This window comes from Patagioenas fasciata, chromosome 1, assembly GCF_037038585.1.
Source record: "Patagioenas fasciata isolate bPatFas1 chromosome 1, bPatFas1.hap1, whole genome shotgun sequence".
Classification (NCBI taxonomy): Eukaryota; Metazoa; Chordata; class Aves; order Columbiformes; family Columbidae; genus Patagioenas; species Patagioenas fasciata.
In genome coordinates this window covers 148,971,355-149,076,598 of record NC_092520.1, presented here as the reverse complement: position 1 = coordinate 149,076,598, position 105,244 = coordinate 148,971,355, and the positions used below count along the sequence as shown (strand labels likewise).

General features: G+C 39.2%; 2 protein-coding genes across 6 annotated transcripts; both read right to left on the bottom strand.

Moving 5' to 3' along the window:
• Positions 1-1,235: 1,235 nt before the first annotated feature.
• IPO8 (importin 8) lies at positions 1,236-54,069 on the bottom strand. Of its 2 annotated transcripts, none has more exons than XM_065841884.2 (25): positions 53,909-54,069; positions 44,873-44,954; positions 42,632-42,788; positions 40,281-40,439; positions 39,164-39,320; positions 38,031-38,120; positions 37,250-37,344; positions 36,629-36,713; positions 32,342-32,476; positions 31,368-31,467; positions 29,638-29,714; positions 28,436-28,552; positions 26,083-26,172; positions 25,229-25,394; positions 24,526-24,686; positions 23,979-24,104; positions 21,337-21,403; positions 20,535-20,660; positions 19,982-20,079; positions 18,856-18,951; positions 17,189-17,409; positions 9,862-10,067; positions 8,172-8,390; positions 7,399-7,515; positions 1,236-6,700 (listed from the first exon to the last, which is right to left on the bottom strand). In XM_065841884.2, the coding sequence occupies exons 1-25, from the start codon at positions 54,065-54,067 to the stop codon at positions 6,603-6,605; spliced, it is 3,204 nt and encodes a 1,067-aa protein (XP_065697956.2). In that variant the 5' UTR covers positions 54,068-54,069; the 3' UTR covers positions 1,236-6,602. The 2 variants fall into 2 exon arrangements, with proteins under 2 accessions (XP_065697956.2, XP_065697965.1); XM_065841893.2 differs by lacking the exon at positions 53,909-54,069 and adding an exon at positions 53,675-53,862.
• A 7,531-nt stretch (positions 54,070-61,600) lies between these two features.
• CAPRIN2 (caprin family member 2) lies at positions 61,601-97,193 on the bottom strand. 4 transcript variants are annotated; one of them, XM_065841869.2, is made up of 21 exons: positions 95,624-96,610; positions 93,648-93,710; positions 89,906-89,992; positions 87,498-87,736; positions 86,031-86,113; positions 83,905-84,066; positions 83,349-83,392; positions 81,088-81,933; positions 80,160-80,201; positions 79,735-79,854; positions 76,071-76,202; positions 75,790-75,877; positions 75,015-75,070; positions 74,277-74,378; positions 72,479-72,589; positions 71,714-71,866; positions 68,556-68,739; positions 66,162-66,347; positions 64,805-64,905; positions 63,989-64,055; positions 61,601-62,515 (listed from the first exon to the last, which is right to left on the bottom strand). In XM_065841869.2, the coding sequence occupies exons 1-21, from the start codon at positions 95,900-95,902 to the stop codon at positions 61,947-61,949; spliced, it is 3,714 nt and encodes a 1,237-aa protein (XP_065697941.1). In that variant the 5' UTR covers positions 95,903-96,610; the 3' UTR covers positions 61,601-61,946. The 4 variants fall into 4 exon arrangements, with proteins under 4 accessions (XP_065697941.1, XP_071673376.1, XP_071673370.1 ...); XM_071817275.1 differs by lacking the exons at positions 79,735-79,854; positions 80,160-80,201 and adding an exon at positions 97,124-97,193 and having other exon boundaries at positions 95,624-95,886; XM_071817269.1 differs by lacking the exons at positions 79,735-79,854; positions 80,160-80,201 and adding an exon at positions 97,006-97,088 and having other exon boundaries at positions 95,624-95,886.
• Between the last annotated feature and the right edge of the window lie 8,051 nt (positions 97,194-105,244).

Here is a 105,244-nt window from a genome sequence, read left to right as displayed (position 1 = left end):
AGCCTCACAAGGAATTAGCAATCAGGATCACCTTGCCAAGAACCATTTTTCCATAGGAGAGCTTGTCATACAAAGTAACCCACACAAGATACAAGGAAACAATGTCACTGCTAGACGCGTTAAAATTGCAGCTCAATAGAGGAACTCACTGTTAGTAAGCAACTCCATAAATTATTTTCTGGCAGAGCTTCTCTGGAAGGTATCAGCAGTGATCCAAACACCAGGACCCAGGAAATTTCTTGGGTGAAATCTTGGCTCTGCTAGAGCTAATGGCAAAACTCCCAGGCACTTCTATAGAGCCCGAATTTTAATTCCTCGTGCCAGCTGCGACACACTGCTACGGCTTTGGGCAAACTACAGTAACTCAACCTCCCTGGTTATAAAAATGGGCCACTAACCACTACTCCTGTTGACACTGTGGAGGATTCACAGAAGTGCCCTGTGCAGAAAAGGCCAAGCATTATCCAATGGTGCAATTTAGCAAATGGGCTACTTCAGCAACTCACCGTCAGGGAAATATCCACTGATACAAGTACCAAGTCTGCAGTTTCAGAAGGATTAACCTCTTGTCCTGTGGAGGTTTGTAAAACTATCTTCTTCACGAATTCCATGCACAGAAGACTGGCCCAAGCCCTGGTGCGATCCCCTCTCAGGACTGCAAGGTGACTATCCTCACTATTTTAATATTTTGAGAAATGTATTTGGATGATCTGTAATGATCTTATCTACGTCAAACATCAGTTATGTTCTTTCACAGGCAAAGTGTGCTTGTGAACAGTTGTTGGCACAAGCCTGAGCTTAACAAACACACACTGCTACACAAATGCACATATTAACTCTGGGTACTGCACACATTTGTTTAAAATTAATTCTGGAGTGTTCTTGCAAATAAGTTTTATGGCTGTAGGAAGAGAGGCTATAAAATGAGCTTGTGCTCCTTGGTAGGTGGCATGTTACATTTTTTGAAGAAGTATTATTCCTCCCCTATAAATGCACAACAGATGTAACATTCGACCTAAGCAGTAAGATTTATTACTATTTTTAAAGCAAACTCAGCACAGCTTAAGAGAACACTGCACAGAATTCTTTAAGCTAGGAAGAGGTTCTTCTTGTCATCGATGCATGTTTTGCATTTGTCAATTCTTGCCCTCAAAGCCAACCCACAGTTTAGTATTCCAGGCTTCTTACAAAGGTGATGATCCTGCAATTCAATCTGCTAATGTAGCACACAGTGGTCTCTCTCTAGTCACTGCTTTTAATACCAAAAGAAATCTGCATGGCCTCTTTGGTCTCTTTCTGAGCCCAAAAACATTTCAGGTGACTTACATCAAGCATACTACTAACAACACATGCAATCAAAAGCAATTTTCACACATTGTTTGGCAATGAAAAGAACCATTACAGGTGTGATCAAAGAACAGTCTCATATTCATTTCTTTGCCTCATGCATTTTGTATAAATATTTATTGTCTCATATTGCCATAGTTCTTCTGTTTTCTAAAAATAACCTGCTTATACATAATCTTCTTCTGATCCCAAGTTCAAAGCACTGCACCAAATCTGGGGTTGCTCAAGAAGTCAGGCTCATTCTTTTCCTGGAGGAAGGAACGGGACGAAGTTCTTGGACAATCCTCTAGAAGATCCAGGCAAAATCAGGAAAGCTGCAGATCTGAGATCATATCAAACATATCACCTCAATTTAAATAGATGCTTTCCCAATTCGTCACAATTACATATGCCTGCAGATTGTTTTTGAGCTGCTGTTCCCCAAAACTCTTTAGTTGAGCAGAGGTTCATCAGTGAGCTCCCTGGACATGGAGCACTTCAGGTAGCACTTTGGTAGAAGGTATGATGACAATCTTTAGGACAGGCTGTAATCCCACCTCATACCACATGTTGGTGACTACACATCAGACAGGGCAAGAGGTTGCCAGACTTTTGCATCTGTTCTCTGCTAGAGAAAAATCACACCAAGTCTTTACCTCTCATTAACCACCATCGGATTCAGGGTACTGATATCCATTCAGATGTTGTACATCCTACTTTAAAGGTATCCAAGTGCATTTGCAGCAGGTATTGGGATCAGATACACAGGCCAAGGAAGTTTCTACCTGTCTAGTGCACAAGCACTGCTCTAGTTCTCTTTTGGTTCACCCCGGTTTTGTTTGGCTGTAATAGTAGTGGAAGAGGTGTCAGAAGCAAGCAGCTTGGCCTGTTCGTATATCCTCTTTACTATATGGCTTTATGCTACAACTTTCTGATATCTAGAATAACGTCTGGCTTCCTTTAACACATTAGGAAGATCCATCTCTACTGTACCCCATCTGTTTGGGGTAATATTTGACATCCAAGAGGAAAGAGTGCTATTTTCACTCATAACGACAAGAAGTCATTAGCTATATCTGCTGTATGAGGTATACCTGTATGCGTGAGCCGTACCTGCTGCAATGAGGGAAATGTGATTCTGTGTCCACCTGCAAAGATACAGATTCTCTTGGACTTGAAGAACGTCCTCACTCAGAGGCAGAGATCCTTGAGGGTCTGATCACCAGACTGTCAAGCATTATCAGAAGACTAATCAGGGTGTATTTCAGAACTGGAACTAGGTATTCCATTACATAGGGCATTTTTGCCTATCCTTTGAGCAGATTTCAGTACAAGGTGCAGGGATTTCAAAGTACCCACGTTAAGGAGTAAATCACCATCTCCTCTCAAACCACAGGCATACAGGAGGCGTTTTTGCAGGTCTGTATCATCTGCATAAGTCAAACTAAAGATGATGTTCTGTTGATAAAAATGCAATGGATAGACTGCACTGTTTCAAGAATAACAGGGTTTTAAAGAATTTTGTTTAAGCTTTACCTTTTCAGATATTTTGAGTATCCCTCGACACACCTTTTAGCATAGTAGTTGGCAAAGGGATGGAAAGGAGGGAATCAAAAAAGGCTGAAAAGTATTCTGGAAACAAAAGACAGTTAATAGTTCATGTCTTCAGTTCCCTTGGCTCGAGAAAGTCTCAAGACAGACTTTTGCTTTATAGTTAAAAAAAAAAATATCCTCTACTGCCCAACCTTCTCTCCACTACAATGTCTGATGGAATCCAGAGCCACAAACTGCCTGGGCTTCACAAGCAAAGGGCATGTCCTACAGCAGCCCCTTTTATGTCTCCCTGACACCCCGCAGGCAGCCTTTCTACCAAAAGCACAGAATCTTGCAATATCATTATGTGTAACATTTTTTCCATGTTTTTACTTACATTCCTGAAGCACACTTATTTCAATCAGTGTGCACACGTGGGTTTGGGGTAGGGGGGGGTTGTTGGGTTTTTTTTAGCTTTTTCTTTAGCTTGATATTCTGCACTTTCTGAAGCTCAACATTTTGATTAAAGATTTTGCTTTGTGATGAAAGCAAACCAAGTACTTTAACTTTGAAAGACAGAGAGCAAAAAGAAGCAGCAAAAACATGTGGTGATTCTTGTTTTCCTTTTAAGAGTGACAAAACAGCATATGCAATTCAATACCAAAGACCAGTTAATTTTAGCTGAAAAAAGCAGCTTATCATAGAACATTTGCTATGATTATAATATGTAATCCTAATTTCCTATGTAAAGCCCCCATGGTGCCCATACAAGTCACCTTCACACTTTGGGAACACGGGCATGGGGCAACACAGGTCACCAGTTATCAGTCTCTGTTTCATTTTACAACACATTCACGATTCTCTGTACTTCCAACAGCAAATACATCATGCTTGGCTGGCCAGTGCTGGTATCTGATATTCCATTATTACCTTGGCTTCAAAGTGAGACAGTAATGCACATTTGTGTTACTCTCCCTTTAATGTAGTACAAAGCTGGACACAACTCATAAAGAAATCCCTAAAATCCATTACCTATTTATGATCATGTACAAACGGATATTTATCATGTTAAAAGAGAACCATATGTTAAAGTGGAGGCTAGAGCCCAATAAATCTTTTTGGATGAGATCCCTTTTCAAAAAAAGGAATAAAATAATTAACATTTGCTTTTGCCAGTAGAAACATTTGCTCATGAATCTCCTGGGAAGAGAAGGGCATTTAACCTTTTTCCATGCCATCCCCTCAGACATCTCTGACCCCTGCTGCAAAACAGACAACAAAGATTCACGACTCCATGCTGCTTATTAAACCCCTTGTAAGAAACATCTGGATGAAATTTTCTTGGCAGTCGATCTGAGAAGTATACAAGAAGCAGAACTAGGGAGCAGCCATAGTTCAGCTGAGTGACACAAAGATGATCCTATGCAAAAACAGAGCTCTCCTTGAATGCATCGACTCCTGAATATTAGCTTGTGATTGTGTGAACAACCTCATTAGCAGAAAAAAAAATAACAAAACCTCTTCCACTTTGCATGAGTGTAGAGAAGGAAAATGGGCTCTGAAGGAAACCCATCCACAATATATATATATATATTTAATAAAAGAATAGCAGGCTTAAACAGTTTACCTGCCTAATACTTCAATTATCAGGTAAGAGAGAAGTTGGCCGTGTCCTTAAATTCCAGAAAAACATTTATTAGATCTGTGAACAACTTCAAAACTTCTATGGTTTCTGAGAAACTCACCAACAAACTGGATGTACCACTTTCCTGCCTTTTCAGTCAATACAAGCCCAGGCCTAAATTAGCAAAAGTGACCTACGATTTTCATGGCCTGGCATTCAATATAATGGATGTCCTGGCCCTCTGCTGCTTGAGCTTAAAGAGCCTGTCCAAGGCAGCTCAATGTATTGTTCACTTTTGGAAATGCAGACCCTGGAATGCTCAGAGTTTTCTACACAAACAACAGACCTAAAAGTGAGAAATTTTCATGGTTGCTATTAAGTGAGTACCAGCAGTGAAAACCTACACAATCCAGGCCAACTTCACTCTGCAGCAGAAGGGAAGAAAAACAAAAAAAAGGAGCAGCAGAAAGAGTCTGACACAAAGGTGCAGGTAAAAGAAAAGCAGTGGAGAACCTTCTGCCCCACAGCTGCCAGGCTGAGAAAATTTCAGGGGATGGAACAAGGAACAGGCAGAGACGCTTTGGCCTTTTCCAGAAGCCAAGGTGCAGAGAGCTTCAGATTTAACAGGCTGAATTCTAATCACTCTGACATATTAAAAAGGAAGAAAAAGAAAAAGTATCAGCACAGTGCAGGGCCAGCAATCTGTACTTCGTGTCAGTCATTGAAAATTTAATGAGGTATGGGAAAGACTGACTTTTCAGTTGGGGCACTGCTCTAAAGACATACATTGCCAGTATGCCCTTAAAATTGCTTGGTAAATATTTTTAAGTCATAAAGAAATTAACACCTAGAGACAAAATCTGGTCTCAACATCTTATCTCTAATCCAAACTTCACATTCTAAAGCACCCCTACTTCTTTTGACTAAACCACTGCGATCCAAATAGATCTAAAGGAGGGGTACCTATCCAAATTAGTGCTGCTACCAGGTTCTCACTAAATGAACATATTCACAAACACCTTGTTATATGTGTTCCAATTTATAAGAAACCAGTCTTTGAAATTTAGGAAAAATTTGGTAGATAATGAAATTTCAGCATGAGACAAGAACAGCCAAATGGAATGCAGACCAGAAACTCAACCACAGAAGTGTAAGAGTGAGAAGAAATAAGTTAGAAGCTGTTTTACTTCTATCTAGGTAAATAAAATATTGTAAATATTCTGTACCACATTATTCAGTACTACCACTGGAATGGTAATGAATGAATAAAAACAGGAAAGAGGTTTCTAGAATCCCAAGTAAAATTCAATATTCATCAAAAACAGTGGAAATTAAAAGTTGTCATGTAGAACATCTACATGCAAGGGCCACACCACTTATCCAGGCAGGAGGTAACATCAATACAGATTTAGGGGAACCACCTGCCATGTGTGCCATCGTAACTCATGTGAGTTGATTTCATTGCTAAGAGAAATAATTTAAGACTACTGCATCAAGGGAAAATCTGCAGTATTGTTGAGACCCTTTGCCATTACCAGTGTATGCTTTGCAACTCCAACAGACACCTCCCTCTACACATTTGGTCTACACCAAGCAGGGAAGATGAGATAATATTCTGAATCCAGCAATGTGTACTCAACCAACGAACAATCAAACCGAGCAGTAAAAAGCAAGTGACTGGAAAACATGGAACCGAGGCTTACAGTGTATCAAGAAATGTCCTTACACTTAAAAAAAATTATAATGCACTCCAAAATCCATTTGTTCAGGCAAAATCCATGTACAACAGAAGGCACTGTTATCCATATGAATCTATCAATTCTGCACAGCAAAAACCTGAGAAGTGCAACTCAATTAGATGCAGCCTGGCCCCTCCCAGTCGTTCAGGTTCCTTGAGGACAAATGTTTCCTTTCAGTCCACCAAATTATAGACACACCACAAGAATTTGTACATTACAGTAGCTGGTTAGAAAGAGCATTCTGGTGGGGGAAGCACACTGCTATTTTTCCAGAAAACCTTCAGCAGCATTAGTTACCCTCCCCTATCACTCAGAACTCACGATGATTTCAATAAAATGTAGTGATGAGACCCTTCTCATTGACCTTTGTAGCTGATCCTTCAGTTGCCACCAGGAGTACTTCCAGCAAAGTTAAATGCTGTGATCAGTCCTTTGTTGTCAAACGTGTAGCCACTTTGTTGTTCTATTGTCTTAGTCTCTAGAATGCAAAGAAGGGAAAGGATATGAAAACCAGTCTACAGAGAACGCTTTTGCCAGAGACAATACCATTAAGAATTCAAAGTTATGGAAAAACCTCTTGGCTGAGTCAAAATTTTGTTCCCTAAATGTAGTGACAGTAATAAACTACACTCAAGATTTTCTCTAAATGCATAATTGCAAACACCTCTACAACAAAACTGAGAAATGAATCCTCTACAGAATCAGGGTATGTTACAGTATTCTGCAAGCTTTTTTATTAAATCTGAATTTATTTTCCACGATGCAAGCTTTCTAAACACCTGAAATATTACACTGACTGTGAAGGCAATGTTAGCAGTTAAAAAGTTACAGAACTGTTAAACACATAATAATCCATGGCAATCTTCATCAAATGCCTGGCTTACAGCTAGGTGTTGCCTTAATTTGCTCTTCATTTCAAATGTCAGATTGTGCAAAACTAGTTCGTACCCTGTTCAAACAGCAGCACATGTCAGTGAGAAGGCAATTAATTGAAAGCAACAGTAATCTACCTGAATAACACACACTTCCAGGAAAGGGATAATATATGCGCAATATTCTACTCAGGCCTCTCAGAAAAAGCTAATTAGCACAGAGATTTATTCTCGTATTGTTGCGGATTAGATGCAATTCCAACATCCCTGCAACAGATAAAATGGCCCCAGAGAAGCGACTCACCTGCAGCATTTCGCCGGTGTTCTGCTAATGTATAAATTTCTTGCAGCTGTTTCTTCTGATCCTCACTCAACGGTGCTGTCAGCGAGTGGTACCAGGCTGCATCTCGGCTCTGCACCGCTGTCAGAACAGGAAGGGATGAAAAGTGATTATTGGGTTATATTGCAAGCTCATTTCACAAGAACAAAACGAAACAAGTGGAACCTCTGGTTGGTTTTAACAGAGAATTTGCACTGCAAAACAGGTTTAGTATTTCTGACAGAATCCTCACTGTAGTAGAGGCAATCCATTTTGGGGAATTCAATTACATCCTCTGCTTTCTGAAACAGAAAGTTAACCATGTGGCTATTATTCACAGACAATTATGAAGCAAATCTTTTAATTTAAAACTTACATCAAAACTAAAACCAACAGGATTAGTCAAACAGGAAAGGGAGAAATTATTTCTCCATTATGATTGCAACATCTAGAAAGAAACAAATATTTCTATATGTAGGAGTCCCTCTAGTGACCAAGTCCCACTTATTCAGGCTGTGATTAAAAAGTTCTGAAAGAGAATTAATCTCTGGCTCTATTTGGTACCATTTGTGTTTTGCAGTATTTGTAAGCCAAAAAAAAATCTTACATCTAACACTAGAAAGCAAAATCACCTTTTCCAGTTTCAATAATCTAAATTATTACTCGTAATGCAAAAAACGGTTTTCTAAGTGATGACCATGAACATCTCCAAACTATTTCATCACGTTATATCATTCTGCCAGCTTGCAAACACATACCTAAAAGTGCTTGAGTAAAAAACTGGTATTCATCAACACCATTTTCAAGGTCAAGAGGTGTGCTGAACCCTTCGAGAGCAGTCTCCTCCAATGCATCTTCATCCCAGTCATCATCGTCATCATCTTCATCCTCCTCCTCTCCACCTCCTCCTCCACCATGGTTCTCTTGCATTGCCTGGCTCACTTCGTTTGTCTCCTCCTCATCACTCGGTATCTCCTCTGCAAAAGCATTGATGTGTTTTGTAAAACAAAGTTTAGAAAGTAGGGGGAAACAATGGCTTATGAATGAAGAACAATTAATAAATCTAGGTTTCAGCTGGAAAGGGGACCCTCTGTTAGCACCCTTTCCCCAAAACCTTAGAAGAATTGGAAAAATGAAACTGTTGCGATGCTTCCTACATTCAAGATCCATTAAACTTTTGTTTTTAAGCACACCTGGGGAATGTGAAACTGCCATCTTTTTTCTTCTTCCACTTATGCACTCATTGTGCATTTATAGGATCAAAAAATGTTGAGGAAATGTGTCTTTCACAAAGTGTTCCATCACTGTGCTTTTAAAATTATGAACAGAGACTTGCATAGACTTCACAAATTGACACAAAACAAAGAGAAAACCAGATGTGGGGCAAATGTCTGCCTGCTATTCTTCAGAGTGCTCCTTTATTTGAACAAAGTTTAAATCACACCTTCTGCTTAGCTTTACCTTCCATTCTCCTTATGAAAGAAGTATTTCATTCTGAATTAAATGCAACCCCAACATGCAATTCTAAAGACTGCTCTTTCTCACTGAAGGAAAAAATATTTGAGACTTATAATCAAGATTTAAAAAAAAACCAAACACTTCTAATTCCAAACCTTCAGATCTTCCTGTGTTAACAGTTTAGAAAGAATAAAGATGGCTGTATCTGCAACAAACAGAAGCACTGAATCACAGGACAGAAATTTGAAAATTACTGTGCTGTTTCCATACTGTATTCCTATGCATTGAGAAGAATTCTGTAATTCCATTACAGAACAATCATGTGTGAAATTTGAGTGGATTACATAATCTTCTTACATGCAATCTAATTTTCAGGCCTCAAACCATCTATCTACTATTCTAAGTCAAATACAGCCACGCATATCTGCCTGCAATACTGTGTAAAATTCTCTCCCCGCAATTCCTTCCACAAGGTACTCTGTGATGTTTTTTCTCTTCTGGCAGACACAGCAATAAGAGGCCTGTCTGCTCCAGGAACCTCAGTTGTCTCAAAGCCCACTTTACAAATCACCTTCCATTTGAACAAAGAAGACTTGCTAAGATTTCCTTCAAAGTTGACCACAACAGGTCTTTCAAATAGTTGGGAACAGCTTCCTTCCAGGAATCAAGAATATAACCAGTGCTATCCTGGCAAAGTCCTGCTGCCTGTGTGAGAAGACAAAGCACACTCACAACCCACAAGAGCGGATTTGCGAGTTTTGTTGTTACTCTTAACCAATACTATCCTTCCACAAGGTATTAGCTGTTACACATTGAAACATTTTGGTTTCATTTTGGGAGGAAAAATCAATTCCTAAGATGATCTTTCAAGCACCCACTAAGCCTAGCTATTTTCAGCAGACTAATGAGTCTTAAAAATGAACTGCAATTTCTTACCCCCTTTAAATTAAATCCAGACAAAATCCACAATGTGAAAAGGGGAGATTTTACCATTATCTTCTGCAACGTGTTTTTCATCTTTAGCATGATCCTCGTGTTCTGTGAGTTCTCGTGAGGCGCAAACTTGTTTTAAGCCCAGGAAGAGCAGGAGGATTGAAGGGACAATCTGGGCAGCCACAGCATCCACTGCAGGCGGTCGGTTCTGTAATTCCATTAGGATGCTCAGTCCTATTATACACATCTTTCTGTCATGGAGTCTGAAACAACACACACTTGTTAGACAAAAAACAGATTTTCACTGCAAGGATATGTAGAGAGAGCATTAAAGTCCTGGTGCCTGCCGTGGCAGAAGACACAGACAAGGTCATACAGACTGTGTTCAAAGTCTGTGATCAAAGCTCCTAAACACATTATTTCCTTCGTTCTGAATGCAAGCTCCCCACTGGAAAGTCCTTTCCCAATAACAATTAAATACCTTTCAAGCACTGGCAAATTCCTGGAACAACTGTTTTTCATTACCAAATACAGAGTTTGTAATGCTAAATAAATACTGTTAAATAATTATGTAGAATATCTTGTCTTTAATAAAGCATTTGATACAGACTATCATCATTAAATAGGATGGAAAATTAATTTCCTTTGGCTTCGATAACAGTACTGTTGCAGGGATTGAAATTAGCAAAAAGACTATTAATGGAGAGTAATGATAAGTGGGAATGCATTGAATTGCAGGGCACTTTTACAGAGTGCCACAGGGCTAGCTGTATTTAAACATGTTTATTAAAGAGTCCATTTCCAACACTAACTTGAGACACATTGCTAACTCCAGTGAAAGCATGGAGGTAATTCTACCATATCAAGAATAGTTGGCAGTACACTCAAATAGGGAACTTGCAAATGAGTAGACTTCCAGTAAAACAAACAAATGATAATTGAACGGAAAGAAAGTCTTGAAATTAGTAGCAGAAAGATTTTTATGTGACCATAGCCAGACTACTAGGTAAAAGACTATGCTCTTAAAAATAAGAACTGATTTTCACTTCCAGAAATAGAAGTCATCTGCAAACAAGACAAGGAAAAATTCTCTAACTTCTTCTGCAGATACTCTTTGGTTCTCCTTTACTGGAAATACCAGCAGTATTCAAGTTTTCTCTACCATGTCGTTATTTTAATATTAAGGGCTTGAGACAAACTTGTTTTGTTTCAACTATTAAATTTGACGCTGACAGCTTCTGTGCCAGCCTTCTGCAGGACAAGTAGCTCCAACAAAAAGCTACAGCAAGACCTACACAAGCCAAGCAAGCTTCCGAAGCTGGCAGAAGATGGCAATCCTCCAGACTCTCAGTAGGTATTTCCCTACTGAATCAGTTTTACTTTGGAAGGAAGAGGACAGAACTTGAGAGAGAAGAAATTATCAAGTTGTGTGCCACAGTGTAATAAAGCTTACAGGGAAAGTGCCAGCTCAATCCACCACTTCAAAAATTGCTACAGAAATACAATTTTTAAAGTGCTTACAGTTTAGTTACCAAAGATCCCACACAACATGCTACTGAATTACAATATTCTTTAAGTAATAAAAGTGACTATGTATTACAGCTTTCTGAACTTTGCATGTGCTTAAACAAGGCTGGGGATTAAGAGGGATTTCATTACACCCCCCATGTTGTTAGTCCTGTTAGGGCTTAGTGAAGTGATTCCATTCTCAGAGTAGCTGACAACTACAATAAATTATATATGACCATGCGTAACATTATGCTCACAGAAGACCTTCCAAGAAAAACAAAGTCAACCAGCATATCAAATGACACGCTTTGTCATATTGGGTTTGGCTGCTCCATTACACATGTTGAAAAATGTAACAAAATGCAAGTAGGCAAAGAGTGTCCTTCCACCACTGCTAACTGCAATACTTTATTTTCAGAAGGAACAGGGCACAAAAGAGGGCATACAGACCAAGCAGGGAAACTCAGGCAGGAGAACAGGGTCTGCTTTTACCATAAAAAATAATAATTAAAAACCAACAACAACAACAAACACAAAACACTTCACTCTAGTGAGCTTATCTACCTTGAAACCAAGTTCAGCACCATTTGCTCTCCTGCCAACACTGCGAAGACCAAAATCCAAGCTAAAGATGATGCTGCCTATGAATGAAGCATGGCTTTTTGAGCACGGTTGTCCTTACTGCAAGTACAAAACAAAAGAACTTCCTCTACCCCTTCTTTCTGCCTGCACCTTCACGCAAGTTCGACCAAAGCTCTGTAATCTATGCACAAGACTTCTATTCTGCATCTTGAAACTGGGAAGCAATGAAATTCCTTCAGTCCTCAAATACATAAAGAAGCAAGTTCAGTATATATGCTCTAGAGTAGCTAATGACATTTGGCACTACCTGTTACAATACATTTGAAAAAGCTACCATTACACAATGCCAATTGTAAAATGCAACACTGCAAAAACAAAACAAAACAAAAACAAACAAAAACCCCACAAACAAAAAGCTTAATAATTAGTGGCTTAGCTTCATACTAAACTAACTTTCTGGACAACAAATGAAAGTGCAAGATTCAAGCATTGCTGCTTAAAAGGGAGTCATCATTAGGAAGGAGCCCAAATGGCCAGAAAAATACAGCCTATTTGTCATGCTCCATTTTCAAGCTGCTAAACAGAGAAGCTGTAAGAATGAACATGTGTCTTCAGAACATGCAGGTTATTAGAAGGCCCACCAGGACAGCAAAAATCCAGGCATGAATCCATCCTTAGTGAACCTGAACCAGAAGGAGACTTGTTTCTTTCACCTGCCAGCAGAGACAAACAGCAGGATAAGCATCCACCTTGCCTGAAGTTCAGAGTTCTGCTGCGCCCCAGCTATACAAAGTACCCACAGGACTGAACAAGCAAAACAGAGTTTAATGTCATTTACATATTTTCATAATGGCATAGAACGGTCTCAGGACCATTCTTTTGCTATCCAAAGGCTCATTATCTCAGCAGCCTTCCATCTGCATGAGGGAGCCTGGATACAATTCTCCTTAGTGCTTTGTGCTTCAAGATTCGTATTTATTGCTCACCAGAACACAACAGTCCTCCCTAACAATCACGGACTTTACTTGCTCCCCCAATAGTATATGAAGCCTGGAGTGCTAAACATGCAACACATGGCAGTGCAATGGACAACTCCTGGGCTAGTCTGTTCTTAAAAAGCTGCGTGTGGTCTTCATAATCTGCAAGACTTTTTCTTGCTAATACACTTCCTCCAAACACAGGACAAAGATCCAAGAATCTTTTGTATTTAAAAAGTGTTTCAAAGGAAAAAAAAAAATCACTAAGCTTTTCCTTTATTGGTTTGCTTTGCTCCTTTTTGTGAGGATCAAGTTGCTTTCTATTACATCAATCCAGTTCCTTGACAAACTGCAAATAATTAGCCATTTCCTTCTAGCTGCAGAGCTGGAACCAACCCTCTTTTCCTATATAAAACTGGGATTTTATACACAACTCTGAGAAAACTAGGATTTCTAACTATTTAAACTCCTATCAAATAAATCCCCGTATTCAACTTCTAAAACAATAAAACCACTTTTTTTTTTTTTTTTTTTTAGGCAAATTAGATTTTCCTTTCACTCTACTTTCCACAGAAGAATTTTTAATATGAGAATTAGTCTTGGTCTTGCAGAAGTCTCACGCAAATTTCAGATGACAGGGAAAACGTGGAAAGCAGTAAGGAATGAATGTTTCTACAAATGGCTTTTCAGTTTGAGGTTATTATAGGAAATATTTAGAAATAAAAAACCACAATATACTGTGGTACATGGGCATTACAGGCATACATCCACAGATAAATAAGATCCACAATGACATACTGGATTTATGCAGAGCCTTACAATGAGTTCTCAGCTCTCCTTGCCTGGATCATTTTTAATACTCCAAATTTCTAATCGGCTTTAAATAGTTTCCATACTTTTAATGGAAGAACAGCTACTTATCCTACCACAACTGCTTTCCCCCCACAAGAGGTATTATTCCCATGGATTTCGTCTCATGCATTCACAAGTGCTGCTCAAGAAATCCTGCGTTCTCTTGGCAAACGCTGCTGGCTTCAGCCTGAGAGCATGTGGACACGCACAATCCTGCCACTGGTAGAGCAGAATCTATGGGTAGTAGGACCTCACATGAGCAGAAGACAGACAGAGGGGTGTGAGATTTATGTAGACAAAGCATCCCGGAGAGCCACTGCTACCAGTAAGTCACAGATTTTCTGCACAGATGAGAAAGAAATGGCAGGAAGATTCAGCTGGTCCTTCACAGCTGGAAGGGAATCTACTTTGTTCTTCTCCAGTTTCTCTAGGATCTCTTGAGTCTTTCAACTGGTTTGAATTTGAGCTTAAAACTGCCTCTGGCTGGAAAGCAATCTATAATAACTGCAAACCAAAGCAGCAGTGAATGATGGGTGGTGGGAAAAAGGACTGTAAGGTTCAAGGTGCCCACTGCAGTCCTCACTGATGAAGACACAAAATCTGCAGGGGTGGACCCAAGAAGGGTTTCAAGAAAGTCACATTTTGTTTGCATTTCTGTCTTTTCCTGCTCAGTTAGGCCTCTGAGTATCTGGCCGCTGTTCAGATTATGACCCTTACTACCATTACTGAAACAAACGGTCTTCTAGAAGCCGTGCTGTCCAGAGGGAAAGGGAGGAAGACCCTTACATCACATCACATCACTGTGCCTGACAGGTGGGACTATAGCAAAAGCCCTATACCTGGAAGCCACAGACTGAGGAGACAGCACTGAAGGAAGAGCAACTTTTAGATTTAGGCAATATTACAGATATTTATTTCACTGCTGGTAGCAGCAGATCAAAGAGATACATTTTGATCTGCTGCTGCCGTTCAAGTGCAGAGTCTGAGCAGAATCTTGCAAGATGATCTCCATTTTCAGTGTCATACGCTTTGTCAACTTTTGCCTCAGCTCTGAAGAATTTAGTTGAACACTAGTTGCAGTAGCTGATGCTTTTTGAAAAGCGACAAAAGAGAACTGAAAGTTAAGCTGTAGCCTACAGGAGTACTTGAGGTTGGCATCTAGTCAGATCTCAGCGTTTTTCCTTTCAGAATCTGACTAATTTCTCATCAAATGCTCCAGGATGAACTGTTTAAGGCTACAAATCTCTTTCATTTTTTGTTTCTTTGAAAAAAAGGAATGACACATTTACCTCCTATAGGGAATATCTTCTTTCATACTGTCTCTGTATGCATTCAGCATTTGATATGCAGTAGAAAAAATGACAACAGAGAGCTGAATCTCAAGAATTTTGCTTCAGCCATCTGAAAAAAAAAATCAGTACATGGAAATCCTAAAAATTCTTGGTCTTTTCTAAAGTCGGTAGATGTAAAAATAATTCCGTAATTAACAATAACATCTCCACAAGGTGTAGAAGTTGTAGACTTAAATGTGCCCTTTTCCAGTCACATGCACTCCAAAAGAAATGAGGGACATTAGGTCCTTTATGTTTTCTTTGTCACCCACTCAAGTAACCCCTCTAATTTATAAGATGTGTATTTCTGTTAAGATACAGGACATACTGTAGCCATTTGGTATACAGAGTGGGCAGAAGAAGTCAGAATGTTTGTGATAATATGAGCTGTCTGGTCTTCTTATAATGACTACAAGATTTTTTTTCCCTCACTTCTTATCTGTTTAATTTTGTACTTTTTTTTCTTCAAGAAAAGAGTGCTATGGTAATACCTTTGAATACAGACATCAATGGGGAGACTGCACAAAGCCTGTATACACCCAAGTAGGCAATTTCTCTGGTATCTTCAAATGGTTTTCATTCTAGTAAAACAGACAGAATTACTGTGCAGACCTGAAATAAAGTAGTCTATGCTGCAGTTCTCCAAACTACTGCGCTTTCACCCTCATCCCACCAACATATGTACTTAGGGCAGAGGAAGGAGGAAAACTATTTTTAGTGTGTACATTTGGCAAGTGTTTTAAAAATATTACAAATGGCATGCTGAGAGCAAAACGTGCTTAGACCAGTTGGTCATTGATTGATTAGGAATCATTATTTTATTACAGTTATGGTAAAGGTAATGCAGTGCTATAAAGCACCACACAGTTCTAAACTCAAGATGGACAACTGAGAAAACAATGCAGCTATACCAAGATGGTGTATAGTACTGTTCAAGAAAGATTAACTCAAGTAAGAATTGGTACAGAGAAAAGCTTGCTTGGATGACTGGGGAGTGGCAAAACCTAATTATAAGAAACCCCCAAGAGACTTGCTTAGAATTGGAAAGACAAGACTGTATCAATAAAAAGCAGGTAGGAAAAGAAAGATGACCTACAATAAGGTGTGCATCTGTGGGTCAGGAGCTGCTGCCTTGGCCCATGCTCATTCTTGGGATGACTCCTGACACGCTAACACTTCACTTAGTCTGTTGGCATAGACTAAGCACAGAGAAGACGCATTCTAAGCTTACCCGTACGCCTGCAGTCAGATGTCAGCCCCCAATGACAAAATGTACCTCACAGCAGGAAGGTGAGAGGAAGCTGTTAACTACATCTGACTGTCGTATTGCCCTTGAGTGGATTTAAATCTCACAGTCGGACGCCGCACCTTAAGCCAAGAGGCAAGCACCAGCTGTCGAGCATGGTACTTCACGTCTGCCCAGCATCAAGTGTGTGCTTAGCTATGCAATGACATGCTTTGTCCACCTTCATTTACTTTAAAAATGTTCAGCTCCTGACCAAGTGCATGCTAGTGCAGCGAACACACACGTTCAAGGGAGGTCAGATTGAATTTTAAGTTCAGGGGTTATGCTAAATATCCAGTACACCAATGGCATAATGATAAAGATGCAAAGTTGATCATGAACAACTCATAGGGATTAAAATCAGAGTGTGGGATTCATTGGAAAGAATAATGTTTTTTTAACATTAAATGAAGCCATTAAAAATACTTCACAAAATACAGAAGAGAAAAGATGGATACACTGTGTTTCAGAAAAAAAGTTAACATCTCACTGAAAACCTGCTGGTCAGCTGTGAATAGCACCCCCACTGCATGCTGGACCATCTATTGAAGGAGCAGATAGTTTGTGATTAAGAAACATAAAAGAATTCTGAAATATGATATGTATCGTAGCCTTGCATCCTCACAGCACAGAAAATTCAGCACGTAGCTCAACAGACCAAGAAAAGTTATATGGCCATAGGTCACGTTTACTGGCATCACAGCAATTAGAGCTGGTGTGGACTATTGTTGTTTAGACAAGCGAAGGAATGAGAACTCTTTCATCAACATGACTAGGGATGCAAACAGAAGTGAAAAAAAACATCAAACCCATGGACTTTTTTTTAAAAAGCCACCCACAATACTTGCCCAAGAAAACAGTCTGTGTCATTCATCCACTGGTTTATGAACTGTGCAGTGATGGGCTCAGGATTGTGGGGAAATCTGATGTTCTCCAAGGTGTGCAGAAGTAGGTCAGGGTTGTAGTAGAGCGCAGCTATGGCAACCTGAAGACACATGGTACGAAGCTCGCTTGTTTTAACTCCTCTAGTTAATCGCTCCAGAACAGCCTCCACAAAGAGTGGAATACACTGGGCAGAGAAGTATGAAGGGAAAGGAGAAAAACAAACAAAGAAAAACAGGCATTATAGATGTTGCCAGATTATATAACAGTTTAAAATACTTTTATCAGAACTGTTCTCTAGAGCTAAATGAAGTCCAGGTATAACCTAGGAACACATTCTATTCACTTCCTAGTATAAGAGCTTTTTAAGCCTCTCCTGGCATGCTTATAAATCTTCCCTAAAACAACCATAATCTGAGCTAAGAATTGCCAATGTTGTTATCCTCAGCATGGAGAGGAGTATTTGGGGTCATTTGGTGGAATTTGTTCTAGTATGTATAGAAGGATTAGAAAAGAACTCGGAGACATTCTCTTCTTTAAATAAAGTTATCCAACAATTTCAAAACTAAGAGGCATTAGAAATGGAATTACCTAAATCTGAAAGAAAAAGTTTTTCCTAACAAATGTAAGTGAAGTTAAATTTATGATAAAAGTTCGAAATGAGTGAGCTTATTCAGATAAAAGCAAGTATGCACAAATTTCTGCCCAATGACATAAATATCTACATATACTTCAATGTGCAGGTTTATGCTTGACAATAATTTTGGAAGCATTATGAATGTTTTAGTTCATGAGTTTCAGTTCAGTGTGCAACCATTTTAATTCACAGAGCTGTGGAGCTCAGTTAAGCCTTCCACCACCTACTTATTTCAATGCAAATGCATGCAATTCACTTTAATCCCTTCCAGATTTCTTTTAAAAATAAAATCTTCCAGGCAACATTTTTATCTTCAATTACTTAATATTTACATTAGTAAATTTATACTGGTTTCAGTGACATTAACTGAAAATTTATCACTGCAGTCCACAGATTGCACTGTGGCAACATCAAACACAATATGTTAAAGTAATTTAGGCTGGAGCATTATGTAAAACATAAGACCAGAATTTAGCCTTTAATAAGAAAAAGACTACTATCTAAAAGCGTATTTTAAGAAACAGGAAAACTGTGATGGTATTTTTCCCAGCAACCACAATCCAGCCACACTAAAAATTCTTCATTTCCAAATGCATCGAGCAATTAAAAATATTAAAAAGAAACAGCTTCAGTAGTTGGATATGTATAGTTAACATTTCAGCCACAGTAGGTTTAACAGCGTGTGTTTTGCATTAAAAGGGAAGTCCTATCAGGAAAAAGCAAAAACAAAACAAAAGAAAAGACAATCCTGGACATCATACTATATCTTTACCTTACAGCCTATGTTCATTTTCCAGTCATGCCCATGAATCTCTGATCTCAAAAAAGAAAACCCAAATTAATCAAACCTTACAAACTCTCTTGAGCTCATTTACTCCTTTCTGTACTTCTCCCCATCCTCACACTTTACCTTTCCCTCAAATTCTCCTATTCCAACTGCTTTTCCCAGGAATCACACACGTCATTGGAAGCCAGTAAAAGAGAAAAGCTGTTCACCTGGTCAATACCCCGTCCTTTGCATTGAAGAACAATTACTTCTAGGAGTTTGGCTGCATGGCACTCTGCGTCTTCTCCTGCATCTCCTGTTAATACCTAACAACCAAATTGACAATTCAGTTTATCAATATTAATCACTGACAACTTTGAAAGCAAGTGCTCCTGTACCTGCACTCAAACACCCTCTATATGACATATACTTATCTATTCATGCTATATTTTCTGAGGAATTAAGACACATAAAAAATCATCTATACAGGACATAAAAATGGATAAGTGGCTAAAGAGGAATTTAAAAATTTAGAAGAAATTGCCATAGTTCTTTATGAATGTTAGTATTCTTTATATGTCATTGTTTTCCCTTTTTTAAAGGAAATGTTACTTAGAATATTTATTGATGTTTTCCACGTTCTGTTTCCATTTTTTTACTTCAATGCTAATATAGGCACTGCCAGATTAACAGCCTGGCAAAGTCCTATCTCTAGGCTACTTTCTGATTAAAAATGAGACAGGTGGAATCCCTCTGTGTATTCACATATACGTGAAACTGACTGCTGCTTCTCAGTACACTTCAACCCTATGGTCAGTGTCAATCAAAACTGACAAAGAAACAGAATTCTCGAACACATTCTATCTATATAAGTTTCTTAAAAATAAGCAGGTAGCTAAATGTCTAACACTCTATAATGCCCAAAATCAGAGAAAGGCTGCAGCATGATCTCTTAATTATACATGAGAGAATCAGCATAAAAGAGAAACATTATAAATGTCAGAAGAATTTCAAATGAGTTCACAGCTTAGCTGACAACTAGAGAATCCAATCGCAAGATACACAACCCAGTGAAATCAGGCTTCATTAATTCCTCTACTTACCAAAATAGCTGTTCATAGAAGAGAGTCGAGATGAACAGTAACTTTCTCCCACACAGATTTTGTGCGTGCAATTTTTTTTAAAAGCATGTCACTTGAAAAGTGTAAAGGTGCTATGTGTACTCAGAACTGAGTCGAGATCAAATTTTATTTCATTCTGAAATGACCGGCCACCACCTGGCATGTTCAGGTCACCCTGCTAATCTGATTGTTAAGTACCAGTAATAAGTGCAAGAGTAAGAATGAAAAGCCTTACCTTTTTACACATAGCATAAATGATTTCTAAATGCTTTGGGTTAGACAGTAAAGTGTCAGTGTCAATGGTTACATAATTATGCAACAGGGGCATCATATCTGCAGAACAGGGAGAGCAAAGGAGAAAAAAATTACAAACTAATCCAGGAAGTGCTAACCAGTGAGGCTGTAATCCTATAATGGGATTCATTAGCTCAGATTCTTGGACATGGTTGGAAACTCAAGCCCTGCAAAGCCTATTCTAGCAGAATTCTTCTACAAAATGCACCAAGCACGGTACATTCTCAGAAGAAATAACACAGGACTACATTTTAATTAATTTGCTTTGAGTTCAGGACCTCCTACAATAACTGATCACACTGACAGATTTGAACATGGTTCTCCTACTTAAATACACTCCTGTTATACTCCCACACTAAACAGACTGTCACGGCACAACTCAAATACATGATCATTCTAAACTCTCACATTAAATGGATGTGACCCTTACAAGGTGGGTTTTTGAGATAAATTCCCAAATAGCAGAAACATAAATAGAATAGAAGTGACCATACCTGCAAAGTACTCAAAGCAATCCTGCTGGAAAACCTCATACAGAACACCTAAAAGCTGCCACATTTGCGGTGAAATCATCTGGCATGTCAAGCTGTAGGCCAAGGAGAGAATTTCTTCATAAAACTCTGGAAAAGATAAACAATTTGAAGCAAGGTGCTTGAAAAAAATCTAAATTGCAAACACCTTGAAATCTGAAACCAAGCCATGAGTCATAGAACAACTAGAAGACAGCAATTAGTAACTAAATCAGTAGGTAGAAATATAATACAAATTGGAAAAGACTCTTTTAGATGGGCCTTATATTGGCTATAGTTACAACAACATACATAGCTTCTCATTATAAATACACACTAGAGAAACATTGTTTCTAAACAATTTCTTGCAAAATATTCTTATTTCCCCAACTTTTTTTTGTATTTAAAGGCCTTACCACAAAACTGCGTAGCTCTTTAGTACAGGGTATTGATAAAGCAGTGATTTAATCGCAGACCGTGTCCATAAAAACACTAATGTAATTGTAGATGTTGTCCTTTAACACAGCTAGCTAGAACTGTAATCAGAACCGCATCTACTGCTTTTGAGTCTGACATCCAGAACACAATAACCAGCCTGACTAATGTACAAGAGATCAGGAGAAACAAATCACAACTGAAAATTCATGTCTTTTTTTTCCTTCAATGAAGCACACCCAAAAAACATGAAGTTCTGTCCAGGAAGACGGTATAGTTTGTAATAATTAACGCAATAATTTCTTATGTAAAAACATCTAATATTTTTCTAAAAATTATCTCTAAAACATACCTATAACATGTTTCTGCAAAACGAGGCCAATGATCTGTAAACAAATGCTCTCAAGCTGTTGAGTTATCTGAAATAAAAACATCAAGCATTTTTTTAAAAAACTTAGAAATACAGTAGTTTAATCAATGGATTTCACTAATTCAGTTTCAGAAGTTCATCGAACCAAAAGGCTTTAATCACTCTTTAAGTACTGTATTAGCAATCACAATATTATGAAATAAGGTCTCACTGATCTAATTACTCAGATTTTCGATAAACAGTATTGCTTTAAAATTTGTGACTTACAACATTTTGCTTTAAAGAAAAAAATATTTTTTAGCTATTCTACACATGCCATCAAAAACTGTGTGTGTTGTGCTCTCTGGATATAAAGTAACACTGTCCTCAAAATGCTTGTGAAAAAGCCTCTGTCCAAAATCTTGGAAGTAGAATGGGTTTAAAGGCAGAAAGGAAGAGATGCTTTTGCCACAGGTCTGTGGAGAACTTCCCAGAGCGGGCTCAGCAAGAGGAACATGTGCAGAAACTGGGAGCGTAAAACTGTGCTGAAATCAGGATTCAGCTTTGCCGTGTTGGACAGAGAGACTTCATTTATGAACTAAACCAAATTGCAAGGAGAATTATATGGCCACATTGTAAGTCTAATTAAAACCAGCAAATACAGACATTTCATGGTATTACTGCAGGTTATTTATTACAGACAGAACCTTGCAGGATGTGAGGCTTTCCGGATTTGTTCTAGCAAAGGGATTAAGTATGTGACGGTAGATTCATCCACTTTCCTTCAGACACTTGACTCAGAAATGATGGTTCCCTAAAATCTCTTCATACTTAATGGTGAAAGGGAAAGAAATTTCTGAGGAGCTTTCAGCCTCATATATCATTTCTATACCATTTATATCACTTCTGAAATAAGATCCTGAGATGAAAGGCACTCAGCACAGTATTTTAGTTTGTGCTTCATACAACAGAAAAACAAGCTGCTAAGTTTATACCAAATATGCCTCAACCCCAAAGATTTTCCTAGGCTAAAACCAGAAGATATATTTCAGACTATCAATCCTGATGCTCAGCTTACTTAACAGATTTCATTTTCGCTTTCAAAAATGCAAGGGGTATTTGTAAAGAAACTATAGATGTTTTGAAAACCAAAGGAACACAATGGTCTTCTGTCCTGGTTTTGTTAAAAACAAGACCAGTTTCTCTTTTAGTGAATTTTCCTTTCAGCTAAGTTTTTCTAAGTAACTGCACTTTTCTGAATTTGGCTGCATGTTTTTGCAGACAGGAGCTGATAATGGTAGCAATGGTATGCAGAAGAGACCCAGGTTTAGACTTATTGCTATGGCAGCTAAGGTTACTGTTAAATTTTGCATGTCCCGTAAGTGAGAGCAGGTATTTGCAGGGAGGGGCGAGCAGAACAGGTGACTAAAAATTGACCAGCTAAGTATTCCATCCCATACACATCATACACCCTACAAAAGTGGGAGACCATGTGGGTCTTGCTCTTTGACCATGGCTGGCATCTGAAGAGGACCCTGCCTGTCATGCCTGAGATCTGAGGCCTGGTTTCAGACCCCGCATCCCTGAATCCAGCTCCGGTTTGCTGTGAAGTCCAGCCCAGGACTTGCGGGTGCCTGCCCTGCAGCCGCCAGTGCCAGCTCCATCACTGCACAGCACTGGGAAATTCTAGATTGGTTTTGTATATTTTGTATTATTTTCTCCATTTTATTAGTAGCATTAGTAAAGTTTTTTTAACATTTTACAACTTGCAAGTCTCTCTCCCTTTTCGTCCTATTCCCTTTCCTTAGTTGGGAGGGCAGGGGGCTAACAAAGCATCTGCCACAGTTATTGTCACCCTGCAATAAACAGTGACATCTTCCAAGAAAATAATTAGTATTTTAAATTATGCATTTTTAAAATTATTAGCTTCATAAAAAGATTTCACACTTGAAATGAAACTTTCTCATTGTAAATCAAGGAAGCAAAACAGTCTAGGACAAAGCATTTTATGCCAACTCAGTTTAAAGTTACTGACCGACTTTGTCTCTCCGGTCAGTCACTGAACTCTTTCCTACCTCAGTCAGCCCAGGTGGTATGAGCAGAAAGAACCTCTTTCTTCTCTGAATATGTGAAATGTAGACTTACATTGCACCACAACTGGGAGACCAGTTCCCAGGAATTCTACACAAGAATTTCTGGGTAAATAACAAATTATGAGTCACCATTGTAAAAAATTAGCCTTATGCAAAATAATACTCCCTAAAATTGGGTTGGACTAGATGACCTCCAGAGGTTCCTTCCAACCCTAACCATTCTGTGATTCTGTAAAATCTATTTTAAGAATCTGTAATACAATTATCCAGCCAAGTATTTACCAGAAAAAGGGCTAAGGACTTTACCCTCAGAATACAAATTCCCCTTGAAGTTGAGAGGTAAACAATTAAAAAAAACCATAAATCACAGAAGTAAACCGGGGTTTAAATTCAAATTTGTCAGAGATCACTTGGTACTAATTCACCATCCTGCTATAGTAAATGCACGTTCATGTCAACTCAAGTGATGCAACATACATTAAAGTGCTCGTTGTCACAAATGAAAGGCACAATGGAACAGCAGAAGAAAAGACTTATAAAATAAAATCTCACCTCCTTGTGATCTTCCACAACTGTCAGGATAGTGTCAATTGTGTGCAAGATGCCCATGGCCATAACTGTTTTGTCCTCTACTTCCTCATATTCCTCACTCTGAAGCACTTTACCAAATATTTCAGCCTATGGAAAAAAACAACTAACTTGACATCCAAGAGCAAACTCTCATTTCTAATTTGTCATGCAAAGCCAAGACAGCTAATTCAACAGCAGCAACGCCTTATCTGTAAGAGACGTCAGTACTGAAAAATATGCTCCTTACTTTTGAAAGGCGAATATAGCAAATTAAAAACTCCTCTAAGTCATTTGAAATGTTAGATAGTTAGAGCTTGGCTCATTAAAACCAGTGACAAAATTCTGGATCTTTGAAAAACGTATACATTTTAAAGATGCTTCACACAAAAAAAATAGTACTGTGAATGCTATAGTTTGAGCTTTACAAAGATTCCTTTAAACAGTGTGCACTTTTAACAAAGTTCATTAAATGTTTACCAAACTAGGCACATGCTTCTGACTGGACTGTTACTTTGCTGTCGTCTCTTACCAGGTGTTGAGTCATGTCGACGGCGATGGTAGCGACTTCCTGACTATACTCACAGATCATCTTCTGGATGACATTAGTAAGATCATCGTTTTCTGTCTCTCTAACAATGTGCAAGAGCTCTTGCATAACCGGCCTTACATAAGGCTTCACATATTCCTTGGCTAAAAGAAGCAATTGAAGTGAAATCAACTATCCATAAACACAAATATACAGCACTTAAAACTACTACATACCTGACTAGTCTTGCACAAAATCATTTTTAAAACCTACTCAAGGCACTTTTACAGTCTATAACTAGCAGACCAGCAAAGTAAATAAATTGTACATTTAACACACTCAATACTGAAACGCCATCTACAACAAAAATCCACTATTTTGGAGGAATACATGTCCTTACACATAGGCAGCATTTGTTCTTAGACATACACACTGCTTCACTTTGCTAAAGAGAAACAAAGTCAGGTGCCATTTCATTTATTAAAAGAAATCTGTTGATTCTAACTTCTTTTGTGCAAAGACCTGCTGTAAAAACTTGAAGTCAGAATTTTGGCATGTATACAGTAACTAACGAGTAAGCAAAGCTGTATAAACATGACGAAATGAATGGTAGAAATATTTAGATAAATCTCCACCAACCTTCCCATTTCTAAATAATAAAAAAATAAAAATCAGCACATACAACGGATGAATCACTGTGGCATACCTTGCTCTTGGTTGCTTATTAACGTCTGAAGAGCGATGGCTGCTTCTACTTTGACAGGCATTTCCTTATCATCAATCAGGCTCTTCTTTGCCAACTCTACAGCATTCCTCAAGTTTAGCTCATTGTGAAATTTCAAAGCACTGAATGAATGAAGTACCCAACAGGACTGCACGGCAAAAAGAAAAGCAAGATAGGGATAACCGCGATTTTTAGCATTTCTTTAACTGATTAAAAAATAATGCTAACTATCTCTCTGTTTACATGCATTGCTTTTTTTTTTCCTTAATTATGGTGTGCTCATAAAGTAACATATAACATAGTTCTTACAACCGAGCAGTTCCTTATTTTCCTTTCCCAAATTCCAATAAATTCAGTATACACATAAACGGCATTCATAGTTTTGGTCCTTCTTGGGGAAAAAAGTCAGAACAGAAATTAAATAAAATTTACTTCTTGTTTATGACTGACATGGGCACTTGGCGATCTTCTTCAAGTCACACTCAAACTGACATAATCTATTCTGTGAAAATCCTACCTATTCTTCACAGCCATTCAACTGCTCTAGTTATTGAGATCTGTCAACAAGAAATAGTCACAAAAGGGCCATAACTGCTGCTCAAATTGTCCAGCCTGATCGAAGAGGTAAACAACAACATGACACAGACTTTCGATCAAGTCATTTAACTGACAAATATTTTTTCAATTTAAAATGCTGAAAAATTACTATACGGTGTACTTATTCAAAATTTTACTTTATATCTGCTTTATTTCTTTCATTGACATTCAGAATGAAGTCAAACTGCAAGGGAAAGAATCATGGCAAATACTGAAATTGATATAACCAGTGAACTTACTCTAGCTCTGAGGTACCCCAAGTTAGACATGAACAACGGAAATACATGATTCTGTAACATCAGCTCCATTTGATCCTTGAAGACACTCTTCTGTTGGTGTAAATAAAAATAAATTTTTGAGACCATTCTTTTTACATACTTCATTATAGCAAATAATCCATTTCAGCTCTCAACCACAGGAAATACCGTGCTTTGTCCACATAATAAAGGTATTCTCTCATGAAGAGATCTGGATCTTGTACCTTGAACAGAACAAACCTCATGAGCATAGCAAGTTCAAAGACAGATAGGTGAAAGAACTGTATATATAACAATCAACTTCACTGATTGAAATACTGCAAACTGGAATTTTTCACTTTCCTTAAAGCAAACAATTCTAGTTGATTTTACTTAAAAATTATTTAGGATAGATAATCTACTACCTCCATTCTTTGTACACCAGAGTACATACTTAGCTGAAGATAAAATATAACTTTAGTATGAAACAGATATGAGTATCAAATGACCTGCTGTTACTATAAGCATTAAACCAAATTATTTTTACATGCTACAACAATAACTCACACCTTTCTTACATGTTTATTAATGGACTAAAATAATTCCTTTGTGACAGAAATCTCCTTGGCTAGAGAAGGATATTAGATGAAAATTATTCCTCATTAGTACAACTTTGGCAAATCCCAAGATATTGTCAGGAAACCAGGACCACCAGCACGGAGATTTTGGACTTTTCTAGCACCTATGAGCCCAGCATACTAGAAACGATATATGCTGGGGACACTGGTACCATCCAAAGGAATGATTCAGTAGCTTAGAGAGGAAGAAAGTAAAAGGGCATATTCAACACAAAATGTATCTTAAGTGATCACACCTCACCAATACATACACCATTTTTTCCCCACGCTGAGAGGCAGATGAGGAACTGAGCAGAGAAAAAACACAAAGAAGGGAAAAGAATTTTCTCTTGTGCACAGAGATCAGAGGTTTGCACACAATAAACTGGAGCCATTGTGGAGAGCCAGGTGGCTAAGGGAGAGTCACTGTGTCTATGAGCTCTTTACAACCAATCAATCAATCTCTCAACTGACCAGTCAGAAAACACTTACAAATCAAGTATTCTGTGCAGAAACAGTTCATGGTATTTTTCTATCTGCCAAATCCCAAAACAAATAATTTAGAGAGGAGTCTGAAGTGTTTGGTGCTTATTACTCTTTGATAAAGTATCATAGAACCTCATGTTTCAAGACTGAAAATGTCAAATATGAGCAGTATAGTGGAATAAATCTTTTTCTTCTGCTTAGGACAGGTCAACGGATTTAGAAACATCCAGTCAATATGAAAGACTTCTCACAACATGAACAACATCATCTTCTTTCACTGTTACACTCCAGCACAAGGGAGGGCATTTACAATCCAACATAATCTACAAAAAGCCTGCAAAAGTTACTGATGCTTTGGAATTTCAGATCAGATCATGGATGGGTACACTGGTTAAAAAAAAAGGATGGTAATGTTGGTAAGATGTGTCTTGTAACATGAAGACACATCCTGCATTCACAAAAAATAAATCTGTGCATACTTAACAAAGGAAGCCTCGAGCACAAGACCACCATTCTCATGCTAAAAGGGATAATGTTTTGGCAGTAACTTTTGATGAGGAGCGAGGGCACACTTTGGACTCCAGCATCTACAAAAGTTTAAGGAAAACTGTAACCAATCTTACGTTAGAGACCAACAGTGTGGCATAAATATATATTCAAAAATACACAAAATTGTGAAGACACTGTCTATAAAGATGGAGAAAGGACAGAAATCCTGTGCTCTTTCTAGCTATTTTCAAAACTCCCAACCGGCTGATGAAATAAGACTTAAAGCCACACACTGTAGGCTAAGAAAGCTTGAAAGCTACACAAAACATTCCCGCAACATGCTAAGTAAACATTTTTCTGGAACCAGAAGCAGTCCACAACAGTGCAGGCTGTTGGGGGGTTTGCTGAGGAATCACAGGCAGTGTTATTGATGGAATGCATGTCTGCTTTTTTAACACCCATTTTATTAGTAAAAGCAGGAGAGGACCAAGGAACTGTTCTGTAGCAAACAAACAGAACTTTGGAGATCCAAACACGAGAAGAAGAAACTGCGCACAAAATGGGAATATAAAAAACAGGAAAGAACGTTAATATTTTTAAAGAAACAAACTCTCACGTTCTTATTGCACAGTGCAAACTCTACAGACTTCATAAGCATGGCTAAGGGCTAGTCGTACTTTCTAAGTTACGATTTTTTTACTGGAAATAGCAGTTGATAATAAGAATTACAAACATATATCTTTTTCTCTTCCTTACCCACTTACCTTCAGTAAAATATCTGCTAAGGATCCTATGACATGCAAAGCCCCATCTTTTTTTCTTGGATCAATGGTTGGTTCTGTCAGAATCTGGTAGCAATATGCCATCATTTTTGGTAACACCTACATAAGATAGAAAATACACAATCTCCTTTTGTGAAATTACTTTAATAGCATTGTTTCCATTAAAACATAAGTAGGATTTTTCTAAGTAAAAATTTTATCTTGGCCAAAGTAACTGCAAGGTACTATATGTACCATCTTTCCACAGTGAAAATGTAGAAGGTTCCCTTTTCAGCCTTTCACCCAAACTTGTCATAATTAATCTCCTCACAATTTCACATTAGTAATAATAAATAAGGAATCTTGTTGCTTTGAGGCAAATCAAAAAAGGTGACAAAAAGGCAAAAGGGTCAAGCAGTACCTCACTGATTTTTTTCCTTTCTCTTCTGGTTTGTCCCATACATATATAAATACATACATGTGTGTACATATATGTATGAAACACATCCATATTCAAGAACAGCTTGAACTACAACCTAATAAACTTATTCTCATCTGTTGGTGTGAGTAATAGCTTGTAAAGCTGACAAGATTTAGAAAGGTTTCCTGGCAAAAACCAGTTCTCTTCTGGGCGTGTTAAAATGATAACCAGAAAAAGTGAGCAGTTTTAGCAAATGGATGTATGCTTTCCAGGGCCAGGCCCACTACTTTTGCACAGATCACTTTAAATATAGAAAGACCTACAGGAAAGTCATGTCCTCATTTCAAGAGCAGCTGCATAAAATTGGTTTTATTCTGGCTAATTTCACTGCTGTCAACAGGATTTTAAATAGCATCATTGAAAATTAATAAGGATCAGGTTCACTTTTCACCCTGCTACTTTAGGAAGCTCAGAACAGCTGTGACAGAAGCTGTTTGTAAACTTGGGAAAATACCAGCACATTTATTCCAACTCAGTTCGTATCTAGCAGATTAATTTTACAGCTGCAAGAGGAACCCGTTCACTTATTTATTAATTTATGTATTTTTACATACGCATGTATTTTAGTTCTCCCACAACTGATAGCACTCCTTGCGGAGTCTGACTATGTACTAATATCAGCAAGTAGGTTTTTCAAGACCAGCTTCCTGTAGCGTCTTCAAATTTAAGTGAAAATGACACCATTAAGGAAACTTGAAATCATTAAAAACCACCAGTTCCGCACCTCTTTCCTCTTCTTCGCAGCAGTATAAAGGAGATTCTGCGCTGCTGTTGTAGTGGATGCATAGTCCTCAAATACATCTAACAAATTAAATAAATGAATAAATAAATAAATTCCTTTCCTGAATGACATAATAATAATTTTTTTATAAACCATCTTGTTTGTGGGATATCACAAAATCAGGGTGAATATGTAACTTCGAAATTATTGACATGGTTATCTTCACTTCAAGGCTAAGGAGTCCGATACAAACTTATGCCACATATCTTATGAAACCATTTACTTCTTACCTTCCAAATCTACTGCCTACTCATCATTCCCTTTAGTAGGAATGCATTATTTATTCATTAATTCTTTTGAGACTACGTATTTAATGGATGAAAAATGCTGTTTTTTTTTTTTTTAATTAAAAACACTACAGGAAGAACAACAATACATTCCAGTACCATCTGTATACCATATGTACAGAATTTTGGCTTGATTTTATTAAAACCTCATGGGAAACCTTTTGTATGTAAAAACTACTTGGATCTGGGGTAGTTTTATATCTGTTAAAAGTTGAAGTTTTTTAGCTTCACTCATTAAAGCAAGCCTTCTTTAATCATATTGAAAATATAATTTCTATCTTGTAAAAAAATCTGTGCTGTTGAACATGTTCTAATCCAAACATCCCTAGACAAATTGAATTAAATAAAAAGATCTAAAAAGGTAATCTTAAAATGTGGTTAAAATTACATGCTAACTTTTCCTGAGAACTTGAAGATAAAACATGATTGAGAAATACTATCAGACTACTGGAGTTCTTGTTCCAAGCCCAAATGTGCCCTCACTAAACTTCAGTTAAATGTACTTTCACGCCTTTTTATTTTTACCTTCCACAATACAATTTACATCTGTATTTAACTGTCTCAGCTAAATATAAAAAATTTATTCACTACTTACACAGAAAGAGCTGAATTCATATACCAAAACTCAGCAATATATTTGCACCCCAGTGATCAACACTATATCGTGCTTAATTTTTTCCATAACAACTCTCCAAGTTTTTTTCAACTATTCTATGAACATTTAAATTCTGTTTTCACTTATGCTAATCCCAAATCAAATTCCCAAATGCTAAGTATCTCTGTGGTGCCCGGTTTACTGGAGTCTTCCAGCTAAATTTGCTATATTTTTTAAGTATCCTTCTCTTGTTCAATGACATGACTTTCAATAAAAGTAATTATTCATAATATGGTCCTATGTAATATTCCCAAGATTTTGCACTACATCTTTTGAAAGAATAAATACATTTATTTATCTTACAATTTAGCTATAATTGGCAAAATACGCTGAAGACATAATTTTCAATAGGGAAAGAGCAAGTCAGGCCTCTTCTGGTCAAAGTGAGAGCTGCAAGAACTTGCAAACAGTTGGCTCATCTGTAATTCACAATTCTGAAACTGGCGTTAAGAAGTGAGCACGACAGTTTATTTGGGCTGCACTGAGTACATGTGAAGTAGAGAAAAGCTTCAAGAGAATAATTAATTTTAAAGCTAACAGCCAAATGGCCAAAACTCACTTGATCTGCCTTCTTCTTTTGAACACAAATTGGTGAGATTTTAGAAACAAATTTTCTTCTTCCTATTGTTCAGGACACTGGTAAAGACATTACAGTGGCCATGCTGTTAACTTGGACTGTGGTGTACAGTTATGATGAAAGCAGAAAATAAATCCTAAACACAAGCATTTACCAAATTTCATGCGGATATATTCATATGGATCCTCCTGCCAGAGCTCTTCATCCTCATCTTTGTAGCACATTAGAGAGAATATCACTTCTTCTGTTATACTCTAATATTAGAGAAGTCAAATACACATAAGTACACATAAAACCAAACTCCAGTACAGCTTCCCTCCATTATGCACTGATTTACTAGATCTAATTTTCAGAAAAGCAAAGTTATTTTTACCAGTGCTCTTTTATTCTGGCTAACCGAAATAAATTTGCAATATACATACTTTTCTTTTGCAACAGTCCCAGACATCAGTAATTATATAATCTAACTTTATAACAATACATTACCACACACAAAATATACTTCAGTATATAGGCTATAAACAAGAGAACATCACATTCTGCGGAAAAATCTCACCAATTCAACGCTTACCATGAGAATGGATTTCAGAGTCCTTCCTCTTAACACTCATGAGATTAACTAACTACAAGGGAGCTTATGATATGAAAAAATGAAAGCATCCAAATAACTTCTCAGTTGTTCGTAGTTCACTTTTAAAACATGTCCTTACAACAGAGCTCAGTTCCTCATAGTTCATGCTCTTTGCCTACTATCGTTATACCTTTTATCTTTTATTCATCAATTATGAATTTCCAAATCTACAGACAATTCTGAAGACTGGCAATCAATGAAACCCAGAACATTATGACTTTCTGGCAGACTTCAAAAATAAAAATTAAGAATTTATGGAACCAAATCTTTAATTGAGGTAACAATATCTGCAATAAAAGGTAGTTATAATACCGAAAAAAACCAACCACATTCATGTAGAAATGCTGGGTTTTGCCCAGATCCATTGCTGCATGCAAGATTCATGAAACCACCTTTAAAACTGCAAAACTGGTAGGGTTTGTGTTTGGTTTTGTTTTGGTTTTTTTTTAATCACTCTGATGACATGTACTGTTTACAACTGGGCTTTATGCACTGACCTGTATGTGTGGCTTCATTTGCTTCCATGTTACAGAGTGAATAACCCCTTGGTTCAGATAATTTAAAGCTTGCTGAAGAACACGTGGTGCAATATACTCCTTTTGCCTGTATTGGTCTAAGATTCTTAAGAGAACCTAAAGAAATAACAAACTGATATTTTAAAATGAAGATTGAATATTCTCTCTCATGTGCAGACATGCAGTGCACCTCTTCAGTGAATGTACATGGACAGATTAATTAGTTTTACAACAGAGGTTCTAGTGTTAGTAATCACTGTAATGCATTGGATCCAAAAATCAAAAAACATTTAAATACTAAGGATCTAATCCTGCAAGCATTTATGTATATGCATATGTTTACCTTTACTACTAGCCCCACCATGTGATCACTCGTGGTTGTAAACCAAAGATATACTTCAATATTCACAGGCTCACAGAACATTTTGGAATAGATAAGTAAAAGGCACACCGAGATTTTCAAACCGGTTGGCTTCTAAATCTATTAGTGATGTCTGTGTTCATTTTTTAAGGACAGGCCACTAAAGACGACAAATTACTTCGGAAGAACAGCGACAAGAATAGAAATACTAAACTAGACATGAAAAATAGGTTAGCACCTAAATTTGTAAATCAGAAGAGATGCAAACCCCTTAACTTCAATTACCTGCTGTAACTACTAGATATTATCACCACTTGCGATCACTAACTCTATCACACAAAGCTTCCTTACTATAAAGGCTCACCCTACTACAAAAAACCCTACAGTACAAAACCACTAATCTGCACTAATGGCTGGTGAACTATTAAAGTGTTAGTAAGTGTAAAGAACTGGCATGTACATAAATAACAATAAAAATCAAGGGCAATGCATAACAAAATATTGAGTCATCTATTTTCAGAAGGACAATTCTGCTTCATAATTCTTCACAACACTATAATAAATGTTATTTTAAACGTAACTCCTTCCTTAGGAGTACTAAGTCTGATCTTATGTCTTTTATACGATATGCTCCTTCAGCAAGAATTGTCTATATCTCATATAGACTCTAGCACGATGTCAGCACTTAACAACCAATGAATAAGTAATGAAGGCTCAGTAATGTAATATTCGCATTAGAATTCTTACTAACTCTGCAAGGAAACGTGACAAATCAGCATTTAAGAGCCAGAAATGGAAGAAATATGCAGATTGTCCAGTTCATTTAATCTTGAAAGTGAAACTGCTCCCTCTACTACATAGCCTAATTTCTTAACAGACAAACTTTAAGTATCTCAAATGACAACCGCTGACGGGAGACTATTTTTCCACTCAGGAGTTAAGCACTGCAAGGAGTTCAGAATAGATATTTTCCCTTCTATTTTCATTTAACGTTTACAGCCTTACCACAACCATTCGTCTCTTCAGTTCTTAACGTTTACTTATTTACACTGAATTAATACACTGAGGGATAAACTATTCTGTTGTCAAACTGGATGGAGAAAAGTAATTTTGTTTTGCAGACAACCCTGGTGTTTTGAAATACAGTTTAAAATTGACTTGGAAGTGACAACAACAGCCTGGCACCCTGCATCAAAGACACTGGAAATTTAAACGGTAAGAAGCCTGCAGATGCCACCTCAGGGATATTTCACCTGGCAATGTGCTGAGGAGCCACATACCCCAGAAATAAACATTATCCAAATGCTTGTCACTTGAAAAACAGCATTCCCAGGTGTCTTCCTAGGTTTACAGGCCAAAGGGAATTGAAAGTCCAGAATCACGAGCAGAGAGCGTACTGCTTCTTAGGAGCCTGTTTGGAATAAGTAACCCAAAAGCCTGGACACTGAAGAGCTTTGGCTGAGCCAGAAGCCTGGGAAATACCACTCCAAGTCATCTAATATATGGCACACTGAATGCAAAATGGGAGAAGTTGTGCCAAAAACATCTAAGCTTGGGAGCCAGCACTCTCAAAGCTTCCAGGCACTCAGTTGTTCAAGCCGTTCCACCAAACCACAGAGATGCTGGAGATGTGGAAGCCCAGGTTTCCTGGGGGCTCACCACTGAGCTGGCAGAAAAACACAGGAAAATCTGACAGAAACTGCCTCTCTTTCTACGCAACTTTATCAAAACTGAATTGTCTCCACAACACCATGTTAATCACAAACCATTAGCAATCTCTAAGAGAAATAATTGCCTTGCAAACTTATTCTATATTTTCATAAAATATGTTATTCAGGTATAAAATAACTTTTACTGCTTTTCTCCAGACACCTTCTAATCTGCTTGTATCTTGAAATCAGAGAATGGTTTGGGTTGGAAGGGACCTTAAAGATCATCTAGTTCCAAGTCTCTTGCTATGGGCAGGAACACCTTCCACTAGACGAGGTTGCTCAAAGCCCCAGCCAACCTGATGTTGAACACTTCTAGGGATGGGGAATCCACAGCTTCTCTGGGCAGCCTGTTCCAGTGCCACACCACTCTCATGGTGAAGACTTTCTTCCTTATTTCTAATCTAAATCTACACTCTTTTGGTTTAAAGCCATTACCCCTTGTCCTGTCACTACATGCCCTTGTAAAAAGTCCCTCTCGTGACCCTCCTCTGGACTCACTCTAACAGGTCCACATCCTTCTTATGTTGGGGACCCCAGAGCTGAACACAGTACTCCAGGTGGGGTCTCACCAGAGCAGAGGAAGAAAATAATCTCCCTTGATCTACTTGTCATGCTCCTTTTGATGCAGTCTGAGATACAGTTGACTTCCTGGGCTGCAAATCCACATTGCTGGCTCATGTTGAGCTTCTCATCAATCAACACGCCCAAGTCCTTCTTCTCAGGGCTGTTCTCGATCCATTATCCACGCAGCCTGTATTTGTGCTTGGGATTGGCTTGACCCATGTGCAGGACCTTGCACTTGGCCTTGTTGAAAATCATGAGGTTCACACAGGCCCACCTCTCAAGCTTGTCAAGGTCATTTGGTGTCATCAACAAACTTGCTGAGGAGGCACACAGTCCCACTCTTTGAGTGCAACCATCCACCCAATTCCTTATCTATCGAGTGGTCCGAGGTCAAACCCATGTCTCTCCAATTTAGAGACACAGATGTGTGGGACAGTGTCAAATGCTTTGCACAAGTCTAGGTAGATTATGTCAGTTGCTCTTCCCTTATCCACCAACACTGTAACCCCGTTGCAGAAGACCACCAAATTTGTCAGGTGTGATTTCCCCTTAGTGAAGCCATGTTGGCTGTCATCAATCATCTCCTTATTTTCCATGTGCCTTAGCATAGTTTCCAGAAGGATCGGCTCCTTGATCTGGCCAGGCACAGAGGTGAGACTCACTGGCCTGTAGTTCCCTAGGTCTTCCTTTTTTCCTTTTTTTAAAAATGAAGGTTATGTTTCTCCTTTTTCAGACAGTGGAAACTACACCTGACTGCCACAACTTGTCAAATATGATGGGTAGTGGCTTAGCAACTTCATCTGCCAGTTCTCTCAGGACCTGTGGATGCAACTCATCAGGTCCCATGGACTTGTGAACTTCCAGGTTCCATAGATGGTCTTGAACCTGATCTTCTACAAGTGGGCAGTTCTTCATTCTCCCAGTCTCTACCTTTGCCTTCGGTGACTTGGGCGGTGTGGCTGGAGCATGTGCCAGTGAAGACTGAGGCAAAAAAGTCATTGAGTACCTCAGCCTTCTCCCAGGTAACCAGGTCTCCCATTTCCTTCTGGAGAGGGCCCACATTTTCTCTAGTTTTCCTTTTACTGTCAACATACCTATAGAAGCTCTTCTTGTTGTCCTTAACATCCCTGCTCCAATTTCATTCTATCAGGGCTTTAGCTTTCCTAACCTGACCCCTGTCTGCTCGGACAATTTCTCTGCCTTCCTCCCAGGCTACCTGTCCTTGCTTCCACCTGCTGAAATAAAACAGTATCACTGGATTGCTGTGCCTCACTTGTTTGCAGCCAAAGCACTTTAATTAAAGACTGGCCTGAAAATACAGCTTTATACAATGTGAGGCCTCTGCATCACCAGTTGTTTCTCTCAGCTATATCTAGAATATTTATACATGATGATAACAGCATTTTATCAGCACTTGCCTTTTCTGAGAATTTTCCTGCAGGGTTCTTTTGAACTGCTGAAAAATTAGTGTTACGATCTTAGTTGCCTATGCCACTGAGTTCTAAAGAACTTCTCAGTCACTACAAGGAACATCTGCCTGACTCTGTTCAGTTTTGTTTCACGAACTTCAATACCAGCACACTGTTGAATAGCCAAAATCATCTAATTCAGAAACAAGTGAACTGTACTTACCTGTTGTATGCCCACAGCATATGTTTTTAAAAAAAACTCTGAGAATTCGAAGTATTCTTTAGTTACATTTCCAGGACTTCCATACCTTTGGAAAGAAGAAACACAGACATTTACATTGTGGTAAGTCTACTATGCCAGGAAAACGCATTACAAAACACAAAGGACTCTGAGTAGCCTTCCATTGGCAAGGATTCCTTTTCCACAGATTCCTTCTAAACCTTGATTTCCTAAATAATGCTCTGTTTCCCTTTTCTTGTCTTAGATTAGTCAAGTAAATGCAGCTGTCTTTTTGTCATGCTCTATAACTTCACTGTTTTTTTAATGCGTTTTCAAATCTTCCCCTGCCTTTATATTCAAGCACTTGTAGCTGAACGTAGTAAAAAAAAAAAAAAAAAAAAAAGAAAAAGCGAGTTTCATGCCAGCTTAAGAGTCAAATCATTTCACTACGAGCTCAGACCAGTAGCTGAGCCAGTGAAAGATTTCAAGGCAGAAGACAGGAGCAGGAATACCTCTTTGATGATCATGAGCTGTTAAATCAACTGTCTCCCTTAACTGTACCACAAGTAATGTTACAGACTTGTAACCCCAACTTAATTTTTAATCAGTCTATTAGTTTGTTACCGTTCAAAAAGGCGAGCTACAATATGCAATGCCCACTTCTTGCATTTCCACCACACCAGTTCCGGTCTATCATCTTCATCAATTTGCAAAGTCTCCTATAAATAAATACATTTATTATCAATTAACTGTGTGTTCTCTTGAGACAAATTATGTTGTAAACATTGTTTGCTGAGCAAACTAATACAAATGCACAGCATTGACTTCAGCTTCAGATCTGTTAACAGTTAAATAACATTCATGAACTTTCAGATATCTTAATTAGTCAACATAACTGTATATATCAATACCTCTACAATGTCTGTACTTTAAATTTCAAAAATATGCACATTTAAAAAATTGAAACTGAGACCAATGTTAAGGTTATTAAATAAATTCCTAATAATTTAGGAAATGGCAGTTAAAGTTGTACACACGCAAACAAGAATTTATTTTTAATTTGTTCTTCAAGAAATACAGAAGACACGAAAGAAAACGAGGAACAGAGACAAATGATGGGTTTGTGATGAGCTTTCACTTCTTGTACAAGATAAACTGGCTAAAACGTTGAGAAATTCAAAAATATCTCGGATTAGAGTTTACAATGTATCACTACGTCAGACAAAGAAATTCTGACACCTTACACGATATTCCTGCATTTCTGTCAGAAACATCACTTATTCCAAGGATAAAAATCTTAAAGAGATGGCATCCTAGAAAAATAAACACTTACGAAATCTTCACACTGCCTGTTCCTCAAACGCCAACACACAAGTCTCAGAGGTCTTTACAAAATAAAACTTACCGGAGGTACATTTCTGTCAATGATAGTACGGAAGATCTCCATCCACTGAGTCATAGTCTGGTTATTCACCAACTGGAGTGGCAATGCATACTGAAATAAGAAAACACACACTGTAATAAAATACGAAGTCTCGGTGAAAAAAGATAAATCTTTCTACAGTAGCTACATTCCCAGGAAAGTGAGGTTTTAAGTAAAATTAAAAGTAATAGGTTAGATATCAATACTACTCTAATTGCAGCCTTCTTGGTACATTTTACAGAGGAATTTCTCAGTAGACACTCTTTGAGGAAGGTTCCTTGGTATAAGAACTTGCTAATTCTTTTTGGTTTATCCTCTTCTTCACAATAGCCCAGTTGACTTTTAGGGGTAATGGTAGCAGCTATATCACAGGGCCTGGGGAAACCAATCACATTTTAGTAAGTGAAATGTACTCCTAATTACTACCTACTCCATATCTAGTAAATCTTATTTCTTTATAAAATCCAAAGCAAAGTGACAATATTTTGGTAAGCTATTGGAACGTAAAATAGGATCATGGGGTCTTTTTAATCCTCCCCCATCTAATAACAAACTAATCCAGCTTTTTAACCTCTATCAAGAATTTTCAAGCTGCCCCTTACATAGGATCTTATTTTGTTTCCCATTCTCTAAAAGTACTTCCTCACCAAACTCATCCCTGTAAAAGCTGAACTCATCCCTTTTAAATGCTTGTGCCTCAACAAATAATTTCTGCCAAATCTTGAGAAGATAATGAGAAATGCCATCTACTTAAGTGCACTATCTTACAATTATACTACAATAAGCACTACTGCCACCTCCAGAGGCTAAGCAGCACAGTCTAGATACTCATGTAGTTTGTATCAGGTTATGGCTGACTACAAAAATAGGAACATTTCTCTGGTAAGCTTATGACAGGATGTACAGAAGTACCTAGGTTCATTAAAAATTTAATCTGGGGGATCACGTGACCAGAAAAATCTGTAAAGATCCTATTTTTATAAAAGCTGTTAACTGTACATGACTTTTCCCATCCACATTGGTATTTTTAGTCAATCACACCCATGAGAGTACTGAAAGGGGTCGCTGTGCCCAGCAAAGTAAAAGTTCTGGTTTTCCTCTACATAGATGCCAACCTGAACAAGAGCATAGAAGATTTTTAAGATTTGTTTCTGAAGCAGTACAGAGTAATGGGAGTTATCAGGCAGAAGCTGGATCATCTGCTGCTGAATCCGAGGCAAAAATATTTGCATTGCTGCTATGAGAGGATCTCGCTCCTCTGCTTTTTTGTATCTGCAAAGGAAACAAAGATGTTGGTCCAGGATCTACACACTGGAGATTCTAATGCCTATTCCCTATCAGGAGTATAATTTCTGCACCATAAAAAAAAAATAAATCCAGCACTCATTCATTCACTTTCCCCTCCTCTAATCCCCATATCAACACTTCGTGCAAATTCTTTAAGGTATAAATAGAGAAATGAAAATCAACAAATGTTATCTTATATAAACGCAGCTATTGGGAGGGAGAACTAATGTTCTTTACTACTGAACTGTCAGCTCACAGGAGTACGGACTTGAGTTTCTCTGACATTCATACCAATGCCAAACCCAAGTTGAGCGCTCACAAAGAGGAGTGAACAGCCATTGAAAGCGAAAGAAAATTCCTTTGTTTTGACAACATTCTCTCTTTCTTAAGTTACATTTCTTTTGCGTGGTTTACACATATATTTCTAACAACAGATAATTCTTTTTTTTTTTTTTTTTACATAAGAGAGAGGTCACTACACTTCTCCTAATTTACACTTTGTGCATTTAGACCATCAGGAGGATGGTGCAGGCAACAATATGCAACAGAAGTATATGACAATGACAGTACCATCTTCATGACATAAAAGTTGAAAATCATTTGCATTCATATATTCAGCATTTGGGAAATCTTCACACAAAAGAAGTTATAAACATTTAAGAAAATTTTCACCAATGGGTTAAATCAGATGAAAAGCATCAAGCCTCAAGAAAAATGTCAGTAAATGTACACAGATTACTGCTGGCTTCTCTGCTTTCACTGATGATATAAACATGATGAAGAGTTCTCATTTATTTGCAGGAAAGGAAGCATACGATAATTATTAATTCCCCTTTTCTATCTGAATTCCTTGGAGAACTGCCAGTGCTGTCATGAACATCATTCTCGGTAATCAGCTGAGCCTACAAGTACTGACTCCTCACCTGCTGATGGACATCAACTTACTCGTAAGTCTTCACCAGCTGATACAGGCACAAGAGGCTCCCAAGCCAACTCCCACTGTTCTGAGACTGCAAGTAGTAGCCAATCTTGTCCACCACAGCCGTCCAATGGCCGGGAAAGTCATGTTTGATGATAGCACGGAGGCACATTGTCAGCTGCGCTCTATGGCAGGAGGGAAAGAGAAATACATTGTAAGTAAAGAAGATCATGGCAGAGTGTTTAATATTAAAGGACAGATCCCAAATCTTGGTTTATTTGCCACAACAGACGTGTTACATCATAAGTATCAAACATATTTTGACAACACTGAAAGAGTTCTGTGAAGTGGAAGAGGAAAAGCAAGAAAAAAAAAATCCCAGAGGATTTAACCTTAAGGAAGAAACTAGTATCAGACCATTTGAGCTACTTTTCTCCCTTCTTCCTCTCTCTTCACACCCATCCAAGCAATATTTGAAAACAATTAATTGCTCACGAAACCAGCCAGCTTTGTACTTTTAAAATGAATGTTAATACTTCTAACACTACGAGGCTAAAAGCAACCACAAAAACACAAATTTGTACATTTCTATTGAACAATATTGGCCTGTGTTATGATCCAAGCCAGAGGTTCCTCATGAAATTACATTTTTCCTGGGATCTTCTCAAACAGCACTCCTCAACCTCTGAGGCACATAGCAGAGCCAATTGGGTAAAAACATCTTAACTTTCCCCTCCCTCCACACACTTTCAGATGACACTCACAACGGTGAGGTAAGACATGATTGTTAATTGACTAAAGTGAGGTGTGATGAAAATACCTGGGCGGCACTGAGCTAGAAGCTGTAAATAAATACTCTTTGCTCCACTAGGGAAGAATAATTTTTTTTTAAAGTCTGCATAAAACATCAGTTCTTCTCTCTTTAGCTTTCCTTGGGTACCCTCTTGCAGTGCATTACAGAAGGAGCCACTATTACAAAGCAGTTCAATAAGGGATCCTCCACCTACTGATCCTTTTAGCTTTGTACAAACTTACCTTCCCCCTCAAGCCTTTGGAGTTTTTGCTTGTTGCTCATTTGGTTCCTCCTCCCCACTTATTATCACAAGCAAACAGTGAAACATATCAGTATTAGAGCATCAGACTAGTTGCAGTGAAGTTTCTTTGACTTCTTTAATCTCCATCAAATCTACAAGTTTAGCCAGTATTTAAAAACCCTGTACTTTATTCCAGGTGATTGTACCAGGGATTTAATGATCCTTTGACATGTAGATTGTCACAGTAACATCAGGACATTTTGAATACCAGACTATGAAACAATGCCTAAACAAATTTGCAAAAAACTCCTTGAACTTTCATTACTTTGTGTTCTTTTGTATAAACGTAGCCTTGGTATTTTTTGACATGATGGAAACTGCATGCCTTTAATACATTATCACAGAAACAACCCAAGCTGCCTCACCTTGTAGCACAACCATGGCAAGGAGAACCTTTCTCTTTCAGTGGAGACACTAATCGTCTGCACGAGGGCATGTTAGAAAAGCTGAACTGGAAATGATGTCTCATAACAGGCCCGTTTATAACATAAGCATTCCTGGCAGGTGTTTGTCTGATCTATTCATAAAGACCTCCAGCGACAGCGATGCTATAAGTCTAACACATCATCATGTTTTATCATTTTTTTTAAAGTGTTTTTCTCTAATCCCAATTTCAATCTGTAGCCAATCACCCCTCTTCTGGATATGACTACTGACAAAAAAGGACATCTTTCAATATCTTGCTGGTAGAGAGCAGGAGGAGAGAAGAGGAAGATTTTCTTCTTGAACATCTATACATCACAGCCTAATCCCATCCTATCAGCCTCGCTTTCATTAGTGGTGAATAATCATACATTGCAGTATGTTTGTGAATCTAAACTATTACTCCAGCAAAAAGTGGACAGCATTTCTTCATTCTTTTAATATCTTAAACCCAAGAATGCTAATACACATTTAAATACTAGGATTACACATAAAATTGCAAAGGTAATTGAAAAAAGGGCTACCAGAAAAACAGAAAATATATCTTAATTTTGTATTGCAGACAGCCCTCTAAGATATTTGCTCTGAATCAGCCAAATAGACAGACTGTAGCTACAGCAACTGTTATAAGACACTTTAAACAACACCGTAAGAGGATAAATTACATCACAGGTCTCTTAGCTGGGCTACATTTCTGAAAAACAGGTGCACATAAATATGTTAAAATTTATTGTTATTACATTTTCAGAACAAGTATTTGCTTCATCTCCCTATAAACTGAGATTCTCAAATTAACTACATCTAGACTGGTAGATCTGAAAACTTGAACTACAGAAGTATCCCTACACAATGTAAGGTACCTCACTAAGTCAGGAGAACGAATTATTCCTTCTACAATGTTATCACGAATCTGCTGACGATCATTTTCATGAATGTTGAACGGAAATACAGCTTCTCCAGGAGGTGGTTCACGGTCCGGCCAGTACTGTGTCACCATGTTCTTCAGGTAAATGGCAGCTAAGTATAAACATTGAGGAAAAAATACTTTAATTCTAGCACATCTCCACACTACTCTGTGCTCAACATGTAGTACAGCTGGAAGCAGAACAAAGAGCAGGTTCTTAACAATTACAGGCACAAAGCACAGCTGAGTCAGAAAAACATTTTTTTAATGATTCCACACAAGAACAGGCTCAAGTCCCTGGTTCTAAAGAGAACAGAATAGTATTTCAGACAGCTTCTATCAGGATACATTTTTTATTACAGGAGTCTTCCACAGGGACATAATATTCCACCGTTCAAAACAAGCAAACAAAAATCTACTTATCTGCATTTTCACTCATCCCTAAAAGAACTACTCAAGCTCAGTAAGCGAAGTTTTGGAAAGCTCGTGTAAACAAATCATTGTGCGGGCAGATGGGACACTCTGCTTGGGGAAATGCCCAGTATGAAATTGGCAATTGGCCCACCTTCTATTCAGACAGAAATGTTTGTTGTGAATTCCCTGAGCTTTATCTCACTATTAGGATTTCCCATAATCCCCTAGAATTGTTCCCTTCTGTCTCACATGAAAAACCATGAAAAAGAAAGTTAATCTTCCACTGAAAATAAAGCAGCGTTTATGCCTCAGTACTAAAATGCCTCTAGGCATTCTTTAGGAAATACAGGAAATATGGTGTAAGACATTAAAGCAATGTTCTTAATAAACTCTTGTCCCTGTACCATTTTGGTTGATTAGTAGCTGGGCTTTTAAAGTATAAATAAGATATCCCTGGGTAAAATCATTTTTCTTGGTGATGACAAATTACAAAGCATGAAAACATGTAGTTTGTAAAACACTTTACAGAAGTAAGAGAAAAAACAGCTCTTTGTCTATGATGTGCCAGAATATTCAAACAAGAAACAGGTCCAGAAAGACCAGCCCAAGAATTTATTTTACTTTGTCCATAGATTTTGTTGTTACACAAATTCTTGGCTTTAAAAAAAAGAAAAATCCCAGGGAAATCTGTTGACTTACAAATGTAATTTAAATGTGCTTTTCTATTTTATAGCCCTACACTGTAAAAAAAAAAAAAAAAAAAAAATTTATGCTCCACATACTTGTTTTTTTCCGAATGATACTGAAACGAGAGATTAATTTATAAAAATAACCTTATGAAGTCTAGATTAAGCATAAACCTTTACTACAGAATGGTTCAACAATGCCATTCAAAGTTGGATTATCTTTGAAAAAATAAATGCCAGCATGACAAACAGCATAAGTCAGCATGCCCCAGCGCACTCAGGGGATTAATAGGATCTGTATAAAAGAAACAACAGTGCTTCTATGGGAAATGCTGTTCCATAGGATAAAAACAGAGCTGTGAATGAAACAGTATTTATCAATTTCTTGAAAAAGCTTAATATTTTTGGTATCTGTCAAAAATATTGTATAGTAGTTAAAATAGATCATGAGAATTTTGAAACTGTTCTTACACAAGTGTATACCCTAGGGTTAACTGCAACACCATGCCTGAACTCACACACAGTTCAACAATGTTTCTAGACATGCTTACAATATAAATTTATTTATTACAAAAGTATAACTTAACAATCATGTGACCCTTTTTTCATAGCTGCTTTTGTGAGCAGACACCACAGATACTGACCAAGCGTATGTGGCTACCCGTGACCTAGGGAACTATGGTTTCTTTCATTTTTCCAGCAAAAGTGATTCAAATAAATAAACAGGTATTCAAATGAGATCCACTGTTTTTAAACTTCTGCTTGTCTTGGCATCACTATTTCTTCACCACCAGGTGGAAAAATACCTAAGGTTCCCTGGGTATCGAGTTTTGAGCAGAAATTATTCTCTGTGCGTATCAGTATCACAGCAATCCAGTAGGGATCACTACAAACACAGGGAAACCAAAACAGGACGCTACCCTATACCCATGGTTTTACCTGATCCTCATGTAGGAAAGACACGGCAAAGATGGATCCTTCTCATTTCCACAGTCAAAGCAAACATGAACTCACATTGCAACAGCTCAACACACTCTTGAAGCAACCAGCAGTCTGATTTTCTACTGAAATAAAACTAAAGAAGGAATTTATCTCACCTGCTTGACGCACTGGAAATTCAACTTGATCTGATACTATGATTTGCAGTAGACTTGGAGCAAAATTGATGATCTTATAGGACTGAAACACATAAAACAAAGTTAGCAAATCACTATGTTTAAAATAGACTGTATTACCAAAAGCTGAATAAGAATTACAAACTATGTATTTTGCAGTGTTCTTTGACTGTCCTCATGAAATATGAAAGGTTTTAGCACTTGGATTTACCCAGATGTGCAGCAATCCAAATAATTACTTGTAAAAGCTGAGCATATGACGGCACATGGGTGGAATCAGTAACGTGACAAGGCCCTCTATTAGAGATTAGTGGTAATGAATATTTAAATAATTCTGAGAATGCATAATGAGAAGCACTACAGATCTGTCTTTGAATTATTTAACTTGGCTTCATAAGTCAGATGGATATTGTCATGCTTCATCAATGTATACCATTTACTTGCAAAATAGATTGTGGTATAACAGGAATACTGAATTTTTAAGAGATTAAGAAAACCATTTAAAATTATTTTCAAGTGTAAACAGTATCTGCATCAGCTATGTATTATACAGCTATCTTTTAACAAACTAGATGTATAGTGCAGAACTAGATGTATAGTGCATCTTAAGAGAAAAACTGAAACTGGGGAAACACAGCAAAATAACTATTTTTAATTAAAATCAAGCATGGAGAGATGACATTTCAAAACCCACAGCCTTCCTGAGAACTTTTCAAATGCTACATCAGCTATGCAGCTGAAGAATTTCAAAGAGAAAACAATGCTCACTGAACTTCTGAGGAAAGCACGCCAGATTTAACAGATGTGAAAATCTGATAGCATTATGCTGCTGTCATTCAACAGGGGTCCTCCAACGTGAAGAATCGTTGACTCAGCATGGTGCAGTGACTGCTAAGCCTTGGCAACATTAGTAGTTACTAGTAGGTCAGATCTTTCATCACTTAGATCTGTGTGTTCGATGTTCAAAGAGAGATGTTTCCTGGGGCTAGATGGCAGTAGCTTTCTTTATTTCACCTTTTATAGTATTTCTTTCCAGCTAGATTATGCCTGGCAGTTTTGTGGTTGTTTCCAGAGCTGTGCTTTAAGTACAAGTCCACTACATCCTCCCATAAATTCTGCCTTGTTCGAAACCTGTGAAATAAGAGGTATGTTCTGCTCTCCATGCACCCAGGTCGTGGATCTAACATTTCCATAATGAAGTAAGCTTAACATTGCATTCATGAAGCCTAAGTGTAAAAGTTGCATCACAATGCTGTCATTCAATCATGTGACCAAATTGTTCAACTTTCTGGCCTTCATTTTACTCATTATAATGATAGTGTAATTCTAACTTGCTCTGTGCTCAGAGATTCATTTGATCTTTATTGAGTAATCTCAGATAAAAGCGGTAATGTCAAATGAAAAGCACAGTCTCCTGCAATTCCCTTCCCTGTAAACTTTAATCATTCATAAGCAATGCTCCAAATAAAGTAAAAGGTGTAACAGTACAGGAACTCCACTTATCTACAGACACAGTGAAATACCAGCTTTCAAAGTCAACTGGCTGAAGTGTACTGGATTCCAAAGGTCACCTTTAATCAAGTATACTGGAGTCCAAAGCTTGTCTTTCAGTTGCTATCGGTCAGAATCCGGTACGACGTTGGTGGTTTCTGACCCACGGGGCTGCAGCAGCCTCTAGCACTCAACACCCAACTCCCAGGGAGATGAGAAAAGCACAAGGAATTCCAGCAGCACAGAAAAGCAAAAATGTGCCTGAACTCTCACCATCTTTTTTCTTCTAAATAGTGCCAGTGTGCTGTCCTCAGACCCAGTCTATGAACAACTTTTAGCACTATAAACACACTGATGGAGAATGCAACCTTTTGGGGGGTTCTTTTGTTGTTGCTTCCTGCAGTAAGCCTACCAGTATCACATTTAGGGTAGACACAGTAGTAACAGTATAAATTCCTTCCCTTTTTCTGTGCAAACAGCTTTTCCCGCATCTACATTAAAGTCACTGCTACTCCAGAAAGCTTTATTGGTACCACTTGTGCTGGCACATGATCACTACCCCTGAAGTTTTGCCAGGATCTGTACAAATACGGTCACTTGGCCTACAGAGCGAATCCACTCAGCAAGTGCCCGGGGTGACGCAAGTTACACAGAAGATACACAGAGCGTCTCGGGGGGGCCCCATCCCCACCAACATGCCACTATGGGGGCTTTTTTACACTTCACACACTGACAACCCTAAAGAGATCACAGAGACGTGGCACTGAGCTCCCACTAAATCCTTCTGCTTCACGCTATTATCATTACCTTTCTATCACGACTTTGAGCAATGCTCTAGTTTCCTCATTCCGTCCCATAATTCACATTTTCACATAGCTCCCTTTCCCACCCATCATCAGAAACACGAATGCTGCAGAGATCAACAGAGATTGTGCGCCCATTTTAGAAACAAGACACCCAATTCTGTTGCATTTGTGAAGCTCGAATATCATCCTGCTCACTTTTGCAGCAACAAACCCAGTCAGGAAAACTACATGCTGCTTGCAATTTTTGGAACAGAGGACTTTTTAAAAAGCTGCATGCAGCAACATTTTTCCTATACCAGCACATTCTTGCTGGTTTAGTTGTTATGCTAATTGTGATCTTGGGATGTATTCTTTCCTGCTTTGCTCGGGAAACCGTACAACAGGCTCCTGGACACCAGCAAGTAAAGCTGTACGTATCATGTAGCAGGTGCAGAGCAACTGTCAGGTGTGCACTGTGTAAATAGAAAGAGACAAGGAAGAGATGTCAGAGCTCAATAAATTCGGCATGACAGTTATTTCTATTGTTAGAGCTGCACCTGAACTTTTAGAACAGGAGAGCAGGAATCTCGTCAGTCCCACGGAACGAATGGAAAGCTGCTGGTTTTGAAGAGCCATGCCCAGGAGCCGCAGGGAGGCACCAGATGGCTGAAAAAGACCTGCAGTGCAACTCCCGTAACACAGCAGGCTGCTTCCTGCACTTTGTGAATAATCACACTCCCCTGAACTCTCACTGTTGTGATTTGATAAAACTTTCTATAAAGGTGCTGCTCGACAGGGGCATATGTTTACTTTAAAGGAGAAAATACAAGTTTTTGAAAGATGAACTTTCCCTGAGTATTTATAAGGAACAATTATTATTTTAAAGCTGTGTAAAACATGTACTAACTACTCTTGCATGAATCACAGATCAGAGCACTTATGCTAAAAAAAATAATAATCTAATTTAATTTCCACTGGGATTAATAGGATGGGGTACAGCAATGTGCAAGGCCAGCAGCTGAACTAGAAGAGGCATACAGCACTAGTAAGATTCAACTGAGTAAATTTACAGCAATGACCAAGGAGATGCCTGTGTCCCCACACATGTTTATTCCATGTGTGTCCCCTGTCTCAGGATCTGTGCAGCTTTCTGGATTCTGTCCTTTCACTTTTGGCCTAACATGCAATCGTCCTCATCTCAGCTCCATTCTTCAAAACATCAGAGAATGCATCATTTTGTTGCCTATGTCCTCTTCCATTTGATTAGGTATTAGAACAGATGACACCAAAAAAATAAGATGAACACTGTTATATGTAAAGGAGTAGAATAGTAGAAGTGAGCAGGAAACACACATAAAAGCTTCCTCAAATTAATCCTACTGAAGAAAACAATTTTCACATCTAACATTCAGATTTGGCTCCCTGGTTATCATCCACTACGTACTACTAAACTTTATTTCAGATCAGTGTAATTATTGTTTCTTGCTTGCTGTCACATCTAAAGCCCACAGCAAGCAACTGCTCCATAATCACATTTGTCAGCAACCTTCCCATCCCAGTGAGAGCAACCACAGTGGCTGAGTGCAGAACAGCACAGGAAGATGCTTCTTCCTCTGCAGAACAACAGGACAACGGATGTGGAAAACCGGACACTTCCGCCAGGTTCTGCAAGCGAAGCCAAGACCATCCTTCTTCACCAGCAATTAACAACATCTCTTTCTCCCTACCTCTGAATTCAAGTATGGTACATAAAAACTGCTGGAAAATCAAGGCACAGCACCTTTGTTTGCAAAGATAAACACACAGAAAGAAAAATGTACCTCGAATATGTATACAATTAATTGTTTACAAAGATTATTTTAAGGCTTTCATGCATTTGATTTGAATATTCAACTACCTGGCTGACTAAGTTTTATTTTCTGTTTGCTGCACACTGAATACGTGTTACTTATTGTCACACTGGGGAATATTTTTACAGTTGTTAATAGTATTTTCTCTCTTGGTTTTTATGCTGGCAGTCACAGATAGATTGTTATAACAAACTAGGACTTCACAAGACACCTGCTTCTTTCCCTGTCTACATGCAAACCACCATTTAAGGAGGGGGAAATGCACAGTATTTTTGCACACAGTGAAAATAAACGCGTATAAGAACCTCCCTGAGCTTCTTTCCACTGTGGGTTCTGCTGCCAAACTTGTTCAGTCTCAAACTCGGCTTTCACAGCACTTCTAACCATGCATATCAACCTCCTCATCACAAATACCTGAGATTTCTTCCTCTAGGTAACATGAACTGTTCATTGTCACACTCAGAGTGGCTTTAACATCCGTGCCTACTATGGGAGCCAACTCAACAAAGATATGGATGATATGGAAGGAAGCCCAACTTTATTCTGGACTCTTCTGCGTTTGGGCAATATCTCCTCACACTTCTTTTTCTTATTCCAGCACCACTTCCCAGTTCCCCTCAAAACCAAATTCTGTAGCTCCTTTTCAATATTTAAACAAACAGCTGTATTTTTACAATTGTGTCCTAATTTTCCCATTTGTTACAGGCCAAAGAAATGTGTTAGAGCAGGTTGAGTCAATGAAGGTTAATGCATAAAAATTGTATGGTACTCCTATCTGAATTGGAATCGGAGATGGCTTTGTATGTTCACATGATCAGAGAGTACACTCCACAAGACTCCAAGAACTGGCACATGAAAGCAGTATTTAGCCATTAGAAAAACCAAACAAACAAACCAACCAACCAACCAAATATACCAACAGCAAAAGTCCCTGAAGTCCATGAGACGGATCTAACAAGAGGAATAGCCTAGAACAGTTACCGAAGAGAAGCACACAGAAACTGAGTTATCTTTCTTGATATGATAATTGACTGTTCCAATAAGTACAGTGTGATTGATAAATATGATCCTGAAGTGCACACTGAGTATGACACGACAGAGCTGAAGAAAAAAATGAAAGAAAAAGAAGGGGATGGAAAGATGTGTGCACTTAGAAAATCAACAGGCTAAAAGGGAAATTACAGCTGCTACATCACAGATACTACTGACCTGGCAGGAAATTACTGCTCTAGTTTATCAAGAATCACATTTCAGACAAATCCCACACTTACATTTGTGTTCAGATCACTGAGAAAAGTGACGTTTTTCGATGACTCAGAAGTAGCATGCATCATCGAACGAGAAAGATCAGAAAATCCTACAAGGAACTGAACTATCTTCAGAACTGCACCAACAAAAATGGAGCAGAGTAATAGGGCAAAGTATAATACAGGGTCATGCACCAAAGAACAATAGGAATTTCTCCTTAAAGGTTCAGGTTTCTTAGTGAGGAACAACTATAGGATAAAAGGAGCTCAGCATATCAAGTGATAAGAAATATGTAGGCGTTAGACACAAAGAGGATAACTGTAGTTTTAGGATGTATCAAATGACATACTAGTGGCATTTAGCATGAGACTTTCTGGAGTGCTGCAAGCACAAATGACAAGATTGCAAAAGGAAGATTAATTCAAAGGCACAGAAGAGTGAAGAATGCTGCGCTCTCCTATTATTAGATTTCATAAATTCAGTTTTACGATAAAGTAAAAGAAACACAGCCTGTTGAGGGCAGGAAAACAGTCCTGTAGGGATCAGCCTTTGGCAAAGATGTGAGAGTGGGTATCAAGAAACCAATTCCAGTTAAGAAGTAAGATTGGCATAAATGGATATAAACAGACCATAAATGTACTTAGGCTAGAAATCAACACTTATTTCTACTTATTTCTAGCTACAGGAGGAAGAAAATTCAAAAACAGCTTTCCAATAGATATAATAATGGGGAAAATAAAAAAAAAAAATGAATCTTGATTCCATTTCTCAATGCAGTTAGATGATAATCCAGAAGGCAGACAGCAACTTCACTGATTTATCTCTGTCTTTACACAGGTGCAGGAACATACAGAAGACAAAGAGTCATTTTCAAAAACATGCCGGGACTGACTTCTTACAGCTAGATAAGCTCATTTTAACTCCATTCCCCACACTACACTGTAAGCAAATTATGGAGTTCAGACTATTATGATCCTGTTTAAAGGACTCTGTATTAGCACAAGCAATAAGGTGCCTACAGAGAGGTGTTATATTGCTGGACTAGTAGGATTTATACTTTCTGGGAAGCACCTGTGATTACCTGGATTCAAACTTGAAAGCAAATGTACACTGCAGACAGGCTAATGCAAGAGAAGATTTACCTCAATACCCATTAGCATGTATCAGGAACAGCATCACTTTAACTAGTGCAGAGAAAAAAGGTGGACCCTCTTCTGTTTGGCCAAGTGTGTTATTACCACTTCAAGTACTTATTACTGGAGGGTTTTCTGTTTGGTTGGTGGATTGGTTCCTTTGCTAAAATGAGATAAAAGCTAGAACAGCACCTGGATTCCAGTACTTGCAGGAAGACAGTTACATGTCAACACTGTCATTACATACACGGGAGCCTGACAAGTCACTTCGAAGTCTTGCTTCAAAAGCACTGAAAGGCTTCAAGGTGTCAAAGGCCCACATTAAGCAACATACCTGAGGAGCACTTTTGTTCCACTCATCTGAAGAGTCACGTCAAACTACCAGCACTGCATCAGTATATTATATCAGTCAGATACACCATGCTTTATTTAGTAACAGGAAGCCTACAGAATAATAGGTATGTCTTCATTTCAAGATTCATTCGTTATAACAGTTAGAAGAGCGAAAATGTGTCAGCTATTTCAAATAAAAATCTGTATCTCAGCCTGTGCTCGATAAATACACGTGCAATGTCGAAACTAAAACCTGGGTCTTTCACACAAATTGCATTATCCATCACTTGAACCTCAAACAGATCTCACAGATCTCAATCTTAAAACATTTTCAAAACTTCTCCTGAGTGTCACAGTACTTATTGGTGATGTTAAAATGCCAGTTTTAGGAGCAAGATCCAGGAATCTGCCTCTTTGTTCTGAGCCTGGAAAACACATGGCAGCTTATTACTGTACTTTTGATTCTTGTGCAACAGGCTGCTGACAAAAATTTTTAATCTCCCTCTCAGCCCTTAACAGTAGGTATAAAAATAGGTACTAATGAATTTTTAAAGTAACTAGGCCAAATAAAGAAAAAAAGTTTCGCATTTTTACCTAACTATCCACAAGAGCATTCTCAATGCCCAGCACTTAATCCACTGATTTACTACAGAAACTTGCCAACTGCTAAAGCCAGGATTAGCTACAGCTAATTCAGAAGTTTTAATTTGCCTAAATAGAAAATTAAGCTGGAGTAGCAATCCTGAAGCAGCAGTAATTCCCATTGATCTTTTTGTTAACACGGAAAAAAACCCCAAGTCTTCCAACAGAATTGATCAAAGCTTTATTCATGTTGTGCAAGGGAACTTTCTCTTTCCTCAAAGGTCCAAACTGAGATTTGGTCACAGTTTTGCCTCAGCACAGACTCCCACTACGTTAAGTCCAGGATGCCGTCATAAATACTACCCGCAAAAATCTTAATGTGGCTTTCTTGAAGTTTCGCTTGGCATTATGCTGAATGGGACACCAGGAATACCCGGGAGTCCCTGTCACCGTGCATCTGGAACTGGAACACAGGAGGTTCCATTTAAATATGAGAAGCTGCTGCTTCTCAGTGAGGGTGACAGAGCACTGGAACAGGCTGCCCAGGGGGGTTGTGGAGTCTCCTTCTCTGAAGACATTCAAAACCTGCCTGGACACATTCCTGTGTAACCTCATCTAAGTGTTCCTGCTCCGGCAGGGGGATTGGACTAGATGATCTTTTGAGGTCCCTTCCAATCCCTAACATACTGTGATCTGCCAGAGCACTCGCGGGCTCGGGGCAGCGCGGCGCTCAGTGTCCCGCCTTCCAGCACCCAACACTGACCGCGACCGCCCGGGACAGCCCAAGGACCGAGCCGCCGCGCTCCTCTTCGCTACGCCCCGCTCCCAGGGTCACGAAATTAAGGGTGAAATCGAGTGAGGGCGGCGATCCCGCCCGGGCACCTGCGCCGCGGACATGGGGCGTCCGGGGCCGCTCCGCACCCGCAGGCTGCCAGCACCGGCAAGTCCCGCAGCGGCAGCGCCCGCCCCGGGGGTCCCGGCAGCCAGACCGGGGCGCCCCTGCCTCCTGCTGCCAGGCCGCCCCCGCCCGGCCCTGCTGACAGCCGGCGCGGAAGGCCCCACTCTGGCTGGGGACACCGCCGACCCCGGCCCCTCTTCCCGCTGCAGCCCGCGCAGGGGGAGCGCAGCGCCGCGGAGACCCCTGTCTCCCCCCCACCCCCAGCCCTTCGCTGCCGCCTCAGCGCGGAGGAGGGGGCGACTCCCCCCCCGCTCCGACCCCCGCTCCCGCCCCTGCCAGCGGGGCCGGGTGCCCCCGTGCCGCGCGGCGGCCGGGGGGAGATGAGGCGCGGCGGGGCGGGGGCGGGGCAGGGCAGGCGGCCGGCGGGTCCCGGCCGGGGCCGCCCGTTGCTCCCCGCGCCTCACCTGATTGAGCTCGTTCTCGGCGGCGATACGCAGTTTGGGGTCGATGGTGCCCTTCAGAGCCTGGATGATCCTGTTGGGATCCATCTTCCCCTTCCCTCGCCGGCGGGCAGCGCTTCCCCGGGGGCAGGAGGAGGAAGATGAGCCGCCGCCGCTAGCGCCGCCGCCCCCCCCGCGCTACAATCACAGGCTCGTGTCTCCCACCCCCCCTCCCGGTCCCTCTCCAGAGCCATTCACCGGTTTGCGACAGCTGGGTATCGGGAAAAAGCGGCGCTGCTTTACGGCCGCAGCGCCTCCTCCTGGCTTCGTGCTGAGGTCGGCAAGAGGTGGCCGCCATCTTGTTGTACGGACACAAGCAAGGACGGCCCGTGGTGGGCGGGGTGAGGGGGCGGCCATGTCGTGTCCCGCTCCCTGAGGGACAGAGCGGCGGGGGGCGCTGCTGTCATCACGGTCTGTGTGGGGCCGGCGACTCCTCCACTCCCGCCTCTGATGCAGCTGCCGCTTGCTCCACCCCTGGAGATACCAACAGGAGATACCAACAGGCCCATAGCGAACCGGTGTCATGGCGACGGAGAGGAAGGTTATTGACGCGGTTATCCAGGTACTTCAGGACTGTGCTCCTGCACAAGACCGGCTTACCACACGCGGGGAGAGAGAAATCTGCCGCAAGGAGCTTCCTAAAATGTGCAGTTGGAAGAGACATCACAATTCCTACCATGCTTCTGGTACTTGCCCTCATTATTATACAGATTAGCAGACTCTGAAAGTGGTTTATCTTAATGATATTTGTGTGTGAAAGTGGGTGGAAGGTGCTTTTCACTCAGGTTTGTCAGGAACATCAAAACACTACTAACTGCAAGCATTTGCCCCACTGTGATTCTCCACTTCTGTCCTATTTCTCCTCTCAAATCCTGAAAACATGCAGGTGAACCCAAGGAAGATATAAACACCCCTGCAGGTGTGAGGTAGCTGTCAAAGGTGCAGCTCACAGACCAACAGCATGCCAGGAAAACCTCACAACTAATATGATCTTGGTGAGCCAAATTCTTTGGTTACTTCTGCAGGTGATGTTTTACATAACATCAACAAACCAGAGACATGTTATTAACTGGTGGAAAGAACTGAAGGACTATTCACTGTGCTTTGGAAGAGTCAAACACAAGGGCAATTACAAGATCATCCCATTATACAGATGCCCTAAGAACACAATTGGACATGTCATTTGTTCGTTTTAATTACAGTATAAAACATCATTTCTCATTATTGCTCCTCAATTAAGAAAACAGCAGTACTTCCCTCAGCTTATGTATTACCTGACCTCTACTGAAGAATACTCATCTTAACAATGGGGAATGCACAGAAGCGCCATTTATGGCAGGGATACCCTTCTGTAGCCCGGAGGACTATATGGTAAGGCTTGCCACAACACCTTGACTGCCACTAAATAACCTAAGTTCCTAGATTGTTTACAAAGAAAATATTAAAGCAGATAATACTATGATGATTTCATATACAAAAATTGTCCCTTGATAAGTTTTCTTATAATTAAAAAATAATCTAGCTGTAAAAATGAATTGGACCTACCTAGCATTTGGAGATTGTGTGTGTTCTTGTGGTTTTCATCACTTTTTGAAGTGGTGTGAAACACCTGATCGTTATCACTCAAGAGCTGTCTTTCTGTTCTCCAGTAATGCAGCTCTACAGCATCTAGCAAGACATTGTAGGTACTTTCATTCACCTTTTCATCTCTTCTTAGAAGCACACAAGAGTATATCCAGTAAACACAATATATATAAAACAAAAAACAATGTGAGCGTAAAAAGTGTATCCTTTTCATGATGGTAATTCTTTGCCATTTTGGCCAAGATAATAAATAAGACTAGTTCAGTGAAAACTGCTCATTTTAAAGATCTTGGATCATATTTCATACTAAAACCAAAGTTTTAGTGTTATATCTCTACTTCCTTCAGCATGTTTTGAACAGTTTAAAAGCAGATCTGGTTTATTCCATTTCTGTGTATTCATCTGTGGTAGGAGAGGTTAAAAGTTATTGAATTTATTTGTTGAAGGACTTCAGTCTTGTGGAGCTAGTGATGTAAAACATGTCAATAATTAACAAAACATGCTCAAAGGCTGTTTTAACATCTTCCTTAAATATTTTTCAGCATTTTATTGCACTTACAACCTGCATTTAAAACTACACTTTTAACACAACATTCACTATAAAAAGTGGAAAAAATTTTACCCTTAGGCTTTTACTTTAGAGACCCACTTTTTGTGCACACAGCCATCAATGAGGCAATGCAAGCAAGTCTCTCAATCAGGTAACATCCAGTTCAACAATGGTTATTCCCTTTGTAGTATGTTAGGAGTTATTTCGTTGTGAGTAGTATCCTTGCAAGCTATGTGCAGGGTTTGATGTTTGCCTGATATTTCTTTCTGTAAAACATGAACCTCCATAGATACCATTGGCTATGTTATTCTAAAAATAAGTTTAAGCATTAGTTGAAATATTTTTCTGTAACTTCAAAAACTTCAGGATGAAAGTAGCTATTTACAAGCAAGAACTCATATGCCTTTTTGTTAGAGCAAAGATTCTGTTAATATTTTGGGCTTAATCTAGTTCAAAATAATGTATCTGGAACTGCAAAATGAAGAATCTGAGGTATTCTGAGGTTTTCTTGTCAGCTGTCTAACCCTGCTGGTGAGAGAAGACCCAATGTGAAAGGGACAAGTGATATACAAAGAAACTAAAAGCAACTAAATTAAACTGAAGTGACACCAGCATGCAAGTACAGGGAAAAAATGGATGAGAATAAAAGGAAGGTGGGGAGACAAGCGAGAGCAACGATTTTCTTAAAGTTCCAAAACTCTTCAGGTGTACTATAACAACAGTTTATGAAACATCTAGAACAGGGAATCATATTTTGCAAGTCACTTGCTGAAGCCAAGGATTTTTAAAGCCACATTAAGTTTGACCTCTAGAAAAATCAGACCAAGTTCCTGGCAGAGTTGCTATCAAGATAACTTGATTAAGTTCAAGAACTTTGGGAGGTGGAGCAAAATGAGAAAAGCCTTACATATTGCAGGTTCCTTAGAATTAGTCCTTTGACTTCTGGTTGTTTCGAAATGCAGGTAGTGTTTTAGCTGAATGCTGTGTGTAACACACTTTCTGCTGGCATAGACCAACTGCTATGTTAACCTGCCATCCAAGCTCCTTTAGAATAGCCTCTGGTTATCAGCTGTAGTTAATAAGAGGTACCCATGGAAAAGTATGACAAAGATGACAACAATCCTTTGTGTGATATGCTACGAGCTAAAAGTATGCGCTGTTTTCAATATGGGGTGTACTTCATTGTAGTGAACTAAGGACAAAGTGATTGGATCTGTACTTAGCATAAAGCCTTCATTCCGTATCAACCACAGCCTCACTCATCAAAGACCCAAGCAGTCCAAAAGCTGCATGAACTAGTACTTTCCAGTCAAATTAGTACTGTCCAATCTTTTTTTTTTTTACAACACCACCTGGAAATGTTCAATCAGCAGATACACTTTTATAAGCTTTTTCATGCTTAATAGAATTGTTTATAGTTGGGAGACAAGACATAAAACTAAGCTGATCAGAGACTTGTGAAGAAGTGCATACGTTCATTTTTATCTGGTTATGGTACAGTACATCTCCAGTTAGAATAAACAACAGACTTTTCATATCCTCCACAAGACTCTCAAACTTAATTTTCTCAAAAGACCTGAATAGATTTGATAAAGAGCTAGCAAGGGTGATCTGCAGCAGATAAATGTATGCCAGGTTTCCAGAGACAAGGCTTTGATCGGAGTTAACATTCCAAAGCCATCTTCCCCACTGTTTTGTCAAAGCAGCTGCAGATAATTTGTGGCAGTCAGGGAGGAAAAGGTACATAAACTGAACAGGTGCATCAGGGCAGGGACATTCTCTGCAGCACCACTGCAGCCAGCAGGAGGGAGGTTTCCTTTGCTGCAGGAAGTTAGCCATGCCAATTCTGGTAGGTCATTTGTGGTCTCCTCTCACTTCCATGACCTGGAAAAAAACACAGAAGTCACAAGTGCATTAGTACTTTGAAAACTTTAAGAAACACTCTGCCATGGTTTAACCCCAGTAGCCAGCTCAATCCCACACAGCTGCTCGCTCACTTGCCTTCCCTCCGTCCCCTCCCAGCGGGATGGGGAAGGGAATTGGAAGGGCAAAAGTGCAAAAACACGTGGGTTGAGATAAAGACAGTTTAACAGGTAAAGCAAAACCTGTGCACACAAGCAAAGCAAAACAAGGGATTCATTCACCACTTCCCATGGGCAGGCAGGTGTTCAGCCATCTCCAGGTCAGCAGGGCTCCATCACATGCAGTGGTTACTTGCAAAGACAAGTACCCTTACTCTGAATGTCTTCCCCCTTTCCTCCTCCTTCCCCCAGCTTCTATTGCTGAGCACGATGTCATATGTCTGGGGTGTCCCTTTAATCTGATGTGGTCAGCAGTCCTGTCTGTGTCCCCTCTTAACTTCTTGTGCACCCCGAGCTCACTGGCTGGTGGAGCAGCATGAGAAACAAAAGGTCTTGAGGCTGTATAAGCACTGCTCAGCAATAACTAAAACATCCCTGCCTTATCAACAGTGTTTTGGTCACAATTCCAAAACATAGCACCATACCAGCTACTCTGAGAAAAATTAGCTCTGTCCCAGCCAAATCCAGTACACCCTCCTATTTTAAAGTCATTCCAGTGTTTCACTGAAATCAGAGAAGAAAATACGTAAATTCGCTTACTCCAAATCCAAAACTAGTGTTAGTTCCTTACAATTTATCTTCAGCAGGCTGCATAAGATAACTAATCTGGAGAGAATTTAGGAGATATCTGATTTGCATAGCAGAACACAGCAACAGGAAGTTAGCAGAACTACGGTGCCCCCTTGTATGTATTAGTAAGACCTGATGATCATCCCTATATGGTGCATGCTAGCTACTTGGTGCAACAACTCAAGCAACTTCATTTAACAACTATGGAACCAAAAGTATTGGCAGATAGTATTTACATGAACTCTATACTGGTCTTACCACAAATATTTTCAAGTTGTGAAACTCACCTGTTCAAATCTTCATCCAGAACTAGAATACGATTCTAGGTCCTTACTCTGCATGTGCCAAGGTAACTAAAACTGTGCTGGCAAATAGAGCACTGAAATACTCCAAAGTACTTTGGGAAGTTTTCAAAACAAGTTTTAATCTAGAAAAACAAAGAATGAGGATTGAGGTATCAATAGCCTAGTGTTTATCATTATGGGAAATCACGTGAAGTCATATTTCTAGGTATTTGAAAGATTAGAAATTTTCTACCAGTGGATTTTGGCCAGCTACTAGTGTGGAAAGGAGGTGTTTTGCTTGGTCTTTTGCAGTACTTTTTTTTAATGTAGGAAGGTTCAGTACTAGCCTTTTGAGTCACATCTTGTCTGAAAACATTTTTATGACAGTAACTGTTCAATTGTATTTATATTCATTTTCGTAACAGAGGTTTGCAGCTCCAGTCAGAAGCACAGTGAAAGCCAATAGTTCTAGCTAAGGGAGCTACATGAGAATGCTAGAGGATAAAATTGATGTGTTCAGTTACTGTATGGAGTAGAACTGCCAAGTGGTTGGTTGGTTGTTTTAATAACCAAAATTGGGAAAACCAGACATTTTATTTGAAAGTAGCTGGTGCTGTAAAGATGATTCCAGTTCAAGCTGATAAAGCTTACAAAAGTATGAAGTCTTTTAAAGCCATCCATTATATGATTTACAGTCAAGTTTACCATCAAGGGGTAGTGTAACGATTAGATTTCATGTTTCATCATCACTTCTTGGTTCCACAGATGGATAACTAGCTCTGAAATTGAGATGCTTACTTAGGTATCTTAAAATATATGCAAGCTGGAGATACACAAGTTTTGATAGATCTGCCACGAAGAAAAAAACCTGCCAAATCAGTCTGAAACAAAGCATAACATGGGTCCACCACGCAGTCATCTGGGCTCAATTGAACTGGAACATTAGAACCAACACATCCTTCATGTGTTCACAGTAAACATATCTGACACTGCCAAAGGCCAAGCTTGTTAGCAATGCTGAGAAATACTAGTAACGTATTCTTAAAACTAAGAAATCTATCATACAAGTACATATAATAAACCCAAGAAAGATAAGCTGCATGCTAAATTAAGAAGTCTGCACTATGGCAGCCTGAGGCACAAGGGCTACCCTACTGCTATACACAGAATAGGGCTTATTTACTAGTCCCTATGCAAACAACTTGGAAGAGTGACTGGGTCAGTGCTCTATCTGTCTAAAAATCCAGAATTGCAGGTCTGCTAGAAAAGCAAAGTCCATCCAAAGCCACAAAGCTACTGCAAGCTGGAATTTACCCCTAGCACTTAGGCCGATCTACCATATTCCCATATTTATGTACAAGAAGAGTTAGCAGTTTGAGAAAAAAAATGCTAGTTAAACTCCTGCCACTTAGCCTTTATTATTGAGAGTGTTTTAGAAATAAGCTGCTTTATAGGTTAGAATCAGAATTAGCACATTTAAAAATACACAGTACAGGCTTAGTTTTCAATGGCTAGGGCTTGATATTTTTGTCTGCAGTGGTTAAAAAAAAAAAAAAAAACCACACACCACGCACACACACCCTGGGTTCCCTAAAGCTTTATCCCAAATTTTTCACCTCAGACCTCAAAGAAATTAAACCAGGACTTGCATTAAGATCACCTTCTAAAAATTTATGTGAAAAAGAAATGCAAGCCTGGAATAAAACCAACATCTTTCCGGCAGTGACTTGAAGTCACACCAGACAACTTTTGGTAACTGCATGGTAGTAGGGGAGAACTGCTTACAGTGGAAGTTGTAAAGCTAGTTACCAGGAGACAACAGCTTTATACCAGGTCAAATTTAAGTTTTTAGTTTCATTTAAATAAGCAGAAAGCAGGACTACTTTTACGCTGCTGTAAAGTTCTTTACTTTGCAGAGTTCTAGTTCATTCTTAGATACACCAGTCAGGCTTTTGTACTGTGTACCTTAGTACACTCAGATGAAGTACTTCCTACTGCTAAAGCAAACTATTGAAGCTTTTAAAACTGTTGAAGCTTTTAGAAGTAGAGCCAGTGACCTACAGTCTTCTTACTAGCTTATACTTCCATTTTAAATACTGAAGTGCTTTATAGTATGCGACATGCTGCTGCTTAGACAAGGACATACATGATTGGCTTTTCCATTTGCAGGCCACAAGAGATTGCTGGCCACACAGCCCCTGTGCTATAAGGAATTCCAATAAATGCTTCCTAGCATTTGTATTCAGGTTTGATTTAACACACAAGCAGCAGGTTCCAACTACAAATAAAGTTTCTTAGTTCTCTGAAAGGAAGAGAACTTGCATTACAATCCAATCCAAGTCTCATGGGGGAGTGAAGCCATACATGTTTGTGCTTCACAATGGTCAATTTTAACTTAATATATTGCAGCTAAGTAACAAACAGTGTGAGCCGGCCCTTTGGTGACTGTTTTGAGGTTTAAAAATTTCAGCTACTTTACTGCTGAAGGCCAGGAGATGTGGCAACACTAGATTTTGACAGGATGTGCATTTAAAATAAATAGTCCTAACAAAGTCTATAGCATTTCACTTTGACTTTCAGTTAAAAAGGAAGCAGGTATATAACTAACTCTTGAATTCCTTTTGATCAATAGAACACTATTGAGAATGGCATCAAGCAAAAACTAAGTAAACAAGTAATCCCATTTAATCTATACAGTTTACCCTGAATCATTGAAAGTTGAAGACAAGTTCTACATAACAGCATACATGTACACCCTACATCAGGAACAAGCTCTGATGTACTTTGAAAATAAAGACCACTGGCAAGATTAATACTAAAATGCATATTAACTTGTTTTATTGAGGCACAACAAGGCATTGTGAATAGCCCATACTCGAGGCAATCAATAGTGTAGTAAGCTGGACATTAATACAGTTTAGGGTAAGTGCAAACAATATACATTCACAGCTTTACTAGCAAGGCTACATCACAACTGATAAAGTGCCAAATTAGTGCTGATTCAGTACCCCAACTCCATGATTTCACCTTGCACAACAGGACCATCATTTCCCCCAATAAAGGAACCACATATCTTCTATAAAGTCAGTAGTAAGTGCAAAGCTAGTCCCACCCCCCTCCACCAAGGTGTTTGGAGCAGCTCTTTTGTAAACATTGCACTGGATTTTTTAGTCCTGATAAAGGAGGTATCCTGAAAAAGTGGAGTATTTCCAGCTGCTTCCATAGATGGCTCCTCGATGCAGACGCAACCAGATCTGGTCTCCCTGGAACAGCTGCAGGACTGCATGGTTACTGGCTGTTTCATGATCAGGAGCCCCATCATTTGCATATGCTGATACCAGGACCTCTTCATTCTTCATGAGATTCACATACAGGGGAACATTTACAGCCAGTTTCAGCATGTGGAAGATGAAGACATATGTACCATTCACTGGACAGTTGAACCTACCAAGCTGGATATCAAAAGTTTCTCCAAGATTGTTGAGCAACAGATCAAACACAATTGGCTGGTCTAGAGTTCCAGGGGCCAGGTTGGATGTTCTAGCAGCAGAGAAGGCAACTCTCATCTGCTGTGGGAGGGGGTAGACATGCACTGGTAGTATGGCAGCAGCTTGACTTGTCACTGGCATATCAACAGGGGTGATGCTGCGGGAGTCTCCCTGTCCAGAGTCCCCACTGTTGAAGGTTTCATTGTCTCGTTCTGGACTGCTCACCTGAGAGGAATCACTCCACCCTGCTGTTAAAGATCATTAGCAATGATAAATAAGTATTATAATAGAATGATACCCTTAAACCTGTGGGCATCATCTTAAGCAGCAACTGTATGGGCTTTGCAACAGATTTGACTTTTAGCTACAGAAAGTTGAAGTACCCTAGTGAGAACAGAACTTTGAAGCTGGTTTACATTCATCACACTTGCATTCAGCTAGATGCACCATAATTTAACTACTCTTGCTTTTAAGTAGGAGAAAGCAGTAGCTTGCAGTAGTTTTAGCTTTAGTATTGCCATATACATTATCATTAAAAAACACATGTTAACTTTTGAGCAGAAATAAAAATGTAATTTCTGAAAAAAGCAAAAAAAAGGCAAATATTATCAAGAACTAACTAGTCATTTAGTCATCTTTAAGACCTGAAATTTCACTTCAAGTTCTTTCAATACTGTTCTTCTGGAGTTGTTTCCTTAGTAGGTCATATCAACTTACAGTGCTAAAATATTTTAAGTCTGAAGAACTAGAATTGCTTTTAAGCATTCTCCACACCCTACTTCCCAAAATGAAGCTGTTTCTTTCCAAATATACAAGTTAAGAGTCTAGAATGAGAACATTAATGGATACGAGAAATTTAAAGCAGTCACCCTCAAGTTACAAGCCATTGTCGTTTCTACTGGAAAGCAACACCTTAAGATAACCAATAAAATTAAGTAACATTGCTATGATATCTTAATGCTAACAAGCACTTCTCTCAACTGTTGACTCACCACAATTTCTTCTAATTCTCTTCTTCTGAAGAGATATACTATGAAGTATATCTAGTTCTCTCTCAGACTGAGGGAAGACCTGCTTTATATTTTTAAATAAAGTTTCCATATGCCATAATTTTCCTTTATTCTTTGTAGTGATCCATCATTTCTATTCATGTCACTTTTCACCTATAGCACTACAAGTCCAGCTTTTTCCAGCACATAGAGTAGGATTAAAAAAATCTTGTTCACAGCTTTTCAAAATACATGCTGTTCATGCTTGGATTGAAACAGCTAGTCTTGTCTATTTTAGATTTTGTACCACAGCATGGAATTACAGCAAAGCTGCATTTCCAAACAAATCATTTTAATAGAATAAGTTCTTACAAATTTTCTAAGATCTGATAGCTTACCCAGAATCATGCAATTAAGATGCCAAATGCAACATCAGAACCACCCTGTGTGTGTTTTCCTAGTCAGTTTATTAGTGAAGGAAGCTCAGTAAGGTACCATTGTGTCAGAACTCCAACATGGGAAGATAAATTGAGAATAGTGAAATTAAATCTGCTGCTATGCAAAACTAAGAACAGTACTTAAGCTTCCATCTAGCTTGGTTAATTTACAGCAAGCTTGATCTGTTTGATCAATGATAGTACACTGTTTTCCTCACTATTCACAATAACACTATTTCAGCATCTGCTGTGCACATGCACATAAGCATGACTGGGAACCTTAGAGCAGTCTTACCTCTTGAATTTGCTCGAGGACCACTGGTTATCCCACCCCGTTTATAGCACTGCTGGTAATTAACATCCTAAAAGAGAACAGAAGTCTTACTAAGATGACTAAGGAAATCTGAAAACAAGTGTGGCTAACATACAGTATTTTTTCATTTGCACAATTAATTCAAGGTCTAGCATAAACAATTAGGGAGTTCAGAATTAAGATGCAGATAAACAGCCTTATTTATGGAAAAATTAATTTTATACCTTCTAAAGAGTGCTATTTCAATGCCAGTTCTAGCAAGTTAGCTTCTGAACTATACACTCAGTTCCATTCACTGAGCAATATCTTAACTCTCAGGTCTGCTAGAAGTCTGAATCTGTACAGGAGAATACACTTAATTTCAAAGCTGAAGACCCTCCTCCTACCAGGAGCCTTTGCTTTTTTACATGTTTTGTTTGTTGTTGTTCTTGTTTTTTGCCTGACCACATTCTTAGTCCCTTTAAGAGTTCATTATTTTATAATACAGAGGCACTGAGTACCAACTTTAAACTCCACAGTAAAACAGACTCATACCACATCCTATTTGCCATCTGTTTGCATTTTGGAGATTCCCTTCAGACTAACATCTCTGTATGACAGGTTGATTTTATCTGTCTGAACCAACTTCCTATTTCAACTGTTGTCTACTATTCCAAAAAAAGGCTTTTGTCTAGGAAACAGAAATCATCTGTGATTTGTAAGGAATAAGTCATCTGTTACAATAATGAAAAGCTACAGTATTAGACCTACCTCCCATACAGTGCTCAAAAGGCTACTTTAAACAAAGTCAATACTCACCCTTTGAGTATAAGACATTCCAGCATAATCTCTACCAGGGAACTGCAGCTGGCCATAGCTGCCATTAGTTATTGAAGGTGAGCCTCTGTAAGCATCAAAACCTGTTCAAATACAGTTGATTGAATAATCAGTGTCATTCATTGTTTACAGCACAAGTCCAGAATACAACTAGAGCTCCTTTTGGCAATTATGTCTGTTAAGTTATACAATTACACATCTATTCCTTATTTCAGAATTTGTAGCAGAGTCTCGCTACTATAAAGATGCACTTCATGAGCTACTCAGAACTACCCACTGTAAATGTATCAAAATTACATGTTTGAAAGTATTAACATCAGAATTTAAAAACTGCCTGTCTGATACTAATGGGACTTCAAGGAACATCTGAATAACTTGCTAGATCCAGAGACAGATTTTAACATAGAATTAGTACTTTAATTTTTGCTATTACTGTTGTACACTTAGGTGCTACTATAATATTTAGCCCCTTTAGCTATTAGACTAAACACCAAAGAGGAGCTGCAAGCAATTTAGTACCAGACACTACCAAACCCTTAACTGTTAAGTTAGCTGTTAGATTAGAACAACACAACTCACTGTCTGGTACACATTCCTACAAGGTATTAAGCAGGCTCAGCCCAATAACTGAAACAACTACAACAGGCTAAAGACCCTTCCATTTCAAAGGGGAACAGGCCACAGCTACCAACAACTTTAAGTTAATATCTACTTAAAGTCAGCTGAAACTTTCTGTAGTACTTGAGGTAGCAGCAAAATAGTAATTGATTTACACAGACCAAACAATCCTCCTCTTAAAACTCTTCAGTTTGTTATTAATCCAGAAAGGCTCCCCACTATTGGGAGCATCTCCCCATCCCAGTTTCTCCTGGTAATATTAAAGGCAACAACACTAAGCAAAGAGTATCTTGTTTTGAGCAAATACTACAAGTGACATCTGATGAGAAAAACACCTGCCCAGAATGTTAGCAAGACAGATGCCAAGAGAAAGAATAAAGGGGTTAAAAGTTCAGAATGGTAAATGAAATAGCAAGCAGAAAAGTCAATCTAATAACCCATTAGAGAAATTTTCTACTTTCATCATTAAAAAGGCTATGAAATTGCTCTGTCAGTTCACCTGACACCCAAAGTACAGGGACTACAAAAAGAATTCAGAATGGACTTGCTTAAATTCCACAACAGAAGACCCCATTCTCTTCACATTGCTCTTGAAGTCTTGTTTTAAGAAGTTTCACATATAGAACCTAAACTTAATACCATGTTAAATCATGTTCTAGTCTTACTATATTAGGAGGTTTTTCAGGTTTTTTTTTTAAGGTGGTAGTAAATATAGACATACCTTTATACCCACCAGGGGAACGATATGAATTAGCCAGTGACCTTCCACCTCTAGTAGATCCTCTGACAGACCCACGACTGTTAAGGTAAGGCTGAGGGGGTCTGGGAATAACATTAGTCTGTGCTGGATAAAAGGCAAGGCTACCATTGCTAACAGGAACCGCTCCATCAGGTTGATAATTCACTCCTTAAAAAGAGAAGGTATAGATGAATTCAAAACTTTTGTAACTGTAAGTTACCACACCTAGAAGGGAAGCAGTTCAGAGACTGATGAGGCTGCTCTGAATATCCTGTTCTTGTGCCACTTCAGTACTTCAACTAGGATGGGGATCCTCCCCTTTGTTCTGTAGAGCTTGATGCTTGTTAAAGTATATTGTAGACAGCCCAGGCTCAGTGGAAGCCTCTAATGCATTCAACAGGATCCAGTTGTGTAGGTGAGAGCAAGCTTGCTAACAGTGTGAAGAATATAACTAAGCTAGAATAAAATAAAGTAACATCTGATTAAGAGTCTTCATTTAGAACCAACACTATTCTACAAGCAAGACCTCAGTGGTCTATGTAATAAACCAGATTATCTCACTGTTAACATCCTTTGAAATGAAACAAACTCAGTCTTGTCTGGATAGCAATACGACAACTGGAAAGCTATATATTTGAGTTTGGTCTCTTCAGCAGACATTCCTACCACATGTCATTAGGGAGGCTGGCCCCAAGCAACAGGTATTCAAGAATGCTTTTCACTCACAGGGTGGCTGAGTGGTCAGCTTTACATACAGACTCTGCAACCATGAATACATTGCCACACATGGATATAAACCATACTTTATATCAAACAAAAAAGCTTCAAACTGATTCAGAGTGACAGTCTAAACCCCTTTCTCAAGTCTGGGCAGAGCCACTGCACAAGATCAGTAAAAAAAATCATGATGTTCCATCAAAAAAATAACACATATAGAAGGCTGATAACCTGTAGTCTCAGTGAGAAGAAGGAGCATTCAAGCTAAACATGCTTTCCTCACTGCTATACTTACATCCTTATTTGGAATTCATTCTTCATGTGTCTCACTAACTTCATACAGTAGCAATCTGCTTCTACTATAATTTCTAAGAAGAGTCCTCTGGCAGAAAGACAGTAATTTTAAGTGACCTAGAGTCACTTGATTAGTCTTATAAATCCTGTTTCCTAGCTGCCAGCTTCCTTTCACCCTGGAACCTGTTTCAAGCAAATTTAGGGGCTAGTCTCACTTCAGTTTCATAGTGTCAGCTATATAAATTCGCCTGGTACAGTAGCTAAATGTCAAGCAGGTTAGTTTTGTGTTGAACAAGGCAGCTCATGATCCCACTTATCAGAAGCTTAGTAATCTTCAGGTCAGATGCTCAGACTCAAGCAGCTAATAAAATCAGCATTGGTAAGAAGTCAGAGCTATACAAACAGAAGGAGGATTACATTTTGCTGCAGAGTAGACCATTGTCAGCTTACACCTGCTTTAGGCTAAAAGCACATGAACAGTTTGCTGCAGCTCAGCTGATTCTCAATATCTCACAGAATTACAAGAACTTGTGACTGAAGCCACCTAGTAAGGAAACAAGGCTTCCTAGGTAACAAACAAGTGACAAATGTGGTGCCTAATTAGGAACAATATGGATCTCTGCTACAGAAAGTTAGCACTTCAACATCACAAGATACAGCTGCAATATTGAATAGGTGAGACAGATGTGACCTGTCAGTAACATCTAGAATGGTTATGTCTAATATAACAAGGTGTAATATCTATGAAGATTTTGGCAACAGTCAAGATCAGCCATGTGTCTTACAGTAATTGTATTGTAAACTGTAAGTTCAAAGGAAAAATACCAGCATTCTTAAAACAAGAATGTTCTAAATCCTAAACAGCTCTCAGGTAACACGTTTTAGTCTTGTACCATAGCATAAATACTAGAAAGCTTAAACCAAGTTTCTTATTTAGCATCCTGAAACTCCCAGCACTACAGACAACACCAGTGTCTACTACCAGAGACAAAAATAATGGTTCCAAATGCAGTATTTCATCACTGCTTCAATTTTGAGCAAACACTGGTTTGACTCACAAGTATCACTGCATACTTGAGCTTCATAGGTGAGAAATTATTTTTCAGGCCTTTAGATGTCACTGTCCATACAACTAGTATAGAAACTAGTTTGAAGCAGCCCATCATCCTGCTAGCAGCTTTAAAATCAAGTTTACATAACATTAGCTAGAGGTGATGTAACCATAACATTAACAGGTACTACATAAGTAGTTCAGAATTTCACTTAGAAGAACCTGAATATACTCACATTAATGAATTAAAATATTATTATAACCTGAAGAACTTTAAAGACTGCTTGAAAAACAGAAACAAGTTCAGTTCTCACCTGAAGACAGAGATTCTTGTGAAAGAGAAGTTTGTTCTGCAACATGAGAAGACTGCAACTGGCATTGAGGAGGAGTTTGTGTACTTGCTGTAGAGAAACTCTGGTTATATCCTGCTGAATATGAAGAATCCTCTTTAATCTCCTGGTCTTTACGTGGAGGCAGTGGTGCATTCACTTTAAATACCTACAACATATTTCAAGACAAGTACTTAACACTACCAGATAAAGTCTTTGCCTAATGCCGCCACCCTGCTATGCTGTGGTTTAAATCCATCTGCCAAGACCAATTTTTAGAACATCAGCTGCTTCTTAGAAAGGATCAAGAACACTATTTCAACCCAGATTTTTCCTTCTCAGTAAGCATCTAGAACTTAATATTTACATAGCTACTATCCAAGAAATGCAGCTTGATTGATCATAGCTACCATGTTTGATCAAAAGAACAGCTACTATACAGTAAGTTATTTTGCTTCTATGGGAAGTTGACTGTTGCATTCATTCATTAAGTACCTGTCCTACAGCTTTTGACCTGAAGCTAGGACAGCCTATGCTCAGATGAGATACTTATGTTTGAGAAGAACTGAGGTCTTTATACCCATCTTGAAACCTGGTACAACTCTACTATCCACTCAGATAAATACCATATTAAACAGCCTTCACCTCTATGAAAAAAAAAAATCAAACCTCAACTTCCATATTCTTGTTTTAAGTTCCCTCAGTGTAAACATGTAGCCTAAATAACAGTCTTGTAATACAATTATTATGTTACAGCCTGGGCAGGAGGGTGGTACACATATTACTGTTGGATCTAATCAACCAGAGTTCAGTCACTCCAGTGACTATTGTTTTATAGCCAATAACCCAGAACTACCAGAACTAATGCTGTCAAGTGACAACTAGTATCAAATAGGAAAAGTCTATTTTGAGTAGAAGGTTCTAAATTTCACATGAAGAACTGTCAGCAGTACTAAGTCTAGAGATATCTAAACATTTTCCAAGATTATAAACTGAAGGCAGACCAGGCAATACGAACTACAGCTAGATGCAAGGAACAGCTTCACAGTTCTTGTCATTTGCAGAAGCCTCTATAGTTAAATGGGAAATGAACACTTTTTATAGTGTCAAGAAGCCAAGTGCTTCCTCTAACAGGGAGCCAGCCCAGAACCCCCTCATGATACTGAAGTATTGAGTATACAGCTTGAACCATTATAAAATAAATTCTGGTTCTGATACACCAGATAAAGTGATTTAAGTAATCCAAAGCAATCCTCTTTCTGAAAGCAGTTGGAAGATGCTGTGCAGTCAGGCTGTCAGCCACCATATCTTGGACTGTTTTTGTAGCAGATTGTCTACTTTTTCCTTCCAGTAAGGGTTACAAGGTAGAATTCTAGTCCAAGTACTTCAGCTACAGGTAGGATCAGACTTTAAGTTCCCATAATCACAATGGCAGCAACAGCGTCTTCAGAAATCTGAGGACATGCCATCAGAGGCTTCCATTATGTCACTGTACTCTCCTCTTTGGCAAGAAACTCTGGCTCCTGGCTATCTACTGAAATCTAATGGCTGTGATTTCCTGGCAGCAATGAGATCTAAACAATGTAGAGAAAAAAAAAAAAAAACACAAAACACAAAACCACAAACCCCACACCATGAAGTTAAAGACTGCCACCACTACAGGAGGAATTAACATCCTAGCAATATAGTGACAAATGTTTGCCAGTTTGACCTAAAAATCCCAAAAGAAATCTTTAATGTTTAACATCTCTGAAAACACCACAGCATTAATTCAAGTGAACTTTCAGTTACACTATTTTAGCCAAAAGCACTCCTAGCACTGTCACTGAGACCAAGGCTCCACACTTATATCATGACAGATTGCTTTTCTGACAGACTGGGTCCCCAGAAAGACTATGGGTTCCTTGATCATAGCATGCTGTTATTTCTCCACTTCCATAAAAAGTCACCACCCAGCCACTTAGAATAATTTAAATGGATCTGGCTTAGGAAAAAAACCTCCCTTACCACCACTCGCCTTACTTATAATGTATATCAAAATTCCGTACCTCTGAGGTAGGTTCTACTTGAGCCTCTTCTACTAGTACAGAAAACCAAGGAGAAAGTCACAGTAGTGATTCACTACAGTCCACACCAGAATATCATAGATGTTTTAGTCATTATTTCCTGTGCTCTGAAAGGCTATTAGCTACCTTCTTCCACCAAATCCTACCACCTGTCTCAATACTGCAAGATGCAGATTGTCCTGCAAGTTGTGGAACTGCACCAATACATTTGTTAGAATTGATAATGCCTTTAGAGAACCCTAAATGACCTCTAAGCTTGCTTTTGAGAGAGAACATTAAGGTTTCTAGCATTTTCTGAAGAAGGTAAAGGAGTAGATAAGCCAAATTTCAGGGAAGGGAACATTAGCAACTAAATGGCCATCCTTCCTCTGAGTCCCTCTAAGCTTGCACTGCAGATTACTGGACAGTAGTAATGTTAGAAAACATTAGTAATGATGTATAATCTGAAAAATAGTATCTACTTGCAAGAAATACCACTCAGACTGTGTTGACTGTTCCCTAGACATATATATTGACTACTTGTTAACACGCTAGGATAATGAGCTACACCAATCTTTATCAATGACACATTTTTCATTATTCCAGTGACTGCATTGACTGAGTTTTATCCCAGTAAGCAAATGGTTTAAAAAGCAGCAAGACAGGTTCAGTCTTCAGAAAGCTTTTAGTTCTGACAGCTATATGCTTCAGTATTCCCCCTTTCCTCTGCAGCCTTTATTATTTGAAATTTATGCACAATAACAGTTTAAGTATAGTCAACTTTACCTTTGGGCACAGCTGTAAATCTGTTGATTAAAGGTCTGACTTCTCCATCTTAGTTTAAGACTATTAAAGTAACCCAACATTAGATTTTTTGAACTACAGAGAAAAAAACCACACAGGTTCTCTATTCTTAGATGATCTCTTAAGTTCTAAAGGCACTGGAGAAGCACATGTCTAATACAGATTTTTAACAATAAAACAAAGTGATCTATCAAGTTCTGCACTATATCAAGGAGAGCCAGTCCCTCAGTAATAGGACTAAGTTATTAACATTATTGTCAATTATTCTTCTGTAGCCTCAATTTGCATACTTACAGTCTGCATAGCCTGGAAGGGAGCTGCTGTTATTGTGACAGAACTGCTAGTTGCTGGAGGAGACTGAAAGCTTTGTGCTGGTGGTACTGGGGACATAGAGGTGCTTGAAGTAGGCAATGGTGACTGCGGTTCGCTTGAGAGGGGAACAGTTGCCTGAGGGAAGAACAAATGTAATGAAAGGTCACTTGATAGTCGTCAGGCAGTAACAGAAGCAGTTAATTTGTTCTAAAGCCTAGACTGACAGAAGTCAGCAGTTTCTACAGGATGACATTTGGACATAGTAGAGCTACAAAAGAGCTTTTGCTTACAATTTCAAATCTTGCTGTGCATTCTCAGCAAACAGTACTTCTATTGCAGTCTCTGCTGATTAAGTGAAATGTGCCTATGAGCTACTATACATACCACTCATTGTAATAATTTTGCAATCAAGAGACTTTAGGTATTTTCCCCCACCACTAAGGAAACACAGAATGCCTTATGTTCCATTTATTGGAAGACTATTCTCTGGCTGATATTAAAAGTGACTTCTCTTTTCCAAAGGAACTCAGGAAGTTTAGGGGGGTTGATTTTTTCCCCTCCCAACTTAATTATGTTTCAGATTAGAAACAATGCTGAGTTGTGCAGACAAGTATTAACCAGTATTAAGTCTCATCTGGGCAGATGGCAAAAGGAAGTATTGATTTTTAATACCAATATTTATATGAATCAGAAGTCAAAAGGGATGTAAGGCATATATCTACCTTACCTGTATTTGTGAGAGCTTACCTGGGCAATTTCAATCTTTTTAGATATCAGTGGCTCAGAAATATGTGAACTTGTCTGATACAGTGGCTGGGAAGCATATTTCTCAGTCTCTTGAGAAAGAGATGCTGATGCCTAGAAGAAACCATACATGGACCTGCTATTACAAGAAGTATTGCAGAAAGCACAAAGTTCTATGAAATACCAATGCATAATAATACAAATAGGTTTTGAAAGACCATGACAAACATTAGGTCCAAAGTAAACATACTAAATAGGCATCTTAACCAAAAGCTTAAAGTAAGTAGCTTTAGAGGTTCAGACTTATATTATCCTTCTTGCACAAGAGGATGTACAACAAGCCCTGTTAAGTCAGACAATTTTAAGAACTGTAGGTTGCTTCAAGCAGTTATTTACAATAAAGTCTGTGACAGACCTGAATTAAATAGGAAGACATGTCTGATGTTGAGCTTCTGATAAACTCTGTCAAACAAGGCTTCAGAGCCAAACTTTGGTTTGCTATTGCAAAACATGCATGTTCTATAGTTGGCTCATACTTGTAATGCTAAGTTTAAGAGTTACTCATACTTAGATACACAGCCTAGGGCTAAAGGCTACCAGTCCCATTCTCACCAGGTTTACCATCACAGGTGCTGACAGAACTGCACTTGCATACCACGAGAGTGCCCTGTCACAGAGTATATTCCCCAGTTGTGCTGGGACCAAACAAAGCTTATCTACTGCCTTCCATGAGAAGCAGGACTGGAAAAGAAAGACACCACACTTCAAGCCTAAGGGACTAGAGATATGCTGAGCACAAGCAACTCTAATTCCAAACACTAAGTTTGCACCAAAACTCAAGAACATTCTGCTAAATCATATGTTCTACATCACAGTGCAGCACAAGTCTTCTGGATGCATACTGAACACCAAGTTTATTTAATCCTTTTCAGCACAAGAATTCTATGACACTGTAGAAATGAAAAAAGGCATCAAGAATCAGGCCAAAATTACTGATTCAAGAGGTAGAAAGACTTTTAATATCCATGTCAAGACTCTTATATTCAACTATATAGTATAAGAAGGAATAGATTAAATACTACATGCACAGTATACTGTAACATGTACATCAGCAAAAGTAACATTTTAAAAAGCATGTACATTTCCCCATTATAATCTACATACACTGTATAAGAGTCCAACAGGAAAGAGCCAACTGTGTTTCTGAACACAGCAAAACTTTGCAAGAGATCTTTAAGACAGTGATCTGCATAAATTGAAACACTTCAGCTCTAAACAATATTGGAATGCTAGTTGAATATTTAACTGCACATAAATACAGTTAAGAAAGCCAATTGAGGTCTTGGTTGAACATCATGAAGTCAGATTCCCAGTATTTCTCCAGGTAGTGCTTGTGAGAACACATTTCATCCTTTAGCTTACACAGAAGTCTATTTCATGACAAATCCATCCCAATTTATGCATCCTCTGTGTTGTCATGAGAGTATTTTATACTGTAACCAAAGCAAATATTTATGCTGCTTCAAATGTTCCCACAAGAATATGCACCACACTTCCTGGCCTGCATTTACCATTTCAAGGGGCAGACTGTTCACTTTGCATTCATGCAGAGCTAGGCAGACTTTCCCCACCATCTTCTGAAGTATTCCAGAATGCAGGCTGTACTGTTGCTGTTACTTGCATTCTGTCCCTGTATGCTGTTCAAGTACAGTTATTCAGGAGAGGCCCCATCACAGCTTTGTTACTGCTGGCTATCCCACAGATCTTTGCATGCCAGTGAACCCCAGGGTGCTTGCTTTACCTGTGATGTCACCAAGTCTTCAGTATCAGGGCCAGAAAGAGTCTGATCAGCAGATGCTAGGGAAGTATTTGAGCCATGTAATGTCATGGATGAAGCAGCAGCCTTGCAAGAAAAGAAAACTGAGATCAGGTTTTGAAATATTATCTTAAACATGTTGGTTTCACTGAAACTCACTTTCTGGTCACTTCCAAATAAACCTTAGAATGAAGCAGGAGCTGAAGCACTTTGACCAGTTTCTTATCTAAGTTTCTTTGGTATTATTGTTAGTGGCTAGGAAACCTATTTAAAAGCCAAAGCAGCAAGGTGTGCAAGCACATTAAGTGAATTTAAGGTTCACTTAACCATGGCTGCCAAAGCCTGAGATGCTATCTTTGGCATAAGTGAGGATCTCAAAGATGAAGACATGCACTATCTGGGAAAGAAGCAGCATGTTGTCCTGCACACAACTATCAGATACAACTTGGATTTGTGGGTTAAGTATCCAAACTATTTCAGCATGTCTTCAATATACTGTTTTACTTTGAGAAACTTCAAACATTTTTCATGTTTTTCAAGCAGAATAGCAGCCAGTTTTAAGCAGCATTTGAGTGTTCTTAGACTTGCAAGCTACTAAGTTATATGAAGTTTGTTACAAACAAGAAAAAACAATTAGAGTACTAAGTCTATTCTAGTGAATAATTCTGTACTGCTCCTTAGTTACAGCTCTCCCTCTTCAGGGCAGTCCTAACTTCAACTTACTTGAAGAGGCTGTTGAAGAAAATCACTCTGACTTGGCAGTTTCTGTTCTTTTGAAGCTGTAAAAAAAAAAAAAATAATGTCTTAAGGAACATTTACTTTGAATTCAAACACTACATATAGTTTCAGTGTGCAGTTCTACTTTTTGAAAACAGTGTATGAAGATGCATACTATTTTTAGTGTGTCCACTGCAAATATTTAGACTTCACATCAGTAAACTACACCCAACTGAAAACTTCAGTTTATTTTTTGTAAAAGACGACAGGTATTCAATGATAAAAATATTTCTACCACACTGGAGATAGATCCTTCCAGATTTTAAAACAAATATTTAATAAACTGGCTAATTGTGTTTAGTAGTCCATGAGCCACCCAAACAGTTTAACATGGCCCACTGTAGAAAATTCTAATTTTCTAAGCGTAACTAGATAACCACTCTACTCTGAGCTCATTCGTGGCTTGCATCTATATACACCACAGCTAGACAAGTTTGTTACAAAGATAGAGTATGTCAATCCTGCAGCTGGATTCAGATGCACATGTCAGTCAGTGGTTATACAAACATCACATTTCCAGGCAGATGGCCCAACTTAAGCCACCTCCAAGCAACAAAGAAGCAAGTAAGTGGCTCAAGCTACTGCTTTTTTTTTTAAACAGATACTGATATTGTTTATAATTAGACAAGCTGTCTTCACCAAGCATACTTATCTACAGCCCAAGCAAACTGTTAGTGTTTGCAAAATCTTACATACGGTTTACACTTACAGTATTACTTACCTACAGGACTACTTGCTGGAGTAACTGAAGGTGGTTGGGATGAACCAATGGCACTTGGTGAACCTTTATCAAAATCCAGGATGGACTCCTTTTGAAAAGAGATCAGTTAGGAGAAAAAAATTAAACTCTAGACACAAATGAAACATTCTCAGTTGACAAGTTGCTGTTAGCTAATTGGAGCTAGATTCATTCATTCAGTACAAACATGCATTGTCACAACTGTTGTCACTAAACCAGTAGGAACAGCAGTTTTATGCTACAACAGGAAAAAAACCACATACTTGCATGAAGTTGTAAGTCCCTTGTATCTGAATCATCAGATCCTGAAGTTTCTCCCTTCTCAATACTGGATCTTTTGGAAGAGTTGAAGTAGAGCAAAATTCTGCAGCTGGCTGATGTACAGGTTTAGGCACCTAATAAGGAGAAAAGACATTATATCTAATACTGGAAGCAAGACGAACTGCCTTACCCAATATACTTCCAGAGTAACCTATAGGTGTCAGATACCACAGGTCAAGGAATTCTGTTCTGTTCCTGATGTTTCCTGAATCAAGCTTTCACTTTGTTAAAAAAAAAATCAGCTTACTGTTGCTAAGGCCCAGAATTAATTCAGTTTCTTACAACCAAATGCACATAATATAATAAGTTGCCTGCATTTAGTGCAAAATTAGGCACCTCTACCTAAGAAAACCCAAATATTTAAGTCAAAGGCCAGAACAGATTTAAAGGTAAAAGCTGCACCACTCAGGGTTTAAAACATACTTCCTCCCAGGAAAGCCCATGCCAGTAAGTATAGATTTTATCAGGATGGCTTTTCCAGGCATTCTGAAAAAAGTGCACCTATTAAAGATGCTGCAAGCAGATTACTCAAGATGAGACCAAAGTGCTTCCACTAAAAAGTCAGACAGTCCCAATGCACCAGGTCCTACAGAAAGTATTAATTTTTTTCAAAGCTTGGCATGGAAAATACACCAGTGCTCCCATGTGAGAGCCTTTGATCTTAAATAAGGACTTCTGCAGGGCCTTACTACTTGATTGTTTCAGATAGTCACATAACAGTTTATCCCAACTGGTTCTCACCTCACTCTAAAAGAGGGAAATGGTTTATCAAAGAATAAGCAAGTCTCAGGCATCAAAAATCATGATAGTAAACTCAAATAGCAGAAACCTTGTTATTTACAGAGTGACAATAATACTAGATTGTCCAGATAGTCTAAAATGTATTTTAAAAGCAGCTTCAGGAAGAGGAAGGCTTGTTAAGTGTTTTAAAAACAATTTTTAGTGATTCTCTAAAGCTTTGCTGCAATTATGTTTGTCTATGTAGCTAGAGGAAGGCAAATCTGAAGACATAAGTGGTTGCATTATTTCACCTGGCCCACATGCTGAGTCACAGGAACACGTGAAAGCCTTTACTTTCCTACAGTACAAACAGTTCTTTCTGACAGGAAGTTACTATCTCACTATACTGTATAACAGTATAGTTGAATATTTGTATGAAGTCATTAGAAGACTATATGGCAGAAGTGTATGTGTGTCATGACAATTGTCACATTAAATTCTAAACAAACTGATGAAATGCTCTTTGTCCAGTTTTAGGACAAGCCCCAAACCCCTCCTGCATTTCCTCTTTGACAGTTATCTGAAACTAATCACTAGCATTTGCAGAAATTCCAATGGAATGCACAGGGAAGAAGCTTACAGGGTTTAGTGAGCTTCACAAAGCATAATGTATGTACATGTAGCACATCATTAACTCCGGAGGACTCAATTTCTAATATCTGTGGCCCACATGATAGCTACTTGTTGAGCTGTGAAAAAATTTACTTTATTCTAGAGCTAGAAAAATATATTTTTGTACTACTGTATCTTCATTAGAATTTCTGAGGCACATCAGCTACTGACTATGCAAGTTTATACTGCTGTATTGTTTCCAATAATGAAAAGGAACTAGAGCTATTAAGCATCTCAGTGCAAGGCAAGAGATACAGTTGAATAAAGTTAAACCTCAGCAAGTTATAGATTAAGTTACTAGGAATGTGAATCTTCCTATCCATCACTTTATTAGCCCTCACTCAAAAGCACACAATCTTAAAACATTTGCTGTCATGGTAAATCCATTATGGGTCAAACTGGTTAATGCTTCTATTATGCTCTCCTTCCTCACTACAGCTTACCAAGACCCAAGTACACTACTGAGCTGGTTCTGTATGTTTGCAAATGGATAACAAACTTTTCACCTTTAAGTCACCTAACCAGGTGAACTCTGGCAGCATCATAACATTAAAGTATCTCAGGTTTTATGGCTTTTTATAAAAGACATGCTTTGAAAAAGAGCAGATACTTGACAGCCTTAAAATGGTTTAAAAACTATTTTCTTCTAGCATACAGTTAGATGCTGATCCTGGAAGTCATTACAATCTGGCAGCAGATTATGAGTTTAGTAACCTATTAGTCCAGCTCAAACTTATGCATGCTGAGATCACTTAATACTAGTAGTTCAAGGAACATCCAAGTTAGTTTTACAAAGCACTGATAAGTTTAGAGTCTAATTTGTCATAACAGTATGTTTCTGAAACCTAACTTCAACACCACTTGTATATTCAGCAAAAACCATTTTGACATATACCCAGAGAACTAACTAAAAATGGAGTTGGAACACCTAGAGGTTTTTTTTAGGACCCATTAAACCATTGCAAATGAACCAATGTAAAGGCACACTGATGGCTTCAGAATTTTATTAGCCAGAGTGCAACATGCTAGGAACTCCTGTTAAAGCTTGACTTTTTAAGACCGTGGAGGTCTATTTACACATAACACTAACCTACATTTCAACCACCTCATATATATGAGTAAAACTCCATTCTGAGAGCCAGGACCTCAATTCCACTTTAGGTTTGTTAGCTGCAGAGCATTAAATGAGCTGCAATGGTGATACCTAAGCTGTAATCACAATAGTGAGCACCAGCTGTGCCACATAGTATACAATTAACATTTGCTTTCTACTCAGCAGTATTCACAGCAGGTATGAATTAAATGGCACTGGATGACAGCACAAGCCAAACTGCTTTGCTTTCATGTAACAGGCCACAAATTCAGCTCTAACCAAGTTTGCCAGTCCACAGGTTGCAAACACATTTAAATAGAATAATAGTTTAACAGGCCTGCACATCAGCTCACTCTGCTGTCTTAGGCCCAACTTCTTAGGTATTGCACCTTATGGTACATTAAGTTAAATAAGTATATTTTAACATCTCAAAGCCTAGCAATTTATTAAAAGATCTCAGTTATTTCCAGGAGTAAAGAAAGGTTAATTTCAGCTCCAGAAAGCAGCAGCAGTGACATAGGCCCTTTATCTACCATGCCTAGATCTCTCTACAATGTCATTTGTAGGTTCTCTCTGGCAGTGAAATGCATCCAGCTATAGCACTGCATTGCCTCTTCTTTCTTCATACAAGCAAAGGCAAGAGAAAATTCATTATCCAAAAAGCTTCATAGGATTTTAATTGTTCTTGAAATGCACCTCAGAAGTCAAAGATACCTTCATTTTTTAAAAAATTGGTTATGGAAACTAGCTAGATTGACAACACACTTTTTTCATTCAATGTAGTTTTGATATTAGGGGTTGTCAACATCTACTAAAAATTAAAGCCAGCTGGTGTTTCGCTATGGTCTACTATCTAAACCAGGGGTGTCAAATTCATTTTTCACCAGGGGCCATATCAGCCTCACAGTTGGAATAGTTACATTCACACAGCCCTAAAATTACATTCAGACCTTTGAAGGTGACCACAAGGCTGATGTGGCCCCCAGTGAAAATTAGTTCGACACCAACATAAATCAAAGTTTCATTACTTTTTAAAATACACTTTGTTTAGTTAATTCAGCAATCTTAAGCAACCTCACATTCCAACATTTAATTTAGTTTAATTTTGCTGATGTGCACACCTGCACATTACTATGAAGATTCCTAGGCAGTTTACAAGTTTCTCCAACTGACTGGAGACCCGCCTTTTTCCTTACTGCATCAAAGTCTTGTCCACCACATAAGCCATCCATCTTTCCATCCTATAGAAAAATAAGAGCCTCATCTCATTAGGAAGCATCTTGCATTTAAAATTTATGGTAATCTACACCAGAAATTCCAAGGCATCTTAACATGCTTGAGATTATTCCAGTACTTGTGATAGTTTGTTATAGTAAATACCATGCATAGTTCAGTGCACAACACCTACTCATGCTCAGAGTTACTTAGTGAGGCAACCAGGTTTTGTACCACCACCAGACAAGATTCTGCTCAGTTTGAGTGTAAAGATCAATCAAGCTGAAACACCTTAATCCCATTTTGTCACCCAGTGCTCCATGTTACATACTCTTTTAACTTCATGTTCAACCTTCTGTTTGCGCTCCCGCTTCTAGGCACAAGAACATCAATTTTTTTCAGTTATGTCAAGTTGACTGACAATATTTAATTGTTTGCTACAAGTAATATGGAATGAAGGGATTTCTGCTTTCTTTAAGAGACAAGGTAGTCATGCTGACAGTATTGTGTACAAGAGAATTGCTCAATTCCTTTATATTTTTTCCTGAAGTTTAACTCTAAACTCATCATTGTACTGATTTAACTAAACTCTACTTTGCCTATCATCTTATCTATTTTACACTATCAGAGTTGTTCCTACCCAAGCACAGGTGAGAAAGAACATAATGTAACTATATGCTAGCAGCCTGCTCAGCTGTAAGCCCAGCAATAGCTTTCATTTTACATTTCTAACACAAACTCTGCTATTGTTAGGCTCTCCAGGACAGCAGTATGGCTTATGCATTCATCTGGAAATACATATTTAAGCCTCTGTACAGTTGGTATTGCCTGATCTAGATGTTAGATCTCTCTTGAATCAGCAGCTATTTTAATCAAAAGCCTACAAAATTACTGAAGTGCTATTTGCATGCAGCCACAGACAAAGTATTTGATCCCTCGATGAGTCATACCTGCTTTGTACCGATAACAGTGGACAGAGCCAATAGCTGGGGATGTAGTTAATTCTTCTGTCTTATGCATAAAGCAGTTATTCAAGGCTCAAACACAGCAACACTGTGTTGATGTAAAAAGCAAAGCAGACTATCTCACTCTTCATATATAAAGTTTAACTGCCAGAATTATTTTCCCCAAGAATGAAATAGGAGTCTAAATGTAGGCCTACAAAATGCACCTTATAATGCCTGTGCTAATAGATAGCTTTAGTCCAATGCACTAGTGTCAAAAGCTTATGACAGGTAATACTACATATGCCAACTCACTTCTTTGGGTTCCATATCAAACTTCTTTGGCCCCATCTGCTCCTTTGGCCCAACACTTGCAGCTCCCCAGGATTTCGGAGGGTTCTTTAACTGTTGTGATGACACTTGCTGCTGCCTGTCAGATTTTTCCCAGGCCTCTCGAGTCTCCTGCTTCTTTTGTTCCGGCTCCTCCCTAACATGTGCAGACCAAGCCTTCGCAGGCTCCTGCTTCTTTTGCTCTGGCTCTTCCCTAACAGGCATTTCCCATGATTTCACAGGCTCTGGCTTCTTTTGTTCTGATTGCTCCCTAGTTTGGGTTACCCAAGGTTTTGGAGATTTCTGCTTTTGCTCTGGTTCTTCCTTAACTTTGGTTACCCAAGGTTTTGGGGACTCCTGCTTTTTCTGTTCCTGCTCTTCCCTAGTTTTTGCTACCCATGGCTTAGCTGATTCCTGTTTCTTCTGGTCCTGCTCCTCTCTAACCTTTGCTACCCAAGGTTTGGGGGACTCCTGCTCCTCTTGGACACCTGCTACCCAGGCCTTTGGAGCTTCTTGCTTCTTCTGTTCTTCCTCCTCAACACGGGTGTTCCAGGGCTTTGTAGACTCACGCTTCTGCTCCTCCTCTTTACCACGAGCTTCCCAAGGCTTTGGAGAATCTGGTCTTTTTGGTTCTTGCTGCCTAACACGAGCTTCCCAAGGCTTTAAGGTCTCTTGTTTCTGCTTCTGTTCCCGCTCTTCAATATCAACAAGCATTTCCCAGGACTTTGGAGGTTCTTGCTTTCTAGCACACTCAGCTTCCCAAGATTTGGGCTCTTCTGGCTTCTTCTTGACAGAGTATTCTGCTTCAGGCAAATAACGCCTGTTGAGAAACTATATAGACCAAAGAAACTTAATGGCTCCCAAGAAAACATTTGGCTACTACAGTTCAGGTCAGTTAAGTTAGGTCACCAAGCTACTAAAAATTTCTGACTAAAAGCAGACCCTAGACAGTTCAAACACTAGCCATAAAAACCTACATGGAAAGCCATGGCTTTATCCTACAACACTGCAGACTAGCTTTGCTTGGCATGTCACAGAGAAGCATGAAACAGTCCTGAACCACTCAAGTGAAACATACTTGAGCTGAATTAATTTATTACCCTTATCCTCCATGCTAACTGATGTTCCTAGGCAGTGACAATATCAAATTCAACCGTAATTTTTAAAAAGGTACCTCTCCTCTTAAGAATCTAAAGTGCTGTGGGGTATTATATTAGTAGATGTTCTGCTAAGTGTAGCACCACTACCTTCCCCAAAAATCTTTGGCCCTTTGGAACTCCAATAACCAAATATAGCTATCATTCTTAATGGAGTTTAAATACTAAAAAGTCAGATTGTCAGATTTAGTACCACTAGACTCCCACAACTCCATGCTGTGTTTACTGTAAGTCCAAGAGTTCAATGAAGATGTCCTGAAGTTTTCCTGAGTTACCACTTTGTCATACAGAAGCAGCGTGTGTGTGTGTGTATATATATATAAATATATGAAGTGAAGGATGTACAAGGCTCACGGGTTGAGATTTATGACAAGTTATCAGAAAAGTGTCAGTCAGGTAACAGTGTTACCAGTAGGTTACAAAAAAACTTGTTCTAGAGTATACCCACTGGTGGGATACATGGGAAACATGGATTCAGCATTTTAAGAACCATTATTTTCACTTAAAAAAAGGACACCCCTCCCACCTTTTGAATCAAGTCTAATGGTTTTTATGCTATTGCCAGTTGAAGCTTGAGTACTTAACTCAGGAGTCTGAAGGGCTGTTGAAACAGGTCTACACACCCCTGTGCACAGAAGTCTTTCTTGGGAATTCCTACTTTTCTGACAAATCAGAGAACAACCTACATCATTCTTAACCCCACCAATATCAACCCTGCTACAATAAGCTTAGCTTTTAGAGACAGCTTTAGTAGATGAGTATCTTCTCTATCCTATAGTACACAAAAGATCAGCATGTTTCAACTCTAAAGGCTGATGCATTGGTTTAGGAAGGAAAATACCAGAGCATTAAAGTACTATAGTGCTTCATGTAGTCCTGCCCCATTTATCCCCTAATACCCTAGAGAAGCCATAAATTTGGGGTTAGAATTAGAAATGCAACCAAGTCTTTAATGTTTCATACATAAAGCAACACTTAAGCTGCTGTTTCAACTCCCTTTTTAAGTTTAAAAAAGGGTTGTAGAAGTGCAGTTATATTTCTGATAAATCACAATACTAAAGGAAAGCAATTAGCAGTGAAGTATCTTACCTCCTGTGGCTGTATTTCAGACTTCATAAGCTCCATAAGGGATTCTAGAGAAAGGACATTAATTTGTTTCAACTGATCGAATGCAGAAAGGCAGACCAAACAGTGGCAAGTCTTTAATTCTATTTAAACAGTAGTACCAATTGCTAAACCAGATATTCTGAAAGGTCAGCTTGTCAGTCAACATGCTATTTTTAGACAAGCTTTTATTTTCTGATTTGGTTTTGCAATTGCAGAAGTTTAGAGTTAAGCAAACATTCTGTAGTATCCATAATTTGGTTATTGTAATATGTGATATTCCCTACACCAGACAGTTCTCACATCTTCAATATGGAGACTTGCTTGGAAGGCAAAAGCATCCTATTACTATCAATTAAGGTTTTTTTGTACAATATTAGCCATAATAGGGCTGCAAGCCTCACATGTTTCATTTTAGTTACTACATTGCAAGTAAGCTACAGCACAGGATTAGATTTAACATCAAGCTATGCAAAGTAAATGCTCAGTTCAAGCTTATCCCAACATTATGATATAGAAATTGAACCGTGTAATATTCCACCTTGTTCTTTGACAGACTCTCCTTTTGACATCTGTCTTGTTCTCTCAGATTTTCTATTTACTTCTTCCAATTCTTTCACTGGCACAGTGGTGCGAGGAGTTGGAATACTTTCAAAGTAGCCAGAGTCTAGAAGTTTGGATAACAGGTCTTTCATGTGTTTATCTGAAGAGTAAAAATCCATGAAGATATGACAATTTGAAATTAAGGGGTATTCAGATTACAGATCAAGACTCTTTCTCCTTTTATAAAAATTGCAACTTCTCCAAGTTCACACAGCTTCCTGAGTTATAGCAATAAAATGTTTTAGTAAAGGAAAGTATATTAAACTGCTTTATACATTACAATTGAAAACACCTTTGCAAGGCAGACGTAAGACTGCAGGTTGTGTTTAAATGCACACAAGGTAAACACTGAGCCACCAGGTCTCCCACATGTTTAAAAAGGGCTTTGTTTACCATCTATAAGCTGGCCAGTGCTGATACTAAAAGCACGTTGTGCAGATTGTAGCATAGGTAAAGCTATACAAAGTCACTATGGAACTGCCCTGCAAGGCCCTATTCCCAGTGACAGGATGCTAAGTCTCAGAAGAAAAAAATATTAACTGCAAAAACAGGCAGGGAAGGAGAAAACAATACTGTTCCAGACTGAACTTAATCCTCTAAAGTTCTAGAAAAGCCAAAGTTGACATGGTTGAAGAAAAACTTAACTGGGTACTCAGAGTCACTGTCCAGTTTCCTCCCTTATGCAAAAAAGAGACAGCAGCTGAGAGGAGAGAGTAAGACCTCAAAAACAGCAGTGATATTAGAAATTCTTTCAGAAGACCTAGAAACAGGGCAGCCTTGAGAACAGGACAAATATTCAGAGAAGGATCACTCCTACCAGTGACCACCATATGAACAGGAATAGAAGCTAGAATTTAATACAGATATAAAAATCGCCTTCCAAGGCAATGAATGCTAGTAAGTCATAACAGCTTTATCTGAAGTTTAGCTTTCACACAGAACAATGTAATACTGACACTGAAGTGATAGAGATACTGACAAAATAGTCACAGAAGCTCTTTAGATGATAGCAAAAAAACTACAAAAGTATGGAACCCAAGATAATGAGGCAACTATCAATTCATGTCAACAGATACAAGCCTAAAGTTACTAGCCTGTGGCCATACAAGGTCACCTTGCACTTTGCCCAGAACTGTATGAAAAGAGTTAACACTTAGTTGTCAGTTCAATATCTGTATGTGGAAATTAGGTAGGGAACGTCAGTGCTCTGGTCTAACAGTTTCAACAACATTTATTTTCAATGACAAATGAAAGATTACTGCTGCCTAGTCATTACAAGATCAGCACAAACAGGACAAACAAGGTCTGTTTGCAATAGGAAAGACACTACAATTCAAGTAACAACAGCTTCCTCACAAGCAAGTTCTCAATAGGAACACAGAACATGTATGAAGGCTTACAATCAGGATTTTTGAAACTAAGCCACAGAAGGAAGAAAATGTGGAGTCCCACAGATTTTTGTACACTTGAGAAGTGAAGATACTTGCAACAGGTCAAAGACAGACCACACTGTGCATGATTAGAGATCACAGCAAGTTCCAGCAATAACTGTCCTTCCTTAGTGTGGTATCCTGCACTGTAGTCAAAAAATCAGTATGACCCTGGAGTTCCTACAAAAGGTAGAATCTTCAGTGCTGTGGGACTTTCAGCCTGGGGCCACTAAAGCTTTGTAATATACATCAGTATACTCAGCTAAGCATTTCATGGCTGGGTAGAGTTTTCCAATCTTAACCAATTTGCAGACAGCTATCAAAAAAATTCCCACTGCTGATTCTGTGAGGTATTAATGCATCAACTTTCAAATGACTATCATTATTCCTCAAAGAGGTGCTAGGATGTTGGTAGAAGAGTAAGTCTTTACTTGGACAAAGAAAGCATGCTGTTTTGTTTTTGATCTGTACCAAAACAACCCAGAACTTGGAACATCCTTGGGTAACCAAGTTACACACAGCACTTGAAAGTGCTTAACTTAGTAGCCTTTGATGTATATTCACTGTCTTCAAGACATTTAAACAGCACACAAATTTCAGACTTCTAAGTTATTTCTCTAGACAAGACACTCACATGTTGTTCCAACCACAGGTTTCTCACTTCCTTCTAGAAGGTCCCAGAAGTAGAGAGATGATTGTTCCATCTGGTCTTCAACACTAAAATAAATGACAGCTTTACCAGGTGGAGTCATAGCCAAGATCAAGTCTTGTAGTAACCCAGAATCCCTCATTTTAAGACACTGACTAATGTTTAGCCTTCCAAATGAAGGCTGTATACATAGAGTGAATCCTAAGACCATTATCCACTACTGAAAGTGATTGATCTGTATCTGTTTGTACATGATTTAATCTAGCAAATAGCAGCTCTTTTGTTGGTAATTGAGGCAGATTAGAGAGCCTAGCACTATCCCACAAAATCAAATCCCTGGACTTCATTCCAAGCCAGGATTCCCAGACAGGGAAAAAATTGCTGTTTATTTAGCTGATCACCTCGTTTATTGGAGGCACAGGTGCAGGGGCAGCCATCAACAGCTCCTGCCACTCTCAGTTATTGAGAACCTTTGACACAGCTCCATGACCTCACCCCCTCCAGAAAATGGATTTGGAAGTCCACCATGAAGTTTAATATCCCAAAGGCAAGGATTATGCTTCTCATGGAAGTGTAATACAATGAGGATAAGCTAGAAATAAAAGTTACTTCACTGGGATGAGACTCCTGTTGTGTAGCTTTTTATAAGCAGCTGTTCTTTAGAAGTGAAGAGCTACGGTTAGGCAAGTTTAGCATATGACAAGTGATTGGAAGTTTTAAGAACTTAAATCATATTTGAATATGGAAATAACACATCCAATAAAGTGTTTCAACTTACCAGCTAGTAACTACTTTTCCCACATATAAATACAATTCTTACTACACTGTCTTAAAAACAGACAGGCTGTCATGCTAAGCTTAAGCTATCATAGTTTAAGTATGGTGCCAAGGTAGCACAGACAAACATTAGATCTGTTGACAACCCATTACCTTAAAAAGTACAACATTTAGTGCAGAGATATCAAACTCTGGTTAAATTTTTAAAACTACTTTGAAGCTAATAGCAAGATAGCCTCAGGACTACCACCTCATGTTCCTTTGGAACAAAGCAGCACATCTGGATCATCATGAGAATGTAACATAGAACAGCTCTCCTGTGTTTACCACACTTTTTTCACTTCTTGAACAGTGAAACCTCTGTGAAACAGCAGAGCACCAGCCTCCTGGCTTACAATGGTATTTGACCACCTCCCCTCAGCCCCACAAGGAGACAGAAGTCGGCAGGGCTTGTATGTGACTTGGACAACTGAGGCTGTAATTGCTGCAGCTTTCCTTTAACACACTGAGTGAGGTAAATCTGCTACATTCCTAGTCTGACACTAAAGCAAGTGTACTGAACAGAATTTTAATTAGTATCCCAAAGCATAATATTTCAAGACATGGTAGTGTCAAACAGCAGACACTTATTGTAATGAATGAAGCATACCAATTAGATAAAAATCTTGAACTTACCTCAAGTTCTCATTTCTTTCTGGACATGTCAGTTTTGCAAATCTTATGAGGTAGTCTAGTTCTTTAGAAGGCAAGTATATTGCACCATTCATACCACCTTTGAAATCTTTTTGAACATGCTCTTGAGTGAAGTTCTGCAGCACATACTGGACTTGAAGTATTGTACGCAGTTTTTTCTTCTCTGCTTCAAGCTTCAGTAGACTCTCCCTTCGCTGAGCCTTCCTCTGTGCTTTCAGCAGCTATTTCAATACATGAATTCAACAGTTAAACATAATGGTTTAGTAACAGGATTCTAGGATAAAACGCACAAACTTCTAGTATTGATCACCTCATCTTGATCGAAATGACTGATTTTAGTTAGATAACAGAAGCTTCTAACTCTTCAGATACCCAAGATCTTTCCAGCTCCTCCTCTGGAAGAGCTCCCCATTTACCTACTAATTTCTCTACACATATAGCTTTTAGTCAAACTTGATACTGGTAGCTTCACCTGGGATATGCCTTTATAACATTTAGATCCTGGTTATGGTGGCTAGCTGTTCTACTCTAACAGTTTTCACAGTTGAATATAAGGAACTGATAGAATTTATACCAATCCACAAATCCAAGCCTAGCTGACCATTTATCACATGAAGTTAGTGATTCAGAAGTTGCCTCAAATTTTTCCTAGTGAGACAACTGCCTCTTGACTTTTGAATACTTCAATTTAAGTAATACAGCAGAATCCTACAGTTACTCTTATTTCTGTTGGCAGAAGACTGAAGCATTCAAAATAAACAACAAAAGTTACAGAACATACACGGCCCTCATGCATTTGAGAAGCTTCTCATGTACTAATAAGTAACTGCAAAATTTAAAATGCCTCAATACACGGTATCTTAAGTTTCTTTGCAAAAATCTATGAAAATTTTGTTCTCTAGAACACACTGTAAAAAATTTAAGGCTGTTGTTGCCAGAATAGCCCCTAGTGTTCCACTAATGGGTACTGGCTGTAGACACTGGTAGAGCCAAGGAAAGAAAAAAGTGGGTTAACTTCCATACGCAGCATAACTTCAAGGACAAACACTAACTGGTAGAAGTTAATCCTGGATTACTAAAAACACCTACAAAAAGATACCCTGGGTCATAATCCTTCATTTCTGATATTTTACAGGCAGCTACACAGCAAAAAGCAATAGGAAGTAAACTAAGCTTTGACATTCAGCACAGTAGTTTACATTCAACATACAATGACTAAGGGAAGTAAAAAGCAGCAACACTTCTGAAAAGGCTCTTAAATCTCTGCTCACATAGAGCTTTGAGGTATTTACTGCACTGCCTGGAATTACTACATATACAAGATAAGCCTCTATAGCAAAATTGTTAGCATCTCAGTCAACACCAAGACAAGCCATTTTACTAGTCCTTCAGCAGTCTGTAAGAGGTACAGAAATACCACCAGAGCAGTGACTAATCATGTTTAGCATCCTCTGTGCTACCTTGGATCAGATCTTTTCATAAGGATAGTATTTGCTTGAGCCAAGAGACTAGTTTCTCCAAAGATAAAACACTTGTTTACACAAAATTAATGTATGTAGTGCTTTAAACCCTGAATATTAAATAAAGCACTAATTATGTGACTTGCCATAATTAAGAGACAGCTAACTACAGCAGAGTAAGTGGCAAACTCCACAAGCTTCAATAAAACTTACTGAGAGCTGTACTTCTCACTGAAACCAAAGTGACTTAACCCCAGCACTTTCCCTCACTGGAAACATCAGAACATTCAGTTTGGAAGGGATCTTGGGATGTCATTGAGACTAGATTGTTTAGCAGGGGTGTCAAATTCATTTTCACTGGGGTTAACATCAGCCTCACAGTTGCCTTCAAAGGGCCAAATGTAATTTTAGGACAGCCCTGGTTTGTGCAGTTAAATCTTGAAAAGATACAGGGACAGATTTTACTGCTTCTCTAGGCAGCTTGCTCTAGTGCTCAATCACGCTCAGAGTGATCCTGTTCCTCCTATCTAGTTGGAACATCTTTCAATTTACAATTATTCCTTCTCCTACCACATCTCTCAGCAAAAAGCCTGGCTCCATCCTTTCAGTAATCTTTTGGGTATTTGAAGGTTAATATTGCATCTCCTGCCAAACCTTCACTACACCAGGCCCAACAAGGCCCTTTCTTCCAGGCTCTCCACACAGGTCTCATGCTCTAGCCCCCAGCCATTCAGAGGCCCACCACGGGACTCACTGAAGTTTATTTATAGCCTTTGTGTACCAAGTGACCAGACCTAGACAGAACTAGTCAACAAGCACCAAAATGCTCCTAGTATTCTGTGTATTGGCATATAAGCGTAGCCATTACAAAAGTAGCACAAACTTTGTAGTTACCTCCTGACAGTGTCAGGAAAAGCATTTCATACTTACATCTTGGCTAAGTCCTGAAAAAGTCTTCTGAAGCTCCTTGGCAAATTCCAAGTTGTGTACTACTTCATCATACTTCTCTACTGCCTCCTACAAAGGAATAGATAAAAATATGGTTTTCATGCTTAAGACTACTGGTTGCACCTCAGTCCCCTTGTACTTCAGTTCTCCTTGAGAACTGGTGTACTTCTCCAAAATGATTTTTTTTTTAGAGATACTATGTCTGTAACTGGTACTTTAAATTTAGTCATTAATATAACTCATCCATGACTGTCTGAGGTGCAACACAAAGCCAGCTCACACCACCACACAGATATCCTACAAGTTTTTCTGTATTAGACTTTCCAGGCAACATCTTGTGCAATACTTGGTGCACTAATGTTGAAAACAGGAAAGCCTGGATACTAGTTATTTCATGTTTCTTTCTGTTCCCGTAGGTAAACAACTACTTAAAATCAGATGCTGATATGAAAGCCTAGAAAGACTACAGGAGATGGACAACTTCAGCACTGATCTTTTACCCTGATGCTTAGCTGAATGTCTTCACAGATAATTTCTACAAACTTCAGAAAGAAAACAATATAGAAGTCATACTTTGAGAAAAGTATTTCAAATTTAGTTCCACAAATAAAGCAGTATTCCTGTCTTCACTGATGGCTTTCACCAATATTTTACTAACCAGTCTTCAAAAAGACTATTTAAAGTAGATAAAGTAGATTAATTGCATTTTGATATACCCTATTTTTGAGTTTTTCCCCACTGAGGAGTCAGTTCATTTTTATAAGTCTCCTTGACAGCTCTGGAGATGGCAAAATGCCATAGTTCAGGCATGCTGCCCATATCCCCATACCATAAGGCATGCTGGGAAGTAACAAGTTAAGTTTCATTTCAGCTACTCACATGTGCTTTACAGTCAGTTTGGTTTATGCTCATGGCATGATATCAGAAGTTTTTCTAGAATGAGCCACTCAGTCTAATATAAAGCTCTTTCAAACTAGTGTTAGTGTTGGTAAGTGTTTCATCAGTGCAGTGACAAAAGCTTAATCTACTGTCGCAATAAGATCTGGGACATGTGCAAATTCCATGTGTGTTTCTAAGCAACTGGAAAACAAATTACACATTCATTTGTTCAATCAGTTCAATTGTTCAGTTACTTGTATTCACTTATTTGTAGTTTACTAGCTATTACTAGGCCTAAATGCTACTCAACACAATCAAGTTTGACTTACTCACTCAGTGTTTGAATTACACTCACCTGGTAGCTTAAGTTGTCCTCACACAAGTTACCAAACAACTTCTAAGGACAAACTAGAAAATTCACTTAACATGTGGGAGAAGGACTTCTAAGACCTTAATACCCACACAGGTGAGGAAGATTCACAATTTAACACCAACAACTAGACAGACTGTGGCAATTGTGCTTTTAACCATGCAAACCCCAGAGTAAAACTCCCAATCTGAAAGCATCAAGAACAGTTAGCACTGCTCTGGTAAGAAGCTTTAACTCAGCCTGCAGGAAAGCAATAGTTTCCTTTTGTCAAACCTGTTATTAACAATAACAGCATGTTGGAGCAACAGTACCAAGGAAAGTCTGCTTAGCTGGCTAAACAGCACAATATTATTAGTGAGAGCATCTAACTCCCTGGAAGCTCCTATTTTTTTGAAACAAATGTTTCCTAAGTAAGGCTAGCACACATATTAGCTCTGGCAGGCAGGCAGTACAAGTAATGAGTCTAATCCAAACTGCTTACAAAACAGGTTCATTACCAGATGTGCACTACTTCTTTTGTCTGAGAAACAATGAAAAAAATAGACAAGCTATATTAGAGCTACACTGTATTATAGGCAGTCAGGTTTCTTTAGGCAAATGTCCAAGCTATTAATGACCTGCTCTAGCTTCAATCACCAGGTCCCAGTATTTGTACATACATTGAGAATTTGCATCTGAAAGGTACAAATGCAGTATTTCTGTATTTTAACCACTGAAACACAGCTCTTGACTAGATTATTATTTAAATACTGAGTTGACACACACTTGTACAGTAGTCATCTGAACAGTTTATCACTGGTCAGTTCACTAGCAAGACTGAATTCTCAATTTTAGAAGTTTGAGACCCCAGAAACTGGACTAAAAATACTAATTCTAAAAAAGTTAAGCTCCACTGGGGATACTGAAAGCCAGTAACCAAGTTAACTGCCATTTTCTTAAGTGAGTGCTGCTGCTGGACACATTTCCAAGAAAAACATCTATGGAATCCTTCACCTCCATAGTTCCCCACATCTTAATTTCACTTCCACCTAACAGCTCTTTGCAGTCCAGCATGTATAACAAAGATGATTAATCAAATTTAGAAATAGCTTTAAAACTGTTTCAGACTATGCAGACTTACACAGAATACTGTTCAATAGTGTCGCTGCCAGTGACAGAAGAGAACAGATTGTATTTAACACCTATGATGTAAACACAAAAGGCTCTTGCCCACCTGATTCCAGGTTGAGTTTAGAGGAACTAAAAGGCTGTCATCCTAGTTCAAACCATCAAATTTAATTAATTTACTTCTGCTCTTGAGATGGTAAGACACCACAGATTTTGTAATTAAGTGCTAAATGATCATTCACTCCAATAGGTCTACTCTACTTTTAAGTAGCAACTTATTTTCCCTCTTGGCCCATTTATGTCTAGTTCTTCTTTACAAATGATTCAGAGTAAGGAAATTGCATTTGTGTTCTCACACTACTGCACTGTGATAAAGCCAACACTCAGTGAAGTATTTTTCCAACTGGTTCATTAGCACAATCAGCACTACCACTCAAGTGTCAAGTGCCCTTTACCACACAATTGTTCTTTAGCATGTCCATGAAGTACATTTTAAAAATGTGATTCCTAGATGACTAGCGCAGTAAACCCTTTGGATTATGTGACACTGCTACTCAGACTCTGCTTCAATTCTAGAATCCATTCTGGTCCAAGACAGAAAAAAATCCAGAACCACTTTTTTAACATCAGGCAACTTTAAGCTAGCTCCACCAAGCGGATAACATTTGTTGATTGGTGATCTCACATCCTGGCATTCCAAACTCTAGCAGCTCTCGGTACAAAACAGACATACTGTTCTAAGAGCATGTGAGAGTGTTGGCAACTCCCAGCTATCTAACAGCAGCACTAGGACAGGTATTAAAGTATTCTAAACTAAGTCAGTAACTAGATTCTTGTATTAGGGAAGCCTTTAGATACCACGCAAGTTAGACCAGAATCTTCCCTTCTACCATCAGGGACTGTTTGTCAGTTGTACTTCAACTGCTACTTGTAACCAACAGCACCATTCAGCCAACAGCCTATTTCAAGTAACAACTGGTAATGAAGAAGTCATGAGGATTAATTAGCTACCCAAGAAGACTTGAGGTTTAGCTTCTGACACCACAATGCCATATAGATGAGGTGCCTACAGACAACTCATCAAGAAATAAAGGTGAAGCTGAAAGTCTATAGAGCAAAGATAAACAAAGACCTTCTATTACTTCAGTACACAACACAAAGGTTGAAGTAGGAGACTTCCAAGTTTATGGGCTCACTGTTCAGCTTAACTAGCAACAATTTTTATCCATTTGGTTCTGTGAATAATACCATTGCAAGCCTTCAGACACTACTTCTGTAAAACTACACCACCACATCTTTCAGCAACCTACCTCCTCTGACACATCTGAAGTTTTCAAAGACACCCACTCCTGCACAAAGCAAACTTACCAACTGGTCTTGATTGAGGGCTTCTCCCTTCTTCAGTCGATCTTTGTAGTCTTCTAGTTTGAGCTGTAGGAAAATCCAAAGTAAAGGTTTTATATTGATTTCTGTCTAACGTGGAATATGGGGTAAGAGTGAAGTTACATATTCTTTCTGTATTTTAAGTCACCTGCACACTGCAACAGAATAGGAATTTTAATACTTCCTTTCATTTTCAGGAGAAAGGAACAAAGAAGGTTTTGCTATGCCACTGATTCGGCAATCTCAGTCTTCAGGACTGCCTACTTACCTATCTTTCATTCCTTACTCACTACCTTTGTTTCATTTAAGAAGTACTAATGCACTGAACCTAGATCTTTAAGGAGCTCCAAAAAGATCCAGCGTCCTTATTTTAAGTTAAGCTTTTTCAGCTTTTCCAAGTCAGTACTAGAATTTAGTTATGTTATCCTTGAATAATCATGCCTATTTTTCCAGAGCATGTCTTTCAAAATTTGGCTTCAGTTATGTCATCAAGATTTTATAGTGCCATTTCCTAAGAAAGTGGACTAATGTCTTTAGTGAAGAAATAAGATTAATTTCCAATACACTCAGTCTTTAAAACTACACTAAACTAGTAGGTATTACAAGCTGCTGTATATACATAGGGATAAGAAAGGGGAGTTCACTGCCATGAAGCTGAAAACTATGTTTTGTGTATCTACCCACATAGCATTTTACTGACACAGAACCTTTGACTAGGAATACTTTCTACTCACTCTAGTAAGTCCCACTTTCATTTGCTCATGAGACCATACTGTCATTCATGTGAAAGTCAAAGATACTTGAGAAATTCACAGCAGTAATATTCTTTGACAGAATTAGAATACAAGAGACTGTTGGTTAATTACACAAAGAAAACATGCTTATCTCACATCCTTCAAAATTACAGCATGATGCATGACATGAGACAGCAGTAATACTGCATCTGCTGCAGGAAGGTCAAGTCCCCTAGCCACATGGCTAAAAGCCTGATCTACTCGCTCTCCTCACCCCAAGACATAACACAAAGCTTTTCACACATTCAGAGAAGCACAACATATTCATATAATTGTTTTACTTATAATCCTGATCCAGTCCAGAAACAGCTTACTTTTTTGGGAAAATAGCATTTTCCCAGTTAAAAACCAGGTACATCACCTTCAGTCACCTGCCAATCAACTGAAAAATCTTGGAATGCAAAAGCCTGGGCAGCTATAGCCACAATATTTTACACATGTCATTATCTCAGTTCTTTTTATTATTAACATTATTCTGCCCCCCTCAGAAAAGCACAGTTCAAAGCAAGAGAGCTGGCTTTGGAGGCTTTCTGTATAAATGCTTTTTAGTGAATAACATTCAACTACATTTAAAATACAGAAGTCAAAAATTTATACAAATTGAAGGGCAATACATACTTAGTAGAATTTGACGTTTCCATGAGTCATAGGAAACTGTTCTAATTTCCAATTTTACATACACCTCTACACCCTAATATTAGATGCATTTAATCGATAGAAGAAATATGAAGATTTCTGCAAGAAATCAGTTTCAAGTTATAATAGTTCTGAACTGATGCAGTCTATTAGAGAAGCATCCCCAGTTTTGATCAATGTTCAGTTACTTTTGCTAACTACTGGACATGCACTGTAAAGCCAGCAGCTGAGAGCAGGTTTACAGTCAGCTGCAATCCTGATTCTCCAAAGCTATAATGTTATGCTCACACAATGTCAAACGCAATTTCAGAACAGAGTAAAGGACACCATTCTTTACTACTCAGGGGTAATAAATGGTAATAAAAAGCCACTAGCAAATCCACAATTCGGTTCTTTCACAGGCTATTTAAAAAAAATCCATTATTATCATCTATGTACATAGACAATTTCATTCCAGCTACTATAAAATAGGCAGTGAGTCTTACAATTAGCAGTTTAAATGTGTTCTATAACAAAGAAAAAACAAGTTACCTTCTTTTTCTCAATGTTCCTGATCTTGTGTTTGAGGCAGATAAGCCCATTATCTATGTAAGTCTCATATGCCTGGGAAGGAGAGGCTGCCGAGTTCAGCGCAGACTGCAGGGGGCTGGAGGGAGGTTGGCTCTCCCCAGACGGGTTCACCTGCTGCTTGGCCGCCTTCATGCTCTTGTCCTTGCCCTCCTCTGACCAGCCTGAAGGTGATGATGGGCGACAGAAAGGGGCTTGGGAAAGCTGCACCATTGAAATGGATGGAGCTGCAAAGAAACTCATTTTATTTAAATCTCTCTCACCCTACCCTCTCTCCCCCCCTTTTGGTTTTTTAAGTTACATCTTATCACACCTTCAGAAAATACAGCCACAAAATTGCGCCTCAATAAGAATTCATCACAGTCTCTCACTCTTCTCCCTCCCCCTTTAGGAATATCTGTAGCAGGAATTTCAAAGCAAGGCAAACTTTGTATTGTTTGAGTCTCCCCACCCATCCAGACACCAGAAATCCTTTACATAGGCAGAATCAGACAGCACAGGGGATGATTCCAGAAACCCAATATAGTGTCCATATAAAACTAGGCGGGTTTCCTGCACACATCACCCACAAGGGAAAAAACTGCAAGCAAGCAATTGCAAATCATGCTGCCAGCCTCACATCCATGCTGCAGCCTGAATCAAGATGTGGAAGAGGCATGCCTGAAGGTACAGCCCCTCTTCTTCCTACCCCCATTCGATCAGTTTTAGCCCCTCACGAGCTTTGCGGCAGTCCAAGCAAGAATTACAAAATTAAACACATTTCAACTGAAGCAAAAAAAAAAGCTTAATAAAGCAAGCAGCACGCTAAGTTACAACAGCATCATTCTTCACGAGGAACTGGTCTCTGCCTACGCCCATCCAAAAGATGTGCCTGTGCCACGGCAAGACACCAGCCTTGATGGGAGGGGCTGGGCTTTAACCTTGAGCAGAGAATTTCTATCAGGGATGCCCCGCTACCCTCATCTCCAACTCCCCACACCTGCTCCTGGAAAGCAATGACACCACATTTCTGCCTCCCTGCCCTGCGGCACAGCAGCCTCGCGGGCACCAGCCACCCGCACCGAGCGAGGAAAGGGGCCGAGGAGGAGAAAACCCGCATTTCCCCGGGACGCCCGCTCAGCCCCCGCCGCGGGCCCCGCCAGCGGGCACAGAGCTGCCTCCGCACCCGCCCCGCCGGCTCCGAGGCCCGGGCTCGGCCCTTCATCACGCCGTTGCCAGGGACGGCGAGGTAGCATCTCCCGAGGAGGCCACGGCGCCGCCGACCCCCCGCCGCTCCCTGAGCACGGCGGAGGAGCGAGGGGAGAAAAAAAAGAGCATCAGCAGCTCCCTCCTGCCCGAGGAGTCACCTCCTCCGACACCTCCCGCGCCCGTTCGCGTTGCCGCTGCGGTGGCCGCCGAGCTACAGCCGGGAGGAATCACCCCCAGCCCATCCCCACATCACCCAGCTCCCGCCTCCCCGCTCACCTCGGTGCCCGCACACGCTCAGGCCCGCCCTGGCGCCCGCCCCCCTCCTGATATAGCGGTGGCGGAAGGGCGGGGCGGGGCCCACCGCGGAGGTCACTGCCCGCCCCCCGGCGGCCGGCACCGCCTCACCTGCCTCCTACCGCCTTCCCGCCCCGCGCCGCCGCGCCGCACGTGGGGCGGGGCGGGAGCCGTTACCCGCTAGCGGGTGTGAAGGGGCGGGGCGGGTCCATGTGAAGGTCAGGCTGCCCCCGCGGGGTGCGGCCCTGGGTTCCCTGGGTTATGGTGATGAGGCGTCGAGCTCTAGCGCACGTTGTATTCAGCTGCAGAAAACTTGCATCTCAACCAATAGTTGTATATAATCAGTAAATACATAGCAAATAACTGCTTTCTGCTCTTCCTGTTTCCAAGATCAAGAAAGGGAAGAATTTTATGCAGAAAATCTCAGTTCACACAACAATCTAATGAATTATGAAGGGAGTGGAGCATCTCCCCTATGAGGAAAGGCTGAGGGAGCTGGGTCTCTTTAGCTTGCAAAAGAGGAGACTGAGGGGTGACTTCATTAATGTTTATGTAAAAGGTGAGTGTCACGAGGATGGAGCCAGGCTCTTCTCGGTGACGGGCAATGGGTATAAATTGGAACACAAGAGGTTCCACTTAAATTTGAGAATAAAACTCTTCTCAGTAAGGGTAACAGAGCACTGGAACAGGCTGCCCAGGGAGGTTGTAGAGTCTCCTTCTCTGGAGACATTCAAAACCCACTTGGATACATTCCTGTGTAGCCTCATATAGGTGTTCCTGCTCCATCAGGGGGATTGGACTGGATGATCTTTCAAGGTCCCTTCCAATACATAACATTCGGTGATTCTGTGAGAGGGGCTCTGCCAGAGCCTGGCATGGGCAAGAGACCTGAGCAGCGGTTGTGGTAGGAGGAGGGGAACAGGGTGTCCAGGGAGGGCGCAGCCTGACACCAGCTTCATATGGAAGGGACATGTGGTGTGGTACCGCCCCGTACCCGGCTCTTTCAGTAAGGGAGAGTTCTGCACAGGCCTTCAGTGAAGCCATGACTAGTGGTGTGTATCATGGCAGCTGCTCAAAACAGCAGGCCCAGGGCAGGCTGGCTTCTCGCTGCAGGCAGCCCTGAGAAAAAAGCCTCCTTGCCCCGGTGCAGGGGGAACCCAGCCTCTACCTGCTCACAAGACACCCTCTCACTAGTGTGGGTTGGGTGGCTGGCAGGGCAGCGACAAATGTTGATCTGTGCCTGTTTGAACCAGCAGAAGGGTTCCTCCAGGCCAGTACAGGGCCCCTTGAGGAGACTGGCAGGGCTGTGCATCATCTTATGTAACAAAAGATGTGTATGTCCTCTATAGATGCAACTCTGTCATGTAAACACATGACAGCTAGTAAAAACACTTACCTATTGAACATACACAGTGAAATAATCACAAACTTTTGTTAACCTCTACTGATGGCTTAGGCGCCACGCGAGGTATTGAAGGTTGGAAGACTAGAGAAAACAGACCTTCCAAACACCAGAGGACTAAGCTGGAATGATGATTTCTTTTTGTGGCCATTACCTCAAAAAGCAATAAATAATACAGCGAGTTTGGAGAGATTCTGAAAGTTGTGAAAGTTACGAAAACAGAGATAATGTGAAAGAGACAAAAATGAGTCAGTAATGAAAGACTGCAAAGGCAGGTTTTACAGAAAACAAAAGGTGCTTATGTTGTACACAGTATCAAATCAGAGAATCATTTTGGTTGGAAGAGACGCTCAGGGGATAGGAAGAGCTCAGAGAAAAGAAAGTTTGCATTTAAAGTAAACCCAGGCAAATGATAAGTGATTCAAACAATAATGAGGATTCACAGAGTATCACAGAATCGGATTCAACCATATGGAACCACCTGTGGCATCCACAGTCTCCCACTTCTCCTGGTTTAATCACAAGTCTCAAAATACTTTTTTAGCTCCTATAATAAGGTCACTTTATGAGGCGGGTTTTCGTGTCTGAGAAGAAATGCTAATGATTAAGACACGGCTTGTGTCTAGGGTCAGCGACATGCACCGAGAAGACCTTCCAGTAGATTTCTATTCTTTGTGTGGTTTTGTTCAAAGCTACCACTGATGGGCTAGATCCTTGCAAAGTAATTATAAAATGAATGATCAATTAATGCATATATTATTAATAAGTCATAATTAATGTGCAGACACCTGGGACTATTCTATAAATTGTAATTACAGTTTCCAAAGTGCTTTTTAGTGCGCTTTTACAATTATGAAATTGTATAAAGGAGGAAAAAAATGAAAGGAAGTTTCATAGAAGCCAAATCCATATTTAATATCAAAGGATATTTGAACTTCATTTTGAAACAAACACAGAATAATTATTTGAGACTGATGCTATGTGCATTTATAGCATACGTGTGGTCTCAAGAGTGCTTTACAGAGTGTTATTAATGTGGCAAGATCAAAAGCATCAAAGTTAGGAAATGCTGGGACTAAACACAGCCTAAACGAATTAGTTAAATGCCATTTTGCAGATCCATTGTGGGATATCTTTAAGGAGATGTGTTTTCATAGTCCAGCCACACATCAATCACAGGCACGGAGTCCTAGGTACTTGGCATTCCCAACCTGGGGATCTGTGCCTTTTGCTCCAGAAGCAAAAGGAGTTTGCACTTTGATGGCTGAAAAAAAACCACAAAGTTCATTTTTTCATGTTTGACTGATTGTGCTTATCCCCTCCAAATGGGACTGCCCTGTTTTTTTTTTTTTTCCAGTGCCAGCAGTTTATCCCACTCTCATTTTTCTTGTGTTCCTATTTCCACTCCTGAATGCCAGGCTTGGTCTTTCTGCCCAGATGTGCATGCTGTCTAAGTCACAAGCTCCTTCACACACAATTCCAGCCCTTTTGCCCAACCACTTCTAGTTTCTCTACACCTGACCAGCCTACCAAACCCCTTCCCCATCTCAGTGGCACCCGCTGTCCCCCTGCCTCCCTCCAGCTACAGCAGGCCAGCCCCCAGCCAGCTGTGATGACAACTGAGACCACGCTCCCATCGTCATTCCCTGCCATCCCTTTTATTGCTGTATTGTGAAACACCAGAAGGTAAATGGATGTGCCGAATAAGATCAGCTGCTTGTTAACTTCAGGGGAGAGAGACATACGGTAAATGTGTTGAAAAGATTATAGTGTCAGTCGTGGAACATCTCTCAGAAAAGGAAGGCTGAGGAATTCTGGCACCAACAAGGGATGAGTACATTAGCTCTCACAAAGAGGAATATTAGTCAGAATTACACCCAGTTTATTGGAAGAACCTGGAGGATCTTAGGAAACAGGTTGCTACAAGGCTATGCTATGCTGCAAGGAGTTTATTAACATGCATACCCTGTGGCTACATGTCTGCTGTTCAGAATTTGAAACCAAGGAGTATGGTGAAAGGGTGCTTCACCCAGTGTCTGGTATTGTCTTACATAAGCTGCTGCACACTGCAGTGATCTCTAACTAACTTTTGCAAATGCTTCTTAAAGATATAATTCTCCCTTTACGCTCCAGCTCCTTGTCTTCTATGTTCTCATCGCAGGATCCTAGTTTCAGTTTTCTTGTGTATGAACTTTTTCTCCCTCCGTCTCACCACCGTGTTCAATCCTGTCTAGCAAACTGGTTCATATTCCTGCTTTTCTTGCGCAGCCAGTGCCAGGCACCCTTTCCAGTTCCCAGCCAGTTTTAATCTCCTCAGTGCTCACCTTGCCAGAATTCTTTATTTTATTGCCTCCATTCCTCTAATTTTGAAGCTTTTTCCCCCGCGCTTTCTACATTTTCATCAGACATTTTATTCTTCCATCATTTTCAAGGGAAAGAGGAAAGGGAGCCACGAAAGTAAGCAGCAACAGTTACTCTGCCTGGGAGCAGCCATTACAAGCTTAGTCAAATTTCACCTAGGTAGCTCCAGGCCAAACAGAATATGTTTAATTAAAGCCTGTGTTAACACCTTTAAGATCTGTGAGGGAACGGTGTTATGCTCCCTGGCAGAAGCATCTTTGGAGACTTTACCAGTTCAGCTGAAAGAGTTCTCTGTGGAGTATGTGCCAGCTGCCTGCATGTATGCATATTGCACAAAAGCCACTCCTTGACAGCAAAGTTGAAATTCCTGTTCCTAGGCTGTGGGTTTCTGGAATTTCCGTGAAAGTGCAGAAAGTACCCTTTGAATTGCTTGGATTTTAGTCCCGTTCTTGAAAAAAATGGCTAATCCAGTGAGTCTCAACGCAGTTTGAGGCAGAGACCTAGAACAGAAGATTTCATCTAGAACTGAAAAAGCTGTTAAAGCAAAAGCAATTTAAACAAATAAATTGGGAAGTGCTGGGCAACATTAGTAATAAGAGGGGCCAGCTGAGAAGGGGAAAGGTGTTCAGGTCTAAGTAGCACAAGCAGCATCACCTGCTTCTGTAAGTTTCTCTGTCCTCACTCAGGACTTCATCAAACCTCAGCTGCACAAGGGGAAACATTGCAGAGCAGGCATTAACATGGGATTTCTTTTTGTGTGTGTGAATGAAAAAGTCAAAAGAAATCCACTTGTTTCCAAGGGTGAGGTTAAAGGAAGCATTTTCCCTTAAAGGCTTTACATTAGGGACTGGCACATGAAAGCAAGTTTGTTATTTGTGTCAGAGCATTTCTTTTTTGACTTTATCAGAAGTCTTGGAAGTTGCAGCTCACCCCTGTGCTGGTTAGGTTTTTTAACAGTTAAACTCTCTAGAGTTGATGTGCAGAGATCATGCAGACTGTAAGGCTTTGGATGACTGCTGTGAGGACCAGCCTAATTTTTAGGAAGGGAATCATGCTCTTACATTTTTTGGGTTTCTGCTACTGACTACACAGGCAAGAAGATGCTTCACTCAGATGCAGAAGAGACAGAAGGGAGAAAGATAATATATGGGACAGAAGACTAGTCTCAGTCATAAGACTGTTGGGGAAGCCTGGGAAATGTGACGTCAAAATATTAGCAAGTTTGTAAAATTAGGCACTTAAAAGTTAGAAAATAGTAGAAGAAAATTTTCCTGAACCAACATTGATCCACTTCATGTTGTGTCTATCTGTTGGCATTTTGATAAATCCTTAAAGTAACACATTTAATGTGGTTTTTCCATAAACAAAAACAAAACAAAAAACAACCTCCCCTCTGTAGAACAAAACTGAATTGTGCATTAAAACAGTCACTGAGTGCAGGATCCCTACCTAATTTTTGCAGCATTTAGAAGGCTTACAGTGAATGAGGAAAATTAACTGAAGGAAAAGGCGCGTTTGTGGATAATGCAAGTGAACGCTGACCTTTAAGCTAAATTTATCCCTATCTTGGCTACAAACTTCTGAATAACTATATGGATATGATCTGCATTTTCTAGATGGCTTAGGATCTGACTGTAAATACAGAGCATTCACAGCTGCAACTAGCATAAACAGAGGGGATGCTTTGAGCATAGTATAGTCCTTTGCATACAAAGTATTCTGGAGAATAAAGCATGCACTCAAAGTTAGTAGCATCTGTGGCAATTTCTCAGTGTCCTAACATCTGCCTGTAGGAAAGGGAGATAATCCCACCTTCACCATTCGCAGAAATGCTGATAAAAAGCTGCCCAGTCTATTTCCCCATTCGAAACCATGTCCGTTTCCAAAGCAGACCTTTATTATTTAGTTCTGGTAGGTTGTGGGAAAAAGTGTTTTGTGTTGCTAAATGTAAGCAGAGTTCTGTGGTGGGAAGAGTTTATTACAAATAGGAACCGTAGAACTACACGTGCTTGCTGCTCTGCACAGGGATTAATGCCGTGATACTGGGAGATGCCTTCCCCTGCTTCTCTGGCACTGCCCAGGTAGTCAGGTCCTTCTTTGCTTCCAAAGTAGCTATAAATTGCTCAGCGACCCTGTCCTTCCAGTGCAGCCCTGGAGAGCCCTTCGATGCTGCAGGTCTCCATGAAAATATTCTTCTGTTATGTTGTATTTCTCTGTTAGAGCACATTTGCTATGGTTTTCAGCCCTACTCAAGTAGCTTCCTATTTGTCTTTTAAAACCTTTCTCAAACATCTGGGTCCTTCTTTTGCAGGTTTCTGAGTTCTTACACAAGCACATTTTCTTCTTATTGAATTTGATTTGCTTTCTTATCCAGCGACTCGGCTGCAGGATCCTGAATCGCTAATGGCTCAAGTCTCTGTGTAGCAGAAAATCTCCTGGCATCTCACAAGCATGAATCTCTGGCTGGCTGTACCCTTAGAATCATAGAATCATTTCGGTTGGAAGAGACCCTCAAGATCATCAAGTCCAACCATAACCTAACTCTGGCACTAAACCATGTCACTAAGAACCTTGTCTGTAAGCCTTTTAAACCCCTCCAGAGATGGTGACTCCACCACTTCCCTGGGCAGCCTGTTCCAATGCCTGACAACCCTTTCTGTGAAGAATTTTTTCCTAATATCCAATCTGAACCTCCCCTGGTGCATGACCAGGGGTGCATGGCTCAAGAATGTGTAAGTCAAATAGGTCTTAAAAATGTACCAGTCTGGCTGGTTTGTTTTCTTTATTCAGTGGGTCATCTTAGGTACGGTTTAGATAGTAATGATTTAGAGAGCTTAGAAGCTTTAAAGGCTTTCATCCTATGAGCAATAACCCTGACTCCTCCATAGAAGCTAGTAGAATTTTATTATTCCCAGCGAAATAGTAATTACAGATTTATTTCCTTCTTATTGCCACCTAACCTCTTTGATCTCAAGCTTTTCAGGTAGACCTGTAGAAAATATTTTCACTTGTGTTTCCCTTTGGATCTTACTATGTCACAGCGGCATTCTGGGACTCAAACTTAATTTTAAAGTCTGATTTCAGACCATTGCAGACTATCCCTGCAATCTGGTACCTTTCTCTGCATCATTACCCAATATGTTGTGAGCAAAGAAGAAAAAAGGCCTTACTTTCTGACTTTTCCTCATTAGAAAGAAAGGATGAATGGCAGAAAAATTTACATTCCTGAAACCTTTCTGTGGACTGAACTCGGGACTCCATTTATGTGCCCTGATTTTTTTGTTGTTTTTTTCTTTTTTGTTTTGCAGGTTCTGAGCAATTTCCTATGCAAAATGTAATGCACCTTTATGTAACTGAATAAAATCAGAGCAGAATTTGGCAGCTTCACAAAGTGCTATTATGAGATTCAGTCAGGAGGGAAAAAACACACAACATTATTAGTGAAGAGAGCTTGAAGACTGTAGAGATTTTTATTATCAGCTTATTTCATGACTCCATTTTCCTGTAAAAACTTACAGTTTACATGAAATAATACAGTATTTATTTGGAAAGATGTTAACAGAAGTTTAAAATGCATGGTAAGTAAGAAATTATAGAAAAAAATAATAAACCAGAGACCCAAAACAGCTCTCTGGTAACTTTATTAAAGTGGAGCGGTGTTTTCTAAAAATGTACATGTGTGCTTAATTTTATATCTCACATTTTCCCACAAAATCAAAAATACTAATTGCATCAATACAAATGAACAGAAGTATAAATGATTATAGGATAGGGCCTGTGTTTCTTGAAGACCTCCAATGATTCCTTGTAGAATTCAAAGTATGAAAAACAATTTTTATCATAGTCTTCCTTTTTTTGCCTTTTATTAAAATCTGGGCTGGTTATTGATTTGTATTCTAAAAAGATATTATATTTCTATTGCAACCATGATTTTCTTAGACACACTAGTAAATAAATTGCTCATAAGTCTATAAATATATTTAAAAAAACCAGAAATTGATTTTATCAGAAATAGGAAAACTGTTGACAATTTGTAACGGGGCTTAAACCACTCCAACAGGCTGCCCAGGGGGGTGGTGGAGTCTCCTTCTCTGGAGACATTCAAAACCTGCCTGGACACATTCCTGTGTAGCCTCATCTAAGTGTTCCTGCTCCAGAAGGGCGATTGGACTAGATGATCTTTTGAGGTCTCTTCCAATCCCTAACATTCTGTGTGATTCTGTGTAATTTCACAAATGTCTTAGGCAGCTAGCAGACTGCATTCATACAGGAATCCTGGTAACTTGGGTCTTGATATTTTTTATGCTATTAAAATAAATATTGGACATGTTTTAAATCAC

What these genes read in the sequence shown, in the direction of transcription:
- CAPRIN2 (XM_065841869.2), bottom strand. Translation starts at nt 95,902, where the DNA reads ATGAGTTTCTTTGCAGCTCCATCCATTTCAATGGTGCAGCTTTCCCAA. An exon ending in CCTTCCAGGCTATGCAGACT is followed by an intron (nt 68,740 to 71,713) that starts GTAAGTATGCAA and finishes AATATGTTGTAG; the next exon opens with GTATTTAAAGTGAATGCACC. An exon ending in ACAAGAATCTCTGTCTTCAG is followed by an intron (nt 66,348 to 68,555) that starts GTGAGAACTGAA and finishes TCTCTTTTTAAG; the next exon opens with GAGTGAATTATCAACCTGAT.
- IPO8 (XM_065841884.2), bottom strand. Translation starts at nt 54,067, where the DNA reads ATGGCCGCCCCCTCACCCCGCCCACCACGGGCCGTCCTTGCTTGTGTC. An exon ending in CTGCGAAGAAGAGGAAAGAG is followed by an intron (nt 28,553 to 29,637) that starts GTGCGGAACTGG and finishes TATCTTATGTAG; the next exon opens with GTGTTACCAAAAATGATGGC. An exon ending in TCGACATGACTCAACACCTG is followed by an intron (nt 24,105 to 24,525) that starts GTAAGAGACGAC and finishes TTTTTTCCATAG; the next exon opens with GCTGAAATATTTGGTAAAGT.